The sequence below is a fragment of the Erpetoichthys calabaricus genome, chromosome 8, assembly GCF_900747795.2.
Source record: "Erpetoichthys calabaricus chromosome 8, fErpCal1.3, whole genome shotgun sequence".
Lineage (NCBI taxonomy): Eukaryota > Metazoa > Chordata > Cladistia > Polypteriformes > Polypteridae > Erpetoichthys > Erpetoichthys calabaricus.
This window is the reverse complement of record NC_041401.2, coordinates 46,273,646-46,417,824: the sequence shown is the minus strand read 5'-3', so window position 1 is coordinate 46,417,824 and position 144,179 is coordinate 46,273,646. Positions and strand designations below refer to the sequence as shown.

The 144,179-nt window shown below is 38.0% G+C and overlaps 2 protein-coding genes across 2 annotated transcripts; both read left to right on the top strand.

Annotated features, from left to right (window-relative positions):
• The first annotated feature begins 4,694 nt into the window (after positions 1–4,694).
• Positions 4,695–8,507, top strand: si:ch211-246m6.4 (transcription factor 15). Its single transcript, XM_028808170.2, has 2 exons — positions 4,695–5,280; positions 5,822–8,507. The coding sequence occupies exons 1-2, from the start codon at positions 4,813–4,815 to the stop codon at positions 5,852–5,854; spliced, it is 501 nt and encodes a 166-aa protein (XP_028664003.1). The 5' UTR covers positions 4,695–4,812; the 3' UTR covers positions 5,855–8,507.
• Positions 8,508–32,156: 23,649 nt separating this feature from the next.
• Positions 32,157–130,157, top strand: nxph2a (neurexophilin 2a). Its single transcript, XM_028806509.2, has 3 exons — positions 32,157–32,960; positions 33,160–33,318; positions 125,704–130,157. The coding sequence occupies exons 2-3, from the start codon at positions 33,265–33,267 to the stop codon at positions 126,448–126,450; spliced, it is 801 nt and encodes a 266-aa protein (XP_028662342.1). The 5' UTR covers positions 32,157–32,960; positions 33,160–33,264; the 3' UTR covers positions 126,451–130,157.
• Positions 130,158–144,179: the final 14,022 nt, after the last annotated feature.

The following is a 144,179-nucleotide window of genomic DNA, read 5'->3' as shown; positions in this document are numbered from 1 at the left end:
TATATGGTATTTAAGAAGTATATTAGGACAATAAAAATTATTTTAATAAATAAAATAACTTTATTAATGCTCAGAATTTTTATTATCGTACAGCAAGAAACCATGAGAGACAGGATAAAGTCATGCTCAGGCTAAATTGTGCAACATGGAGCATTCAATCAAGATTGGAATAAGACATCATGTCCTTATTTATAAAGAGATGAAGTCTCTAAAACTGACATGTTATTCTGTGCTGCTCTGCTGTTAAATAATTAAAAGCAGTTTAATATAACTAGAGGACTAAGCACAAAAAACACTGGTCTTCCTGAAGTTTTTGTTTTCCTATCATCCACTGCCATTTGCCTATAGTCTGTACTCCGCACCTGAATCCCACCTCCTTGGACCTATGACAACTTAATCGTTTTAATTCCCAGCCCTGAAATATTTCTGGATTAATCAAAGAGGATCTAACAGGACTGGGCTTGCCCCTGTAAGCACCTCGGGTGATTTTCCTTATAATCCCCCAGTGGATCAATGGGAATCATATATAGTGCCCTTACAATACAATACAACTTATTGTTTTTATAGCCTTCTTCACTGGTCTCAGTTATAATATAGAACTGGTACTGAAATTAATACAGATTTGTTAAAACACACAAATAACAAGTTAGAAAGTGCTTAAATATACATAGAAACCAACAATATCTGTCAATTAGTTAATTGATGAACAATGGCCAATTGACAATGGTGGAGACTAAAATTGTTAAAGTGGGTCAAAAATATAGTCATAATCCTGAAGACCTCTGCCAAACACCTGCTCCTTGGTTTTCTTTAGTGGAATCTGTGCTGGCTGTCCAATCTGATGAGTGAATCTTTCCATCTGATGACTCCAATGCTTATTTATTCAAGATGACTGCTACATATGCAATAGAGAAGCCTGGCAGTGGAGCACTGGCACCAAGTGCCACATCCAGATACCGAGAAGAAGAACAGTATAGAGAAGGGTTAGTAACTGTTTAAAATATTGTGGCACTTGTATTTCTGTACAAATGACTAACAAACAGGAATATAGTATGCACAGCTAATCAGCAGCTCTAGTCAGGGTATGCTAGACTAAAATAGTGAGTCTTCAACTTGGATTTAAAAGCAGAGACTGAAGGGGCATCTCTATAATAGCAGGTAGACCATTCAACAGCTTCAGGACCCTGTAACTAAAAGCTCGACTTCCCACTGTTATTTTATTAATCCTTGGGATCTTAAGTGGGCCGGTATCTTAAGTTTTCAATGTGCGTTCTGGCATGTAAGTAATGATAAGTGCTGATAAGTAAGTACAGCCATGGCCATTTAAGATAAAAGAAGAATTTTGAATCAGCCCTAAGCTTAACTGGGAACCATTGTAAGGCCTTGAAAACTGAAATTACATATTTATATTTTGTGGTTCGTGAAATAATACTTGCAGCAGCATTTTGAATTAACTGAAAGCTGCATAAATAATGATTTCAGCAGCCAGTGAATAATGAATTGCAGTAGTCACTCCAGCTAGAAATAAATGCATTAATTGATTTCTCAGTATCTTGCATATTTAGAAAACATCTTAATCGTCCAACATTTTTAAGATGGAAAAAAATGTTTTGGATAGTTTTGTTGTGTGGTTTTAGCTGACATGCTAGTTTCAAAAATAAAACCTAATTTGCAAGTTGATTCAGTAAAATTAATGGTGATTCCAACTGAGTTAAAGAGTGACAGAATCCATCCATCCATCCATCCATCCTCTTCCGCTTATCCGAGGTCGGGTCGCGGGGGCAGCAGCTTGAGCAGAGATACCCAGACTTCCCTCTCCCCGGCCACTTCTTCTAGCTCTTCCGGGAGAATCCCGAGGCATTCCCAGGCCAGCCGGGAGACATTGTCCCTCCAGCGTGTCCTGGGTCTTCCCCGGGGCCTCCTCCCAGTTGGACGTGCCCGGAACACCTCACCAGGGAGGCGTCCAGGAGGCATCCTGATCAGATGCCCGAGCCACCTCATCTGACTCCTCTCGATGCAGAGGAGCAGCAGCTCTACTCTGAGCCCCTCCCAGATGACTGAGCTTCTCACCCTATCTTTAAGGGAGAGCCCAGACACCCTGCGGAGGAAACTCATTTCAGCCACTTGTATTCGCGATCTCGTTCTTTTGGTCACTACCCACAGCTCATGACCATAGGTGAGGGTAGGAACATAGATCGACCGGTAAATTGAGAGCTTTGCCTTATGGCTCAGCTCCTTTTTCACCATGACAGACCAATGCAGAGCCCGCATCACTGCGGATGTCGCACCAATCCGCCTGTTGATTTCACACTCCATTCTTCCCTCACTCGTGAACAAGACCCCAAGATACTTGAACTCCTCCACTTGAGGCAGGATCTCGTTCCCAACCCTGAGAGGGCACTCCACCATTTTCCGGCTGAGTGACAGAATATTAAAAGATATTCATACCCCTTGGAAATTCATTTATTTTGGCATGAATGTAGTTATATCCAAATAAAATGGCCGCTGATTGTATCTACAGTCCTAATAAATAGTATTCACCCCCTTGGAAGTTTTCGCATTTTATTTTTATACAACATTGAATCACAGTGGAATTCATTTGTATTTTTGACACTGATCAACAGAAAAAGCTTCTTTAATGTCAAAGTGAAAACAGATCTCTGCAAAGTGATTGCAAATATAAAGCACAAAACAATCAATCCCATAAGTATTCACCTTGTTTAAGTCAGTGTTTAGAAGATGAACCTTTGGCAGCCATAACAGCTCTCTTTTTTGAGAGTGGATTTCTCTTTCTCTTCCATAAAGCTGTTACTGGTGAAGCTCCCACTCAACAGTCTGCACAATCTCTCCAATCTCAAGCATTGTAGCTTGTACCTCCTTCAGGGTTCTCATAGGTGTCTTGGTGTCTTCTGTCACTAATGTTCTTGCACAATCACTATATTCAGTTGGCTGCACCAGTGGTGCTTTAAGTGGGTCATATTAATATTTATGTAGTCAATTACTTTGTGGTTTATGTTTATAATTCACACCACTTTGCAGGGATCTGTTTTCACGTTGACATAGGAGTATTTTTATGTTGGTCAGTGTTGGAAAAAAGGCAAATTAAATCCACTGTGCTTCGATGTTGTATAACAGTGCAACATGAAAACATCCAAGGGATGAATACTTTTACAGGCATGGTGTGTGTGTACTATATTTATACATATTTTGTTATCACTTGACCTTGCTGATCTAAGACAAAACCAGCCCCAGGAAGACACCAGCCCATTGCATGGCACACTCAATTGCCCAGACTGGCTCATACCAAGAATACAAACAGACGTGATTCATTAGCATAAATCATCATAATGCCAATTTCATATGAAAGGATGCATCAAGTTTAAGGTTTAAGAATATATTTAATTTCTTCAGTTTGATTGTTGAGCATTCCATATTTTCTGTTGACTCTTAGATAGCATATATTTTTAAATCCTTCTGTTAGGTAACCATTTTTGCTCTTTAATCAAAATAAATTCCAGTTCTCTTACTGATCAGGTCTCTCCTCACTCATTTTTAGCACTGAAGTATTTCAACAATTACCCAGTACCTCTAAGATTTTCGGTTTATTTAAAAAAAATCAATTTTGGATAAAGGAGGAATCTAGAGGGTTCAAGGTCCAGATTTAATTAGCAGTAGTAGCTGATCTTTTGTGCCGGAGAGCAGCAATATGCTACATGTTGGACAGTAAGAATTTCACTGTACATGTCACAATAAACTTGAACTTGAGGGTATTACTGAAGTCTTATGAGCAAAGATATTTATTTTACTGATGCTTTGTCATGGCATAGTGATATAGTGTTTTTATAGGCAATGTATAATAATTTTTTCATTTCATATATTTCTTTTTTAATGGTATCACACTTATTTCTCAGGAACAGTGTTTTGAACTTCCAGTTATATCAAAAGTTGCAAAATGTTTCTCCAAAGGTAGTTACACACATTTTTTCATTTCTGTTTAATGTAAATTGCAAAGAATATGCAACTTGCATCCCATTAAAATTAAAACAGCAGGCTTCAGAGAGTCGAAGCAAGCAGCTATAAAGGTTGAACTTCTAATTATATTCAGGTAAAGCCGGGGGAAAATTCAGCATTTAAATTAAAGTTGCAGCATAGTTGGCTCCCCGAAAGTATTAAATGTGTAAAGCATTACAAACTGGAAAAGTTTTCTGCAATGGAAGCAAATGGCAGTGGTGTTGGTATTGGCAGAAGTGCCTTTTAGGAAGAATGAATTCAGCATGCATGAAATTAAAAGAAAAATCAGATTCCCTAATTGCAGTTTTCACTTAGATGGGAACTCTACTGGACAGAAGACATGAATAAATCTGTAGAAAATGATATCCGATAAATGGAGCTTAGAGCCAGTTTAGCAGCATGTAAAACACATCACAATGGAGGGTAACTTAATAGATGTGTAGCAGATCTGTCAGAACAGAAGCCGTCACTTTGCTGTCTGCTCCAAAAAAACAAAAACAGACTTTATTAAAGTTTGGTTGTACAATATAATGGCAAGTTATATATATACACTGACTGCTAAGAACTGAACAGGTGCTGTCCAGCTCCACCTTTCTTTCCTTATACAGAAGACACATGGTTGAGCCTAAAAGGCTCAGTCATTCAAAAAATGGCCTGCTGAACTGTCAGAGGATGGAGTGGACGCTGGTCACCGGATCAGCAGCAGCTGGTCCCAGGTGCTATTTTCACTCTGGCTACAGTGATGGGAAGCCGTTGCCTGCCATGGAATACATTTAGTCCATACTGACCCTCAGGTGGAAAATGAAGTCTACTGGGAGTGAAAAGGGTGTCCACCCTGACAGCTACACCTCAGACCTAGATGAACTGGAAAGTGGCAGTGAAAGCTCTGACAAGTCCAACAGTGGCTGCAGTCAGCTGGATGGCAAAGGGAAGCGGAAAAGGAAAAGCAGACTGACAGGGTTCAGTAAACAACGGCAAGCCGCAAATGCCCGGGAGCGAGACAGGACCCATAGCGTGAACACTGCTTTCACAGCACTCCGGACCCTTATTCCAACTGAACCGGCAGACCGTAAGCTCTCGAAGATTGAGACGCTACGCTTGGCTTCGAGTTACATCTCGCATTTAGCCAATATCCTCCTTCTGGGAGAAGACTGCTTGGATGGGCAGCCCTGTTTAAAGTATCAGGCTATCTTACAGAGTGCCACAAATGTAAATAACTCTGTGCCAAGACCAATTTGCACTTTCTGCCTAAGCAACCAAAGGAAAATGGTAAGTCCTGAAAGTGGAGCTAACTTTGCCATAATCATGTCTGTGATGACAAAGAGAACAATTGATTTTCTTATTGGTGTATACCATATATATATATATATGGTATTCTAGATTTCATAAGGAATGTGATTTTTAAACTTTAAAATCATACGTGCATGTGTGCTTTAGGCTGCACTAAACTGAACTCTTCACAGTGGTGTACAACACGTAAATATTGCATGGTATAGTCTATTAAATTTAGATCATTATAAAATTTTGATACTGTTAATATTTTGTTTTCCCTTGTTTGCTTAACCTATCTCTTCATTACCATATTTAATATGAATTTTGCAAATCAGACATTTTTTCTTTACTTTACATCACATATGTTGCATGATACAACAATTTCTTTAGCAAAAGGTTTTCTGCAGCATTACTTCGCATTTTCTCAAGTCCCTAAGACTTTGCCCTCAGAAAGCAGCTTACGAAGATGGATGGATGGATGGATAGATTTTCTTAACTAAATGTTTTCATTAATTTCAATAATCTTCTGTATTCACAGCTAAGAGAAGGGGAAAAACACTCATCTGTCTGAGCTTTAAACCTTTCTGAAGATGAGGATGGTAATGATAATGGTGGTTGTGATGGTGATGAGGGTGAGGAACTCTTGTAATTGTACTTGAGTATGACAAAATGTGAAGTGCTGCTGTTTACATTGAAAGAAATGTTTTGTGGAAGTATTTTTGTTGTTTATAACCTGTAAAGAGAAGCACAAACATATATATGTCTATTTTTTTAACTGTAGAGGGATATGATGTAGCACTTTCTGTTTACAATGTGATGGCTTTATTCAGACTGTTTTGTAAATGAAACCCAATGCTGTGAGTGAAGCAGCACCTGGCCTGGCAGCTATTTTAGCACCAGAAATGTTAGACCTCAGCATCCTGGGCCGAAAAGAAAATCTTGCCTCTCCAGCCTTATGTCACATGATGTAACCTAAGCCTTCGTGCAGTGGTTCCTGTCAGTAGAGAATATCAGGACAGACCGCCCCCTTGCCGTTTCTAATTTGGTGCCAACTGGCAAGCTGCAGCAAAGGGCTGAAGCAATCCCACTTCCTACTGATTAGACACAAGGACCTTCAGGCTTGCTTTGGTGCAAATATTTCTCTGATTTCTTTGAAACCATGGGTATAGATATAATTACAGTTTTTTTTTTTTTTTTGCTTTTTCACAGAGTACACAGTGTCAGCTGTGAGCTGAATATGCAATTTACGGAACTGAAGTGTTTTGCTGTAAAGCAGCCGCATCGGGCTTCTGTGAAAAACAATCTTGGCTGCTTCACCTCAGGTTGCTTACTCACTGAGATGCACAATGACAGTATAGAGGCATATTTAATTGAGCTCACGAGTATGATTAGGTCATTCTTCTCAAAGGGTTAAATGCATAAATTACAAATGTTCACAAAGCAATTAATGAAATGACACTTCTCTTTGCATCTTGGGCGGAAAAAGGAAGCGTTTTTCACAAGAAACTCTCTGCTTGAGTGCTAAACAAAATCCATTAACCCCATTTTTCGTCACTGAATATTTACCTCAAATATGTACATAATTTATATTGTCACATGTATGCAGTAACTGAAATATTGGTCAAAAAATATATATTTTTTAACAAAAAATTGATTATTTTTAATTCAAACAGTAGCAAATACAAAGTCGCAGAAGTGAAAGGTTCATGTCTGTTATTTCTATGTTCTGTCTATAGCTGGATATCCTAGTGCATTTAAAACATAACATTCTCATAATCGGGGGAACGTAGGTTGTTTGGGAGTAGTGTGCTCAGGATTGTCCTGGCAGCATTGGGGACAAAGCAGGAAACACTTCTGGAGAGGGTGCCAGTTCATCGCAGGGTTCACTCACACACAACCACACACCGAATTTCACAAATGGCTGACATCACCACTTAACCTAACAGGTTTGTCTTTGGAAGGAAAAGAGGACCTGGACAAAACCACAATGACATGGGGAGCAAGTGCAAACTGAAAATGAGCAAGTGTAGGAAGGGAACTCAGGATGTTGGATCCATGAGGCAGGAACGCCAACCACTGCCCCACTGTGCTGCCCTACTATTTACTGAACTAAAGTTATATTTAATGTCTTTGTTAAATGAGATGGCACAGTGTTGCTGCCAGCACACACATACAGTGTCCTAACTTCAAATCCTGTATTTGTTTGTTGCCTGTATGTAGTTTGCATGTTCTGTTTGTATCTATGTGGGCTTTCTTCTAGATACTTGGTTTTCACTTCTTTGTTATGTTGATTGTGATTATAAAGTGGCCTTATGGGTATGTGTGTATACATGAGTGGACACTACGATTGACTAGCATCCCTTCCGTGGCTGATTTATGTCTTGTCCCATTGCTGCCAAGATGGGGTCCTGCGATTCTAAAGTTGATAAGGCATCTTTGAGAATGTTATTTTGCCCTTGTTATATTGCCTTTCAAATTAAGTAGTTCTTCAAACCAAATAATGTTACAAACCAGTAAATTATACTATTAGAATTAAACCTCAAGAGGCCTTTTTTATGGAGCTGAAAGCATGAAAATCCTCAGTTTCTGAATCACCTATTACAGGATCAAGCTCAGTCAGAATCTAACCCAATAAGATTTACCCCTGGACAGTCCATCTCAGTGCACATCCACCTCAGGACATTTAAAGTGAACAGTTAACCTAACGTGCATGTCTTTGGAATGTAGAAAGAACCCAGAATGTATTTGCTTGTGGGGGGAAATGAAAAAGACCAAGCTGTGAGACAGTAGTGAGAATCATGATGTCCTATTTTTTATAATTTGACCTACTGCATTGCACAGAGCTAAAAAATATACATGAGGCTGACTTGTTAAGAAACAAAATTATTTTGAATCAGATAAGGCGTCAGCCAAAGTCATCCTATTACACTACACGCAGTAGCTTCAGGCTCTTCATCTGAATCTTTAAACAAGAGAATTGATCTAGAAAAGGAAGCCTGGCTCCCTCTAGTGGACTATGCAGAATATTATTGCAACAGAGCCACTTGTTCAAGCACAGGCTATGCGACATTTTAAAACAGAACTACAGAATTATTTCTACATTAAAAAACTATTATACACACCAGTATCACATATTACAGTGTGAAATGCAATATTTTATACAACAAAGGAATAAGCAGGTTAAGTAACTTGAGCAGAGGCAGCAATGCAATCTATAAATTGGTTTCCAGTCCAGGGACATCTACTAGCCACTTAGTGCTGTGTAACGAGACCTTAACACAGCCCTTATAATGTACTTTTGGCAACACTTTAGAACAGGGGCTAACTGATATGTAGCACAACTTTTAAAAAGGCTTTATTTTGTTGCTTATACACATAAAATGTTGCCAGCACCACTAACACTAAAATAGTGGCTCCCTACAATATCGAGTACCTATTAGTCAATTACTGATATGCGACAGGCCCTAAACAAAGGCTTTGTTTGACATAGTGATGCATTACTAAGAGATATACAGTAGCAAGATCTTCATCCTCCACTTCTAAATATTGTAAACATGAACACCATCAAATTTAAAAATCACAACAACAATGAAGTTAATAAAAGCCCATTCTTTTGAAAAATCTGTTGATTGTAAAATTAAAGACTATTTTGAAATGGATGCCAATCATGCAAAATGACAACTCCCTTTGGGGATTAATAAAGTGTATCAAATTCAAATCAAATCCAAAGCAAGATACTCTGAATAAAGGGATCCGTGTATTTCATCCAACTAGGCAAAGCACTGATGTGAGGGTGTATGTGTACCTACTGATCTACCAGTGTTTAGATTTGCTTATTCCAGTTCAGGTTCAAAGAGACAGGAGCCTGTCCCGGCAGAAATCATCTAAAAATCAGGGTGTAAGTATATGTATATCCATCCATCCATCTATCCATTATCCAACGCGCTATATCCTAACGACAGGGTCACGGGGGTCTGCTGGAGCCAATCCCAGCCAACACAGGGTGCAAGGCAGGAAACAAACCCCGGGCAGGGCGCCAGCCCACCGCAGGGCACGCACCAAGCAAACACACACACCAAGCACACACTAGGGACAATTTATGATTGCCAATGCACCTAACCTACATGTCTTTGGACTGTGGCAGGAAACCGGAGCACCCGGAGGAAACCCACGCAGACACGGGGAGAACATGCAAACTCCACGCAGGAAGGACCTGGGAAGCGTATCTGGGTCTCCTAACTGCAATATGTATATATTCATAAAAAATAATGGTCATTTTTACTTAGGCAACTTCAGTAAATAGCACTAAAACATAATCCTAATTTTTCACAAATCTATACAGGTATGGTGATTTAAAAGCTCATTATTATATCTAGTGTACAGAGTACAGTGAAGCTCCTGCTTGCATTTGCTAATCATCTAGCGGTTTGGCTTTAGATTTCAAACCCAGAGGTTGTGGGTTCAAATCCTAGTATCGACGCTGGGTGACCATAAGTAAGTCTCTTCACCTGCCTGTACTCCAATTGGAAAAACAAGAGAAATTAAACCAATTGTATCTCTTAAATGTTGTTACTTACCTTGGGTAAGGGTGTCATCCAAATGATAAGTAGTAGTAGTAATAATTAACATCACTTTCCAGTTTCAGGATTGGTGAGTAGAACTATTTGCCTCAAAACATCCTTACCTCACCTTGAAACGTCGTAATTTGTACAATAATAATAACAACCATATCAGGATATTCCAAGCTTTATATAAGCCACCATATTCCAAATTATCAGACACAGGCTGTCCAGAGAGTGCTTAGTATCTGCATTACATACAGCTTCTACCGCCTTAAAATTTAAACAAATTAAACAAAATATAAAGAATTTCTCAACTCCAGCTATTCTTGGTGGTTTTTACTTTGGGTGATTAACATTTGCAGAATAACTGAGATATCCAGCAATGCCAGAAACTGATGCACTTTAGTGGGCAGGCAAGCATTCCACATGTGCTCTCTTTCACGTAGGTGATCGTGCATTCACGTGTGCTCCATTGTGACAAGATTTACATGAATTTGTGTACATTGTGCTCCTTTCTGACAGAGAACCGTGTTTTATTTTTCAATATATACAGTGTTTTGTAAACAAATTGGTGTCTCATGTTCTGACTTTGTCAAAAATGGAGGCATTTGCAGTAACGCAATCCCTGCATAACTCATGGACTGCCTGTAATTATCTCCTAACAGAAGTCAACACTACTTAGGTATTCAGTATATACACACAAAACAAATGCCCAAGGGAAAAGCAAAGAAACAACAAGATGGATTTAGAAAAAAATGCACATTTATTACAAATATACACAAAAGGCTAATATTCCCTGTTAGTAATCCAGTTTAACCTGAAGTGTTTTCCAATTTAATGACAAAGCAAAATATTTCTTGACTGTGTCTTTAGCCAGTTTTGCCCCAGCTAAGTGGCAGACAGTTGTTTAGGGACCCTCATTTCTAACTATCTTTTGGCTCCATCTGTGTTGTGCTTATTTTGTTTTACAGATATGACTTTTGATAAATGAGATTTATTGATAGAATGTCAACATTTTTTAAATCCACCCATTTCCATGCTGGTGTTAGCTGTAGTATACTAATTAGTTCTTTCTGATTAGTTATTTTATCAATCCCGTTTGCTGCATTCCTGAAATATCAATGTGATTAATCTTACATTTTTTAAATATTGTACCTCAACAAATGGTTTCATTAAATACATAAACTGTCTGATACAGCATACATTTTATATATTTATTTCTCATATATTTAGAAAATTGCAGGCCAAAATGCTAACTTCAATAATCATGCAATTTGTGTCAGTGTACAATTGAAAATGATCCCGGGAAGTGTGGCTGCAACCCAGAATTTGACCCACAATACTATGAGAGACACAAATCTCAAGCCCAAGGAAAGGAAATCCCCAGTGGTCCCCAGGGTCCCTCTGAAGCCAGGACTTTAGACCGACACTCGCAGGTGGCAGCTCCAAGGTGCAGGCCTACACATACGGCTGAGGTTTTGAGTTTTGCAAAATCCCCATACCCTGTCTGGGTCTAATTTATACTGATGTCCCATTCGATGGAAGTCGTTCTACTTGGAAAGAGCGGATGGTCTAAGATGGAACCTTGAAATTTCATAGTTACTCTGGTCAGCAAGCAGCAGCACCTCTTGGTGGATCCCTGGGGGCTTACTTATCCTTGGCTCTAGATTTTAAATTTTTAGAACTTTTCTCTGTGTCTGAGCAGCTTCCTGGGTATTTGCCAATGTTTAGATATGTTTTAATGACAATGTGACAAAAATGCACTTTAATATAATCGTATTGCTGAGTACTTCTGTAAAACCATGTCTGGTAATAAAGCCCTTTTTTCATTGTTATTAAGGGATGCTCTTTGTAAAGCTGACGGATTGTCATCTTTATTGTACTCCTAAAGAGACACAAGGGTCAAGTTATTAAAAGATCACTAACTGGCATGCTTTCTCACAGTCAGTGAAGGTTGTGCTCTTTCTGTTTTTTTGCACTCATTTATAGAATGGTTTTAGTTTATAATGTGTATGATGCCAGGCAAATGTATTAAATTACCATGTGTATTAATTATGCCATCTCAAGTGAATATAAAAAAGAAAACAAACCTGAATCACCTAACTGACATCCCGAGCTGGTCATTTGATGTCTCTCTGCCCCAAACTGCTAAAACATGAATACCTCTTGTCAACATGAATACACATGTGTTTACCATTTATGCTGCCTTCTTTAGCAAACAGCCCTGAATGTATTTAAGTATGTATCTGAAGAAATGCTGTCCTGATTTGTTTGTACTTTTTGTGTAGATTAAGATGATACTTGAATCACATGTAACAATGCTCATAGGAACAAAGATCTGTTCTCTTGAATGACGCATGACACGACTGTGCTGCTAAAAGGTGAATTATCTCTAATTGTGTACATTTTAAAGAAATGCAGATATGCACATGTTTGTTATTTTTGGTACAATGCAAATAAAACATTTTTCAAATGAATGCAATGCTTTCCCTGTAATGTTTACTATGTACAATTCATTTATTAACACTCGCACAAAGTATTGTTGTAGTTTGAAGAACTAGGATGCTCAATGTGGAACTTCTGACTGTATGCTGCCCTCTAGTGGATACATTTACAAGCTTTTCTCATACATACAGTACCTGACATGTAAAAACTGATACTAATAATACTGGGAATAGTATTAATATTCATCATCCAACCTGCTATATCCTAACTACAGGGTCACTGGGGTCTGCACAGAGGGGACTGGGCGGTCTCGTGGCCTGGAACCCCTGCAGATTTTATTTTTTTCTCCAGCCGTCTGGAGTTTTTTTTTTTTGTTTTTTCTGTCCCCCCTGGCCATCTGACCTTACTCTTTTTCTATGTTAACTAATGTTGTCTTATTTTAATTTCTTATTTTGTCTTTTATTTTTCTTTTCTTCATTATGTAAAGCACTTTGAGATATTTTTTTGTATGAAAATGTGCTATATAAATAAATGCTGTTGTTGTTGTTGCTGGAGTCAATCCCAGCCAACGCAAGGCGCAAGGCAGGAAAAAAACCCCGGGCACGGCGCCAGCCCACCGCAGAACACACACACACACCAAGCACAATTTAGAATTGCCAATGTACCTAACCTGCATGTGTTTGGACTGTGGGAGGAAACTGGAGTACCTGGAGGAAACCCATGCAGACACGGGGAGAACATGCAAACTCCACAAAGGGAGGACTCGGGAAGCGAACCCAGGTCTCCTAACTGCGAGGCAGCAGCGCTACCCACTGCGCCACCGTGCTGCCCTAGTATTAATATACTCTTCAAAATCTTTAAAAATATGATTCCAGTACAGTAGCTCATCCATCCATCCATCCTCTTCCGCTTATCCGAGGTTGGGTCGCGGGGGCAGCAGCTTGAGCAGAGATGCCCAGACTTCCCTCTCCCCGGCCACTTCTTCTAGCTCTTCCGGGAGAATCCCAAGGCGTTCCCAGGCCAGCCGAGAGACATAATCCCTCCAGCGTGTCCTGGGTCTTCCCCGGGGCCTCCTCCTGGTTGGACGTGCCCGGAACACCTCACCAGGGAGGCGTCCAGGAGGCATCCTGATCAGATGCCCGAGCCACCTCATCTGACTCCTCTCGATGCGGAGGAGCAGCGGCTCTACTCTGAGCCCCTCCCGGATGATTGAGCTTCTCACCCTATCTTTAAGGGAGAGCCCAGACACCCTGCGGAGAAAACTCATTTCAGCCGCTTGTGTTTGCGATCTCGTTCTTTCGGTCACTACCCATAGCTCATGACCATAGGTGAGGGTAGGAACATAGATCGACTGGTAAATTGAGGTACAGTAGCTCTATATGTTAAAATGCATACAGTACAATGAGTTGACAGATACACTTTTGTTACAAAATGAATAAAGTGTGATCTGTGATTGAGACACTTGAATTTAAACCACAATGATGGCGGGTTAGTCTCCTGTGATTCAAAGTGTGACCTTTAACAAGTCATTTAACATTACAATTACAGAAAAAATACATATAAAAATAATATATTTCTGTGAATTTGCAAAGAACTCTGTTCCCTATCATAGGCACCATATACAGTGAATTCAGAAGGTACTAAAACCCCTCACATCATTCACACTTTGTGTTGTACTTTTAATTTTAAGTTAAATAAACTTGCCCATTCCATATTTCAATTGGCAAGAATTTTTATTGTAATGGTCAGCAATACAGTGAGGGCTGATCTCCATTTCATATCCATTATTGTACACCACCTAGAACATGGAAAAATTTTGGAAAAAAAAGTGTGTCAATATTTTTAGCACCTGATTGATAATATGTCAGACTGAGATTGACTTCTTTGAAACAGGCCACTCCAAGTGCTCAATAAACACTCATAAAAGCAAATGTTATCTAAAAAGATTTAGAAAAAATGTCAACGAGACCAAAAGTCCTTGGAGCTGTGAATGAATTTCAGGATCATTACATGTAAGTTGTTAAGATCAAAAGCTTATATTTATCTACTGTTTGACTCCTCCTGAATTTGCTCATCTACAGCTTTATCTGGTTATTTGTAGCAGCTGATCTTTTTTTAAGAGACTAAATATTCTTTTGAACACTTTTAAGATGTAAAATTATTTATATATACTTGTTTTATGATTTCTTTAAATACCTTTAAGTGAAAGAGTGCCTCACGTGAAGGTAATGATACACTAAATCCTTCCTGCAATATGTTACAAAATACTAAAAAATATATATTTTTATAAATTAATCTACAGCTGTTTAATATTGTAAAATCCGAGACTATATACATATATTGATCGCCTTCTAAACCATGACAATCAACCCTTTGTCTTCTGCTTGCCTGCACATAAGGTAAATTCAACTTCAAGTGAAAACGCCACAATTATAATAAGGTGCTAAGAGCGTCATCTGGAGACCTCCGGTGGTGAAATAGTGTACTACACTGCATGTGCTTCTGATGATCTACAGCAGTTGTTCCCAAACTTGGTCCTGAGGACCCACTGTGGCTGCAGGTTTTTATTCCAGTCAAATTCACAATTAGTGATAATAATTGATCTCATTTATTTAGATGTTTTTTCCCCTTCTCTTATTCTGCCTTTAAAAAAGCACAGCAGTATGATTTTTACATTTATAAGACATTTACAAATATTTCTACTTTTGCTTTAAATGCTTACCTCTCTTTTGTTTTTTTCCTATTGTTTTGTTATTTTTTTGTGCAGTTTGCACCTTCCATTGTATCCTAATAATGATAATTAAAACAAACATAACTGACGGCCAGGTAAACAACACTGAATGATGAAAGGCTGTTATCAATAACTTTAGCGTCAGACCCACTAATTAGTAGATAAGAAGTTGGTTGGAACAAAAACCTGCAGCTGCAGTGGGTCACCAGGAGTGAGTTTGGTAAGCACTGATCTACAGCATCCCAGTGCCTGTTGAAGATTGTTGTTAAGTCCTAAGGTGTTTTGAAGCAATTTATATTATTGTCGCACAGAATAAGTGGTTCCCATATCTTTAAAGACAACTGATCTTGAAAGCTTAAAGGGTATAGCCATTTACATAGGTTTAAAGACTCTGTCAATATATGCTGTGTACAAAGTCAGCATTTCATTAACCAGGACAGAAAAATGGAAATATTTCCTTACTTTTGAGTCTGGACAGTACTGCTGAATAATGCCGTAGATGTAAATCACTTAAGGCATACGGAAAGAAGGTGGAAGTTTATTTCCTCACATCTATTATTACCTCACCTAGACACAAGTATTTATTAGTTCTTTCTGATAGAAATAAGGTGGTGAAGCTGAAGGACAACACTTCCAAACCCCTACGATGGAGTAAATGGTACCCCTCAGGTTTGTATCTTATCAGCAATTTTTATTTGCCATATACAAACAATTAAATTCCACCCATGGATTCCTTAAGAATGGTCTGATTCAGTAATGACACCACTCTTCTCAGGCCAGCCTGTTGTCTGTTGCCACAAACTACTTTTTCACATGTAAGTATCTTTGCGACTCAACAAGGTGGGCTGGAAAGATGGTTGTGAGCGACTGTTTGAGTGGTGGCCCACCACAATTAACTGCGCAACCCACTCATACCCTACTCTGCGACCAACTGTCACCCACTACCATTATAAACAATAGCAACTCATGACCCACCGGCAGCCATGCAATACCCAAAAGTGGGTCGCAACCCAGTGGTTAGTTAGATAGATAGATAGATAGATAGATAGATAGATAGATAGATAGATAGATAGATAGATAGATAGATAGATAGATAGATAGATAGATAGATAGATAGATAGATAGATAGATAGATAGATAGATAGATAGATAGATAGATAGATAGATAGATAGATAGATAGATAGATAGATAGATAGATAGATAGATAGATAGATACTTTATTAATCCCAAGGGGAAATTCACATACTCCAGCAGCAGCATAGTGATTAAAAAAACAATATTAAATTAAAGACTGATAAAAATGCAGGTACAGTATAACAGACAATAACTTTGTATAATGTTAACGTTTACCCCTCCGAGTGGAATTGAAGAATCGCATAGTGTGGGGGGGGGAACAATCTCCTCAGTCTGTCAGTGGAACAGGACATTGACAGCAGTCTGTTGCTGAAGCTGCTCCTCTGTCTGGAGATGATACTGTTTAGTGGATGCAGTGGATTCTCCATAATTGACAGGAGCCTGCTCAGCGCCCATCTCTCTGCCATGGATGTCAAACTGTCCAGCTCCATGCCTACAACAGAGCCTGCCTTCCTCACCAGTTTGTCCAGTGTGAGGCATCCCTCTTCTTTATGCTGCCTCCCCAGCACACCACAGTGTAGAAGAGGGCGCTTGCCACAACCGTCTGATAGAACATCTGCAGCATCGTATTGCAGATGTTGAAAGACGCCAGCCTTCTAAGGAAGTATAGTTGGCTCTGTCCTCTCTTGCACAGAGCATCAGTATTGGCAGTCCAGTCCAATTTATTATCCAGCTGCACTCCCAGGTATTTATAGGTCTGCACCCTCTGCACACAGTCGCTTCTGATGATCATGGGGTCCATGAGGGGCCTGGTCCTCCTAAAATCGACCACCAGCTCCTTGGTTTTGCTGGTGTTCAGTTGTAGGTGGTTTGAGTCGCACCATTTAACAAAGTCCTTGATTAGGTTCCTATACTCCTCCTCCTGCCCACTCCTGATGCAGCCCACGATCGCAGTGTCGTTAGCGAACTTTTGCATGTGGCAGGACTCTGAGTTGTATTGGAAGCTCCGATGTATATAGGCTGAACAGGACCGGAGAAAGTACAGTCCCCTGCGGCGCTCCTGTGCTGTAGACCACAATGTCAAACCTGCAGTTTCTGAGACGCACATACTGAGGTCTGTTTGTAAGATAGTCCACGATCCATGCCACCAGGTATGAATCTACTCCCATCTCTGTCAGTTTGTCCCTAAGGAGCAGAGGTTGGGTGGTGTTGAAGGCGCTAGTGAAGTTCAGAAACACTGGTCTAAATTATATGGAATGAAATGTAAATAATAAAAAAGGTGTTAGAGGCAAACACAATCACTCTCACTGTTATTTATATCTTAATCTCACTGTAGTATAAGTAACAAGACGAGCATTTATTCAGGAATTTATGAATCAAGTTGTGAACTGCTTGACCTTTACTATTTAGTAAGGTGTTTTTTGAGCATCCAAGGAACTGTCAGTGCCATTGCCATTTTTTATTTTATAAATTAAATGAATTATATGCATTACAGGTTATTCGGGTAAACAATGCCATATCTTTTTAAAATTAAACCCAGCTTTCCACAAGAAGTCAGAAGTTTTACTATGAAGTCATCACACAGAGACCCTGAGGCATCCTGTTGGTGGAGTCCTATAAAACCTCTGGGTTCTAACATCAGTTGAAATACTCAGGAATCATAATTAATAAACCCACTGTCCCTCCATAGATAGACAAACTAAAGCTAAACTGATCTTGAGCCTTGACTGCCAGGTAGGGTGACCTGAATATTAAAGTACTGCACAGGCACTTATTTGATTTTCAGCCCAGTTTTTTGACCCACTGCTCTTGAAATTCAGAGCTTTTAGTTGTCTTTAATTATTAGGTCTTCAGGATTATACCACTGCTGCCTGCTCAGTCAAAGGGACAGCACAAACATAGGCATTCCCATGAGCCTCTGGTAGCCACGAGGTGATGCCATTTCTGACACTTGTTCCTGGCTTAATTTTCTCATGCAACTGGGGACCAGGCATTCCTACCAACTTGCAGAGGTGCCTGGCCGTTGTTGTCCTGAGGAGCAGGATGGCTCTCTCTTGTGTATGCCATATATGTTTATTGATGTTTCAGCACAAAGACAGGGTGTATAGTCCCCTCGAGGCCCCTGTGGTCCAATATGACTTATGCAAGACCTAGGAGATAAAAAGTTGGAGCTCTTGACATTTTTCTTCACAAAGCTGTTTACCAATTTTTTAACCCAGAAATGAACATTAAAAATGCCAGTAATTCACAATTCAAGTTGTTCTGCATGCGCGTCTGATGATCACTCTGCAAGCTATTCCTAGGTATGTATTACCACCCTGGGTCGACAGGGGTTACTGCCAGTAACTGCCTTGTTGTTTTCTTCCTTCACAGTGCTGAGAAACCACCCACTATAAAAGGGTGACAGTCTGAGATGAGGTGTCATTTCAACAAGAGTCGACCAGATCTAAGGAGCTCTGTGAATTTGTTGAACCAGACTAGACAGCCTGATTAACAGCAGCCACTAAATTTACATGTGGACAATTTTGTTTTCCTTTTTACGTCATCATGCGTTTGTTTTTGTTGAAGCTAAAAGTAAACGGGGATGGCTGGGTAGGCACCCCAAAAACTTCTCTTGTTGCAAGACTTTCATTAACTCAAACGACCACAAAGTAAAGACACTCTACTTGTGTTATTGAATAGAATATCAGGTTCCAGGTGTGCTTAAACAATTATACAGATTTCTCTAATAATTGATAAACATTTAAATATGACTATTTAAGGATGAACTAAGAGAGTTCACCATTAAGACACTAGAGTAAAGGCCGCTGAATATAGAACTTTAGGTGTCATATGTGAATAATAAACTAAATATCAGCCATTTTCATGCAATAATAGATTCTTGCAGCATTAATAATGCCTTAGCTATATTTTTAATTTAATGTAATAGTAAAGTATAGTATCCATTTCTATCAAAAACATGAAAAATGCTGGTTGATTCCAAACTTTTGAGCTTTTTGTAGTAAAAAAAATTCAACTATTAACACAGAAACAGATACAGTGGGCTCCCATTTTGTCGAATTCCTTTCAGTTGGTCAGACTCAAGTCAGATCATTCAAAGTTCCTTTTAACGCAAACATTTATGTTGCTCAGTTCAAAATAACATTCACTGTGGCTGATGAGCAGACCAGCTTAAGAGTATTTAATATAGCCACTAGATGGCTTAAGTGTTCGTCGCAAGAGTGTAAAAAGATAAAAATGTTATCTGAATAAACTGTAGTCTTGGCTCGAGACTGAGGTAAAAGCATTCCAACTGCCTGTCACACGTTCAATTTAAACACTCTACCAAATATTGCTGATATGGCACTGCCAGACTAGAAAATATCACTTTAATGCAAGTTAGTTTATGAGTTACTTCTTTGAAGCATACAGAAACAGTAATATGTCAATTCACCGTCTCTTACACTCTCCTTAATACTACTTGCTACTTATTCCACCTCAAGGTAATTGAAGATTCTCCTTTTACTCTGACACTGAACCCATATACTGAATATATTTTATCAAGACTTACTGTCACAATGCGGGTTCCACTTCATGCTCCCATCTCCTTTTTAGGAGCACTTGAACCCGATACCGTCGGTAATGTAACCGGATGAGCTGGGCAGTGAAAAAAATCACAAAGCAAGGGGATGGTGCAAAAAGGTGCAAAGTGCTTTTATTTAAATATAGTCCAAACAAAGTGTTCAAATAAATAGTGCAGTGTATCAAATAGTCTTTAAATAAATAATCCACTAAAAATCAAGTGAAAAATGTAGAGGTTAAAATAATTCCAATAAAAACGAGGTTAAAAATATAGCTGGCTGGAAGCAGTCCTTTTAAAAACAAAGCCCGGTGCATTCTTCTACCGGCGACTCCCCCACTTCTCCCATCCAGGCTATGCACCAGGGGAGTCACCCTACCTGCAGCTGACCTTCTCTGCCTTCTGGTCTGGTGGCTTCCCGATCCCTGGCTTCATTCTGCTATCTCCAGACCAAGAGTTGGGTTCCCCAGTGACTAGGGTGCTCACGCTGGAGCATCCACCTCCCAAGCCTCCTGACTGCTGCTGTCTTCCGTGGTGAGCCATCCTCCTTCCGGTCACTCCTGCTCCTCACTAAATGCTCAGCTGGAGTAACCACTACCGACTGCCCCAGGGGCCGGCCAAACACCCCACTAGGGCTCACTGCTGAGCTGCCTGTCCTTATAGTGGGCTGGCTCTCGCTTGTCGGCCCACTAATTCACGCACCAGCTTCCTCCCTTCCAGTTGCCTTCTCCCCTAACCTCTGTTCTCCTTCTCGTTTTTTTTTTTCCCTCCCACCGCACTTGCACTCCTACTATATATAATGGGGACGTGGCTCAGGTGTGGCGAGTAGCAGCTCCCGGCATTAATTACTGATGCAGATGACTCCTCACCTGTGCGGACCGCCCGGGAACCGCTCCAGCCACACTACCGCACCCCCTCTATAAGCCGTGAGTGCACCGATTTCTATTTAAAACTGGGCTTTTTCATCTGAGCTGTAGACCCGCTATAACACACTTACTTATTTGGGGTAACTTCCAATATTTGAAAGATATGACTGATTAATTTTTTTTTTGTTTTTTTAAATTGGAGCACAAGTAGGTGAAGTGTCTTGCTCATGGTCACACAGTGTGAGTAGCAGAATCTGATCCAACAACCTCAGGGTATGAAGTCCAAAGCCATAACCCCTACGCCACACTGCCTGCCATATATACAGGGCCGTCTTATCAGCCTCATAGGCCCTGTAGCAAAACAGAAACGTACATAGGCATCAGAAACATCGTGGGCCCCTATGCTCCTGGAACCTCCACCCAAGAATTTATCATTGATATTAAAAATACTTAAAGTAAAATAAATTACATCCACTTTAATTTGTCTTATTTGTAATTCTTTTAAGATAAACACACTTTTACACCATTTTGTAATTCTTCCTCAGGAATAAATTGTTCATATCTTCATAAGAGTATACAATTATCTTATTCTACATAAAGCTCTTTTCCCGCACAGTTAACAGTCAGTTTAGCCAATATCAGAGTGTTTGCCTTGTATGTTCCTTCCCTCAAAGCAGCTCTTCATGATGTTGCTCCATTTAGGATTCTAAACTGATTACTTTCCAGGAACAACAACATAAAATACCCCATGGCACAAACAAACTCAAACTTCTTCTTCTTCTTCTTTCGGCTGCTCCCGTTAGGGGTTGCCACAGCGGATCATCTTCTTCCATATCTTTCTGTCCTCTGCATCTTGTTCTGTTACACAATCAAACTCAATAAGTTCGTAAAATACAAAAAAGCATGCTTACAATGAAGAATGAAGTAAGTATAACAGCTATGCAAAGTAAATCACTTTAAAGTACCATTTCATTATATAATTATTAAAACAGATGCCCTGCATATGCAACAACAGAGCGTTAATGAAAAGATAATTACAACTTTAACAGACTCAAGAAAAAGATTTCAGTTTGCAGTCAACACTGCCAAATGCTGAAAAGCCATAGGTGACCCATAGAATCCAAAGGGAGGATATAACAGAGTTCAGAGTGGATGCTAAAGTTGTTTTCTCTTTCAAAAGTGTCCACCTTTTCATTCCTAAAATAGGCATTCAGTAAGGTCAACTATCCTAGGAAAAACATAGGTATTAAATTGAGTAACCCGGTAGAACTTATGGAAGCAATTACAGAAGAGACGTGCTCTTAACTCTTTCAGGGCTTTTTTTTTTTCCATTTTCTCCCAGGTCTGAATATTTTTCCCAAAAACAAAGTTTTTTAAAAAGCATACAAAGCAAACACTATATGCATTTAACATTAAACATTAGCTTTATTAAGATCAGCTGCAACACTACTTACATACGAGGGGGGACTCAAAAATAACCGGAATTTTGTTGTTGTTAGGTTGGTACTTGTAGTACGTGGTTGGGCCGCTAGGGCGATCTAGTTACACTCCTCACAAGTCAGTCTGCCAAGTGCCATCAGTCTGGAAGGTTGTGCTTGTGTTCAGTGAATTTTTTTGTAAAAGTGGGTTGCGCAACAGTGTGAGAAGGAAACGCCCTGATTTGTGGGAGTCGGGCGATTGGTTCTTTCATCATGACAACACTCCATCTCACACTGCTCTCAGCATTCACCAATTTTTGGCAAGAAACGGTATGACAACCCTGAACCACCCACCCTACTCACCGGATTTAGCTCCGTGTGATTTCTTTTTGTTCCCTCGGTTGAAAAAAGACTTGAAAGGAAGGCGTTTTGCTGATGTCGAAGAGGTAAAACAAGAAACGACCAGAGCATTAATGGGCATTACTTCAGACGAATTTAAAAAATGTTTCGAACAATGGAACAAACGGTTAGATAAGTGTATTTCCGCCAATGGAGAGTACTTTGAAGGAGACTAATTGTAGTTTGTACAGAAAATTAAATTAAACACGTTTTAAAAATATTTCTGGTTATTTTTGGGTCCCCCCTCGTACTTATTACAAAACTGCATGCAGAACTCAATCATTCATTTTCTGAAAGGCACCTTCTGAAAAAAAAACAGGTACAGTGGAACCTCGGTTCACGAACGTCTCGGTACACATACAAATCGGTTTACGACCAAAAAGTTCGCCAAACTTTTGCCTCGGTTCACGACCACACACTCGGTATAGGAACAAGCCAGTTTCCCTTTCAGTTTGTACATGTTCAGTCTCTCCCTGTGCATTTCCTGTGCAGCGTGCAAGCGAGAGAGCGCGTGACACACACACACACACACGCACGCACACACACGCACACACACACACACACAGAGGCAGTGCGAGAGAGAGACAGAGGCACACACACTGGCAGCGCGAGAGAGAGCCGCGCACACACACAGGCAACGCGAGAGAGAGAGCCGCACACACACACAGGCAGCGTGAGCCCCACACACACACAGGCAGCGTGAGAGAGAGAGAGAGAGAGAGAGAGAGAGAGAGAGCTGGACGCATAAGGTAGGAAGGCAGTTAAAGAATGCACTGGGCTTGATTTTGTTTTCACTTCTGTTTACAGCGATTCGTTCATAGCGTGCATTGTTGCAATGTTACTTTTCTTGGTGGTTTATTAAATTACGGATTTTTTCAAATGTTCATTTTTTCCCCTGTGCTTAAAACTTATTAAAAAAAAGTGTTTTTAGCCAGCAGTTGGTAGCGCTATAGCGCAAACTATTGCAGTGTTAGTTTTCTCTGTTGTTCAAGGTTTTCTCAGTGTTATTCAATGTTTTTACATTTGGTTTACTATTACGTTGTGGTTTAATTAACTATATTTGTGCTTAAAAACTTAAAAAAAATATATATTTACATACAGTTCGTATGGTCTGGAACGGATTAATTGTATTTACATACAATCCTATGGGGGAAATTGCTTCGGTTCACGACCAAATCGGTTTACGACCAGAGTTTTGGAACGAATTATGGTCGTGAACCGAGGTTCCACTGTACCTGCCTTTCGTTTTTGAATTCCAGATCACTTGCATCAAAATCGGAATTTGATAAGTCAGAGTCTGATTCAGCAGTAATACAAAAAAGCAAAAAAATAAACAAATAATAATAATAATAATTATAATGCACCCAGAGTATTTAGCTTTGCACATTCGCTTTGATCTTTCGCCCGATGTCGATGCCATTCAAGACATTATTTACTCTACACTCCTCACACACACAGGGATTTGATGTCAAGTCAATGAGTCTAACGGCCCTCCTAGCAAAGAGGGTCTACCCATAACGTGATGGTGAGTTTTGTTGACGTATGCAGCTGATTTTTACCCTCTGCCCCTGGATATCAACTAAAGTCAACATCCAACCCCTGCTGTCGACAAAAGTTGACATTCGCCCTGAAAGAGTTAATAATAGCGGTGTGCAGAAGGGCTACAATGACAGAAGAACACTTCTGCCAACTACAAACAGGAAGATGATGCTACAATGTGCACCTAATCCCAAAACTAGATGATTAAAGAATGTTGGCTGTGACCTGCATATGTTAAGTAAAAATTTAGTGTGTCATAAATCCATGAATGCAGCCTCCCTTATGTCAATGGTGTAGGCTGGTTCGGCAGTCTATTTAGCGTAAGAAATTATTTCTTGAAACTCATTAGGCCTCTCAATTTAACAAAGTGTCATGTGAATACATCTCTGCTAAGAAATCTGCTCTGTGGTGCCATGACTAAGCACTGGCCAGCAATGATAAACTGAAGGCCTTTGGATTGCAAAGCAACTGTCTCATCTTGGTGAGCTATAAAGGATGACTCCATCTGCTTGGCAGGAGGAACAGCTTCTCAGTTGCCTCAGCACACTTCCATGCTGACTCTCTCCCACTTACCACCCAATTCCTATGTATACCTCAAGTTTGAGAGAATGCCACCATTTTTCTAAACATTGTTATTGTGTTTGCCTTTACGACTAGTGTCTACCTTTTATTAAATGCATACTTCCAGCTTGATTAGTATGCCATGCCACAATGCATGCCTCAAGCTGGTTCCATGAATATGACCCCCACTTTGTTGTTTGGTGGGTGCGATAATGTGCTGTATCAATGCATGCTCCCGGCCCCTCTCTCTCTCTCTCTCTGTTTACTTTAAAAGCCTGCACATTCCCAAGAGTTATTAACATATTATTTTGCCTTACAATACAAACAGCAAATAACAGTATTAAAAGATATATCAACTTTATCACCAAATACTCAATACCAAAAGCTGAACAGTCATACATTTTTGTTTGTTCAGTGGGCAAAGTGCTAAATAGTATTGTACATATCATGATTCATGATAATGATGACGGCTGCTCCAAAATAGTGAGATGTACAAGTTCATGCACCCTTTAAACCAGGGGTGGGCAAAGTCAGTCCTGGAGGGCCGCAGTGGCTGCAGGTTTTTGTTCCAACCCAGTTGCTTAATTGAAAAACAATCCTTGTCAATAATTTAATTTCATGGCTTGTTAATACTTTATCTCTACCATGTCAGGTAATTCTCATATCCTAGATTTTTTTTTCTTTCTAAGGATATCATCCAAATGATTTGAAGACTAAAACAGACGAGTAATTCTCAGTTCTTCACTTTTCTCTATTTAATTAAACCAAATAGTGCATGATAAATACACACAGGTGTAAATGGAAACAAGTTAAATGGAGAAATTCTGGTTTCTTTTGTCATTTGCATCTATTTGCTAATAAGGGGTAATTAAAAACCAAGACTACAGCTGTTTAAGACTAAAATAAGCAATAAGTGTTTAAATCTTAATGAGTGAGACAACTAAAGTGAAGCAGAAGTGTTACTTGAGCAATAAGTGCTTCTTATTAAGCAATTGGGTTGGAAGAAAAACCTGCAGCCACTGCGGCCCTCCAGGAATGACTTTGCCCACCCCTGTTTTAAACTGTGTCACAAAAAAATAAATATTCAATGGGTCAATTAAAACGGATCTGGCTTTCAAATCCAAGGGTAACACCAAAATATTCAGGCAGCCCATGTGCACACAGATGAGAAAAGGAACACTAAGAACACTGTGAGGTTAAAGGGCCTGGCCTAACAACCCAGAAACAGACAAAGAACACTTCACAAACCTAAAAAAAACATATTTTTTTGGATAAGAAATACATTGAGCATATTGTGCCAAACTGACAAATTTGATTATGATGATTAAGTTGAGTTTACTATAAACATTTTAACAGTAAATCACATTTAAGTTTACTTGTCTAATGGTTGCAAAACAGCACCATCTGCTGGGGATGGAGCAGTGCCTGCACCTGTCCTTAATGAATAATAATCTATCCATCCATCCATTATCCAACCCGCTATATCCTAAAACAGGGTCACGGGGGTCTGCTGGAGCCAAACCCAGCCACCACAGGGCGCAAGGCAGGAATCAACCCCCAGGTAGGGCGCCAGCCCAACGCAGGACGCACACACACACACACACTACGAACAATTTAGAATCGCCAATGCACCCAACCTGCATGTCTTTGGACTGTGGGAGGAACTGGAGTACCAGGAGGAAACCCACTCAGACACGTGGAGAACATGCAAACTCCATGCAGGCAGGACCTGGGAAGCTAACCCATGTCTCCTTACTGTGAGGCAGCAGCGCTACTACTGCGCCACCGTGCCACCCATTGAACAATAATAATCATGATAATTAATTACATTTATATATCACTTTTCTAACCTACTGTAAGCGTTTTACATAAACAGAGGGGGACCACTTCATCCACTCCCAAAGTATAGCATCCACCTGAAATGATACAACAAGAGCCTTTATTGTGCTCGTACGCTCATCACACATTAGCTATTAGGTGGATAATGGGTGAGAAAGATATTTAGCCAGTTGGAGACAGGGGATGATTATTGGGCAAGAATGACCAGTGGTATGCAATTTAGCCAGTAGTCATAGTAGGGTTGAAAGATGCCCAAGGATCTTTATTGACCATAAAGATTCACCCCTCATGTTTTACATCTCATCCAAAGATTTATACCAATATTTAAAGCACACTGTCCTCATCACTGCATTGGAGCACAGAATAAGTGTTAGTTGATGGCCTCACTGGCACTTCTTCCAGCAGCAACCCAATCTTTTCCTAGATGGCCTCACATCCAAGTTTTTACCAGACCCAAACATGCTTACCTTGGGGTGGATTATCAGTTCTGAGGCACAGCTGGTATGACTACTATTGACTGCTGCCAATAAACTCACCTAATCTTTTACAGTTCGGGGTCCTGAGGAGCTGCAGCATTGGGTAAAAAATGGATGGGTAGCCAGTCCACTACTAGATAAAACCGTGCATCTACATGCTTTCCCACTATGCCAGACTACTCCACATAACATGCACATTTTGGGATGTGGGACAAAAAGTGCAGCAGTTTTGGAAACCAACACACAATATGTGTACCTAGTCAGGGAATTCAGCAAGGATTCCAGTGCTGGAACAATACTAACCATAGTGCCAGTGAGCAGCCTATCCTGTGACCAAGCTGCCAGGATAGGCCAATGACTTGGAATAAATAAGACAAGTATGGGATGGGTGGTGTTAATGCCTTTCTGGTTTTAAAGCTGATGCTAGTCATTTCTTGCATGAAAACTGTTTTCATTATGTGATGGATTTTCAGCAAATATTCTGGTTTTGTATCCAAATCCCATGAATCTATATGGAATAGTCCATACAGTATTTCAATGTAAATTTCACTTTAATGATACCACAGAAAATCACTCAATTGAAGATTTTATAATATAATACAATTGATTGCACTGTACAATAACAGAGAATCAAATATATTAACTTATATATATTTGTGATGCCTGGGTTGCCTGAAGCTAGCATGACTCCATCTTGCACCCAGACATTCATAGTCATGTACTGAGATGGATTATTGCAATGAGGACACATAGCAGCAGAGGTCGGTGCAAAACAGTGCATTGTGATTTTTTATTTCAAATAACAAGGTGTCCAAAACCAAGTGCAGTAAAGTTTCTTCTTTAAATAAATAAATACATATTCCAATAACAACAAGTGCTCTGTAGGAGTTAAAATCATTCGTCATCAATAAATAAATAAATACATTTAACAAGGGTTAAAATCAGAAGGATAAAATCAGGTGCTTGTCTTTCTCTTGAGCCTCAGTGCCACTCCTGATTATCTGACAGGTGTGCTCAGCGAGACTCAAGGCACCGGCATGAGTGGTCATCCTTTAAAATGGCTTACGTCATTGCAAGCTCAGTCAGTCACACACTGGGACACCCAAAGCCTGGCACCATCATCCCACCACTATGCTTTGACATTTATAAGGTGTTCCTCAAAGTCATTCAGCTACTCCATCTCCCTGAATGGTCAACGAGAGAAACCTGCCCCTGGAGCATAATCCTCTCATTAACCACAGGCCAACATTAGACCACCACACGTTCTGTCCTCTGCATTGGCTCATACTCCCAATCTCTGCTCTCTACTTCATAAACCTTCTGTCTTGATCTTCCTCCCCTCTCAATCCTAACCAGACTCTTCATAGTTTGTGGGTGCAGATGCCAGACTGGTGCCTTGTCCAGGGTTACTTCCTGCCTTGTGTCCAGTGCGGCTAGGATAAGCTCTGGCCTCCTCTGACCCTTAATTGGAGTAAACATAGGCTTTCAGTATAATATATATTATATTATCCTCTTTAATAAAATCCCTGTTTGCGTCCAGGTGTTCATGTGTGTCTTCTGGTGAAGTGTGCATGCACGGGGCACAGTGCGATGCGCAATATTACTGTCAGAAAAAGTTAGAGGCATTTTACGGAAATACAAACCAGTATTACTGCGAGAAGAAATTAAAGGTACACAATACAGTGACGCATATTACAGCCACATACAAGCCAGTATTACTGTCAGAGGAGATTAAAGGCATATTACCGACGCGCACGCCTGTATTACCACCAGAGAAAATTAAAGGTATATTACGGACGTTCAAGCCATCGGACGTACAAGCCAGTATTACTGTCACAGAAAATTAAAGACACACAATACACGGTGGCAGCCCATGAAGAACAGTCAGCTCAGCAAGTAAACATCAACAAAAGAAAGGCTGAAAGAAAGAAAAATACGACCAACAAAAAGAATGAGGTCAAAGTCCCTTGCCATTTAATATAGACTGTTCATACTAATGTTTATGCACTACTGTTCTAGCGCCCCTTATTGTAACGGGCTAAATGACTAGTATTAATATAATATAATAAAATGTAATATAATATAATATAATCATCATTTGCATCCTAAAGTTTTATTCGGTTCGGTAGTTGTTTTAATTTGAATTAAGCTTGTTTCATGATACATATATTTATGCAAACATTTTGAGCCCACAATGGAACTGTGTAACATTATCACATATTTTATAATTAGATAAAATGTAAATAAAAGGCTGGTTAATTTTGGAGATTACACTCAACAAGGTAGCCTGGGGACTACTACCAAATTAGAAGAATCTTTTCAAATTGTGATGGACAGAATTAAGGCGAGCAGAATGTGGCAGATAAAGTTTAATGTAAATATAAATAAAAATAAGGCTTTCCATATTGAAAGTAATCAAATAGTGTAATGGACCATTTAGGAAATTAATAGGATGTTGAGCAACATAGTACACTGTGCACCAGTCAAGGGAAAGGTGAGGCTTCAACCTGGGTAAAATTAGGAGCAGATCTGATGCCCAAACAGTCAAGATTTATATATATATTCAACCATTCTATGATCTGCTCCTCACAAACTGAGGGCACCGTGGCGGATGTTAGCAGATTGCTGGCCAACCACAAGCGTTACCTGTTAGGTAACCACCCATACAATCAGATTGTGACACAGACTACGAATGCCGTGAATGTAATTACCCCGATCTACATGCTGTCAAATAAACGAACCACACGCCGTGGCGCAACGTTAGGGGCATCGCCTCAGGCGCTGACGTCCGAGGTTCGATTCCCGAGAGGGAGTGCAGTGGAGTGTGTACACCTGATGAGCCCAGAATGAGGGCGAAACACGTGTCGCGTACTCTTTGCATTTATTTGACAGTAAACTATTTCAACCATTCTATGATCTGCTCCTCACAAACTGAGGGCACCGTGGCGGATGTTAGCAGATTGCTGGCCAACCACAAGCGTTACCTGGTAGGTAACCACCCATACAATCAGATTGTGACACAGACTACGAATGCCGTGAATATATATATATATATAATATATATATATATATATATATATATATATATATATATATATATAGTCACAGGAGGCTGGAGGACAGACCCAGCCGGGATGCCTGGAAGGATCGGGAGGTGGCTTATATGTCCCCCGGGCCACGAGGAGGCAACCGTCCTGGATCTTGAGGAGACCACGGGAAAGGAGCAAGGAGGCTCAAGCCCATTGGGGCCTGTGGCCACTGCCACAGGGCGCCCCAAGCCTCATGGAGCCCGGAAAACAGGCACTTCTGCCACACCTGGGAAGGTGGAGGAAGATCCTTCCAGGGATGCCCGGAGTGCTTCCGGGTGCAAGGGCAGCATTTCTACCACACCAGGAAGTGCTGCCGGAAGAGTGTCATCAGGCACCTGGAGCACATCTGGGTGGGAATAAAAGGGGCCGCTTCCCTACAATCAGGGAGCTAGAGTCGGGAGTGGGAGCAGGATGAAGCTCCCGTGAAGAGAGGAAAGGCGACCCACGGACAGGGAGAGAAAGGCCCGTGTGCAGGGTGATTAGTGCTGGGAGCACTGTGTGCTGTGCGGGACTGTGTTTAATGAATAAACGTGTGCTTTTTATAAAGAAGTGGTGTTTGTCTGGTGGTGTTTGGACCCGGGTTCTCACAATATATACCGTTTATATATAGTGGAAAAAAAGATACTTCCTGTAGTTCCTCTCCAGTCCCTGTCCATGTTTAGATGGTCACTTCAAGTTTGTTGCCATGTGTACTCAGTCCAATGAAAGTCTTACTTGCATGTCTCCTCCAAACAGTAACAACAATACAATACCAACAAAAGACACACATGCTCAGTAGTTTTCTCAGTAATAACTTGCTGATCATGGAAGCCACAGAATAGCAACAAGATGCATGTTGGTTAGACATGCAAGCTAGAATTTCATTATACTCTGTACACTATAGTAAACTTGAATTTAAGCTTATCTTTCAGGTGGCCTGGGTTCTGACTGCCAATGTTAACACTTCTTTCCTCCTTGTAACCAGGTTTCTTCCCACATCCCAAAGTAAGGCATGTTATGTTCAGCGGTGACTCTGTGAGTGCTAGTGTGTCCATAGACAGACAGACAGGTGTCCCATCCAGGGTTGGTTATTTACTAAGGCTTGCTTCCTTCTCCCTGTAAATTTTAAAATGAGCATGCACATTCAGATCATTTTCTAACCAGTTTACACATTTTAGGGCTGGTTAAGCCAATTCATATCCTTGTAGCACTTTGAGCAAAGTAAAAATCAATCCTCTGGGCAGTACATTGAAAAGTACCCTTAGGCACACCTACTCTAACTCATATTTGGCCAATTCTCAGTTACCAAATAACCTAACATATATGTTTTTGGGATGCAGGTGGAAAGCTGGAATACCAGGAGGAAAATCCAATCACACATGCGGGAGGAGGTGCAAACATCACACAATGATTAGGCACTGAAGTTAAGAGGCATAGCACTCACCTCATATTCAGCACCCATAGTCATTTCATGGCGTAACATGTTTCTACAATACACATACAAACATTCTAATTTTTTAGTTGTATTTGTTTTGGTTTACAGAATCCATCAGAATAAGACCTAAAGATGAACGCTGTCTTAATTCACATATGATTCATTAACTCTCACATTTTTAAAATAATGCTTAACTGAGAAAATAAGAAATAGACCGGCTTTTTCAAACCTTTCCCACGAGATGGCGCTCTTGGAATGTGAAGTGTCACATCGCATGCTTCCAGCCTTTAACTTTGTTTTGTTTCATTTGCTCCAGCAGATGGATGCAGCTCAGTACCTGCGCAAAGAGTAACGAGAAGTAAAATATGCAGGTTAGGCTTAAACAACTAAAATTGCAGACTAGTATGCTGTATGCAAAGAGCAATAATCAAGATCGTGCAGTTATGTTCAAGTTAACAATGTACTCTTCTTAATGCTTTTAATTCTGATTGAAGGTGTTTGTTTTCTTAATATATATATATATATATATATATATATATATATATATATATATATATATATATATATATATATATATATATATATATATATATATATATAATCCTGGTTTCAGTACTAGAATTGCTGCATGAAGTATCTCAGTACTTCTGATGGTATTAATGTTTCCAGATGTCGGTCGTTACTTTATTTACTGTGTTACATTTAAAAAGGGAGCTCTATCACTTTTAATGCACACTTCTTTTATTTATGATACACTATGAACTACGAAATATAACAATAAATAAAGATGATTAGTCGGCATTTTTACATATAACTCAAAGGTGCGCAGGACTGCAAACTCAACTTTGTTGACTTACAAACGGTGTTTATATGTGTGTGTGTATCGTGTGTTTTGTTGGGGAGTTACAGGGGGCTTGGGGTGATTGCCGTGAATGACTATTTAATATTTTGAAATTCCTTGTGAAATAGGTTTCCTGGCCAATGAAACGCTTCCGACGCGTGCGTTGCATTTCATAGTGTGGCAAACTGCTTGGTTAGTAAAGGTAAGTCCGGAAAAAAATTGCGACGGAAGGTAGCGGGCTGTTAGAAGTGCCGGAGAAGTTGACGTGTCCCTAAAGTGAAACCAAAGATCATGGAATGGAGATTTTCATAGGCGGGTCAGCCTGGGGTTCTGATCCCAAGGAGAGCAGTAATTGGTCCTCAGCTCGCGCATCAACGCTCCTGCATCAGTGTACAAACAGCCCGGGCTGCGTGGATGCTGGGGGTCTGCGGCACCTCCTCTCTGGCAGCAAAGGCAAATAGGTGCCTGCAAGTAAATTCACGTTTAGTCCGTGTCTGTGTTCGCTGTGTCTTACTGCATACACGTGGGAATAAAGTAACTAGTTAAATTAAATAAATATGCTCAAATAGATGCCAAGAAGATAAGAGGATTCGCGACAAGGCATAAACTCTTAACCAGCCCTGGATGAGACTTAGCAGCCCATTCTAGCCGGGCTGCAAACTGTACTACCCTTATGGTAACCTTTGGACTGCAGTTTTTTTTAGGATCAACGCCGATCTGGCAGTAAACACTGAAAAAATAAACATCGTTTGTGCCCCTGTTGGATGTGAAGAACTTTTCTGGTTTACTGCGGGACGTCTTAGCATAAAATCGGACGGACCACCGATCGGTATTCGGCTCTGGATCGGGTTTCGAACTTAAGGGTAAGAAGGCATTTTTTAAAGAGTGCTTTAATCTACGGGGTATTCGTGGAAAGTATCGTTGGTACAGAATCGTACGCGTCATTTAATGAGCATTTCAATAACATATCGCAAGACTATTCTGTTACGTGATCCTAATTATCAACTTGTTTTCTTCAAATGTAACATGTACCTTTTGACTTTATGTTCCTTTCTGTTGTAGACGATGCCAGAAATGGTGCCTCCTTACATCCAATCATCTCCTTTGAAAGTGGATATATGCAACATCCAAGTAAAATAACTGCTTCACCAGAGTTCTAAAGTAAAAATGAAGAATTTCCAGTCAGTTTGTTTCATCCTGGCGCATTTTTGTCTACATTTGGTGAGTGATTTTATTAAACAGTCTAATATTTACTTACAGGCCGTTATGTTTCTGCTTATTACGCAGGAATCGAAGTCTCTTTTGGTGATTTTACTTAAAAACAAATTGTACCTGAGAAATATATTGCTATAAAGAGAAACGTGCTTTAGAACATAAACTGAAGAAAATGTTAAAGCTGTGCAGCGCATGCATTAATAAAAACCCCACTGGTTCATTATGCAAAATGTTACAGAAATCTCACTGAAAACTCATCTTTGATTCCATGTTTAAAGTGTTAATTTGCAGTCAGTGTAATATGAACTGTGAAAATCAACACATTATTCAAAACACCTGTTTTAAAACAGGAAGGAATGTTTGCAGACTATTTTAGTGGGGGTCTTATTTATTAACTTGTCCTTGTTTAAACCTCCTGCAGAACACTCTTTAAATAATATAAGACGTGTTATATGTGTGAAACCCTTAAAAACTGCTGTAGCATACTCTTAAATATTTCCTCTCTGATTCCAAAATGACAGACTTTTTCAGTTTGTCTGTAAATTGCTTGCATTAGATATTTTAACAGCACATTAGAAGAACTGAGAGTCTTAACTATATAAATTGTGTTACAATTATCTGAGTGGAATAAGAATCAAGCTCAGTACTCATGCTGTGCACAGAAGGACAGTTCACTGCAGCCTCATTCTTACATGCTAGTATATTAAAAGGTCTCATGCATAATAAAGTGCCAGCTACTTTTAAAATAAAATTATACACTAGCATTAACAGCGTGTGGAGGATTGGAGAGATGAAAGGAGTATGTTTTCACCCTATAAACAGCATTGTTCATGCTGAACATCATCCAGACGTGCTCTTCAAAATAACATCAAACATGTATTTACAGGTTAGGTGACTGGTAAATCAGGAGAAAAAACTGAACTTGTGACTTTTTGGCTTCATATGCAACTTCAGGTTTCAGAAGCTTTTCTTTAATTTAAAAAAAAATCTAATGTTTCCAATAATTTGAAGTGTATTAATTGAGTGTCTTATAGAATATTAGGGCGCAATCATGGCATATTTTTCAATACAGACCTTAGCTACTGTCATATGCTTACCCCAAAAATCACCCAAGCTATAAATTACTTTGAAATGTTAAATATTTTAAACAAAGGGCTAGGCGGATATTTAAAAATAATTAGGAAGTAGTTTAAAACTGCAAGAAGAAACAAAACTTCAGATTTACTGTGGACATTTTTTCTTAAATCCATGGACGGTGCAACTTCTTTAATGTTTCTTGTGTTGCAGTAAACATTTTTATAATTCATAATCATGTAACATAAAATATTTTTTTTAGCAGTAATGTATTTCTCTTTCCAAATACAAACTCCAGCGACACAGAGTACAGCACATTGTATAGGTACAGATTAAAAAAAAGAAATGTTTAAATTAGAAAACCTCAATGGTGTGTGTATTGGGTGTGTTTGGACTCTGCTCTAACACAGTGTGAGTCAGACTGAGGTGGCATGTATCCATTTGATGTTGTGTCCTGTCCTGTCTGGGGTGAGTTCTCGCCTTGGGTCCAGAATAAGCTCTGGCTCTTTATGACTCTGCTATGTGAAGTGGATGCAGGAAAACCAGCACTGCCATTGTCAACGGGTTTACCACGGCATAAATGGTTTGCTTTACGCTACCTAAGTGAGATGTAATTTGTCATAGTTTCTATTGCATAAATGGCTTGTTAAATGGTACCTACCAGTGCAATTTTTTTTTGCAAAAATTGATTAATCACAAAGAATTTTATTGATTTTCTTGTTATTACTAAATCTATCTATCTATCTATCTATCTATCTATCTATCTATCTATCTATCTATCTATCTATCTATCTATCTATCTATCTATCTATCTAAAAAGGAAGACATTAGTGGACATAAACAACCTGGTAATTAAAATCTCCTCTGTTTTTTATTTTTTTTTTGCCAAATTTTCCTAAATATTTTCTAAGCAAGTTAATGTCCACAATGTTTTAGGGACATTCAATTAGATTTGAAATAGGGTTTTTAATATGTGCGCCAGTGTTCTATTATTATTATTATTATTATTATTGAGTGAATTAAACAAGCAAATGCATATAGAAAGAATAAAAAATAGCAGTCTTTAAGGCAAAATAGATAAAACATTTCTAATTATATTAATATTCTTTAAATTTCTTGTGCTAAATAACAATAGATAAAGCAAATCAATTGGAACCGTACATATTTATGTCAAATTCAATTGGTAAATATAATAAGTTTATATTAATATCCTCAATTATTAAACCCTGTCTCTGAGAATGTGTACTACACAAATTGCACCCTGGCCATGATATATAATAGATAAACTGTAAGTTACTCTATCAGACTTAAAGGCAGCAGTTTAGGAAATACTACATCTCCTCACAAGCCACAAGACTCAGATTTTGTTAAATATTTCAGCATGAGATATTTCTTTTTCTATTTATTGTTTCTTCTCTTTTTTTCTTTTGGTTTTTAAGGTTAATTAACACTGTTCTGCTTCATTTGTTTATAGTGTAGCTCTGGAAAGGTGTCTTTTAAGTAATAAATATCTTTAAATTATTTTGACAGAGTTGAAAAATATGTACTGTAGGTCTGTTAAATAATGATAACCACTTAGTTTAGATCTTATGCAGGATTATATATATGTGTGTATGTGTACATTTTATATATATATATATATATATATATATATATATATATATATATATATATATATATATATATATATACTGTATCTACAGTATAAATGGATATGCGCGTGTGTATAGGTTTATATATTATATATGTGTGTGTGTGCGTATGTATACAGTATATGACATATAAAATGACTATCAATGTGCATATCTGACATACCCGTGACTCACTCCTAGTATTATTACAAACTAATATAAAATACTGAAAGCCACCACTAACTGAGATATTCCAAGTCTTTCAAAGGATTATATTAGTATATGATGTTATGATATAGCACAATGATTCCATAATTATGGGTTGGCTGAACTGAAAAAGAACTTTTATTCATATGACTTGTATGCCATAAAGGTACTGAGGAACATTTGGTTTGCTAAACATTAGATGGGGCGTAAAGATGGCCTTTCAGCCTCTCAGAAAAGTCAACACATTACTCTCAGTGAGTTCTCATTTATCTTAGCTGCCTCCACTCTGTTGAACTTTTCTCCCTGTTTGTGAATCTCCTTTCGCCTTATCTTTCCAATCAAATTACAGAAAGCTCCATTGGTTTACTTTGGGATTAGACAATTGCCTTGTAAAAAGCACCATTTTCCTTGATTTTCAGACATTATTTTTATTTGGGCCTAATTTCATACCAATCTTTGTGAGTATCATTTTCTTATCTACTGTTACATTTTGTCATTTTATTTCTTATTTTTAACTTCATTAAACCTTTTAAGAATTAGTGAAGTGTTGAAAAAATGTGAATTTCACAAGTGGTAATACCAGCTTAATATGTATAACAGCATAGATGGGACAGATGGTGTGTCAGTGTGTCATGTCACTTATAACTGTATGAGTGAGTAGTCTCGGCAGTTGTCCAGAAAAACATCCATATTGTAACAATAAGTATTTTTTTAATGTAGGAAGCATACTGTATGCAGTTTTAAGTAAACTGAATGCTACTTTCCTATATTATTTAAACAGTGAGAAAACAGAACGCAAAAAATGTTTTTAAAACAGCAAATCATAATGTGTAACATCACTGGATATTTTCATTGTGCGTTTTCTGGATTAAGGTGATTTGATTTGAAATTGCTAAATGAATATTGTCATCTTTGAGAGTGTCAAGTACATTGATTTGTTTAGCCCACAGTTTGTGTCTATAAAAACAATCATTTTGGATTTCCATTCGATGTGTCTTTATTTTTGTGAATCCGAAATGTGTAACGCCATCTATAAGTTGATATTTTCTTTCCCAGTGGTCAAGCATTGTGCCACCACGGTGCAGTTTGGTTGTCTTGTCCCTGCCAGCTGAAATACAGCTATAGGTTAGAGAGTGGTCTTTTGATCAACACTCTACACTGTGCCACTTTCAACTTTGCTCAGTCTGTTGTAAAGTGTGCTCGATTCAGATGCCACTCAATGGGTTGCATGCATTTTCTCATAGCAAATATGCAAGTTTCATTTATTCTCTATCAATGGCCCCCATTTCTTACGGGTTCTTGCCAGGTTCCTTGATGCAGACCTTTCTCTACATTTGATACTGTTCTTTAAATATGGAGAGATAATGATATGTACTGTGTATCGATGATTAAATTCCCACTACATTTAACTTTATGCCTGAGAGTAGATTGACTGTGAACCACATGTTCATAATGTTTTTTTTCATGTTTTATTAAGTGTTTCAGTTTTAGACTGATTGATTCTTTTGCTTAAAAGATGTGTCACATGTGCCTTACATCTTCCATACAGTTTTCACAAAGAATTAAAAAGGTCACATTATATGCTTGTTATAATACAGTTTTATGTTAGTTGTTATTTAGGCACTGAAAATTAAATTTTGAACTATGTATAGGCATACATGCTCTATATGTAAAGAATAACAGAAGTAGAGAATGGGAACATAAAGACTGGCTTTGAAGGAAATTCAAGGGAGAATATCTTTTTGTATGTTTTAGGGGCTTCTAGAAATACTGAATATGTCTGTTATAATACAGTCGGTTGGCTCCAAGGCCTGAAGCTACTGTCTGAAGTCACAGAAGTAGATTCATTTTTCTTCTTGGATGCATAGCCCTTTTCTCAGTTATCATTGACCATAAATAGTTGAAAATTGACTTAGTAATTGGCAGCCAGGTATGGTCTCCACAATGCCTTCTAAATGCCTAATATTACTCTAGCATAGCCTGTAATTGGCTCACAAGGACGTTGTAGTTCTGCAGTGTGACCTGAAACAATTCCCAAAGCAGCAACTGCTTCAGTGAGCATTATCATCAAAAAAAAAGAAAAACTATTGCAGTGCAGTACCATGAAACTTAAAAGCTATTTTCTGCATTGGTGTTAGATAATGATTATGTGATATGCGGTTTAAGATGCATCTGCCTTTTAGAAAACCAAAACACATCTTATGGTGTATAGTGCAGAAACATGATGTAGGTGAAAAGGCTTTCGACATGCGATATGCTGGGAAATTTACCACAAAAATGAAAAAAATCTATATTAGGACATTTTTTTTTTTTTCCTTTCCCCCGATATGCAATATACGGTTGTTATTTTTTAGATATGAATGATAAATGTTTTAACAAAACACTCTTTATATGGGATCCCTCTGACTAGACCCACCAAGTATGAGCAGTAGGCATGATTACAAATGAGGTACTAAGTGTTAAACTTGCTAATAATATGAGTATTGACATTGGATGAATTCAGAAATGTGTGTACAGAAGTTGAACAGGTTCAAAGTTTGTACTGTCTAGATGTACTTTCTTATTAAATTAGGGCACACATTTGTACAGTAAAACTGTGACTAGTGCTTCCTCAAAGCTCAGTTTCCAACAGTCACCCCCAATTACTGTCAGCGACTTTTCCTTTAAATACCAGCTGAGTTCACTACTACAGCAATTCCGGTGGACATCTTTAATCGCAACAGATGTGAATGAGTCTGCATATGAACACTTCAGTTCGCTACAGCCAGACTGAAGAAACATGAGAAGGGTTTAGTTTATGAAGGCTAGGAAAATTTGCGTAACAGAGCTGTAAAACTCACACTTTACACCAATCAGCACAAAAAGAATAGTATAGACCAACTAACACCCTATTGTAGGGACAGAAAGGTACCAAAACTATCTCAGTAGATTAAAGGACTTTGGCAAAACATCTTATCATTAAATAGGAACGTCTTACATTTAAATACTGCAGTTAATAAATGGTATGTAATCCCATCATCTCTATGGTAAATATACTGGCATGTGAATTTTTGTTTACCCAGAAAAGTACACAGAAAAGTTTCCATACACCACTGTCTATTGTACTTACTCTCCCAGTGTTCATCAGCCCAAATAAATACATTTTAGGTGAATTGGTGTAATAGCAGGCTATTCAAAATTCTTCCATCACATTCTGTTTTTGGCTTTTGCCTTTCACCTGAAGCTGCAGAGATGGCCTCTGATACTCAACAGCCTTTCAGTTGGCACAGAGCATCTTAAGGTATTTAGAATAAAGAATGTTACACATATCTACCACATTACAGATCTGACCAAAGGTAACATTTAAGTATTCTTAAATTATTTAAAATAACTTACAAAAATGCAGTTATGCTACAAATGTTGCACATACAGTATACAGTGGCACTGTGGGTAACAATGACGTCTCACAGCATTCCAGTTTGACTCCCAGCTGCCAAGCTCTGAATAATAAGCTTGCCAAGTTATTCCTGGATTTAAATGGCTTTCCTAAATCGGCTGTGAAGCTAGTTGGCTTGGCTGGTGTCAGTGTGAACATGGGTGTTCCTTACAGGAGACAGGCATGGTTTCTACTGGTATAGGAATGGCTCTTTTGGAAAATAAATGGCACAGAAAATTGATTAATGCATGTTTAACATATCCACCAGCTCTAAACTCATCAATTACAAAATACACTAAATAATTAACAACATACAGTATATGAAGATCGGGTGACACAGTGGATACAACATCTCCCTCTATTATCAGTACGCTGGGTTTAAATTCAGTGCCTCGTTATCGTCTGTGTCGAATTTTCATAATCTCAGTGTGTCTGTATGAGTTTTTCCTGCATACTCTTCCTACTCAGCAACGTTTTAAAAGGTGTCGGTGTTAGTGTATTTGGCAATAAGTAATTAGCTCCATTCCAGCATGAGTGGGCCCTGAAATAAACTAGCGTCCTATCCAAGAGTCCGACCTTGTGCTTGATGTTCCTGGGATCTGATCCTGCTCCTGGAATCCTAAACTAGACAAAGCAGGTTTGAGAATGATATCTTACAGATAAAATCAGTTACTTCACAATTATTAACACTTTGTCAATTTGCATATGGCAGTTATTTGAATTCAGTTTTATTTTCATCTCTTTATTAAAATGAGATCAGATAATGTTTATCATTAAGCAACTACAGCTAGAATTTACAATGAATAAGATATGTAGGGACAAAAAAGCAACATTTTCTAGGAAAGGAAGTACAGATTTCACTAACAGTGTCTTTTAGCTGTGGTGCCAAATGCGAAGAGCTTATGTCTTTTACCTTCCTTATTAAAGCAACAAGTATTTCATTTTATTCAGTGAGTCAGTCTCTTGCTGTAATCTGTTTGGCAAAAGAGCTAGTATTTTTGTTCCCATTAAAGAGCCAAATGGGCTTCAAATTCATGCAAACTGCATACATTTTTATTTTTTCAGCTCTGATCTTACCAAGGTGTTATGCGCTTGAGGAATTAGTCTGTCTCCATGATTTAAAATTGTACATTATCGGCCGTGCTAATTTTTTCAGAGTTGAGTCAATGCATGGGCATCTTGCAATATGTTATCATCCGCCTCACAGATGCTAAAGTCCTATATGACGTCCGAGGCTGTGTAAAATGCAGTTTTTCTTATAACCTTGGAGATGAAAGACTTTTACAGTTGCCAATTGTTCTCTGACTAAATGAAGAAAAAAATAAGGGTTCTCATACTCTACTATTTTGGATCTGATTTCCTTTTTTTAACATATTTTGCAATATTTCACCGTTACTCACACTGTGGCAGACAGTGTGAAGAGATAAGGGGTTGCAATGATCAAACGCTTGCTGTTTTTAATTAAATGGGGCCATGCACCAGCAGTGCGGGTCCTCTATTCTAATTGTATTTTATTCTCATCCCTCTTACATTTTGGTTAATAACTTTTAGGTCTATTGAGCTATGTCAGTCAAACATGACATTTATGATATGCTATATAAAAGCTTGTGTATGTGCAAGTTTTATTTTTTTTTGTTGATCACATGGCAGAGCTGATTTTATATGTATTTATGCAGATGTGCCTAATTTCTTCACTTAATTGATTCTGGAACAGTGTTGTGAAATGGTATTTCAGAAGAAGCTGATTGGTAAAGTAGTCTAACTGCCATATAGGACTAGCTACTCATTTCTTCAATTTATGTAAATAATGCTCAAAATCTACCTGTTATTAACCAACTGAGTGAATCCAACTTAATTAAACAGTGCTCATGATCAAATTATGTTAAATGAAACAAATACTGGAATGGTGAATATCTTGATACTTGGAACAATGCACAACTCATTATTTAAAAAAGGCTATTATTTTAAAAGAACTCTGCCTTTTTATACATTATTTTTCCAGCCTAACATCTTGTTTAATCAATGCATCAACCAAACAATCAACAGAATTGCACAGTTGAAAATAATTGTGATCTTTTACAGTATAGTAATGTAACTCTATATGATAACTCTTTGACAGAAGAAGCAAGTATCGCAGTTAAGAGAGGCTAACGTATTCTGCTGAAAAACAAAAACTGTCTGGTAAATCCAAAAATTTGTAAAGAGCCATTGTAGAGCACTAATGACGGACAGTCACACTGGTGGCAGTGGCACACGGATGTCAGATAGCAATGTGTATTGGCAGTTCGGTATGAGTAGGGGGTGAACACGTTCTGCTTGCAGAAAACAGGATGGCATTCTGATGGGTGACCAACACTGTGCACAGGATACCTTTCGGCCAAGACCAACAACTGAGAGATTTTTGTGCAAGGGGTTAAAAGCAAACACTTTAGAACCCTCCAATGGCAGACACTGTGACAGCGGCTGTGGACTACAATAGTTGCAGTTAAATGACACCTTTTATTGGCTAGCTAAAAAGATTACAATATGCAAGCTTTCGAGGCAACTCAGGCCCCTTCTTCAGGCAAGATCTAAAAGGTGTCATTTTGCTTGGCTTTTCTCTACATTCATAATGGCTAACACGGCACAACACCCTAGTACAATAGTTGCAGTTGAAACTGATTGGATCTTGCCAGTGCTGTGAGACTGTGGAATGCTATGGGCTTTGTGAAGCTGCTAATGAGTGAGACTGCACTTCTTGAAGCTCCTGGGATGAATCTTCTGGACAAAATCCTTCTTACCGTCATTGAGCAACAGTGGGTCAAAGAATTAGTTGTTGATCACAACAGTGTGTGGCCACCAGGGGGCGCACCGCTCCCCCAAACTCGCTCGACACAGACAAACACTAGGCCCAAGTCCAGCACAACACACGTTTATTGAAGTGTGGGGTAAAGCTTCATAAATCATTTTCCCCTGTGCAGTCCCAGCACACAGTACAAAGCACAAGAATTCTGCCTCTGTCTTCCACTTCCACTCCTCATTTGGCAAGCTTCGTCCTCTTCCTCCCGACTCTGGCTGCACGTGTGAAGTGAGATGGCTCTTTTTAATCCTGCCTATGGTACCACTTCAGGTGGCTCATAAGCATTATTTGGAAGTACTCACAGGTGTGGTGGAAACCCAAAGTAGGGCTCAGTAGCTCTCCTGGAACCCAACTGGGCTGTGCCAATCTCCAACTCCCATGGAGCCTTGTGGGGATCTGACGTGCCACTGCAACCCAGGGGGGCTGCCATCTAGTGCTCCAGGGGAGGCAGTGCCCTGTGTACATCATCTCCCTCGGTCCTTTCATTATGACAGCTTCCCAGCCGGGAAAGGGCCCCAACCATCCTTCACAAGTGGTAATGGATTTTGGTTGATAGTCTGAAGTTTGTGCTAGCACTGCAGGTGTAGACCCAGACAGTTCTTCACAGCTGAGCATGGCAGTGAAATTCATATTGGCCAGCAGACACACAACATGGCACAAACCCCAAATGCTAAGTTTAATGCCAAACTTCTGTTCAAATTATAGGATATTATGAGTTGGTATATATAATCTTATGTGTTTTACTGTTCTTATAATAAATTAGCCAAAATACCCGGCACTTCCAGCGTATAATTAAATGTGAAAAACTGTCATTTGGAAATTCAACATGGCTAAACACAGCCCACAATGAGTCAAAAAGACGTATGCTTAGACAAAAGGTGTAATCTAGTAACAATTAAGCTGTTATCAAAATTAGAAGAAAATGCTGTATGTTCCTGTGATCTGTGAGATCGCACCAGCACACAAAACTTTGTGTGCGCTGAATGTGTCCACCGATCAGCCCCAGCACGCATGTCCTAAATGATGGGAATTTCCCCCCTTCTATTATAACCCCTTCTCCCATATGACATATATCCTGTATTTTAAGTTGGACCAACAGCAATATACATACAAACTTTCATAAAGAACGTTGCAGCCATTTATACACAACTTGCAAACAGAAATCCAAACAGATGATTTATAAGTTTATTTACAATGTATAGATGATGGAGGTTTTCTTATGGCGCATGTTTATTATTGCTTTAAACAATTTAGTGTTCTAATTTCTAAGCTATAAGTGGTCCTATGAGTTCTGGCATTCACGTGAAAGTGGTCATTTAACTAGCAGTCAAGGTTGGTGCATTTTCTGTCTGATCCAGATACAGTGAATGATCTGAACCTTCATACGCATATGTGGCACATATGGTAACATAATATAGCCATATTCTCATAACTTCAATGTTATAGACAGCATATTTTTTTGCTGCAAATTTAATATGAAGGGTTAGTGCACCTAACCTAGTCAATGATTTTACAAGTAAAATTGGAAGTCCAAATTCTGCAGAAGTGTACTTATTTTTTTTGTGTTTGTTTCTGTCACCACTATTGTTAGGATTTACTGTAAACCTCATTTGTAATTTTGAAGTTATAATTTCTTATTTCTTTCCATTTTTGTTTGTTTTTCCATTTGTGTTGTTGTAAACTGCACCATTTTGGTTTTAGTTGCTGTGGTGCTGCCATGTGTTACCAGGGGTGTGCCTACATGTGCATGCATACATTTGATGTCATGGTGGGCATCTAATTTAAAGAAAAGCATTACACCTCATTACAATCGATAAAGGAAAGACCATTTGTTTAGAGAGAGGAAGTGGTTTCATCAGCCTTTTTTTTTTATATTGATCAAGAGCTATTTTGTCACATTATTTTGGTAGTTGATCTCAATTCATTCTTTGATCCTCTAAGAGGATCTCTGCTTTACTCTAAATAATAAAAAGGGAAAGATCAAAATGGTTCTAACGAATATGTAATTGTATGACCTTATCATCATTGTAATTAACAGGGTAGCACAGTGGAGTAGCGGACAGTACTGCTGTCTCACTAAGTTCAAGTCCTGGCCCCATAATGGTTAGTGTAGAGTTTGGAGGGTCTCCTTATGACTGCATGGGTATTTCTATTGCTTATTCCAACTTTAACGTTAGATTATCAGGCAACTCCATATTACCCAGTTGTGGGACTGTGCATTAGCATCCCTGAAGTGGACTAGCACCTGTTACTGCAGGGATAGGCCATGGCAATCCACCACCCTAAACTGGAGGAATTATCTTTCAGCTCTTTATCATCATTACTTGTAAATACAGTGTATGTATTTTATCACATATGTTTTTATTTAGTTCAGATAAAGCAGCCCTAGTGTCGGAGAGCAATACTGGCTGCAGTTTTTTGTTTCAACCAGTTCCTCGATTTAATTCTAGTTCTCATTGTTAATATGACATGTCATTTACTTATATGGTTTGACCTGCTGTCATTCTAACATGTCTAAAATTATCATTAAATTTTAATTGTTTGTGAAAAAATACTAAAATATTGTGTGATAGTATACTAAGATCCTTAATTTGCATGTGTCTATTATCAGATTGTTTCTTATTATAAAAAATATTTTATGAAGAATCAAAACAGTTAAGACTTTAATTTGGATCTTTAGTTATTTGCATTATCTTGTGAATACTAGTTAAGAAACAATTAAATTTGAATCCTGACAAACAAGTATCTTAAATGAAGAAAAGTAAAGGAAACTGAGTGAACCCCAATAAAGTTGTGACATCAGTACGCATCTTTCTAAATTTTACAGAGAGGTGAACTCACGCCACTGGTACATTAGCCCCTGAGAGTGCAGACAGAGTTGACATGAATCAATATTCATCAACCTACTTATTTTGCAAGTCCAGTTCTTCATTATAGACCATGTGCGGAGTCTCAAACCTGTCCCAGTGGAATTGTATACAAATCAGGAGTCAGTTCTGAGATGGATGCATTTTGTAATATGGAGACTAAAACTGTACACAGTGCTAAAGGTATTTCTGATAGGCAGTCTTTGAACTCCATTTTAGGTTTATGTTACGAGTCAATTCTCAGCATCATATCAGGGATCAGGATTGTCTTGCAAAACCCCTTCAGCTGACAGTGGTATTTAGCATCGGGGTCAGTAGCTCTTTCAAGCCCTTTGTGCTGTTTAAAAGGAGCAGGCCAGCTCTTTACTTTGGGCGTTTCTCTCTCTGCCTCTCAGCATCCACTCAAAACAAGAATGATTCCAGTCAAGGCTTACCGCTGTGAACTTAGATGGCTGAGGAGTATAAAAGACCTTGAAACAGTAGAGACAGGAGATTCTGGATGGGATTAGTTTCCAAAAATCTTCTATTCTGCTTCATAGAAGTCTATTATCCATCTTATCATAGAGGCAGTTGGTCTCAAATTGAAGTGCTACTTCACAAATCATGTACTGCTGCAATTATGCAGTCTGCCACTTTCTTTAGACCGAGCCGACTTAGAATTGCCAATTAACCTACTAGTTGGAAGGAGTACCTGGCCAGCTCCACATAATTATCAGGCTAGTAGTCAAACCTGGTCCCCGGACATGTGAAGGACAAGTGCTAATAAGTGTAGGGCTGTGCCACCCATCTAATTACATGAGAAGTTTAGCTAAAATCATATTCTGAAACTCTTAGCTCTTTTATATTTGTTTATGAAAATAAACATGTCTGTCGTTTGCATATTGTATTTTACATTGTTATTTAATATGCAAATAGTGGTGTTTTATGATTTAGGAGTAAACCCCGATCTAGAAAAGTGAGGTGTTTATCAATTCCCAAATTCAGAAAGATTATCGTAACATACGATATACATATAACTATAAATTACCAAAGGCATGGCATATAAAATATATATAAATAGAAAATGGCAAAAAAAGGCACTACCCAAGATTATACACATAAAAAATGATAATCTGTTATGATTAATAGAAGTCAGCAAGCTTTAAAAGTAATTTGGGTAAAACAGACAGAGGAAGTTTAAAATTGAGGAAATTAATCTTCACCATTGAAAAACAAAGTATTAATCATGAAGGATTAAGAGACTAAAAATTTAAGAAAATGTAAAGTAGCTTTCAGATTACAGAAAGAGCTGACAAATCAAGGGACTTTGGGTTTGATTTGCGAGTTTTTTAATAGCATAATTGACTTTTATACACTTTTAACTATTGCTTACAGAAACAAGAAGCACAATTCCCAAGCCACTATTTGCTTAGGAAATTTTGCATAAACTCCTTCTCCGGAGAGATATTTAGAATGAAAATCTATTTGATTTTTTTAAAGGCACACTAGCTGGAGAAAGTGTAATAAAACTTGAAGAAGGATTAAGAACGCTCCTTAATCTCAGGATTCTGATAATACAGCATGGGCTGATTGATTAGTTTTTCAGGAAGCTTATGTCAAAAAAACTAATCCGTCTTTGGATTGTGCCAGCCTTGTAAGGTTTTTCACTCCGGCACTTTATCATTGCAACAAATTACAGTGCTGCTGGCCTGTGATAAGGCACTCGTTTCTTTCGTACTTCTGTCCCACTGGACAATAAAATGCTGTTTATATTCTCTAGCCCAGTGCGGGGGGATCTTCAGACAGGCTCCTCTTCGGATTTGCCTTGTGAAAGGGAAACTTACATAGATCATGAAATTGCTGAGCAATTGAGGGAAAAAAAAAACGGTGCTCCGTTAAGATTGTAACCTGTTAAATCTTAAGGGACTGATTAAAAGTGGATTTAGGAGAATTTGTCTATAAAGATAGCTCATCTTCAGTTTACCATATTCATTTTGAGACTTGCTCGTGTAGACTGCTATCTGTGGGTTCAAATAGAATTTAAAGGTGAGTGTCGCAATGATAATCTCTGACAAGGGATGGTTATTGTCACATTGAGTCCTGTCTCCAATGTGAACCTCAGTATGTAGTCTCTTACAATATTTTTAGATGAATCTTTTTATGAAATTCTGCTTAATTAGTTAGATAGGATGGGGCAATTATACACAAAATTACAGTATGTTAGTAAAATTGTTTATGATTTTCATAGTGACGATTTTCACAAACAAAGCTAACAAGGATAATGCAGCAACCTGCACTTGAAATAATGAGCACAACACCACCCTTGAGATATATATCTGAACATTTTGAAGCACAGCCAAAATACCTGAATTGCTCAGGGACACATTGTGCAATCTTGTAATTTTGTTAACTAAGGTTGTCTTATTTTAATTTCTTATTTGTCTTTTATTCTTCTTTTCTTCATTATGTAAAGCACTTTGAGCTACTTTTTGTATGAAAATGTGCTATATAAATAAATGTTGTTGTTGTACAGCTCTGAAGAGGTAGGCTTCAATTCTTAACCTGTGGTGCCTACTGTAATTTGACATATAGACAGCCTATAAAAAGTGTTTGTTCCTGTTTTATTGTGTTGCAGTAGGAAGTCTTAATTTATTTAATTTGGACTTTTACAAATTTTTAACACATAAAAACAAAAGTTAAATTCTTCAAACAAGACTAGGACTCCCCAGATGTTATAATAATAATTACAAGCAAGCTGTGAGATACAGCACATGAACTGAATTTATGGAGCCAAAGTTGATAATTATGTCTATATGTGGCTATATGTACAGGGTGAGTCAAAAATGTTAACACTAAGGGTACTGCTATGTATATACTGTGGCAGGCGACCGGGTCCCATGCCTGTCCGGGATGCCCCTTCTACTTATGTTCCAGGGGAGCAGCCATGGGCTCCTCAATACCTCCCCTGGGACACTTGGTGGCAACCTCCCTGGCTGATGATGGTGCCTCAGTTTCCCTCAAGGTTCCATGGGAGATGGAGTTCTCACCAACCCTGTGGGGATCTGGGGTTGCCAGCCAGGGGGTGTTGCATGGATCCCAGAGCCAGCCTGGACAACTCTACAGCCCCGCCCGGAAGTGCAATTAGGAACAGGTGATCAAGAACCTGGAGCACTTCCGGGTGAGCTATAAAAAGGACCAGCAACCACCACTCAGGGCCAGAATTGGGAGAAAGAGGACGAGGTTGCCTGGGAGGAGTGGCGGTGCCAGAAGAAGGGTAGTTACTTGTGTTGTTACTGTGCTTGGGACTGTGTTGTGGCTGGAGGGTTCACGGGGAAGACGTGCCCTCCAGCTGAAGAAAAATAAAAGTCTTTTGTTGAGTTTTACACGTGCCTCTGTGTAAGTCTGTGCCTGGTCGGGCGCTATATAGCATCTAATTCACAATACTTATATACAATTTATGTGCCACATATTGTACATGTGTTGAACATGAGGGCGAACAGGTTGAGACATTTCTGTAAATCATCTTACACATTTGCAGTATGTTTTGTGAATAAATTGTATCCACCATTCAAATGTTAACATAATTTTGACTCACCCTGTACTGTAATTGTAGTTAAATTAGTGATCAACTATTGAGGAATGATGGTTACTGTGGTTGAATGTTGGCATTGAAGTTTTACAAGATTCACCAAATGACATTCCATGCACAGTGACACAGTTATGTCAATAAAGTAACCAGTTTAAATATATAAATAAATTAAAGCCTGGTGGAAGGGTATCTGTGAGATCTGTGATGGACGGAAGGGTTGGTTCTTGCCTTATGCTCAGTAGTGCTGCTGTGCAAGCGCTGTCTCCCCGTGACTCTCAGATTTGTTTTAAGTGAGTTGAACAAGTGGATGATTGGAGATGAAATAGCATACCATAACATTCTCATTTGGGTCCTAGGGAGAGATTCGGACCTATTTCAGCCCCCCCATTGAACAAGGCAAATAATAGCCTTAGACAGGATGTAAGTGTATTGTCAATTTATGGAATAAAAACTAAATGAAATCCAAAATACTCAAACAAAGTGCTTGCAGTAGGCGACTCTGCCAGGATCGTGGCTCAGGTATCTTGGGTTAGAACCCTGTGTGTGGATGTTGTCTGTGTGGCATTATACATGTGTTTCCCAGGTCTGTGAAGGTTCCCCACTAGGTTCTCCAGCTTTCCTTCCACATCCACAAACATGTGCAAGTTAGGTTAATTGGTGTCCTGTTTAGTGCTACTGGAATAGGCCTTGGGGCCTTGTGATGACAAATTGGGTTAAAAAACTTTGAATATGTTATGTGTTATGAAATTCTCTATTTACTCATCTCAGTTGTGTCAGTATTTGTGTTGGAGCACCTTTAGCTGAAATTCCAGACCTGAGTGTTTTGGGAAATTTGCCCTTCTAAACTTTTAGATGGGGACTTCAAGCACACAGGTATTTTGAACTCCTGCAAGATTTTCTCGACTCCTTTACAGATCAACCTTTAAGTCACTCTAGTTATTGACTTTTAATGTTTGATGCACTATTTAGGTGGGTTTAGTTTTACTCCAGGACATGGGGTATAGTCAGAGCTTGAAGTTGTCTGGTGTGAATCGGTTCTCCACACTGGTTGTTCCCCATTCTTTTCTTACAAGTACTGATTGCTAATGTATGCATACAGTTAATTCGGACCACATGAGCACCTTTATTTATCATAACAATGTGTCTGTTTGCATACTTTTCAATGTAAGTTGTTCATGTGGATCTTCAAGGGGATACCCCCAACCCCCCAGGTTATTCAGTGCGCACAACCAGGAGTACCAGCAGTTCATTTTTTTTTCACTTCAGGCACTGGGTAATGGGTAAAGTAATCACTACCAAGACCCTCTATAATTTTAGTCCCGTCCGAATCTCTCAAATGATAGAATTCTACTGACATATTGATTTGCACAGGACTAATTTAACATGTGTTTATTTTTATAGACTTTTTATAGAAGCTAAAAGTTTCCTTAATCTTTACTGGGACATGAACGCACAGTCACAACAGTGTAAGTGATTCAGACAAGACCTTAATTACAGAGGTCCTCCAGTAATAATTACTTTACCCCACCTCCTGGTAATCCCATCCAAATAGAGCTTAAGCCAGAGCAATGCAGCATTTATTTTGATTACCATCCTGCTGAAAGGTAACTTTTTCTCATCTGCTGGGTCTCTTACAGTTTGCAGAAGGATTCACTGGGACATTGCTATATCCACCCTATGTTCAGCCTACACAAATCTTATTGGCTCTGCACTCAGAAGCATCACTCTTACAGAATAGCACTGTCTCTATCATGCTTCACGTGTGTTTTTATAATGACATGTAGCATTATGCCTCTAATAAACATGCAAACCATTATGTAAATTATGATTTAAGTATCCACTCAATTAATACATTCATAGTTTCTCCCATCTTTCCAGTAGTAGACTATAATTTGTTTTATAGTTGTTGCAGGCTAACCCTAACCCTTACATTGGTCTTCCTGAGAAGCTCTCCTCTTCTTAGAATAGCCAGTTTTGGAAAATGGCACATTCTGTGCTGAATTGCTGTTATGTCATACTGTGTTTAATCCTTGGTAATAAATTCTGCTTTGTTTTAAAAGTCTTTTCAGTGCCTATGCAATCAGTAACATTTTTAGATACCCAATTATATTTTCGAGCAAACTTCGCAATCCTTTAAACAATTAAAATCTAAAGTGTACTTTAAAACAACAGATTCTCATGCCCTTCTGCATAAGAGTAGCTACCATCCGAAACATACTTTTAGGGGTATTATTAAATCCCAGTTGATCAGATTTTATAGGATCAACTCGGATAGTAGACATACTGAGGAGGCAATCCATGTCTTATTTACGGCCCTTAGAAAAAGAGGATATTCTAGGACATTTTTAAGGGACATAAATAATGAGGTTAAACTCACTTATAAGAACTATTTGGGATATAAATATGTTTCCGTTAATAGATGGACTGGAGTACCACAGGTCCCGGAGCGCAGGCAGGATGGATCGAGTTTATCGGATTATTCCTGGTTGACATGGTATAGTGAGGAGGATGAACGGATGGAGGACCAATTAGTTTTCAGGGACCAAAAGAATTTAGACTGGGGTTTAAATGACATGGTGGTTTAGTTAAAGAATAATACCTCATGGTGGTCATTATTGCGGGATTGGTTTTCTAGTCAATTCAAAAATAGTATATCCTTTACTATCCTTCTTTCTCTTTTCTTCTCTGGAGCCTTGCCTATCTGGTTGGTTGGACCTTTGCTATATAGTCAAAACAAGTGCCGAAAGGTCTTGGAGGGAGTGAAAGGGGGAGAACGGGACTTGGTAACTTTGCTTTCATATTATGATATGGAACAACGTTATATACAGGACTGTACAACTCTCTTCGATCTTCCTAATATTTATTCTCCTTCAGTTTATAGCCAGATTAATGTAAATGATAGGGGTAACCCCTCACCCAACTCTAAACTTTATATTAGTCGGGGAGGCCCTGAGGCTAATAATTCCCCTTCGGTTTATAGCCGGATCAATATAAATGATAGGGGCAACCCCTCATCCAACCCTAAACTTAATGTCAGTGGGAGGGGCCCTGAGGTTAATAATTCCCCTTTAGGTTATAGCCGGATGAATATAAATGAGAGGGGCAACCCCTTACCCAACTCTAAACTTAATGTCATTGGTGGTGGTGGGGGGGGCCCTGAGGTTAATAATATCTCTTTTAATGCTATCCGGGTTAATGTGGAGGATAGGGGGAACCCCTACCCTGACCCTAAACTTAAGATTATTGGGAGGGGCCCGGATGTTAATGATACCCTTAGGGGTATAGATGTTTTGGGCAACCCGTTATCCAACAGTTGGGGTAATTCCCTACTGAATATTTATACTGGGATAAGGTGGAAATATGACCTAGGCAATTTTTGGTTGGAGGTGGAGGCAGATGGGAGATGGGTGTTATATTTTGAAAATCCGAATGTACAACAGAGGAGGGAGATAGTATTGGAAGTACGAAACACAGAGGAGGCTCCAGTAGAAAGGGAACAGCAAGAACAGGAGAATAATAGAGGAGTGGTGAAAGGGAAAAGTGACAAAATATTACCTATGGTTTTTACATTTTCTGGACAAGCTTGTATGGTGGTGGAGAAGTTCAGGCAGAATTTTCTTGAGATCCAGTTACAAGATGAGGATCTGAGGGAATGGAGAATGGTGGCAGCATTCCGTAGAAATAAGACACTGAGGGACCTAATAGTGAGGGCTTCCTGCACAAAAAAGAAAAAAGTTAATAAATGTGCATGGGTTATCCCGTTTGAAAATAAAAAAATTATTAGGAATCCATTGGCAAATACAGAATTACCGATATTCCTGGATTTGCAGAAAACTGCTATCAACTGCATATACAGCATACAATGCAAAAGATGTGGAAGGATTTATATTGGTGAGACCGAGAATTCTATTAAGGCTAGGTGTGTGCAACATTTAAGATTAATCGATAATCAAACTAAGCAGACAGAATTGTATAAACACTTTAATCAGGCACGACATACACCTCTATTTTTTGGTCTGGAACATCAGCCTTATTGGACAAAAACATATAGACTTAAAAGGGAGATGGAATGGATTAAAGCCTTAGGGACAATATATCCTAATGGCTTAAACGAGATAATTTAAGTGTTTGCTAGCTAGGATCTCATGCAATTGATTAGGGACATGATTAATTGAAGTTTAAATTCTTGGACTAGTGTACCAGAGTATGGCTAAGTTATAGCCAATATCCCCTACCCTAATCCTAACCCTTACATTGGTCTTCCTGAGAAGCTCTCTTCTTCTTAGAATAGCCAGTTTTGGTAAATGGCACATTCTGTGCTGAATTGCTGTTATGTCATACTGTGTTTAATCCTTGGTAATAAATTCTGCTTTGTTTTAAAAGTCTTTTCAGTGCCTATGCAATGTTCAACGTCGCTAATTGAAGCTTATGTCTTTTTGATGTAGAAGGAGCACTAACTGATTGTGAGAGTTTTAACCCAAACGCGTGTAAAGAACTGCATTTGCTTACAGGCTCAGTCCATTAAATGGATATTATGATAGAAAATCTGGTTATATCAGAATTTCTTTGATATCTAGCGTCTATTTTTGACAGACTCCCTATAACCAGCGGTAGAGATCTTACAATATCATTTACAAGATTCATACATCGACAAATCTGTGACATAAGTAGCTGCAGATCTTTCAAAGTGGACTTTGTATCTCATTTTAAAAATGGTGTCGCTTGCTATTAGAGGAAACTGAATCTAAGCAGGGCCTTGGCGATGCTATACAGCTTCACATTCATAAGGATGGTCATGACTACGGTGCAAGTCATATTTTAAGAGCTTTCAATTTGATATTTTTAATCCAAGGATTCACTACCTTTCAAAGCAGAAACGTTCACCATTTTATTTCTTTTTTTCTAGTCATCCAGAGAGCCTGCCGTGAGTTCTAGAAAACAATTGTTTGTATTTGACATATATTATATTGGCTGTCATTATAAAATACATGTATTTTTAGCTTTGGCACAATTTTGACAACTTGAGGTAGTCATGGAATTTGGTGTGTTTTGTTAAACTTTTCTGGTTGCCTTTAAGACAGAAGGGGGACAGACTCAGAAGAAGTTGAGACTATCTGATCATGTCATAAGTACATGAGGTTGCTGCAGACAAAGGCAATTGGGAATGGAGTGGGATGCTAGAACAAATAAAGAAAAATAAAGACTTATTGGGTTAACAAGAGATAATGTAATTGGGGCATGTCTTTCTCTTGGAAATGTCCTTCATATTTCTAAGACAAAGAAAAATATTTAGCATTAATCATTTTAGGCCGGGGTGAATGATTGTGCGATTTATAGCTCAACCACATCACTGGTCCAGGAGGCTAAAGTTTCACCTTGGTCTACGTAGACTCTGTCTATGTCTCTGTGCTTTATTTTTTTGCTCTGTGTTGTCTGTTTTTCCAGATATGTGTGTTTTACTTGGAATGGTAAACTGAATTTGTTTTGAGTGGATGAGTGAGTGCAGATGTGTACTGTATGTGCATTTGGTTGGTGCCTTCTTCATGGCTAATTTTTGTTTTGCACCTATTGCTGGCAGAATGGGTTCCATCTGTGAATAAAAAATGGAATAAGAATGTTCAGTGTGAGTTGGAGTTTTGGAGTTTAACAGTTGCTAAAAGTCAAATCCAAACCCACCCATACATTTTGCATTTGAACCCAAATGCATCCATGTCTGCAACAGTTTGTACATAAATCCACCTGTACCCCCTATATCCATACATGAATTCATCCTACAGCCATAAAATAAATTTCCAATTCATGACCCTGCACAACTGACCTTACTTAATAATAAACAAAATTAACAGTCCTCAGCTAAGTATAGATGATATCCACATTTATTTTGATGGAATTAACTCCAGAGTCATGTGTTCAGATCCCTGCGCTCTATGCAGGGTTAACAATGCAACTTCTCAAGGGTTTCTCCCCACATCCTAAACAAACATCCCTTAAAGTTGACTGTCAGCAATGCAGTTTTCATTCCAACTGATGACAAATCACAAATATTAACTCAGCTTTTGCAAATCCCTTACCAAATGGCATATAACAGAGACACATATGTTGTATTTCTCATTCAAACAGATGGCACATCACAAGCATTAACTCAGCTTTTATGAATCCCACAACAAAAGGCATATAAGAAAGACACATATTTCATTTCTCATTCTAACACATGGCACAAATATTAACTGTACTTTTGCATATCCCATGCCAAATGGCATATAACACAGACTCATGTATTTCAGTTGTCATTCCAACAGATGGCACATCACAAACATTACCTCTGCTTTTACAAATCCCATACTAATACCATATAACAGAGACATATGCATTCCAACATTTATAGTAATGCATTTTATTGCTAAAAATGTTTGTGATGAACCATCTGTTAGAATGACAAATGCAATGCATTTTATTACTACATGCATTAAAATACTTTCCAATAGATAATGCACTGCAAACGTTAACATTGAAGCCTCCGTTGATTACTTAGATTTCCATTCATGTTAGATGGGTCTCACATAAGATACAGTATATATATATATATATATATATATATATATATATATATATATATATATATATATATATATATATATATAAAGATTACCATTTCCAAGTGTGTTTTTGATGGTTTCCCCAACATTATTACTTCATGTGTAAAGCAATTCTTTAACCAAAAACCCCACAATATATTTTTCTAAAATCATTATAACTGGGGATGTAAAGCAATATTTTATCCACACCAACTAACACCCATGGGAAATGAACCCCAAACCATTCTACTCTGAACAAATAAGCTTTGCTTTACTACTACAGTAGTCTTCAAGTACAGAAGCATACTGCATTTGTCCACATTGAATGGACACTTTTAATGACTTATTAGACTGCAAAGTGATTTAGAGGAGAAGCAGCTTTGAGTTTCGAAGTCCAAGATTTCAGCTCTTAAACCACCACTTCTTGCCAAAGGGAATACAGTCCATCAATAGGCCACTTACAACCTTAGTGTAAGTTTATTTCATGCAGTACAGCTCTACTAGACATGGTGCATTTTTCAGAACATTTTTCATAGCATGTAAATCCTGACATGAACATTGCTTCTTGGACGTCTTTTGTTTGTCTCTTAGACTCCAATCCTAATGCAAGTTTGCTTTTCTTTCTGCTTTTACTCAGTGAGTAAGATCTAGTCATTCTAACCACATCTATTATTAATTTTTCAGCTCTTTTACATATAATTTGTCTCTCTCTATTTTAATTACCATTTTACCTTTTTAAGCTAGGCCAATGGGTATTTTGAGCCATCAACTGTGAACTGCATTTTTAACTGCTTATCTGTCAGGTTAATATCTTTAAGTTTCTCAGCAATTTCGCAGTACAGATATTTAAATAAAATTTTACAACCATAGCATAAGCCTCTTGCCATTGCATAAATTATTCTAAATGCAACACACACCTTTTTAATTAATATCATTACTTTTTTGTCACACATATCTTGATCTGAAGAAACACTAATTTGAGTAGCAGACATCTTCTGCCCATTCATTGTCCATAACATCTGTCATTAAATGATTTGACTTAGCCTTTCTTCCAGTCCTAACTTTTGCAAAGCTTAATCATTTTGAAACATTCAGTATATGCCAAAGGAATCACAATTTAAAATACACTCATCAGGCACTTTATTAGGTAGGCATGTTCAGTTGCTTTTTAACACAAATATCTAATCAGCCAATCATATGGAAGCAACTCAGTGCATTTAGGCCTGTACACATTGTCAAGAAGACCTGCTGAAGTTCAAACTGTTCATCAGAATGGGGAAGAAAAGGGATTTAAGTGACTTTCAACGTGGCGTGGTTGTTGGTGCCAGATGGGCTGGTCTGAGTATTTCAGAAACTGCCTGTCTGTTGAGATTTCCATGCAGAACCATCTCATAGGTTTACAGAGAATGGTCAAAAAAAGTGAAAAAATTCAGTGAGTGGCAGTTCTGTGGGCGAAAATGCCTTGTTGATGCTAGATATCAGAGGAGAATGGCCAGACTGGTCCAAGCTGATAGAAAGGCAACAGTAACTCGACCACTCGTTACAACCGAGGTATTTAGAAAAGCATCTCTGAATGCCTAACACATGGAACCTTGAAGTAGCAGCAGACCACATCAGCTCTCACTGTTTTCAGCTAAGAGCATGCAACTGAGGCTACAATTCACACAAGCTCACCAAAATTGGACAGATTGCCTGGTCTGATGAGTCTCAATTTCTGCTGCAACATTTGGATGGTAAGGTCAGAATTTGGCATCAGCAAGATGAACGTATAAATCCATCCTGCCTTGCATCAGTGGCTCAGGTTGATGGTGGCGGTATAATGGTGTGAGGGATATTTTCTTGGCACAATTTGTGCCCCTTAGTACCAACTGAGCATCATTTAAATGCTACAGCCTACCTGAGTATTGTTGCTGACCAGGTCCATCCCTTTATGACCACAGTGTACCCATCTGGTGATGGCTACTTCCAGCAGGATAATGCGCCCTGTCACAAAGCTTAAATCATCTCAAACTGGTTTCTTGAACATGGCAGTGAGTTCACTGTACTCAAAGGGCCTCCAGACCCACAAGATCTCAATCCAATAGAGCACCTTTGGGATGTGGTGGAACGGGAGATTCATATCATGGATGTGTAGTTGACAAATCTGCAGTAACTGTGTGATGCTATCATATCAAAATGGACCCAAATCCCTGAGGAATGTTTTCAGCACCTTGTTGACTCTATGCCACAAAGAATTACGGCAGCTATGAAGGCAAAAGGGGGTCCAACACGGTACTAGCAAAGATTATCAAATAAATTGACTGGTGAGTGTATGTTGTACTTACTTGTTTTTGTTAAAATTTAGTGTATGATTGGACCTTTAATACTGCATCTCCCGGGTTATGAACGCTGTACATTTTTATATTAGACAGTCTTCTACAATCTCTGCTTTTCAGATGAAGTTAAAGACCTAAACACACTTTTATGTGCTAGTATTTTATTGTAATTTTGACTGTCCTATTTATTTACTTTTTATTTTTCTATGCTTTGGTTTAACTTATTTATGTACTGTGTCCTTATGTGTCATGTAAGGCACTTATAAAGTAAAATTACATTATTTTTATGTCACAGAAACTAGAAAAAAAAAAACTTGGGATAGCTCAGTGGTGACAAGTGCAGCCACCTTGGTACAAGTGTCATCTCAGCCACCGTGTTACTTCCTGTCTCAGTGTGGTCCACTTTCCTCCCATATCCCAGCAATAGGCATGACAGCTCCCTGTTTTTCTCAGCAGTCATACGAAGGCATTCTATCCATGGATCCTTCCTTCTTTCTTCTAGGTGCTGCAAATGAGATGCCATAGCAGCCTCAACCTTGTAATGGAAAGAGCAGGATCAGAATATGGGTGGAAAAATGTTTTTGTGAAGGGTGATAAAGACAAAGGGTCTTCAGTGAAATGTTCAGCGTCATTAAGTTAACTGGTGACTAAAGAACAACCAAAAACATTTTTATTCCAGTCTAGCCACTTTTAAACAGCAAAGCTTAATTGTTCAGTGCTCAGAGCTTAAGGATACAAACTGAAAGTTCCTGATGCAAATGTTACCACTGAAGCGGCCGTGCTGACAGGGGGCCATCCTTCTTCTCGACACATCTTTTGGAGTTTTTCTGACATTTTCATGCAGCTTTATAAGGATTTAAATATTTAACTCATAATCATGGTTCCAAGCCTGAGAAGAGTAAGCATTTGGCGTGCATGGCTGCATCTGACAAAGGTGCTCAAAAACATTTGCTCTCTCTTGATGTCTCCCTGCAGTTGGTCATGAATAATGATTAAATAGCGTAACTGATTGCAGCTTTTCAAGACTGTTTTCAGTAAATATTGGCAATAAAATAGAGACAGACACCATATATTTAAATACATGTATATGTATTAGAGCAAACAAGTTTGTGTGTGTGTGCATAAACTTTTTTTACATTTTCCTATGTTGCAGCCTTGCACTAAAATCATTTAAATTCATTTTTCCCCACATCAATCAACACTCAATACCCAGAATGACAAAGCAAAAACAAGATTTTTAGGAAAAGATGTATAAATAAATAAAAAAAAAGAAATATTCCATTGACACAAGTATTCAGACTTTTTATTCAGTAATTGAAACAGTCTTCCCAATGATTACAGCCTAGAGTCTTCTTGGGTATGACGTAACAAGCTTTACTCTCATGGATTTGGGGATTTTCTGCCATTTGTTTCTGCAGATCCTGTCAAGCTCTATCAGGTTGGATGGAGATCATCGGTGGACAGCTATTTTCAGGTCTCTCCAGAGATGTTTGATTGGGTTAAAATCTGGGCTCTGGTTGGTCAGCTCAAGGACATTCCCAGAGTTGCCGCCTAAGCTATTCCTGTGTTGTCTTTGCTTTGTGCTTAAAGTCAGAGTCCTAGTGGAAGGTGAATCTTCGGCCCAACAGGTTATCTCTGTACTTTGCTCCATTCAGCTTTCCCTCAACCCTGTCTACTCTCTCAGTCCCAGCTTCTGAAAAACAACCCCACAGCATGATGCTAATGCCACGATGCTTCACCATTATAATGGTACTGTGCAGGTGATGAGTGGTACCCTGTTTTTCTCCAGATATGATGCTAATTTTGGTTTCATCAAACCAGAGAAACTTGTTTCTTACTGTATGATAGTCCTTCAGGTGTATTTCTTCAAATTCCATTTCTATGTCTTTTACTCAGAAAAGGCTTCTGACTGCCCACTCTTCACAAAAAGCCAAGATTGGTGGAAGGTTGTAGTGATTGTTCACCACACAGGTTCTCTGGAGCTCTGCTGGAGTGACAGTTGGGTTTTTGGTCACCTCTCTTATAATGGCCCTTCTCCCATGGTTGCTCAGTTTGGTTGAGTGACTACCTTTAAGTCATGGAGTCATGGTTGTTCCAAAGTTCTTCCATTTAAGAATTATGGTGGCAGCTGCACTATTGGGAATCTTTAATGCTGTAGAAATTATTTTGTTGCCTTACCCAGATCTGCACCTCAATACAGTTCTATCTTTAAGCTCAGCATGCCATTCCTTTGACCTCATTGTCAACTGTGGAACCGTCTATAGATGAGTGTGTGCCTTTCCTAATCATGTAATTCAATGAATTAAACACAAGTTGGCTTCAAAGAAGGTGCAGAAAAATCTCAATTATCAATAGAATGAGATGCATTTGAGCCATATTTCAAGTGTAATATCAAAGAGTTTGAATACTTGTATCAATGTGATATCTCATTTTTTTATTTTTAAAAAATAGGCAAAAAATTCTAAAATCGTGTTTTCACTTCGTCATTTTGGGGTATTGAGTTTTGCTTAATGTGGGTAAAAAACATATCAAATGATTTTAGTGCAAAGCTGCAACATAAGAAAATGTGAAAAAATGCAGAATAACTGAATACTCAGTAATGGTACTGATTGTAGCAGCTGCCGCAGATCATTGACAACATGAACCACATGAATGGTTCAGTCTGGATTTACACAAGTCGCTTTAGCTCCTGTGATATGAGTGAAGATGCCTCTTCCATTGTGGTATCTGACATTCATGACTTTTTGTCTGTGCAATGCCACCATTATCTTTGAATGCCTCATGAAATGAGTGCTGGCCAACATTTCACCAAGCAGCTACATGATCAATTTGGATGACCTACTGTATATGCCACCCCAAGACTTTGAAGAAGCCTTTCGTCCATCTAAGGGAAATGTTCACCACCATCCAGACTGCCACCATGACTGACCATGGCCCACAAGAGCTCAGCAGTTTCCTGGGTTTGGTATCTTACTTTACAGCAATATATTGACCAATCAAGCTAGCAAGTGCCAAAAGACACCAGTGTCTGAGACAGCAGTCTGCCAACTGAAAGATGTCCTCAAATTGGCACTTTTTTGGCATATATGAATCCCAATAAACACCTCGTCCTGGACACAGATGCCACAATCAAAGCATTGGAACTAGTCTATCCCAAGTAGAGGAAGAGAAAGAGATACTGGAATAATGTACAGATGACTGGAGGTGGCATGTGACTGCCTACATGGCAGATCTACTTCTCTCTTTCTCTTTCCATTTCATCCTACACATGTTACCAGGCATGGGGTCTGAGCTACCTCCTGCTAGTCTTATGCCTTTATCAGTTTTTCTATGACACTCTTGTGCAGTGGCAACATTTAACACAAAACAGTTAATTTAATTATTTTTTTACATGAACTTCATAACTACATTTTCCTATGAGATGAGTTCACTGTACAGGTCTGACTAGGAGGTGAGTCTTCTGTCTGAATATATCCTGAACATAAGCTAATGTGCCGAAAATGTTTTGTTAATGATCGTATTAACAGTTCCCTAAGTTGATAACTGATAAATGAGCTGTTTTATATCATGAAGAAATCAGGGATTAATGATTGTATAAGTGTTGAATGATACTTAAGTGATATTTGGCAAATTTCTTTGGCTGTTTTTTGATTGGCTTGGAATGTATTATTGGGAAATAGTTTTTTTTTTTAACCAGTTCTTGATTTTCTGTCCCATTTTCAGGAACAAATTAAAATCAGAAAATTCAGATATGTCAATAGGCTTAGCACACTAGGAACTAAGTTACCCAAATTACTATATAATATTTCAGTAATTATTTACTGCTCTGGTGCTTATCTTTCTGATCATAAAATAGGCCATTACGATAGCAATTGATGAGAAGAATTCATAATTAATTGCAGAATTACGGTATATGAGGGTTCATCTAGAGTGCCTCTTTCTTTTACACGATTTGGCTCAAAAACTAATCAGGACATTGTCCTCTTATAACAGGCTTAAATATCAAGTTTTATATTTTTCCATCCAGCCGTTTTAGCTCTAGACCTTAATAAACTGTAACACACAGGCAAGCACACACACCCATCATCAAGATATCAATGTTTTCGGTATTAGGGGACCCTAAAATGTTGAGATCCGTCGAAAAACCGGAATTCAAAATTTTTGATGAATTGAAAGCTTTTGCTTCTCCCCCATACATAGTATGATATGGTGGGGGAGGGCGCAAACAATAAAGAGCAACAACTCTACATAATATGTACAGTATGTACAGAAATGTGAATTTCCCCTTGGGATTAATAAAGTATCTATCTATCTATCTATCTATCTATCTATCTATCTATCTATCTATCTATCTATCTATCTATCTATCTATCTATCTATTTATCTATCTATCAGTATATGCTGAATACATTGTGGACTCTAGAGAGAGAAATATTTTGGTAAAGGCAATTACTTTATCTTACTTCATTCTTTACCTGCTATTTCTGATGTCATGGTGAGACACGCCAAGTCAGACAGTAAATCCCAAGCAACAGTTTTCACTTCCTTTAATAGAACTGCTGGGCACCCCTTGGCTAAATCAAGTGATATCATTACTACAGATATATTACTGCAGGGACTGCTATTAGGTTTTCTCCCAATAGGATATGCCAGGTTCACTTTCTATGACTCCTCTTGCAATCTTGAGGCAGAGATCATATTTCATAGTCCTCATATATTTTTTTTTTGTTTTGTTCTTTTATTTGCCTTATACAATTTCTTGTATTAGGAATTTGTTAGTTTTCGCATACCCCTTGGGGTCAGAGTGCAGGGTCAGCCATTGTACAGCGCCCCTGGAGCAATTGAAGGTTAAGGGCCTTGCTCAAGGGCCCAGCAGAGTAGGATCTCTTTTGGCAGTGATGAGGATTCGAACCAGCAACCTTCGGGATACCAGCACAGATCCTTAGCCTCAGAGCCACCACTCCGCCCATTGAATTGCTTACTCAATTGCAACTTTGGTGTTGCAGAGAGGTCTGCAACATCTGTGATCTTTATGTTGTTGAGATATTTCAGCTCCTGGTAGAAATACCCAAATTGTTTTAAGAGTACAAGCCCAACAAAGAGAGGGTAAAATAATGGAAGCAAGTTCTAAGGAAAAGACAGAATATAATATGCCAGTAACGGGTGTAGCAGTGAATAGTCCACCTGCATTTAGACATAAAATAAGGTGTTTCATAAATACGCTGGAATTTGGTGGGAAAACAACAAAAGCATACCATCAGATGATATTACAGTAATCTCTTGTGATTAGTGGCTAGGGGTGCAGGGCCTCCATAATTGCAAAAATCTGTGAATATGTTTTGGGCCCATGAAAACTGTATTTTCTAATTTATTACACTAAATATGATGCAAAATGTTGTGAGAAATGCAACAAAGAATGATCACTGCACAATCAAATGACGTGTGCAAGACTGACTGATGAGACAAATATGTTTGGCATCCCCCAGACAAATTGGTGCGTATATTTATGCCATTAAACAACAAAAATGATTAAAATTACAGATACAAAAGAAATCCAACAAAACACGAGGCAGAAAACGATAAAACATGACATAGTCTAGTTCCGCAGATGCAGATAATGGTGGTGTACTTAAGAAATGAATTCCCCTGTGAACAGCCTACTGAAAGTTATGTAAAGTTTGACCTACTGTGGTACCAATGAATGTGAAGATTTGTAGAAGTTGGGAGCCCTCCTAGATGAAGACGTTTCCCAATCCAGAGAAATTCACACGACCTAGCAGGCACAGTACAAGAACATAAAGCCAAGCAAAACTGTAATTCAATTGTACAGTAAAGCGTTGAAACAAAAATACACCACCAGTTGTGATCGTGCGGGCCTGTTATGGCTTTCTTTGAAAGCTACAGCCCTCATTTTTCACCCACCAGCCCCTGCAGCAACCACCAAAGCTGTCCAATGATGCAGTAGCCTTGGGGCTGCTGGGATTTGCAGTTCTTTTAAGTAGCAGGGCGTCAGTGTAGTCTTCGGTTTTCCACAATAGGCTGCAAAACACGCAAAATAATTTCCATCTAATTATTGATAACAAACCTGCGAATAGGCGGATCAGCAAATCGTAAATCTGCAAATTGCAAGAGCCAACCTGCATTTATCCTGACTTTCAGAATTTTTTTGGTAAGGTCAAACATGTGGCACACTGTGGACACAAAGGGTTAAGGTACAAGAATATGTTTAAGATTTAAGTGATGTTAAAAATGACATCACTCAGAGATCAGTGCCTTAGAGTAATTTATGCAGGTGGTCTTGATAAAAATAGAATAATAAGCACTTTGCAAATTATAATAAACTAGGAATGTCAAAAAACCTAGAATCAGCCAAATCATTACAGAATTCGGACTTTGGTAGACTGATAGCAGATGAAATTTAATGTAAATTAAATTCTAGAAGTGATAGAGATTGACAAGCTATTTTTGGCTGAATTACCTATTCTCTTTGCAATTGTTCTGATTGTTTTTCAAGTCAAATCTTACCCACATATCCCAGTTGGGCACCATCTGAATAAGCCACTTGGGGCTAAAAAGCAGGAATGTGAAATGCTGCAGCTGATGTGGTGATTTTGGGAGATAAGTTTGGTGGGATAGATGCAGCCATAATATAGCAAGTAACAGTTTAGTTAAATGAAAAGAAAACATTAATTTTAAGCATTGCCATTAATATCCTTAATTGGACAGCAAACCCTTTGAATCGCCTTATTGTTAAAGGTGCATTTACTGACAAATGAAAGTGAGAGCTGCTTCTAAATAAAAGAATCTAAAACCCCTAGGCTATCGTGTGCTACCAATTATACAGTACAAAATTATGATAGAAAGTAGTAGAGCTAATTTAGAAGTTTAATTATAATTTGTGAAATTACCAGTCTGATATTGCTAGCAGTTCAGGGAGCAAATGACATTTTTAATTTTTATTTGTGAGAAATTATACCACGCTTGAATGATTTTAGGTACCAAAACCTAATTGAACATATAACACTTGCTGGTTAGTAGCATCTGGTTGATTCTAAATTCAATTGCAATAACTGTAACTGCCTTGACTAATAGGACTTTTACAATATTCCGTTAGAGCTCTGGTGCAGGTCCCTTAAACTCTTAATTAGGCCACACATTGTACATCAAAAAATGAGGTTTTAATTATGTGAGACTCACTAGGCTGACAAGGGTCATTGGTATCAGGGTTAATCATCACAAACGTTCCTGCTGTAAAAGAAAATTCTGAAATAATGTCTCTATTGGGTTCTCCTAAGGTGTTTAAAATTTTATTGCTGGAACTGTATAATTGTTTATGTACAGAACTGTAATCTTATTTTAAACTTTTATCGTTAAGTGTTCTTATAAAAGTACCTATTGATTTAAAAATTATAAGTGTAAATGCTTGTCATTTTCAAAACGTTTCTCAAAAATTACTCAAGTAAAATCTGTGTTTTAATTTTTCATCTGCCATGTTTAATGCAGTTTTCTGTATTGTCAAAGGTCATTAAGGTTAGGGTTAGGTTGGGGTTGGAGTAGATGCATGAAGTTTTATTTTTCATTACCACACACAGTGAGAAAAGGTTAGAATTATAGTGTTTTTAATACTTGTATTCATTAACATATATTAGAACACATTTTCATGATATTCAAAGACACAAAGTTTATTTCATAGAAGCACATAATTACAGTACATTCTTGGTTGCTAAAGACATTTAGAATACATTAGAACATTAGAACACTCTAGATGAGAACAGGCCATTCATCCCAGCAAAGCTTGCCAGTCCTATTCACTTATTTCTTCCAAAAAAACATCAAGTCGAGTTTTGAAAGTCCCTAACATCTTACTGTCTACCACACTACTTGGTAGCTTATTCCAAGTATGTATCTTCTTTGTGTAAAGAAAAACTTCCTAATGTTTGTGCGAAATTTACCCTTAACAAGTTTCCAACTCTGTCCCTGTGTTCTTGATGAACTCATTTTAAAATAACAGTCTTGATCCACTGTACTGATTCCCTTCATAATTTTAAACACTTCAATCATGTCACCTCTTAATCTTCTTTTGTTTAAACTGTATAGGCTCAGCTCTTTTAATCTTTCCTCTTAATTCAACCCCTGTAGCCCTGGAATCAGCCTAGTCGCCCTTTTCTGGACCTTTTCTAGCACTGCTATGTCCTTTTTGTAGCCTGGTGACCAAAACTGCACACAGTACTCAAGATGAGGCCTCACCAGTGCATTATAAAGGTTGAGCATAACCTCCTTGGACTTGTACTCCACACATCGTGCTACATAACCTAACATTCTGCTAGCCTTCTTAATGGCTTCTGAACACTGTCGGGAAGTCGATAGCTTAGAGTCCACTATGACTCCTAAATCCTTCATATATACATATAATTAGGTTCATAAATATTTGGACAGAGACATGTTTTTTCTAATTTTGGTTCTGTACTTTACCACAATGTATTTTAAATGAAACAACTAAGATGAAGTGCAGACTTTCAGCTTTAATTCAGTGGGGTGAGCAAAACGATTGCATAAAAATGTGAGGCAACTAAAGTATTTTTTAACACAATCCCTTCATTCCAGGTACTCAAAAGTAATTGGACAATTGACTCAAAGGCTATTTCATGGGCAGGTGTGGGCAAGTCCATCGTTATGTCATTATCAATTAAGCCGATAAAAGGTCCGGAGTTGATTTGAGGTGTGGTGCTTGCATGTGGAAGATTTTGCTGTGAACAGACAACATGCGGTCAAAGGAGCTCTCCATGCAGGTGAAAGAAGCCATGCTTAAGCTGCGAAAACAGAAAAAAATCCATCCGAGAAATTGCTACAATATTACGAGTGGCAAAATCTACAGTTTGGTACATCCTGAGAAAGAAAGCAAGCACTGGTGAACTCAACAATGCAAAAAGACCTGGACGTCCACGGAAGACAACAGTGGTGGATGATCACAGAATCATTTCCATGGTGAAGAGAAACCCCTTCACAACAGCCAACCAAGTGAACAACACTCTCCAGGGGGTAGGCGTATCGATATCCAAGTCTACCATAAAGAGAAGACTGCATGAAAGTAAATACAGAGGGTGCACTGCAAGGTGCAAGCCACTCATAAGCCTCAAGAATAGAAAGGCTAGATTGGACTTTGCTAAAGAACATATAAAAAAGCCAGCACTGTTCTGGAAAAACATTCTTTGGACAGATGAAACCAAGATCAACCTCTACCAGAATGATGGCAAGAAAAAAGTATGGAGAAGGCATGGAACAGCTCATTATCCAAAGCATACCACATCATTTCTAAAACACGGTGGAGGCAGTATGATGGCTTGGGCGTGCATGGCTGCCAGTGGCACTGGGACACTAGTGTTTATTGATGATGTGACACAGGACAGAAGCAGCTGAATGAATTCTGAGGTGTTCAGAGACATACTGTCTGCGCAAATCCAGCTAAATGCAGTCAAATTGATTGGGCGGTGTTTCATGATACAGATAGACAATGACCCAAAACATACAGCTAAAGCAACCCAGGAGTTTATTAAAGCAAAGAAGTGGAAAATTCTTGAATGGCCAAGTCAGTCACCTGATCGTAACCCAATTGAGCACGCATTTCACTTGTTGAAGACTAAATTTCGGACAGAAAGGCCCACAAACAAACAGCAACTGAAAGCCGCTGCAGTAAAGACCTGGCAGAGCATTAAAAAGGAGGAAACCCAACATCTGGTGATGTCCATGAGTTCAAGACATCAGGCTGTCATTGCCAGCAAAGGGTTTTCAACCAAGTATTAGAAATGAACATTTTATTTCCAGTTATTTCATTTTTTTTATTATTTTATTTTTGTATATATTTTTATTTATTTAAATTGAAACAGATAACATTCCATACAGTCAAGACAAATTTAAAAACGCAAAGCAAAATTCGACTTCCATCCAAGAGAAAAAGAGAGGAGCCAGCAACCAAAGCCACTCTATAAAAGGAGCAAGAAAACAAACATTTCCCCAAAATGGAACCTTATTCTAAAATGTTATTGATTAGATCTTGCCATATTTTTAAAAATGTTTTGAACGGATCCTCTAAGTGAGAATTTGATTTTTTCCAATTGGTTACCCACTGACTTAAGAGTGGTGAGGTGAGATTCTTCCAGTTGAGCAAGATAAGTCTATGTGCAAGTAGTATTGTAAAGGAAATTACAGCTTGTTTGTCCTTCTCCACTTTAAGGCCGTCTGGGAGTCCACCAAACACAGTTGTTAATGGATTAGTAGAGATTGTGACACCAAACATGCAAAGATTTTTGTCCAAAATGTTGTTAAATCAGAAAGATTGTTAAGTCTATGAATTCCTTGAACCATTTTTTCAGTACAAACAAAAAAGTTATTCATTCAAAAATTGTTTTTTACCAAGAATGTAGAGATCAGAGGAGCACTTTTAGTATAATCTCAGACTACTAACATTTTAAAATCAAGGCTCAAACCATTTGTACGTTGTCACTTTTTTACTGGCAAGGCCTTTCTGTTCAATAAGTTATTCACGGAGATACATAGTGCCAACTGTTAATGCCAACTGTTAATGATTTACTGTTCTTTCACAGAGTATACCGTGAAATGTTTAAACAAAACTGAGGTGAATTTTATTGGTGTTTTGTTTGACTCATACAATGGGAGCTGGTTTATGTAATTCAGGTTTTTCAGAATATTTTTTTTTTATTTTATTTATTAATTTTATTGTAATCATTCCATACAAATAGATCCCCAGTTATTTAATTTGTCCAATTACTTTTGAGCCCCTGAAATGAAGGGATTGTGTTCAAAAAATGCTTTAGTTGCCTCACATTTTTATTCAATCATTTTGTTCACCCCACTGAAATAAAGCTAAAAGTCTGCACTTCAACTGCATCTGAGTTGTTTCATCTAAAATTCATTGTGGTAATGTACAGAACCAAATTAGAAAAAAGTTGTCTCTGTCCAAATATTTATGGACCTAACTGTACATGTTATAGATGAATTGATCAGTCGTTATCTACATTGCTCCAAGAAAAGTATTGTCACACCCTTCTGTTATATTGGCATATGGGATTAACAAAGGCAGTCCTGGATGTAGTTCTTATTTGATAGCTACAGTTCTTACAAAGAACAGAAAACAAGTAAAAATGGAAATTGGCCTAATTAGCTTCTGCTGTACCTGGGAAAAACTAGGGAGCTGAAGTTCAGGCAATTTGATCTTATCCACATTCATAGCCTGTGAGCAACCCATTCGCACTTGCATGTTGCCCCAGTAACATGACCCCCACATCATCCTCCACTTAAGGAGAACAGCACATATAATAATCCTTTTGTAAAAGTGTGCTACTTCTTAAAATACCATATTGGTGTAACTCAGGTCCTTCATTCATATATTCTATTTCTTTTTTTATTTTTTACTGGCCACACTTCTTTCATCCCATTCTCAGAAGGAGAACATTTGATACATTTTGATTACTCATTTCACATAAAGAAAATGTCATTTAATATTTAGATGGAGTAAAAACAAAGAAACATCAGAAGTTTGTATATCCTCAACTGGGATAGGACAGTTGTTACTTAATGGAGGAAGGTTTGTCTGCTACAACTAAGTGTTTCTGTGGAGAAAACTCAGAACACAATAATGTGCTCGATGGTGCATTTTATTTTGACCTCATGTTCAAAATGTGGAGCATATCACATTTTTAAATAGCCTACTGCATTCCTTGGTGGGAATGTGAATGAAAGGTGTAAACAGAATTGATTTTACTAGTGCTTTACGTTAAGTGCAGTGAAGAACACAAGTAAACTTAGAAGTGTGAATGAGGCTGATAGAAGCAGTATGCATTGTTTTCCACCTAAAAAAAACCTTTAAATTCCCAAAAAACTCTTGTTTAACTTCCACATTTTGCAATTGTGAAATGCCCTGCAAAATAAATTTTTGTGCCAATTGTATGCTACTTGTAACTTGCCTGCTTCGCTCATCACTATTTGTCACCATGAATCAAAAAAAGGGAAGTAAAGGTAAAGGTTATTCCAAGTATAATAAAATAAAAGGTATATACTGACTAACAAAGCAACTATTTAAAATTCAAAATAACTGCTGATTATTTTTTTCCAACTTTCATCTTAATTATGTGTTATTGTGGAATAGGATTTTGCACCTCACAAGCCGTCTTTGATTTAGCATGTTGTAAAACGTAGGCTTGGTGCGACTTAGCTCCTGAGGCACTTGTTGAAGAACATTTGAGGAATGTTTAGTATTTATTTTAATTTTGCTTTTTTTTCCCTTTTCTTTGTTTCCCTATTTATCTTGATAGAAGGGAATGCTGGCTTGTACTCCAGGGGCACACAGTTCTATAACATTTGAAGCGCTAATACCTTGGCTTGATATTTTTTGAACACTTTAGAGCAGAAGTCAGTACAACATATAAATGCTTCATTTGAGCTGTATGCTGCCCCATTGTATGTCATTTCTCGAAATATTTCATATATGTCAGTTAGATTTAATTAATGAATAAAAAGCCATTCTAATTCAAAACTTTGTCATATTCTTTTCTCGGAATGTAAAATTGCTTCCAATATTAGGCCAAGTCTGTGGGTGAGAGGCACCAGCTTCCCTCAGTCATATATATATTTTGCCCAACCCCAATCGGCACCCTTTTTTAACAATTACATTTACTTTCCTGACTTCTTGGCATATCTAACTAATGCTTCTTGGAGTTACACTGAATTGAACTCAGTTATCCTGTCACCAGCTCATCAACATTATTGAAGCCGTGTAGAATCACTTAAAAAGGTAAAAGAAAAAGAAAAACAGCAAAGTCCATAGACAAGTTATGGGAAATGATGCAGGCTACACCACAGGCCGTAGACTGTGAAACTTGTCTTCAGTCGGGTGGGGGGGTTTGAGGTTGCTTGACAATGGGTACTACAGTCCATGGTTTTACTTTAAAAATCACAAGTCAAAATCAGCATCAGATCTTAAAATTAGAGCAGTCAGTAATCTAACACAAGGTCATGGGGGTCTGCTGGAGCCAATCCCAGCCAACACAGGGTGCAAGGCAGGAACAAATTCCTGGGCAGGATCGCCAATGCACCTAATCTGCATGTCTTTGGACTGTGGGAGGAAACCAGAGCACCCGGAGGAAACCCATCAGACACGGGGAGAACATGCAAACTCCATGCAGGTCTCCTTACTGCGAGGCAACAGCGCTAGCACTGCGCCACCGTGCCACCAAAATTAGAACAGTGTCCTCATAAATTGAATTTTAGTAAATGTCTAACAAAAAGAAGCAGGAAGCTACTAATTACTTTATTGACTCAAGTTTGCCATCCCCAGTTGTTTTCTTTCAGCCATCCTATGAATAAGGGTGATGCAGCAATTGCTATTAAAAAAAATGTGCTTCACTCTGTTTTATCATGGCTTTGCTCTATGACATAATTTGCCTTCTTTTCCATTTCCTCAGTATTTTTCTTATCATGCATACACAACACATTGACACATAAAGCTTGTGATGCTAAGTGCTGATTGCTATCATGACCTTAGTAATATTATACAAGTGATTAATAGCATTTTTTTGTAGTGTCATCAGTTTCGTTTCAGATTTATTGTCATTGCACACTTGACCAAACACTCCCCACACAGCACTATCTTTGTCTAGTACCAAAATCTTGCTTGGTTATGTAAAATATAACAGGTAGTGATGATCAAAATAGATCATGTTCCTTTTCATTCCTCACAGCTGAGAAAAAATCTCTACAGCAGCTGCCATTCTATTTAAGCTTTTTTGTGTGGTGGTGCAGTCCAGGGGCCTCATGTATAAACGGTGCGTACGCACAGAAATGTTGCGTACGAACGTTTCCACGCTCAAATCGCGATGTATGAAACCTAAACTTGGCGTAAAGCCATGCACATTTCCACGGTAACTCATACCTTGGCGTACGCAATTGTCACTTTGCGTTGTCAATGGGGTGGGGAGCTAAATGAACGCTAAGGAGAAGTGGACTTTGTGCTGGCTTTGTGCTGCTTGTCGCTCTGCGTGTTAATAATTTAAAAGACTGTACAGCACCTATTTTCCTGTCTCACTGTCTTGTCTTGCGTGAAGTTAAAATGTTTTATAATAGTGAGATGTTACTCATATCCTTAGCCCGACATCCACATATCATATGTGTTAACAAAGTGTGTTTTATAAGTTTACATGTGTTTAAAGCATGTGGGATGGGTATTTTAAGGCTTAAACTATAAAAATGTTTATTTATATGGTCTTTCTATATCGCAGATTTTCTCCTGTTGCTGATGGGTCTGGAACATAACTTCCACGATAGGCGGGCAATCACTTGTATTTAAAAACCCGCGAAGTCGTGAATCCGCGAAAAGTGAACCGCAAAGTAGCGAGGGATTACTGTATACTAAACAGCATTCTTCCAAGACCAATGGCACAAATGGCATTGTTTCACGAGTCATTAAACAAAGTAAAACAACTTTGTCCTCACTGGCTTATCACTAATTATAGTTTAAACATAGCCCCCATTAATCCCAACCATTGTTAATTTTGACAATACATTTTGATTTAGTTTTAGTCTTAGTCTCCTGACTAAATTGCATTTTAGTTTTAGTCACATTTTAGTCACTTAATTATTGTTAGTTTTAGTCGACAAAAAGTAAATTAATTTTAGTCAAGAAAAATTGAATCGGTTTTAATCGACTAAAAGTAAAAGTAAATTAGTCAGTCAAAATCAGATGGATATCTTATTTCACATATGAATATGCACAGAATATACTGTACCTCTAAACTGTTATACTAACATGCACACTAATGAGCTAATCCACACAGTGATTATTGGACATAAAATGAAGAGTAGGTGTAGAAAGGATTAACTCCAAAAGTACCTTGGTCAGATAATGGCAGCTCTGGTCTGTCATCCTTGTTTTCTGGCCCTCAACATGCCGCTGCTATAAGATTTTACCAAACAAAATGTACATGACATACTGTAAGTGCTTTACTATGTTCTTCACATTTTAGGGGTTATGCTCATAAGCATCTGGTCAGCTGATGCTGGTACCTCACTTTTGTATTCGATGTCAATGCCATTTTAGAGGTTGTTTGCTCTTTGATACTCATGTAGGGAATCGAGGTTAAATCAACAAAGCTACTTAACTTTCCTTCTAGGAAAGAAAGTCAAATCTAAATGTAAGGGTGAGTTTTGTCGCAGTTTACAGCTGATTATCGTCCTCTACCCCTGAATTTCGACAAATGTCGACATCAGCCATGAAAGAGTTAATAAGCATGTTTTCCCCAATCCAATGCTGAAATTCTCAAACACACAGCATTGCCAGACATGACTTGTGCTGTTTTTGTTTTTGACGTGTTGATGCGGTGCTGTATCATTACCACTGCTCAGCCTTTTTCATGTGTAGTTTTTACTCACATTTTTTAACATATTATTGTGAGTCATGCAAGAGTGCAGTACTGACCTTACTATCAATGTGATATCCCTTCTAGCAGCACACCTAAAATAGACCAACGTACTTGATGCTTTAGTATTAGGAGGGTGAATGGGAGCCAGAAGTAATGGTATCGGCGTCAGGCATGTCGCCAGCTAGGTAACATTACATACTTTACGCCTCTAGACCCCTCTTCACGTTTGTGGTGTTTTTTTCCTGTAAGCTTCTTTGCAGATGGCTTACACTGGGCTTTATTTTCTTCAGTGTTGTAATTAAAGTTGGTCCATATATCTGACTGCTTTTTACGCCCGAGAATCACATTGGCCAACATAGCAGAGTGGAATAGAGCAGGATTCTGGCTGACGTGATGATTTCCTGATCGTGCCCAAACTAGTGTTAGCCAATTACAAGCGTACATACAAATTTTTAAAATTGAACCACTGAATTCAAGCTTATTATTTGTTGGCATGTGTAACTGAGATGTGCAAAGAGCTTCACATAGCTCATTGTGCAGTTGTCTGTTTGTTGATGAAAACTAAACAAAACGAAAATGGTGCAATGATTTTAAAAGCATTCGTCTTAGGTTTTGTCAGTAATGGGGCATTTTTACTTAGTTTTGGTTCCGCTTTCGTCACAGAAAAAATATCATTGACAAGCATGTTTTGTCTTAGTTTTTATCAACAAAATGAACACTGATCCCAACCAGGGAGACCAAACCACGACACAACTTATTAAATAAGTGATCAAATGGCTAGGGGAGTGGGCTCCCCCTGAGAGATTCATGCATTTTGTTATAGATATATTGAATCAAACAGGAGGGACACCTTAGATTTTCTTGTTGATATAGGTTTGACATAGTTATGTTAGCTGCACAATATACATTTAGAAAATGTGTGTTGTTGAAAATGGGACACTTTGTTATATTTCAAACATTTCACGGTTTGAAATCACTAATCACTAATTATAGGCTAAAAGTAGCCCCCATTAATCCCAACCCTTTGGTTCTGCAGTCTAAGCCACAGTCCATCTTGATAAGGTCAATACCAATTAGTACTTGCAAAAGTATTCCAAAGTTCAGGGGACCAACTGGGACACAACTTAATAATTAAATGATGAAATGGTAGGGGGAGTCGGATCCCCCTTGGAGTCTCTTGCATGTTGTTAGAGATATATTAAAGCAAATGGGGGGGGGGGCATGGATTTTTGTTGATATAGATTTGGCAGAGGTATGTTAACAGGACAATATAAGTTTATTAACTGGCAGGTCTGTTAAAAAACAGGACATTTTGTTATATTATAAACATCAAATGGAACACTTTGCCAGAAAATGGGATGTCTGGTCACCCTATCTAAAGTGCTTTGTCTCAGTTTTGCATTCTGAGGAAGGTCACACAAAATCCTGGATTATTTTAAAAACAGAAGACATTCGTGTTACTTTTTATATCATAGCGTGTTTTTATTTCTTCTAATTTTACATATTTTTATACACAAATGATCACTTACTTCCTAAATAACTAGCTTTAAAAAACATTTTCTTCAGTGACCCAGGTCTTTTGCACAGCACAATATCCATCCATCCATTTTTTCCAACCCGCTGAAGCCGAACACAGGGTCATGGGGGTCTGCTGGAGCCAATCCCAGCCAACACAGGGCACAAGGCAGGAACCAATCCCAGGCAGGGTGCCAACCCACCGCAGGACACACACAAACACACCCACACACCAAGCACACACTAGGGCCAATTTAGAATCACCAATCCACCTAACCTGCATGTCTCTGGACTGTGGGAGGAAACCGGAGCGCCCGGAGGAAACCCACGCAGACACGGGGAGAACATGCAAACTCCACGCAGGGAGGACCCAGGAAGCGAACCCAGGTCCCCAGGTCTCCCAACTGCGAGGCAGCAGCGCTACCCACTGCGCCACCGTGCCGCCCACAGCACAATATAAACTGTATAAATAATGCAATAAATATATATTATAATATATATCATATAAGACCAGTTTATAGCACATTATTTTAGACTGTGACACTATTTTTCTCAATGTGAAATGTCTACATTTTCCAGATGTAGAACATATTATATGGGGCTGTCAAATTACTTGTAATGAAATGCTTTCAGCCATTCTTTGTTTTGTCATTCAGTTTGTGAAGAGGCTTTCATCCCATTCTGTAAACTGACAGTCTTCTTGATTTTTTTGTCTTATTCCCAAAACAGAAAATCATCCACCCCTTTGCACGAGTCAGATTTCCTGTCATTTATGTAACATTACATCTTTTTAACTGGTCTGGTTAAACCATACGGATTCTGTTAAAGAAGCATTGTACTTATTTAATGGATGCCACCTTGTTAGGAAAGTCTTTGAAGGTTTATAGGCAGGGCAACAGAAGGTGGTCATGGTCATAGAATATAAAGTTTCACATAAATAAATGCCTGTGGATAATGGATAAGGAAGAAGAAGAAGAAGACAGAGACCTGATATCTAATCTGAGAAATGATTAATTGCCAAAAGATCTTTAGCTTGTTACATTCGGTGACAAAAATAGTTGTAGTAGAAGTAATGGTCTGATTTCCTTGAACAATGTGACACATACAGTAGCTAAGGCTTAATACACAGTAAAAACCTAGAGAAAAGGAACAATTTATTACTTCATAGTTGGGCTGAACTGTGTGTTGTTAGTGTTAGGTTAAACATCCAGGGTGAATGATATGTGACTACTGGTTGTGCTATAAAATTTTAAGTGTGCTTATGGTGGCATATTCATCCAAACATTATAAAACTACGACACCTTTAAGACATTGGTCTGCAGGGGATGCAGAGCAGAATTTAGTTGTCATCCCAAAATGTTACACAACATTTTGGTCTATCCAAATTGTGTCTCAGGACCCAGTTGGCCAGTGTAGAGTTCCAAAAATATCAGTTCCTCCATAAAGTATGTATAATGTGGCTCAGGTGAGGCCACTCTGCACATCCTTCTTGTAAAACTCCATCAATCTATTTCCTAACTCACATACCCAGTTCAGGGTTGACCATAAATTATTTCTGTACATCCAATCAGAGTACTGGACCTGCCTGATATGTCCAGACTTCCAGGGCGTTCTGGTACCTGCTTCTCTTTATTTAAGAGAAAAGTATGGCATGGTGGAGAGCAATGAAAGATGGTAGCAAGTAGCAATCTGAAAATAAATCAGAGTCAATAATATAGATATTGTTTTGTCACTTTTTAAAGGTGGAGAGATTAGATTTTCTCTGAACAGTACAGGATGTCTAGTCACCCTGTATATACAGTAGGCAAGCATTGTTTTTCCAAATTATGCAAAGGGATGTTAATTTTAATTCAAGCATATTGTGTCAGCTCATAGTATTCTCCTATATAGACCTTGCTACACTTTGGTAGAGTTTATCCAAATATTTTTTCAAACAAACATGCAGTAAGATGTCACAAAATATTATAACTCTGTATGTAGATGAGCATTGTTGATATTTGAGGGGTGCTTGCATAACAACCTCCTTAGTGGAATTTTGAAGGATAACCAGGTAGCATGAACCGTGTAAATCAGCAGATAAGAAGAGAGTGACCAGAGTCTCCTGAAACAATACATGAAAGTGGCTCAGTTGTTTTGCCTAATGATTCATATGATCAATGAAATTCTTTGCAATAATGCTGGTATTTAAATGCACACCTACTGTATATCTTTCAACCACGTTAACTCTGCTTTCTCCTGTAACCACTTTGCCAAACTAGGAAGTCATGCATTGTCATTTGCATCCTTTCATGTATGTTTTTAATGCACTGGGAAATCAAATCAACATTGAACACAAAGAAAAATAGACCAGAACATAGATCTCAAATCACTAACCTCAAACTCAAAGTCTAAACCAGTCAACAGTATAACTGACAGCATTTCTCACACCTGCACGGTAGATACAGATAGATGGTCATTTCCGGAGGGTGGGACTGGACCGCGTGTCAGCCTAGAGGGTTGCCAACCAGGATCCCAATCTGTTTTGCTGTGTGGTGGGTGTGGCAAAGCGCTGTACCAGTGCATACTCCCTAACCTAACCTGACCTACACAGTAACTTACTAAAAAAATGTTCTCAATAAGATGGAGATGCTAAGCTGGATACTCTCTGTCTGAGGGCCATATGGTACACTTGAAGTGTATTGCTTGTCTAGCTGAAGACAGCATTTTTATAAATTTAAGAGATAATAAATAATGTTCCTTTGTATTGATTGGACTTTACTACTTTCAGTAAGGTTCCTGAGCTATTATAAGTCCTAAAGAGACTACATGGGAACCTAATACATGTTTTTAAAATTCCAAAGGCATTGATAAAGTAGATACAGCAGAATATGTTTGTCTAAAAGGCAAATCATTTCCACAAGGACACCAGTGGAATTTAAGGGGAGGTACATTTAAGACATTAACCAAAAAAAAGAGCTACTGAATAAGTTGTAGAAATCTAAAACAAACTACTAAGCCATGAAGCAGAAACCTTGATGATATTTAACAAGTATCTGGACTTGATATTTTGGGACAGCTTAGCTATTAGCTAAATAAAACAAACCTGATGGACTGAATGATCTCCTCCTATTTTCCAAATCTCTTGTTGTTATCTTCTAAAATTGTGAATCCTAGAAACATTTAACATCTAGTCCATTATAAGTCATAGTCAGAGATACATAGTGGCACATGAAATAGCAGTCCTGCACATTAGGTTAGGAGCCCATCCCTGGTTTTAGCAGTAGAGAATGAAGTCATGTGAAGTTAGCAGGAGTTTTCTCTGTGCATGTTTTGTTTTGTTATGTTACTTGGGTACTTGCTGGATAGAAGGCATACCGTATTCAGTGCAACAGCATATTTCAATTGTGAAACTGTATTTTCATACAGGCTCCTTCAAAATCAAACAAGAGGACGATATCCTGTTGTGAGTTTTTTTTTCAATTGTTGAAAATGCTGGTATATTTCTGGTTCTGTGAGTAATGCCCCAAAGCCAAGAAACCTTTCTACTTGTACCACAGGATTTATGAGCGAAACTGCAGATCATATAGAAAGAAGTCCTCACAAATCAACAGAGATTATCACAACAGATAGGTATGTCACAAAGGTCAGGTTACCGTATGCTGCATGATTTGTGGGCTCCTTTTTTGTGTACCATCCAGTATGTGAATATGGGTGTTATTTGTAAACAACAAGTGACCCAAGGGATATGAGCATTGCCTGATTAGAATTATAATTTATCAATGCTTAGATGATGAATACCATATTCTGTTTTGAATAATATCTCTATTTGAAGTGACAAAATTTACCCTATAACTCCAAAGCTAATGAAAGTGGATATGCATTAACAGTATGCTGTATATGGTTTTAATCCATATTTTTAGGCTACCATTGAATGCAGGAGGACAACAGTTCAAAGCACTCTTAAAATGTCTTTTGTTACCTGCTTTTTACTAGAGCATCTTTTCAAAGGCTGTATGTTTTAATTTAATGTATCAGAACATACCAGCATTATCGAGCTGCAAAAATAGCTGCTGGAGTTCTTTCAAATGCTAAAATCAGAATTGGCTACATTAGGTTTATAATATATTCTTTGTTAACTATGGATCATTTTACTGCTAAATTCAATAAAAGTACTTCTGACTCAGGCCATCTCTATGATTAATACAAGCAAAACATCAGCATTGCAGCACAGACCTTTCATTTTGCCTACGTTCTTAATTAACTAGACTAGCCTAACAATTTTAATGGTGGTACAACTTTAACCTCTCTCTAGATCCTGCATCATTCTAAAAATGCCTTGTTTAGAAGTAATGGATCATTTGAAGTTAACATTTAGAAAATAGTCATGATTTATGAACAAATAGGTGGTTTAGTCAAATGAGTGATTAATGATAGAATTGAAATTATCAAAATTGATTTCAAGTAATGAAATATAGTAAGCAATTTGTTAAATCTGTTATATAGGAACATCCATATGGCTGGCACAGTGGTACAATGGACAAATTACTGGTTAACGTTTCCAAAGATCCAAGTTTGATACCTGGCCTTATTATTGACATGTGGTGTCTTCATTTCATTTTTGGGTCTATATTAGTTTTTAAGGTACTCAATTTTCTCCTCTCATCCCAGAGGTAGGTTACATTAGTTAGTAACTCTGAATTAGCTCAGTATGAGTGATTGTGGATTTGCTGATGATGAGCTAGTGGTTTCCTCCAACATCACAAACACATGCTAGACTTCAGAAGAGGTAATCCACCTGAAGCTAAGCATGTTTGGACCCAGTCAGTACTTGGATAGGAGACCATCTAGGAAAAGTCTGGGTTGCTGCTGGAAGAGGTGTTGGTGGGGCCAGCTGGGGGTGCTTACCTTGTGGTGTGAATGTTGATCATGTGCAATAACGAGGACAATGAACTTTAAAAATGGTGCCATCCTTCGGATTAGATGTAAAACTGAGATCCGACTCTCTGTGGTTATTAAAGATCCCTGGGCAACCTCCGTAAAGAGCAGGATGTATCTCAGTGTTCAGGCTAAATTCCCTGACATTGCTTAGTCATTCTGGCCCCAAATTCATCCCTTGTCTCCCATTGGCTATCTCTCTCACCATTTCACCACCTAACAGGTTTTATGTTTTGAGCATACTGGAGCAAAATGGCTGCTCTTTCATCATCCAGGTGGATGCTACACATTAGTGGTGGTGGAAGTGGCTCCCCACTTACAATGTAAAACTCTTTGAGTAGTGAGAAAAGCACTACATAAATGTAAAGAATTAATGATTCTAAAGTAGCCTAGAACAGGGGTAGGCAACGTCGGTCCTGGTGAGCAGCAGTATGTGCAGGTTTTTGTTCCAACCCAGTTCCTTAACGAGAACTCAATTATTGCTGATGAAGCACATATTGCTTAAGTGACATTTTGATGCTTCATTTTAGTGGTCTCGCTTGTTAAGGTTCTCCAACCTTAATTGCTTATTTCAATCTTAAACTGCTGCATTCAGTGTTTTAATTGCTCCTTATTAGCAATAAGATGTAAAAGACAAAGCAGCCAGCAGTTCTCCAGCTAGCTTTTTTCCAATTACATCTGTGTGTGTTCATCATGCACGGTTTGATTTAATAAAACACTTAATAGAAAAATGTGACAAACTGAAAATGATCTGTTTTAGGCTTCAAATCATTTGGATGATATCCTTGGAAAGGAAAAAAATCTACGATATAAAAGCCTTACATTGCACAGACTAACAAGCCATAAAATTAAATAAGGTCTGAGATTGGCAATGATTGGTTTCTAATTAAGCAATTGGGTTGGAATGAAAACCTGTAGCCACTGCGGCTCACCAGGACCGACGTTGCCTACCCCTGGCCTAGAAGAATGTGATTACATGAGTGTGGGGTTAGGGCCTAATGTCTGGTCTAATGCTATTACTGTTGTGTAGATAGAGTCTGATTGCAGAAACTCTGTAAAGGACAAAGCAAGTTCATATAAAGGATGAATCACTGGATTAACAAGCATATATACAAACTGGAAGGTATATAGTATGTGCGCTCACTCACTGAATGATTTGTTCTTTCCATTCATGCAGCCATACTCAAAATCAGGTATTTAAATAACTTGTAAACTAATCGATACCTAGTCTTGAGCATTGTTTTTAGAGTGAAATTAAATAACTGAAAATTATATTTTTAGTGTCACCAAGGGTTAGTGATTATATTTTAATGTGCTTTCTCACGTGTTACAGTAATTATGATTACCAGTATTGAAATGCCCATCTTTTGTGGGCACTTATCTAATGAATGGAGTTCAGAAATCTCTAGATAGAGACCATTTCTAGCAGCGTAAAGCCTGAGACAAACACCTGGGGCCTCATGTATAAACGGTGCGTACGCACAGAAATGTTGCATACGAACGTTTCCACTCTCAAATCGCGATGTATAAAACCTAAACTTGGCGTAAAGCCACGCACATTTCCACGTTACCTCATACTTTGGCGTACGCAATTTCTCCGCTCAGGTTTTGCAGACTGGCAGCACCCAGTGTCAAAGCAGTGCTACTGTTCCTGTGTGGTCACCCTTTCTTTCTTAGCTCCACATTCCTGACTCAGCCACGGCAAAACGCTTTAGAGACTTCCCAGTACGGACTTCGCGGTTTAGAAAAAGTTTCAACCCAAGAACTCTAAACGCACTCAATCAGTCCATCAAGTGCTTCTTGTAGAACTGTTTGTACTTATAAGTACAATTACTTCACTGTAAACTTGCACTACAGTTATAATATTGCACAACCTGCGCCACTTTATAAAGCGCATATTTACATATGATGACGGTATTCATTTTTAAGATGAAATGCAGCAAAATATGTTGATTATATTATACAGGTAAAACTTTAACTTCATTTAAATAATCTGTATTGTTCATAATTAAACATGTGAGGACAAGGTGCCGCAGCGCTAGCTAGTTCAGGGATTGTTCCTGCATTGCGTTTTATTCTTGCGTTGACGCGACAAGATAGACGGATAGAATAATTACACATGTACTACGAAGATATTTCAATGTTCCTTAAAAGTTTTGAAGAATCGGTGTTCTAAGCTTACAAATGGTTTCACGTCTATTACATAGCTGATTGTGTGGCGATTGGGTATTTGGAGAAAGAAAAGTAAGGACAGGAATTGGAGGTTAGTACATTTGAAAGAGACAATACTGCTGTGATAAATTATGTCATTGAAGGTCGCGCATGGCGCAGCAAGCCTCTTGCGTGAGACATGAACAAGCACTGCACCACCTTGTTCCCATGTTTAATAACATGATTTCATTCCTATCATTATTAAAATGATATCATGTATACATCTCAGTATTTTAATTATTCAGAGAGCTTTAATATCACGAATGTAATGGATTATGTGTCCTGTCGGAGAAAGAGAAAGCCCGTTTAAGAAGCAGGTAGTGATTCACACACAGAGCACAAAGAAGATCAAATACAGAACAAAGCATTTAACGTCCTACTTTAGTTACAATGGGATTTGAGAAACTAGTAAATTAAACGATTTTAAGATGAAGTTTATGATGTTCTACTTTAATGGCAAAATAAACTACGTGATTAAAGTGGAAATTTTTAAATTAAAGTTGACATTTCGTGCTATTTTCCCACTGTGTGCATATTTTTTTGTCTGTACCCTAATAAGCTTTCATATGACACTCAGACAGTGGGCTACAACTTGCCTTTTCACAGCGACTTTGATATGTGATTTCTTTTTTATTTCGGGCACTGTGCGACTTTGTGAACTAGAGCTTTCGAGTTTCTCCGACACTCTGTCACTCAATCAACTTCCTTTTGTTGATTATACCACTGTTTAAACCAACAAATTGTACGTTTTTCCTTTGCCTTCACTTGGTATTCGCTGAAATTCTTATATTTTCCCCTGTGCTTTTCCCATTGTCTTTTCTCAGAAGGCTATTTATATCGATTTGCATATTCAAAGAGGTGTAATTCTGGGAGGAGTTGGGGCGGGACAGAAGGCGCGTGCACGTGCATTACTTTTCACGCAGATCGGGATTTATGTAGTGGAAGAACGTGAAAGTTTGTGTACGTACAGATTCCTGCATCTGGATTTTTCTGTGCGTACGCACATTCCCACTTTTGTGCTTACGCCATGTTATAGTGTGAGTTCTATGCACGGCGTTATACATGAGGCCCCTGGACACACTGTTTTGACTTTTCATATTAGTAAATGAAGAATAGTATTTATTTGAGCCTTTATTGATTAGTTAGGTGTTCTTCAAGTATACTTGCAGCTGCAGTTAACAACTATTTATATTTCTGTGAAATTCAATCAATAATGTTTGAATAAGAAAGCATTGCTTAAATTAGTGTTATATGAAAAATAATTGCATCCTATAAACAAAACCTTGTCTTATGATCATTTAAAAAAATAAGTATCGCATGTAAGGATGCTAGCTATGAGTCCCTCACCATTTCGGTGCAGGAAGAAAAGTTTATTGCAGCTACCAGCAAAAGTAAATAAGTTGAACACATTTTGAAATAGCTTGCCTTTTCACACATTTTCCAACAAAAATGAAATTATATGTCACAGTTGTAAACATCCTCAGTTCCTTTTTTTATTAAATGACCATAAAGCAGTTCCTTCCCTCTTGTCAGTTTTTAAACTGAAAAAATGAATCACCCTCCACCACATAGCAATTACCTGATTATTGACTGACAATTGCCATGAGTGTTATGTCAGCAAGCTGATGTAGATTTAAATGACCGGAGTACAGAAACAGGGTCAAAACTGGAAGTTCAAAAAAGTAAGCTAAAGTTAGAGCCAAAACTCACAGTCAAAAATTCATATGCAAAAAAGGTTAGAACCAGAAAAAGAAAACAAAATAATATTTCCACAAAAGGACATTTGAAAAAGGGGTTTTCCATCCACATGTCAGATAAGGATATGAACCTTCATCTGACTTTTTAACCAATTGTATCGATTAACCTCAGGTTACAGCCTCTCAGGACACGCCCCTAGATACGGGGGTTGTTGTCCTAACAACAGGTGTCCACAATGGTGGAGAATCATATGAAACAAAATAGAGGCTGAAACAGCACAAAAAAATGTAACAATTACTAACATAATCAGAAAAATTAAAAAGTAAATATCACAAATGTGTTCAAAATGAGTACTAGAGCACTCAAAATGATTGAGTAAAACACATTAAAAATATTTAAAGACCTCAAATCCTACAATTTACATCTCTTTTTCTAAGTATATCTGTACTCCCAAAATTAGTGTAAGACTTTAAAGGTACATACCAATGAAAATATAAGGGAAAAATACATTCAGCTTAAATCATTATTTTTCGTAGAACATTAGAACAATCTAGACAAGAACAGGCCATTCAGCCCAACAAAGCTCGTCAGTCCTATCCACTTGAAAGTCCCTAAAGTTTTATTGTCTACCATGCTACTTGGTAGCGTATTCTAAGTGTCTATGACTCCCTATGTAAAGAAAAACTTCCCTTTATTTGTGTGAAATTTACCCTTAACAAGTTTCCAAATGTGTCCCCGTGTTTGTGATGAACTAATTGTAAAATAACAGTCTCAATTCACTGTACTAATTCCCTTCATAGTTTGCAACACTTCAATCATGTTTCTTCTTAATCTTATTTTGCTGAAAGAGAAAAGGCTCAGCTTGTTTAAAGTTTCTTCATAATTCATTTCCTGTAGCCCTGGAATCAGCCTAGTCCCTTATATATGTACTCGTTAACCTCCTTAAGAACATGAAGGTAAATATTATCCGGTCCTGGAGATTTGTTTGATTTCAGCCTATTTAATCTGAGAAGTACTTCTCCCTCTAAATCACTCAGAACCTCCTTTGTAGCCCCTTTTACCACTAGGAGTTTATCTACTTCCTCACTTGTGAAGACTTCAGAAAAATGCAAGTCTGCTATTTCATTGTCTGTATTTTTAATTCCCCTTTACTATACCTGATACACTTCAACTCCTCCTTGACTGTACGTTTAGTACTAAAATACTGAAAGAATCTCTATGGGTTTTTTTGTTTGCCTTATCTGCTCTATTCCTCTCTATATTCCTTCCTAATATCCTTCTTAATGGTTACCCACATGTTCTCATATGCCTTATGATTCATGTTATTAGCCTTATAAAGATGTTGTTTTCTTTTTTAATTCTTTATTAACCCACTGCAGAGTTTTTTAAAATTTACTACTAATTCTAAATTTAGGTATGTACCTGTCCTGTTGTACAAGTAAAACATTTTTAAACATGTTCCACTTCTCCTCGACTGTCTCCACACTTTAAAGTTTATCCCAGTCCATCCTCCTTAGACTCTGCCACATTTGCTCAAAATGTGCCCTACCAAAGTTAAACCTAACTGTTTTAGTCTTTGCATCCGCACTCTTCCAAAACACTGAGAATTGTATTATATTAAGGTCACTTGACCCTACTGGTTCAATCATCACTTCACTCTCAACATACTGTGTTAAAAAATAGTCACTGATTACGCCTAAAAACGTCTGCTCTCGTGCTCTGCTATTTGCAAGTTATCCCTGTTAATATTTGGATAGTTAAAGTCTCCCATGACTATAATATCCCCCTGTAAACTTGACTTTTTAATATTACTAAAAAGATGTGTGTTGAAATTGCTGTCTGAATTGGGCAGTCTATAACACACTCCTAAAATAAGGCCTCTTTCCCTAATGTTTTCCAGGCGAAGCCACATGTCCTCACTAAGATGGGGATTTTCGTCCAGCTAAAGACAGCTTGCATTTAAATTCTGTTTAAAATAAACAGCAACCCCACCTCCTTCTCTGTTCTGTCTATCCTTCCTAAAAATTGTGGGTCCCTGTATGTTATACTCTTCCCCATCTTTGTTATTTAGCCAGGTTTCTGTTATTGTTAAAATATCATAATTATGCTCCTCTACATACAACTGCGTCTCACTTGTTTTTTTTATTTTTGATACTAATAGCATTAATTAATTAATAGCAAGCTATTTGTAATGTGTTCCTTATTTTACTTTCAAATTTAAAACATTGGGTTAGAATTTAGATTACTATGTTTTTTTATGTTTACACTATTGTCTGTTCCTTCATGTACAGTTCTGGCCTGTCCTTGACTCCCTGCCCTGAACCATACCCTATTTTAGACAATCCTTGACTAACCTACTCATACACCTCAGCAACACATTGGTGTTCTTCCAGTTCAGATGTAACACGTTGTGGTGGAATAGGTCCCATCTTTTCCAAAACGAGTCCCAGTGTCCCATAAACCTATACCCTTCTATAGATCCTATAAAAAGAGTAAAGTAAATTTGTGTTTTAATATTATTAAGATCAACCTGTACTGTCAGGGTTCTGTGCAGCACAAAACAAAAGAATACACAGGACCAGGGAATGAATCAAGGTCAGATTTAGCAAAAAGGGTAATTATAAACAAAATCAAAAAGAAAACAAACAAAAAAACCTGAATTTTAAGCAAAACCATCGCTAAAAGAGAACATTCAGAGCCAAAATAACAAAGATACATGCATGAAGAAAATCCTTTGTTTTTAAAAGTTTATTCAAATCACACCTGGTGAATGAAGCGTCATGACAGTTTTTAAAAAGTCACATAGGTGACGTCACATGTTTTGACACACAGAAACGCACCACTCTTATGTTTTTAGCATAAGGCAGTTCAGTCTTGGTTCTATTGACCCAGAGAATTTTTTTCTCAAATTCTAAGAATCAATTACGTGACTTATTGCAAACTCCATGCAGGCTTTCACTTTGCATCTGGCCACTCTGTCATAAAGTCAAGGTTAATGTACTGTTGCATTAATAGTAGTCCTTCTGGAAGTTTCTTCCATCTCCCACAGGTTCTCTGGAGCTCAGCTAGTGTGACCATTGGGTTTTTGGTGTTCTATCTTACCAAGTCATTGTTCCCTAATTGCTCAGTTGGGCAGCCAGCTCTAGGAAGAGTCATGGTTGTTTCAAACCTATTTGATTAAAAAAATATGGAGGCCACTGTGCTCTTGAGCACCTTCAATTTGTTAGCCTACCCCAGATCTGTGGCTCAACTCAATCATGTCTCTAACCTCTGCGGGCAGTTTCTTTGACCTCAAGGTTTGGTTTTTGCTCTGACACACATTGTCAAATGTTAGACCTTCTATACACAGGTGTGTGCCTTTTCTAGTCTTGTCAAATGACCACAGACTGACACCAAACAAGATGTAGAAACATCTCAGTGATGATCACTAGAATAGAACGCACATGAACCAGATTTCAATAGTCATAGAAAAGTATCTGAATACATGTACAGTATCAATGTGATATTCTGATTTTTATTTTTAGTAGAGTTGCAAAAGTTTTCACTGTGTCATTCTGTGGTATTAAGTGTTGTTTGATGAGGAAACAAAATAATTGAAATGATTTTAGCATAAGGCTATGACAGAAAATGTGGAAAAAGTGAAGGGGTCTGAATATTTCTGAAGGCACTGTATACTATAAGATAATATTCCCACACATTTTTTCCATGGAGAACACTGAAATACCATGAAAATAGTTTTCTTAGTAGACCATTCAACACATAGTCGTGATATTACATTGTAGAATTTAATTTTTCAATTGTCAAACACACCTAATCCAGTCCAGAGACTATCCTTGCAGCATTAGAGTGGGTATAACATAGGATCCAACTCTGGTTGGGGGGGTTTGTTTTTTGCAGATGAGAAAAGTGTTTAATATTATTGGCAAATAAGTACATAACCAGAAGGAGAATTTATATTCTATGCGAGAGTCATATCCATCCATCCATTTTCCAACCCGCTGAATCCGAACACAGGGTCACGGGGGTCTGCTGGAGCCAATCCCAGCCAACACAGGGCACAAGGCAGGAAACAATCCTGGGCAGGGTGCCAACCCACCGCAGGAGAGTCATATTAGAAAACCATAAAGAATGAGGAAGACATATTTTATATTCTTTTAATAATTTTTACTAACTGAAACTTTAGTCTCCTTCAAAGTACTCTCCATGTGAATGACTGCACTTGTCCCAATGGTGGAAACATTTTTGGAACTGCTGAAGAGGAATGTTGTCTAATGCTTGCAGTGATTTTTCTTTGACTTCCTGCACGGTATGAAAACGCTTTCCTTTGAGTTCTTTTTTCATATACGGGAACAAGAAAAAGTTGCAAAGAGCAAGATCAAGTGACATTTCCCCTTATTTGAAATGTGAAAACCACTTGTAGACCTTAAAGCTTTACTTAAAGCTTCCTCCTTAAAAGCAGTTTCAAGCATCACTACAGTTTCAGCAGCTGTTTTCTCTAAGAGAAAACAAACTTTAAGGCAGACTCACTGCTCTTTATGATCACCCATCACAAAAATCGCATAGCACGTTTAATAAGCATCAAGAAAAACCGACACGGAATGCCGTACAAACAATAAAGAGCAACGCCACTTGGTAGACTGTCACAGAAAACTGTAAGTATGCTACACCTAGCGGCAAAATTCACAACTAAGTCTAGATTGTGCATCAGGTACAGATTCCGGTTATTTTTGGGTACCCCCTATTATGTACAGTATGTACTAGGCCCATTATACTCCATTTTATAAGTGTGATAACTTTGCTGTGTATCCTTATAGTGGTAGAGTCTTTTTATCATCATGGTGAAGTCTCATCTTACTTGATTAACCTTTCAGTTGCATATTTTAGTAAACTTTGAAGGTTGACAAAGAAACTACCGTAAAAAATGTGTGATGGATACGAACAAAGTCAGATAAATCAAACTCACAAGAGGCATGGGGTTTCCTTTCAATTTATCTTGAACTTTCAACAAATTATTGGCAATCTTGTTAAAGCATGTACTATGATAAAAAATGAAGGTATATTTTTTATTGTATAGAGAACACAGGGAGAATGGTCAATATGGTGTCACTGCTCTACAGTCCTGGGTTCAAGTCAAATTTTGGCACTGTTGTGAGGACTTTGCACAAATTTCTTGTTTCTGATATGTGATTTCTTCATGTACTCTGGTTTTCTCCAGAGGTGTGTCAGGTGGCTGAGAGATCCACTTAATGCTGCTATGTGTGAGCTTAAAATCTGAAAGGCAAGCAGTTGGGGCCAGGGGTTGTAGCAGCGTGATAAAAAGCAGGAGTGGAACATATCTGGGTGGGTATCACCTTGTCAGTAGAAACTATTGCTTGGCATATGAAATACTTTTACTTTTAAATTTATTTGATTAGTAGTCACTTTTATCCAAAACATCTTACAAAAGAAGTGAACATTACTGAGTAGACATCAGACTGTTTAGAAACAAGTGTTACAGATCAATGTTATATAACTAACAATTACAAGAGAAGAGCTCAAAACAAAATGCAAGCTAGTTATAACTCCTAGGTTACTAAAATCTAACAACTAATAACAGTTAGACAGAACTTCACCAAGCAAGAAAATCTTCAAACATTTCTTAAACACATTGAGGAACTCTTGTTCCACCAGTTAGGAGCTACACGTGAAAAGAGTCTGGATTGAGATTTTATGACTTGCAAAGGTAGCACCACCAGATTCTGTTCATCATAAGAAGGAACAAAGGACCTCAAAAGTGCCTCCATATATATGTAGGTGCTAACCTATTGACTACTCTGTAGCCAAGCATCAAAGATTTGAACTTAATGCGTACCGTTGCGGAGAGCCAATGTAGTGATTTGAAAAGTTCAACACCAGACTTGCCACCACATTTTGAATCATCTGCAACAGTTTGCTGACACATGCTGGTAGTCCAGCCAGCAGATAGCTACAGTAGTCCAGACATGATGAGACCAAAGCCTGAACAGGGAGTTGTGCTGCATATTCTGTCAGCTATGGTATTTACCCTTCAGGGAACTGATGGTGTCTTGAAATGCCTCTGTTCCAAACATGTCCAACTTTTACATTTTTGTCATGTGGAGTAGTCACTATTAAAGGCTGCATTACTACTTTCCTTTAGCAACTCCACTACACAAGAGCTGTGTTTTACAAAAAGAATTCATTACAGAAAAAGCACATATACACAATCATTGTTGTAAGTGTTACATCATTATCCTTAATCACTTGCCTATTGAACTTATTCCAATTCATGCTCCCAATATTTTAAAGAGGGAGACACCACATTTTTTAGTCGATATATCAATACTAAAAATGGCTTAAAATACTGTTTTGCAGTAGGCAAAATGTTGAACAATAATAGCATAAAATAATATGGTTATGTCAAAAACATAAATATGACCATATTTGTATGCATCTACCTTATTTGTATTTAAAGTGCTGTGGTTGTATATTTACAGTATATACATATATATTTGGACATGTATATATGCAGTATATGTTAATTTACCAATCATCCAGCTGTAGATCTATATCAGAATTTTTTTTTCTCTTCAAATGCATTCAATAGTTATCTTGCAAGAGGCAGTTATGTTGCTAATTTTATGAGATAAATAATAAAAATAACAATAAAAAGCAATTATCTTTTCTGTTTTTTATCTTCTACTCCTCCCTAGGTGAGTATTGTCCATCTCCCTTCCTGGTGGCTCATTTTATGCTGGACCCGGGAGTGCTTCCAGTATTAAGACGAGGAAGTACTTCAGAGTCAGGCAGAACCCTCTCTAATTAGAGAAAGCTAGTCTGAACTACACCCCCTGGCAGAACACACAGCACCCAACAGGACTGCCTGGATCCCTTTAGAATATTAGAACAATCTCGACAAGAACATTCAGCCCAAGAAAGCTCGACAGTCCTATCCACTTAATTCTTGCTAAATAAAATCAAGTCTAGTTTTGAAAGTCCATAAAGTACTACTGTCTACCACACTACTTGGAAACTTATTCCATGTGTCTATGATTCACTGTGTAAAGAAATACTTTATAATGTTTGTGTGAAATTTACTCTTAATGGGTTTCCAACTGTGTCCTTGTGTTCTTGATGAACTCAGGTCAGGTCAGGTCAGCACAGGTTGGGGAGCATGCACTGGTACAGCGTGTTGCCACACCCACCACACAACTCATGATCTTGGTTGGCACCCCCCAAAGCAGACACTCAGTCCAGTACCATCCTTTGGAAATTACCATTTATCTGCTGCAGCCAGGTGTTTTACGTGGGTGTGCCTTTGGCCTTGTCCAGCCTTTCAGGTCCTCAGTAATGAGGATCCTGTAAGCCAGATCACCCTTGGGGAATTGTGCCACATGGCCATACTGCCATAACTGACACTCCCCCACAATGCACATAATGTGTCTCATTCGAGACTCTGTGAACAACCGCTCATTCGATGCAAAGTCAAACCAGCATTACCCAAAGATTCTCCGAAGAGAGACTGGATAATGTCCATGTCTCACAACCATATAGCCAGACAGGACACACCAGGACTCTAAAGACTTGGCCCTTTGTCCTTTTGCATAAACATCAGGAGGGCCACACACCCCTTTCCAGCAACCTCATGGCCCCCCTTGCTCTCTCGATCCGTCTACTGACTTCATAGTAAGAGTCACCAGAAACATGAATGTCCCTGGGTATGATGTTAAACTGCATTCAACTTGCAGGGAAGTCATGGGGGTTGGTGGCAGGATTGGCAATTCATGCAGCTCTGAGATGACAGACAGGACTCCCTTCTGCTCTCTGAGGAAGTAGCTCTGCTACAGTCGACCGTAGGAAAAAGTTTGCAAAATTATGACGGGGTGGGGTATAAGCCCTCAGGCACTCCATCACAGGAAGAGTCAAAACTGTCAGAGAGCCAATGGGGTCAGGCCTGTTGGGGATCAGATCTGTCATGGTGCTGAGGTGTTGCCCACTGCATGGTAGCACTCGGGTCCCAGTTTGAGGAGGCCCATCCAGGTAGGCTCGTGGAACATCTTTGTCTCTCCGGCATGACGATCATCTTGATGAACTCTTTTTTAATATAATAGTCTTGACCCACTGTACTACTTCCCTTTATAATTTCAATGATTTCTCTTCCTAATCTTCGTTTTGCCTGACAGGCATTCTCCTTCCGTTCTTCTATTACACAGTCCTGTTCAGGAAAGGGACCACAAACCATCCCGGCCATAACATCCATGCATCTGTGCCCTTCATTCATTACAGTAATCCCTCCTCCATCGCGGGGGTTGCGTTCCAGAGCCACCCGCGAAATAAGAAAATCCGCGAAGTAGAAACCATATGTTTATATGGTTATTTTTATATTGTCATGCTTGGGTCACAGATTTGCGCAGAAACACAGGAGGTTGTAGAGAGACAGGAGCTTTATTCAAACACTGCAAACAAACATTTGTCTCTTTTTCAAAAGTTTAAACTGTGCTCCATGACAAGACAGAGATGACAGTTCCGTCTCACAATTAAAAGAGTGCAAACATATCTTCCTCTTCAAAGGAGTGCACGTCAGGAGCAGGGACTGTCAGAGAGATAGAGAAAAGCAAACAAATCAATAGGGCTGTTTGGCATTTAAGTATGCGAAGCACAAAGCTGTTGAAGGCGGCAGCTCACACCCCCTCCGTCAGGAGCAGAGAAAGAGAGAGAGAGAGAGAAGAGAGACAGAGAAAAACAAACAGTCAAAAATCAATACGTGCCCTTCAAGCTTTTAAGTATGCGAAGCACCGTGCAGCATGTCGCTTCAGGAAGCAGCTGCACAGAAGGTAGCAACGTGAAGATAATCTTTCAGCATTTTTAGACGAGCGTCCATATCGTCTAGGTGTGCGAACAGCCCCCCTGCTCAATCCCCCTACATCAGGATCAGAGAAAGTCAGCGCAAGAGAGAGAAAAGTAAGTTGGGTAGCTTCTCAGCCATCTGCCAATAGCGTCCCTTGTATGAAATCGACTGGGCAAACCAACTGAAGAAGCATGTACCAGAAATTAAAAGACCCATTGTCCGCAGAAATCCGCGAACCAGCAAAAAATCCGCGATATATATTTAAATATGCTTACGTATAAAATCCGCGATAGAGTGAAGCCGTGAAAGGTGAAGCGCGATATAGCAAGGGATTACTGTATATGGGTCCTTCGGGTAGACAAACAGCCATCCAACTTGGTCGGCAAGCCAGTCCATCCCTCCATCCTTTCCTTCCTTTACTGATAAGTTGCATTGGTCTGGGTATGACATGGCGATGAGTCAGCAGCAGTATGAGCTGCGATTTCATCATTCAGATGAGTAGTTTCATTGTCAGCTGCAGGGGAGCCCATGGACAAGGCAAGCCTGACAAAGTTACATGAATTCCAGCTAGTGAGACAACAGCAGTCCTTTCTTCTTAGGACAGTGAACTACCTAAAAGATTAGCACATGCGCACTGAAATATGTGAATTACAGGTTTCTAGCATTTAGGGTTTATAGGGAATATTTCTTTTTCAGACGTCAACTGAACATGAAGCATGAGTAGTTCTTATCATATGCCACAGTGAACAGATGGACAAAAGAATTACCTCTTGTCAGGATATTTCTCATTGATGACACAAGGTCCTGGGTAGCTTTTGACATTGATAACAGAAAAAAAAGTTGCTTTTGTGGCAAGAATCAAAATGGAGAATTGAAGAGCAATAGTGCATGTGATAGCAGACACACTAAGGATTAGTTATGGGCCAGCTAAATCCAGTCTTCATGAAATAATAAACAACAGCAAGATCTGTGCACATTAGGTGCCCCTAACATTGACTACTAAAGTGAAGCATTACCGCATCCAATGTTCCAAAAAGAATTCCAAGTTAGTGAATTTAGACTGGAAGATATTTAGGGAGTGTTTCATGAAAGGGAATTAAACTTAAACACATCATTATGACCCAGACTACAAACAATATTAAAACATTGGATACATGATGATTGTCCAAAACCCAAGAAACTCATAGCTCAGTCCAGCCCTGGCAAAATCACATACATAATTTTTTATGTTGGTGGTGTAATTCATGTTGATTGCTGGCATCAAAAGGCCCACATAAATGCTCAACACTACACTGTTTTGATTTGGTGGAAGAGAGGCAAGCAAAGCTGTTGACCATCCATCTTGTACTTTACAACTGTGACCCTGCTCACATTGCACTTTTTGTAAAAGCCATGAAATTGCAATAACAGAGACCCTGACTATTATCTTCTCTCCAATGTCAAGGGCTACCTCCATGGAACATACTCTGTCACAGAGGAGTAGCTGCACAGGCCTGACAAAATGGTTTATTTGAGAGGCACAGAGAAGCTTAATGAATATTATAACACGAGTGTTAGTGTTCATAGGAATTATGTTGAGAAATAAAACTGATTTGATTTTACTGGTGTTTCTTCTTCAAAATGGTTTATTCATCCTATGTGTCAAACAAACAGAAAGGTGAAGTAGTAGTTGATGTCGCATTCCCACAGCTCAAGTGCTGTTGGTTTAGATCCTGTCTGTGTGAAGCTTGTATGCTATCCCCATGTGTGATTTTTTTCTTTCTTAAATTATCTAAGGATTCCAATTTATCCACCTTGTTGATTATGCAAGACAGTGTGCCCAGCAGCCAGTTGCCCCATCCAGAGCTGATTTCTCTTATGGGTCTGAGGTTTCAAAAGTTTAGAATGCATTTTTGTACAGATTTTGTACTTTTGTTTTCATTTTGACCATGTGATTATTTCTATTGTTATTGTGACACCATTTTGTGTTTTGTTTTTATCACACTCATCAGCATTTTGTATATTCTAGTATAGTATAGTCTAGCTGCAGACCTGCAGATCTTTGCTTCTTTGATAAAACATTCAAATTTCACACGTCTGATGATGTTTAGCAGATTTGCATTACATGTCAGTGATGCTATGTGCCATGCTCACTCACTTTTTAGCCTTTTTAACACAGCCATTTTTATGGGGGCATTGTTCTCATAGATCATCCTTACAATATGATTAAGATTAGGGTTGCAGGAGGGTTATGTGAATCAGGAGCAATGATAACTATCAAGTAGGCATGTCATGTAGTGGGACTGTCTGCAAGGTAACGACTGTAGCATCTTTCAGCAACCAGATCTTTCTTGGAGTTTCCACAAAAAATATGTGACTTAAACATACAATCTTGTTGACAGTGCATTGGAGCTGCTGAGTAGCAGAGCTCCGAAGGTCTGCTGTTAGACTCTTCCCTGTTTTCCAGAGGTTGCAGCCATGCAGTTGCCATCAAATGATGATTTTAGAAAAAAAAAAAAGTGCTTGTGTAGCTGAAAAAAACATTTAGGTGGTTAGGACATGGCATGTTATTTTCACCTCGATTTTTTGCATTTGTTATGGGCTCTTATATTTTGGATATTTGATTATTTTTGATACTTGTTGACCAGGTCCCGTTTTTGACTACAATTATTTCTTCCCCTCCTGTCTTGTTTTAACTTTTGCTTTTGTGGCCTACCATTCCAGGCTCTGGTAGTACAGTTTCTACCACGTGCCCAATGCTGCTGCAAAAGACCCTGAAGCCTCAACCAGATAAGCATGCTACAAAATGAATGGAAATTAAGAAAGAATATATGCATAGTAAATATAACATAACACTATCAGACCTGCTTAATCTAATTCAGGGTCACAGGGGGCTGGTGTCTGTCCTGGCAGTACTGAGAACAACTTAGATTATGTGACAGCGCTACTGCTACTACTTCTATACTGTATATACCGGGTCTATGTATGTGTGTTAGTGTGTGTGAGGGTGTAAGAGAAAGAGAGAGATAGGGAGAGAGAGAGACCTCAGCATATTCAGCATTAACATTTGCAGTGCACCATCTGTTGGAAGTAAATTGTAATGCACGTAGTAATAAAATGCATTGTATTTTTCATTCTAACAGATGCCTCACAGTAAGGAGACCTGGGTTCGCTTCCCGGGTCCTCCCTACATGGAGTTTGTATGTTCTCCCCGTGTTTGCATGGGTTTCCTCCCACAGTCCAAAGACATGCAGGTTAGGTGCATTGGCGATTCTAAATTGTCCCTAGTGTGTGCTTGGTGTGTGTGTGTGTGTGTGTGTGCGCCCTCTGCGGTTGGCTGGCGCCCTGCCCAGGGTTTGTTTCCTGCCTTGCGTCCTGTGTTGGCTGGGATTGGCTCCAGCAGACCCCCATGACCCTGTAGTTAGGATATAGCAGGTTGGATAATGAATGGATGGATATATATACGATGGGGAGCCAAGCTAAAGTTAGAATGCACTTGCGCCTTCTGCCAGGAAGTGCCTGGATTCCAGCAAAATAAAAGGTTTTGTCTTCACCTCACAACGACTAGTGAAAGTTACTTTGACTTGCTGGAGACCAATGTAAAGCCTGCTATTCAACCAAGGCAGTGGGGACTGCTGTCTCAAGGAGTCCTTTTGCTGCAAGACAATGCCTGCCCACCCACACACTGCTAAGAACACCAAGGCTTGTTTGTATTGTAAGTTTGAGGTATTGCCACATCCTCCTTGTTTGCCAGATTAGCCACTGTGTGATTTCCACCTTTCTGGATAGCTATTAAAACATCGGGGTGGTCATCGATTCAAGACAGATGATGATGTGAAGAAAGCGGTGTACGAATGGCTGTGAGGACAAGACAAAACCTTTTATTCTGCTGGAATCCAGGCACTTTCAGGAAGGTGGCGTAAGTGCATTGAGAAGGGTGGAGACTACATTGGGAAATAACATTATCAGTCCTGTTAAGGTTTGTTCCATTTTCTAATAAATCCCATTTTCTAACTTTAGCTTGACTCCCCCTCGTGTATATATATATATATATATAGTAAGAAGGACGCTATATAGTGCCCAACCTGACACAGATTCACACGGGAGGCATGGGTAAAATAAATAAACTATTTATTTTTCTTCAGCTGGAGGGCACGTCTTCCCCGTAATCCCTCCAGCCACAACACAGTCCCAAGCACAGTATACAAATTCACACCAAGCACTTTCTTCCTCTTGGCACCACCATTCCTCCTCAGCAAGCTTTATCCTCCTCCCACCCGACTCTGGCCGCCGAGTGGTGGTCGCTGGCTCCCTTTTATTGGGTACCCAGAAGTGCTCCATGTGGTTGATTGCCAACATCCAGCTGCACTTCCGGGTAAGGAGAAACCAGTGCCCAAAAGGGGCCAGCTGCAGCTCCCCCTGGTGGCGCCTGCGGAACCCCACAGAGCTGCACAGAACTCCAACCCCAATGAAGCCTTGGGGGAGTCCGAGGCACTGCTGCAACCCAGGAATGCTGCCATCTAGCTTTCAGGGGGAGATACTGGGCTTCCCACCCTTGTCTGGCTGCCAGATGTGGTGAAGGGGCATCCCAGCCAGGCATGGGCCCCAGCCATCCGTCACTATATATATATCCATCCAGCCATCCATTTTCCAACCCGCTGAATCCGAACACAGGGTCACGGGGGTCTGCTGGAGCCAATCCCAGCCAACACAGGGCACAAGGCAGGGAACCAGTCCCGGGCAGGGTGCCAACCCACCGCAGGACACACACAAACACACCCACACACCAAGCACACACTAGGGCCAATTTAGAATCGCCAATCCACCTAACCTGCATGTCTTTGGACTGTGGGAGGAAACCGGAGCGCCCGGAGGAAACCCACGCAGACACGGGGAGAACATGCAAACTCCACGCAGGGAGGACCCGGGAAGTGAACCCGGGTCCCCAGATCTCCCAACTGCGAGGCAGCAGCGCTACCCACTGCGCCACCGTGCCACCCTATATATATATATATATATATATATATATATATATATATATATATATATATATATACTGGACATGCCCCTCGGCTCCTCCCACATATTAGTGAAAAAGGACAGTGAAGAGGTCTCTGCTCAGCTCCTCACTCCTGATGTCACACTTCCACCTCTCCACCTCCCCTTGGCTTGCAGCCTCTGTCTTGGATTCATGCAAATAAATTGGTACCGCAGGTGAACTATGATACATAGCGCAATGAGAGAAGTCGCAAAAATGTTCAAGCAAATTATAGAAAAAAACTCGATCTATATCTGTTAAGTAGTTCACTCGTGAAAAGGGGACAGACATACAGACATTGGATTTTTATCTATATATATATATATATATATATATATATATATATATATATATGAACATCTACGCGTGGAAGTGTGTCTGTCTGTCTGTCCTGCCCGGAGATGCGCAGCTGCAGCATGAAGCTCAAAGAGCCAGCAAGGCGGTCCCAAGTTAACGAGTCGGAAGAAGAAAGAAGTATGAGGCTACAGCATGAAGCTGAAAGAAAATGACTCCGTCGCCAAAGTGAAACCACCAACGAAAGACAAACTCGCTTAGCTGCTAATACACAAGCGAGGCAAGCACATCGGCAAAACTCAACATCACTTAATCGCTGATAGATAGGGGGGGTGAGCACGTCTGCAAAATGAAACCCCTGACTCTGTATTTCAATTTTTTTTCTGACGATTTCAGTAGTTTCTAGGACCTCGGGCTTTTCACAGAAGAAACAGTTAACGACTTTTTAGTAAAATATTATCACAGTTAAGCACAGTACATAATAGTGAATAACTAAAATACTTTCTGGTCTCAGTACCACCTGAAAAATACAGTTATAAGTTGCTGTACAAATATTTAATGAATTCCTTAAAACAAGTATATACAATTTGCTTACTGCAGTAAATTAAAAACTAGTAGCTGATTTTAATATTACACAGAATAGCAAAACAAAAGTATTAGGTTACTGACTTGTAACTATGTGTAGTTTATATTAGATTAAATTATACGTTATTTGTTCACAAGGGAAAATTTAATTTTTACAGAGTATAAATATGAGTATATAGTGAGTGAAAAGGGTCTGTATGTGGCTAATACTTTGCTTTAAATTGACCCTTTATTTATGTGAATGACAGCTCTGATAATTTATATATATCTTTTTACCTTATTTAATATTTTCTAGCCTTTCATTTCACATATTTGGAAGAGAAAATGATATGAATTGCATTGTAATGCATCTTATTATTTCATTTTCCCTGTTGTGCTCAAGTTAAAAATGAAAACACATAAAAGCTCACATTTTCTTTCATCCTCTTACTTGTGCACTATATGCTATTTTTCTATGATGAAGGAAGACTTTGATTCCAAAATGATGTTATATAATAGCAAAATGACCAGAGAACTGTGGAAGGCAGGCACTGCCAATAAAGAGTCCCAAGAATTGCTTGTTGTGTACACCCAGGAGTCTGTGATGAGGCTGACGACGTCCTGCTTCATACTGCAATTTACCTTCTTGAAAAATAGTTCTTGAGTTCTATTATAAAAATTGATCATCAGATACTATAGTTAAAAGCGTCTAGTCTTCCTTTCTTTATGCCAATTAAGCCTTTCTGGTTAAGAGAATAAAAATGAGGCTGATTTGACACAACTGCTGGGAACAATAAGGAAATGTGTTACGCTGCCCTAATATCCAAAATAATTGGCATTCTCATTTATTCTATTCATGCACAGAGCAAAAGGGCAGGGTGCTCTTGACATCTTGTACCTAACTCTTCTAGAAGAAAGCAGGAGGTTGAATAAAAGTTTATTAATTGCTAGTGCTATAAATAAAGGAAGACAGAAAATAAAAACAATGGAAAGCTAGCTAAAGTCAGATCAATTGAAAATACATTTCGTTACCTTTATGGAAGAAAGCAACAAAGTTTATACATCCAAAAAACACGGTCAGATCCTTTTACTAATATAACATGAAAGAAGAAAATGTTGAGCACTTACTCCATGATACAAAACTGGGCAAACCTTTGATGATTCTTTTATTATTTTTTAAAGGAGAGCTCCTTCCAAATGTCCCTACAAATCAGAATAAATGAAAAAAATATTAGTAAAACAAAGGGAATGAGTGATTATACAGAAAATGCAAAGTATCAAAAAAAGAAAAATAGACGTCACATTCTTCACATTTGTAGTTCTCTAGAAATTTTAAAAGTTTTCTTCTGAAGGTGCTAACTTAGTTTTAGTGTATCCCTCTGTTTATAGCAACATATATTCATGCTTTTTCCGACTTGTCTCCATGTTTATTAGGAATGCTATTACTGTAGAGGACATCGGTCTTGTGGTAACTTGTGTCCTCTTCTAGACAAACGGAGGCTTTTTTTTGTTTGCTCCAATTCTGAAAAAAATTAATATGAGAATCTTGTGGTATACCACCATACATTCAAATCCTTTGTCTGTATGAAGAGGGCATATTCTCCCATGTCTGTGGGGGTTTTCATAAAATACATACTGGCCAGGTTATTTGGTGTCTCTAAATTAGTTGCCAGTGTGAGTGTTGGTGTAACTTGTGATATTAGATATGCTATATTATAAGGATGGAGATCAGCTTTGTAACTTGTCTGAAGTTTAAAATATATGAGGAAAAGCTTTTTTTTTCTTTTAATGACAATAAAGTTCATGTGAAAATGACTGTTTTTTACCTTTGGTTTTTCCCTATTACAGTTTAAACACCAATCACCTAACACTTGCCTGTTTTCTCAATTTTCATTCAGTCTCACGTCTGGCGTAACTCTGCCACTTGAACTGCTTTCACTATACATACTGTTCATCATTTAAATGACTCACTTGCTCAGTGGTCAAAACAGAAAACAAAATCCTGTAACCCATGGAAAAACTTGCCTAGTGCTGGTAGCACCTTGAAGGCTTTAAATCCCTACTTCATGATATTTAGGACACAATAGATGCATGTGACACAATAAGCAATGTTAAGATGACTGTCCCTTTTTCATCAACACCTTTCTTTTTAATGTAAACATTATGAAAAAAAGCTCCTTTCTACTTTTCTCCTTTTCTGCTCACTGTTTTTCTAAACACCTCACCTATACAACATACTGTATAGTATGTGCTAGATGGTCTCATTTAGCTTTTAAAATCCAAGCTCCTCTTTTTTAAAGTATTAGAACAATTTAGCCCAACAAAGTTCTCCAATATTATTCATCTGTTTTCTCCAAAATAACATCAAGTCAAGTATTGAAGATCTCCAAAGTCTTACTTTCCACCACACTACTTGGAAATTTATTCTACATGTTCTAGTGTGAAGAAAAACTCTCTAATATCTGTGTAAAATTTCCCCTTAATGAGATTTAGTTATGATAATTGTGTTCTTGATAAAGAAATTATTGTAAATTAAAAGCTGTCATCTACTGTACTAAGTCCCTTCATATTTTTATATACTTTAATTATGACATCTCTTAGACCTAGCCCACACCAGCTTTTGAAAACCATCTTTTTTACTCTCTCGTATACGAAGTATAGGGAAAGTATTGTAATCGTCAAAAGATTCGATGTCGAGATTTTGATGAATCTCGATGTTTTAGACCTCCCTGACTTTCTCGTTTACGAAGTATAGGTAAAGTTTTAGAACCCTCCAAAAATTCAATTTCCAGATTTTGATGAATCCTGATGTTTTAGACCTCCCTGATTCTGAAAATACCATTTCTGGAATTATGTCTTTGTTTCTGTGTGTGTGTGTGCGTGCGCGTGTGTGTGTATATGTAAACACGATATCTTGAGTACGCTTTCACTTAGGTCAACCAAATTTTGCATACAACTATTACGTACAAAATGTAGATTTCTATCAACTTTTGGAGTATTTCTGTTAACCGGAAGTGGTACTTTACCTTTTGTTCATGCAGCTGCAAAGTCTGATTTATTCAACTTTACTTTTATAATAATTGTTCAATATATTATTACTTTGATTTTGTTGATGGATCTTTAATGGACATAATATAAAAATATGATGATTGTCTTGCGATTTACTCTTCAAATATCCATCCCCATATCTGAGTATACGAGAAAGTCTAGGGGAGACCAATCCCGATTTTTTTGTTTGTTTTAGCCATTGATCCATATTGAAATAGCATTTTAGATCACCAAAAATGTTAAGTTTTGAAAACACTCTCCAAAGTGTTCAACTTTGAAAACACTGGGTTCTGTGTAGAAGTGTGAAAAGGAAAAAAACACTCAGAACTTGCTCACCTGGCCTGGAGCCCAAGGCCTTATGGGCTACTTTGACCCCAAAGTTAATCAACATGTATAAAACATTTGTTCCTTTTTTTTCAAGGAAATATTCTTGCCGTTAGACTGGCCAGCCCACTTTAGCCTTTAACCATTATTCCTGAGATAATTAGTCCTCCTCTAGTCGCACACACAGTTATGCTCTAGTTAACACATCTTCAGTGAACAGCAGAGGGTAACAGAAGGCGGCTATTGGACAGCATTGGCAGCAGCTGCCGTTTACTGATCTCCAAGGTGGAGGGCAGATTTATCATGTACAGATTATCACTTACAGAATTTCTGTCAGTTTGTAAGTGATGGCATATTAGCTGTAATTGTGACTGAGCCCAACAGATATGGTCAGCAACTCATTTAGCAGAGCACACCAAAAATTACAGGGTGCTCATGTGGTCTGATGTCAGTTCTGACAAACTGCTGGCTTTATTAAATACATTTTTATAATTTTATAAATTATTGAATACAATAATTTAAATGCCAGATGCTGAAATGTAATAATTAACAAAAGTTTAATTTGAAACGCCTTTTGGACCATCCTGCACATGGATTATGAGTGAAAAACGTTTCAGGTTTTTGCATTTTGTTTACAACAGTTTTATTTCCTTGCGACCTAGTTTTGCTTTTTGCATGTCTTCGCAATCCACAGTCACTGCTGATCGTAATCTGGTGAGAACTCTTTTGGGGAATTGCTGTTGATTGTCACTAACATCATTATCCAGGGGGGATTCTTTTCCCCTTGCAAGCAATAACTCCCTGGCATTCTGCAAACCATTTGTGACCCTTTCGTATTCAATACTATTGTAATTTACGACTCAGTGTGACCCAAGTTCAAACATCATGTGACCCATAATATAAGAAACACTGGTCAACACTTTACATGCCTGAGACTAATGCTGTTGAAAAAACAGTTTGACAATGAAGCAATGTAAAATACCTCGGACAATTACTCAGTTGGCAGTATTTCTACTGAACAAGTACAGGTTTTTGGAAGTTAGACAAAATTGTCCAGAGTCTGCAATTAATGAAAAACTAAACCTGCTAGTATGTTTTTATTTTTATTTTGTCATTTTTTTTTGTTTTAATTTTTTCTGTTTTACCTTACCAACTGAAAATACCTGATATTGTGAAAATACATATTGTGCCAAAATAATGTTTTTAATCTATTTCCCTTTGAAATAGATAGTTAAAGGATGAGACTTGTCTTTGTTTTTAATATTTGACATGGCATGCAGTGTTCTGAGAGCTATCAAGCTGAATTCTAAGCTTTGGCATTGCATATTCTCTCATGCCTCTCTTGCTATATATTATAATCTCAGAGTCTGTTTTTGTGTTTTTTGATGCTATCCATACAACTATTACATACTACTTGCAACTTCTAAGCTTTGGATTACATACTAATTTTTGTTTGGTTACCCCAGAACAGCTAGCTGAAAATCAATATTTCAAGCCTTTTTGGTCCTCTTTATCCTAAGTCTGCCCTTGGAAATACAAGCTTTTCGAAATATGTGCATGTCCTATTGTCATGTGATGGGGCACTGACTTCAAATTGTTCTGATAACCCCTGATAATTGTTCTTTCGTAACTTTTCTGCATTAACTAACAGTTACTGTGCCTTGAAATACTTGAATATTTCCCTATATTTATTTTTGTGGGATTCCAAGTGCATATTTTCCAGGGCTTTAGCAATTATACTTGCTTGTATCCTTTAAAAGCAGCTGTACTTCAAGATCGGTAAAGTCAAAGAAGTCTGTTTCATTTGTTTCTTTGTTCTTTCAGCATTTTAGTTTACTTGGGTTTGCTCCATTGACAAAGTGTGCACTTGCCTGATAAACCATGATAGGCAAGTGTAACACGAATGTAAGTTTAATGTCACTGTGCTCTGTACAAGAAATTATTTTATAAATTCATTCACATGTGCAGGTTAAAGTTAGCACAGAGGGGCTAGTCAGCATTTAGAAACCACTAGTCTAGCAGTTTGGAGAATGAAAGGGACAACTGCGAAGGTAGGCATTGTGCTATTCCTGTATTTTGGAGATGGGGTTGAGTCCTTTCCTTTCCTTGTTTGGAGACCAGAGAGAGCCTGCAGATGGAGCAGACCGTATACAGTGATCCCTCGCTATATCGCGCTTCGCCTTTCGCAGCTTCACTCTATCGCGGATTTTATATGTAAGCATATTTAAATATCCATCCATCCATTTTCCAACCCGCTGAATCCGAACACAGGATCACGGGGGTCTGCTGGAGCCAATCCCAGCCAACACAGGGCACAAGGCAGGGAACCAATCCCGGGCAGGGTGCCAACCCACCGCAGGACACACACAAACACACCCACACACCAAGCACGCACTAGGGCCAATTTAGGATTGCCAATCCACCTAACCTGCATGTCTTTGGACTGTGGGAGGAAACCGGAGCGCCCGGAGGAAACCCACGCAGACACGGGGAGAACATGCAAACTCCACGCAGGGAGGACCCGGGAAGTGAACCCGGGTCTCCTAACTGCGAGGCAGCAGCGCTACCACTGCGCCACCGTGCCGCCCCATATTTAAATATATATCGCAGATTTTTTGCTGGTTCGTGGGTTTCTGAGGACAATGGGTCTTTTAATTTCTGGTACATGCTTCCTCAGTTGGTTTGCCCAGTTGATTTCATACAAGGGACACTATTGGCAGATGGCTGAGAAGCTACCCAACTTACTTTTCTCTCTCTTGCGCTGACTTTCTTTGATCCTGACGTAGGGGGTGTGAGCAGGGGGGCTGTTCGCACACCTAGACGATACGGACGCTCGTCTAAAAATGCTGAAAGATTATCTTCACATTGCTACCTTCTGTGTGCAGCTGCTTCGTGAAGCGACATGCTGCACGGTGCTTCACATACTTAAAAGCTCAAAGGGCACGTATTGATTTTTCACTGTTTATTTTTCTCTGTCTCTCTCTCTCTCTCTCTCCCTGCTCCTGACGGAGGGGGTGTGAGCTGCCGCCTTCAACAGCTTTGTACCGGCGGTGCTTCGCATACTTAAAAGCCAAACAGCCCTATTGATTTGTTTGCTTTCTCTCCCTTTCTGACATTTTGTGCTCCTGATGCGCACTCCTTTGAAGAGGAAGATATGTTTGCATTCTTTTAATTGTGAGACAGAACTGTCATCTCTGTCTTGTCATGGAGCACAGTTTAAACTTTTGAAAAAGAGACAAATGTTTGTTTGCAGTGTTTGAATAACGTTCCTGTCTCTCTACAACCTCCTGTGTTTCTGCGCAAATCTGTGACCCAAGCATGACAATATAAAAATAACCATATAAACATATGGTTTCTCCTTCGCGGATTTTCTTATTTCGCGGGTGGCTCTGGAACGCAACCCCCGCGATGGAGGAGGGATTACTGTATAAGGCTTGGACTGCTGCCAAAACACTTGGAAGCCGATGGATGGAAGATTATGTCATCCGTCCGGAAAATCCTTTCAGCGTAGTGACGAAAATGACAAACTATACACAAAATGTTGTCATGGCTTCCTTTCGTGTGTTATGCCGCGTAAATCGTCATTAAAGAAAGCTAAGTTATTTACTCTTATGTGATTTGTACCGCCGTATCACTATGGGAGGGATATCGCCTTTTACATTATATCTATATAGTTTCTGGTACTTAAAACGCCCACAATTTCAAAAGAACATATTTCCAAATATCTAATGCCTCTTAAGGAAACAGCAAGATATATATATGCATTTTTAGGGTTTCTAGTAGATTACAAATTTAATGATTTGAAAACACTAGTGTGGATGTAAAAGTCTTAAAACAAAAACTGTTTCAGATTTATTCATGGTAGTGTGGAATAAGCTTTAGTTTCCATTTGCTTAAACGGAAATGTTTCAGATCCTTCAGTCTTTTCTCATACAGTAGTTCATACCACTGAGTCTCAGAATTAGCCTAGTTACTCTGCTTTTTTACTCTCTAGTGCTGTTATGTCTTTAGTATAACATGTAGACCAAAACTGTACACAGTGCTCTAGGTACTTCTAATAGGGGACAGTCTTTAACACAAATTCCAAGATTAAGTCCCAGCTTCATGCCAGGGATCAGGATTGTCTTGCATAACCCCATTAGTTTACAGTGGTATTTAGCACCAGGGTGAAGTGCTCTTTCAAGCCCTTTGTGTTGTTTATAAAGACCTGGCCTTCAAGACAGCTCCCTGGGAGGCAGCTGTTGAAGTTTGGCCTCTTTTACGTTCTCTATATTTATATATATATCTGACTCACATAAAGCAGCATTGCCTTAAAGACATCCAAGGCCTAAAGCAGTCTAGGCCTGACCTAATGCCTGTCTTCCTGGGCTTCTCTCTCTCTCTCTGTCTCTCTCTCTCTCTCTCTCTCACTAGTGTCCTCTAAGTATTTCATTTATGTAACATTTACAGAAATCTTAGCGTACACCCACTTCTCCTTGGGACCCTCTGATTCTTTATTTTGTCATGCAGATCTACTCTTCATCCATCTTGGTGATCACTGGGTAAATTTGCCCATTTTCTGCAGCATCTTGGTGGCACCATAGTCATTTACAATTCCATTGATAACGAGTTAACGTCTTACATTGTGCAGGGAACGTGTATTAAGAGAAATGTGGAAAATGAAGACTCATTTAAAACATTACCGTGATCAAAAGAGAATTAATTCAATACTATGTAAAATGAAGTTCTAAGATGTAAGTGAACTCTATGCCTAAAATAGCAAGGTCTTCAAAAGTGTACTTCTTAGTTAAGTTTCCAACTAAAATTTGTCTTCTTTTTAAAAAAAAATCATTTAGCTGTGTCATTATTAGAGCTTGCTAGAAGCTAAATCCCCCTACTTGGGTATAATACAGCTAATAAATAAGTGAAAGAATAACTATGAGATAGTCCATGTATTAAGAATGATTTACCAAATCCAAACAAATTATCAAAGGTGTTCACTAAGCGATAGTTTCTATTTCTTACTTATGTAGCAGGAATCCCCAAAGTGCATCCCACGAGCCGAATATGGCCTTAGGCTGTCACTTTACAGGTCCTTTAAACAATAACTACAATGCGTGTGACCTAGCCAGCTGATCATTCAATTCCCAAACATAAGCCTACTTAAACTAAAGTAAATTCAATATGGGCACTGGAACCACTATAGAAACATTAAATAAATACCCATATCACCTCCCATAATCATTTCACCCAAACTCATTAATTGAAACCCAAACTAGCTGCATTAAACAATGTTAAAGAAAAGAAAAATCGATTCTGAGTGCAGGGTATCTTTTCAACAGTGGCCCAATGACTATTTATTTGTTCAGTGCAAGGACAAAGCTGTTTGTATCATATGTCAAGAGTCTATAGCTGTTTTCAAAGAATACAACTTATGTCAGCACTATGAATCTTGACATAAAGAAAAATATGATTGTCTACTAGGGCATGCGAGGTCAGAAAAAATCTCAAAATTAAAAAATGGATTGATGCTCAGCAGAAACAGGTAAAAACTTCATTAATTTGTTGCTGTTTTGAAGTAGCCAAGCTGATAGCTACCAGTGGTCGACAGTTCACCAATGGAGAGTTTGTGAAAGAATGTCTGGCTTATGTTGCTAAGAAGATGTGTCAAGAGAAGGCAGACTTATTCAGTGCGGTGAATCTTTCCACACCAACAATTACAAGTAGCATTTAAGAAATGGAAAAAAATAATACTTATACATTTGCAAAGAAAATCAAAAGACATGCTATTTTTTTGCTAATACTTGATGAAAGCAGTAGTGTTCATGATATGGCATGTCTTTTGATTTTCATTCAGGGGAATAATGAGCAATTTGAAGTCACAGCAGACATTGCTGCACTGCAGATCATCTACTGCAAGACAACAGGAGAGGAAATCTATGAAATAGTCCACCAAACTGTTGATAATTTGGGGCTCAGCTGGTCTAATTTAACCAGCATGACAACTGATGGTGCCCAGAGCATGGCGGGTTCAGTGAGAGGATTGGTTGCACGCATCAACAGAGAGATGGACAAATGTGGTCACACATGTCCGATGGCAATACACTGCTTGATCCACCAGTAAGCACTGTGCTCCAAATCTCTTAAGTGTATTCTGTCATGAAAGTTGTGACATCTTGTGTTAACTTCTTTTGAGCAACCAGAGACAATTCAGAGATGAATACTTGTCTGTACCACATGGAGATGCATTGGCTGGGGATGAGTTTTGAAACATTTGTGTGACTTGCTCCTGGAAACACAGTAGTTCCAGAGCTTAGTGATCAAGAATGGAAATGGCACCTTGCTTTGTTAACCGATACAACAGAGCTACTAACATGCAGCATCAAAAGAAGGAGAAACTCATCAGTGACATACATTCACATGTAAAAACATTTGAAGTAAAACTGAGCCTCCTTCTTAACACGGTAGAATACCCTACTACTCCAGATAATGTTCTGTATAAATCTACAATGTGATAAAATTAGTTTTGGAAGAATGAAAGCACAAACAGGCCATATAATTAAATACCAAGTTTCATAATCTACTAGGCCTGGGTTCTAATTACGAGACTGGTTGGAATGAACTCCTGCACTCACTGTGGACCTCCAGGACTAGAGTTGACTACTCCTAGTTAATACAATTTAGGAATTTAGCGCTGTGGACTTAAAACTCATTAGACAAATTAGAAAGATCTAGAAATTTATTTAAATGCTAGCAAAATACCCGCGCTTCGCAGCGGAGAAGTAGTGTGCTAAAGAAGTTATGTAACCATATATATATACATAAACATATATACATATATATACATATCTACATATACACATATCTACATATACATATATATATACATATACAAATTTACATATCTACATATATATATATACATATAAATATAGACATACATATATACATACATACATACATTCACATATATATATACATACATACTGTATATATACATATCTACTTATTGGCTCCTGTATTTAGGATATAGCGGGTTGGATAATGGATGGATGGACATCTGTATGCATAGCCCTATTTGCCCGTTTTCGTTTTTTTTCTTTCTTCAGTAATATTTCAGTAAACCCGGAGCTTGTCAGTTCAAATCCTGGTACTGACACCACTGTGTGACCCTGAGGAAGTCACTTCACCTGCCTGTGCTGCAAAAAAACAAAGTAATGTAACAAATTGTACCTCAGATGTTGCAAGTTGCTAGAATAAAGGCATAAGTAAAATAGATAAATATGTATTATACACATAGGAACTATTAATTTATTTTTAGTTAAGTCATCTGCAGCAAACCTTTATAAATGAGGGTTTTTCCTTTTTAGAGTGCAAACTGTTTCTTCTTCATTGACGTTTTCTCTTGGAGAGCTTTTTTCATTTCATTGAAAATTAAAGCAGCAGCTGCCAAAATATGTAGCTTTCTTATTAATTTTTCAACATTGTGTAAAATAAATTTATAAAGTAACATAAAAGGTTTAAATACTGGTTATCCTTTTACACTAAAATATTACTAAAGAGATACAAAAAAAGTAAAATGCATATGTTATTTTTCTTTAAGGAGATTAAATATTACTGAAGAAAGAAAAAAAAACTAAAAATACTGTGTAAGCATACATATTAACACATGTGCAATTAAACGTGTGCATTTACGGGGTGATTTCTCAGGCTTAAAAGCTCGCCTTTTATTAAAATGGTAAATGCAAACTGTTTTCATTCTGAAGGGCACAAACCACGTTAGATTTCAGACGTTAAACGCGCAAAAATGTCGGTACACCAGATAAATAAGCGCAACATATTATCAGTTGTATTGTATGCTTACAATACATATAGAAATGTGTTAATCGTTAACTAATATTATGGGATGGTTGAAAATAGTTTACTGTCAAATAATGCAAAGAGTACGCGACACGTCTTTCCCCCTTATTCTTGGCTCATCAGGCGTACACACTCACTGCACTCGCTTACGGTAATCGAACCTCGGACATCAGCGCTAGAGGGGCTTCGCAGCGGTGAAGTATTGCTTTTAAATTATAATTAAGAAGAAAAGAAAACCTTTTTAAATTAAGTCTTAAAAAGAGGTGTAAAGATATTGACAATAAGCTACGCAAACCCACCAAGAAATGCAATCGTTTAAATCAAGGCGCGAGTTGAAAAACACCATCCCATAATATTAGTTAATGATTAACACATTTCTATATGTATTGTAAGCATACAATACAACTGATAATATGTTGCGCTTATTTATCTGGTGTACCGACATTTTTGCGCGTTTAACGTCTGAAATCTAACGTGGTTTGTGCCCTTCAGAATGAAAACAGTTTGCATTTACCTTTTTAATAAAAGGCGAGCTTTTAAGCCTGAGAAATCACCCCGTAAATGCACACGTTTAATTGCACATGTGTTAATATGTATGCTTACACAGTATTAAAAGACACTCAACAACGTCATTTACCTTTGTTCCCGCGTTTGATAAAAGGCGAGCTTTTAAGCCTGAGAAATCACCCCGTAAATGCACACGTTTAATTGCACATGTGTTAATATGTATGCTTACACAGTATTAAAAGACACTCAAAAATTAACGTCATTTACCTTCGTTCCCGCGTTTGACTCGTGCTGTAAATCTCTTCCTTGTTTTTAGTTCACGTGATTACATAGGAGGTGTGATGACACGATACGTGACTCCGCCTCCTCCATTAGAGTATATGGACAAAAAACAGGTTCCAGTTATGACCATTACGCGTAGAATTTCGAAATGAAACCTGACTAACTTTTGTAAGTAAGCTGTAAGGAATGAGCCTGCCAAATTTCAGCCTTCCACCTACACGGGAAGTTGGAGAATTAGTGATGAGTGAGTCAGTCAGTCAGTCAGTCAGGGCTTTGCCTTTTATTAATTAGTATAGATTTGTCTATGTCATATCCAACACTGTTTTACGCTGACTGTATTAATGCATGTCATCTTCTTTTGAACTTTGGATGCATGTTTTGCAGTGTTTGTGCCAAAAATCAAAGCATCAGCTACATCTTTGATTATAGTCTATAAGTCAGTGGGACCCATGGCACCATCATCTTTTAAAATATGTTGAATCCTTTAGTTCCTGCGCATATCTGTATTTTGATAGGACTTTCTTCACAAATCAATGCAAATAATTCTGTTAATATGTTTTTAGGTCTTGTTTAAATATATCATTTTCTTAAAAGCAGGAATGAATTATGTGGTTCATGCAACTTTATCACAATTTAAAATCAGTAATATCCAATAAAATTTAAGCAGCATTAATTTGATGTTAAGTGTCCTCATTACCAATTTAAATATATGCATTATTTAACACTATTTATTTGTCAGCACATTATCAGTACATTGCATAAATATACAATAAAATGTAAGCAATATGCATTTGGCGCTAACTATCCTGATTACCATTCTAAATACATGCATTATTTAACAGTATTTGAAGTAAGCTGTTATATTTGAAGAGCTTTAATAGCAGGTTTTGATTAATAATCTTACTGAAGTATTTATATAACACTCTATAGACAGTGGGTGTGTTTCCTGGCCAAACTGAACTACAAAAAGGTATTTATGGCAAGATAAATACTAACTAGCATATTTTTGTACATGGGGGTTGATTTTATAACATCAGCACCATAAAATACCCTTTTTGGGTTCATATTCAAAACTTTATGATCACCCCTTGTGTGTGTGTGTGTGTGTGTGTGTATTATATATTCTCTAGTCAGATGTTTTGGAGTAATGCATGATTTTTGTGATACTTGCTCTCCCAGCAACTCCATGAAGCCTTTATTTTAATTTGCATGAACAATAATGTAAATACAAAACTTTCTCACAGTACACAAAGCCATTTTTGTAAATTTCTTACACAACAAAACTTTAGGGGCCCAACACATAAAATTCACATAAATATTATAAGATTCTTATTATAATCGAGAGTAAAATAATTATTTAGTCCGGTTTGAACTGTTCAGAATCTAAACTTCAGATGATGCAGACCAAAAGGGCCCCCAAATTTGAACTGTGCTACGGGCCCCCAAAGCTCTTAATCCGGCCCTGGGCTGGACACATGTACACTATTCATATCACAATACTACTACTACAATAAATCCATCATGTCATGCCCTCAAAGACATACATCACATGCTGTTTAACTTCAGCTATGCCTCTCAGTTTGTAGTTGCCTGAAGCTCTTTGGTCCTAATTGCTACTACACTTATCAGGCTCAAGGTTGTTCTTCTCATTCAGCCATCCAGTCTGTTAAGATCCTCTTGTGATTTTTCAAAATTTTTTTTTTTTTTGCCACTCTCTTATTTTGGACTATTCATTTCATTTATTTGTTTTTGTTTTTTGCCTAGGATTATATTTATGCCGCTTTTGTGCTTATATTATTTGCCTGATGTTTTGTTCCTTCTCCTTTTAGTACAACCATGTCTCATGGTTCTCTGTCTCTTAAATTCTCATATATGAACTGCTTATTTTAAAATACTTTTTATTTAGTCCTGTTATGTTTGCTTAAGGTCTTAGTGATAGTGAACTGATCTGCTCTCGATGAGACTTTAATCAAAGAGAGAAACAGTGGCCTCAAAGTGGACTGCACTGATATGTTCCCTACCTTAAATAAAATATATTTTTTTTTTTTTTTAGCAAATGATATTTTTATTGTTTATTAATAAACATTTAAATATGGTTTGCTTGGTTGCAATTAATAGTCCTTCCATATAAATCTTGATACTGTAGTTTAGTCTGGTAGAAGAGATGCCATATCAAAGTGAATCACTGAAACATGTTGCTTGTTAACACTATCCACATTTTACAGATTGTATAAATGCTTAACACTTGTGTTGTGAGGTCTATTTCTCAAGAAAAACTCACCACCTTAAAAAGCAGGTAAAAGACCACAACTGCAAAACAGAGAGAATAGTGTGGTGCCATGGATATAGGCAGTTCAGTCAGACTGAGTTGTAAACCTGAATGTCTGTTAGCTAAGAAAGCTTGACATGTGTACAGTTTTCATATCTTCTAGGGTCTAGGAAATGAACAAGGCCAAGGGGTGAGGTCTCCTAGAACAACTTCAGCGAGAACAAGCCATTTATCGCAACAAAACTCTCCAATCCTATCCGCTTAATTTCTCCAAAATAATATCGTCAAGTTTTGAATGTCCTTAGAATTCTAATATCCACCACACTACTCCGTGATTCTCTGTGTAAAGAAAAACTTCTTAATGTTTGTGCAAAATTTACCCTTAACAAGTCTCCAACTGTGTCCCCGTGTCCCTGCTGAACTCGTTTTAAAGTAACAACCTGAATCCATTGTGCAAACTTCTTTCAAACTTCTTTCATAATTTTATAAACTTCAGTTAGGTAATTTCTTAGTTATCATTTGATTAAACTGAAAAGGTTTAGTTTCTTTCATCTTTCCTCATTACCTCTTATCCCTGGAGTCAACTCTTCTCTGGACTTTCTCTAGCGCTGCCATGTCATTTGTGTAGTACGGACACCAAAACTACACACAGTACTCCAGATGAGGCCTCACCAGTGCATTGTAAAGCTTAAGCTGAAGTGCTTGGGGAAATGTGATAAGCAGATCATACAGTATATCTTATTACAGTGCATCATCAGACTGCTCAGGCATTTATTCCTCTGCTGTTCTTCTGGGCTTGCAACTGTACCTGCCCTAACAAGTATTATTTAGTTGTGATTTTGTTAGACTGATGGCTTTCATCTAGCCTTGAAACCATCTGCACTCCTAAGGCTTATTGTGAATCTGTGAAGTATAAATCAGCCAAGAAGATGTGCTGTCAGCTGCTGCTTGTCGATAAGAGAGCCACATGCCGACTGACTCCAACACTTGAAAGGTGAGCACTTGAAAAAGAAAATGCTGCTCCTTTCTTTTAGACAGAAGGCTGCTCATTTCCCTGATGACAATAAAAGACATAGCCAAAGACACAAACAATGTGTAGATGGTAGTGATGTGGAAATACAAGACAGCAATCTGAAAAAATCTCACAGTGCCGATAGTGACACAGGGAGTAACTGATCTGTGACAGTCAGCATTTTCTATTCAATTTTGAATAGTCAAATATCTTCCAGTGTATCTGAAATTCTGATATGAATATCACTGACCTAGCAAGGAATAAAGTTTGAACTGAAGTTGCTTTGCACACTCGTTTGCGAACATCCAGAACAGAATTAATATAAGCATATAAATTATGACCTTCCAAAGTATGGTGTCTGTTGTGCGCCATTTGAGTGAAATGCATCAAAATGTAATCCTTGCCACATGGGGTCACTTGCATGGACCAGATGGAAAATTTCATTTCTAAACTCAAGGACTGAAGAGCACAACAATGAATTGACCTTTATGAATAGGTATTAAGAATGTTTGATTGATAGAGGTTGACAAGTAATCTTTTGGGAAATAAAAACAGGTAAAGAAATAATTTCAGGGTTTATTATTCCAATGGCTTTGCACAAACTCTCTCTCTCTCTCTCTCTCTCTGTATATATATATATATATATATATATATATATATATATATATATATATATTTACACATATATATATATATATATATATACATATAAACACATATATATATATATACGGTATATATATATATATATACAGAGATTTTTTGTGAGATTTTTTCAGATTGCTGTCTTGTATTTACACATATATTTTTTTAAATGACTAATTAACATGTTATAGTCAGTTGAATAAATTAAACTGCATAACAACAGCCTGAAAAAAAGCTGTCCAGTTTCCTTTGGAAGTATAATTTTTTCTTATGCCTAAGATCATTCATTTAAAAATGTATTTAAATCTATCTATCTATCTATCTATCTATCTATCTATCTATCTATCTATCTATCTATCTATCTATCTATCTATCTATCTATCTATCTATCGTAAGGATAGTGGCAAGGGCAGGACATACAGTTGTATTGTAAATCCTAGCAGTCTGTTTCAAGGACAGTGGAGACTACTAGTATTATTTCCATCAGGCCAAGCTATTTTAGTCTTTTTGCAAACCTTGTTTGAAATCGACCTTGGAAATTTCTCTACCATTCTTAAAATTTTAAATCTCATTGTGCAAATCAAATTTTAAACCTATGAATGATCGTGTAACCAATTGTGAATGATAGAAATACATTTAAACGATGCCCAGTAAATAAAGTTTTATGGCAAAGTCATCCTGTCTTTTAAGAGTATCATGACAAATTGAACCTACTGGAGATAAGAGAAGCATAATAAAAAATGTGGAATCCTTACCTGTGGTGTGCATGACCAATGCTGCTGCACATTATCACAGACATTCATGAAATTGCTGACAATATGTGAAACATGCAATGACGTTTTTTTTTTGCCCTTTTCCAAATATACTTTGTACTTTTTATATCATTGTCATTTTATTAGGGCTTTAAAAAGCTGAAATGTACAAACACTTCAGAACATCAGTGGGATTACCTCTGAGGAGGATTTAATATCACTAAACCCTAAAATAAGTGGCATAAGAAAAAGAAAAAAAACTATTATTACCTGGTAGCATATAATCTATTTGCAGAAACTGTGAAAGAAGATATTGCTATTCATAATAATTGTCATGAATAATACCTTACCTTTTCTTAAAAACATTTTTCTGCAGAGGTTTTGTTTAATTGTAATGGCTCTCTCCTCATATGGGTCGATGTGTACAGAAATACACTGCAATACACTGAAAAACAATATACATTGCTTATCTTGTTGTGTCCAAGCCTATATAATACTGTTTTGCATGCCTTTTGCAAACAATAATTTTAAGGACTACCTTGTAAAACAAAGCAACAGCTGTTATAACGAGGTCTTAAATCTTTTGGAATGCCTTGTTGTGCTGGGTGTCCCAGATTAACTTGCCTGACCTCTTACTAGACCCCAAGGACTAGAAGTGTACCATGCTGAGCAGTTCCAAGTTGTCTGTTGTCTTACGTGTCTCTTTATAAATCATGGTGCTGATCTTGGCTGAATGTAACTCAATCTTATTATTGTCCAAAGTAATTGGTGGCTGAATTGGACTCGTTAGTCATAGAACCACTGCAACCTTGTACACAGTTTACTATTTATTGATGTATTGTAATCCCGGTTCACTATCACTATAACTCCATTCTTGCCTTTATACATATTGTCTGTGTATCTGCCATAGCACATCTTAAGTGGAGGTAATGTGAAAAAGTAAGCATAGGAATTGGCAGATTTTAAAAGTAGCTAGTTCAAATAGCCCTCTCAGGCAAATAGAGGGCTTGGTCACCTGGGACCTCGTTTATAAAACTTTGCACAAATTTGAGCCTGAAAATATGTGCACTCCAAAAAACAGGAAGATGTGTAAGGCAAAAAAAAATCAGATCTGGAAAACCTGGTGTACGTATATTTCTATGCAGTTTACCTTTATAAATCACAATCGTCTTGTAAATATGTGCACAGCAGTGCGCATTGAACACCACCCTGAAACATCCATATATGGAACATGCTAATCAACCTTATGCATATGCAATCACGAAGCTGCAGTACTTCATTGGCTGATAGAGCTGTATCAACACCCTGACACCTGGATATAAGAGTATCTGGCTGTGCTTCACAACTGAGAGCACAAGATCATGCATGGCATTATAGCGCTTCTCCACTGTGCTCTGGGGGAAAGGGAAAAACATAAGATGCCAGTGTCTAAACAGGCAGCCACTATCACCTGGCACATGTAATGATGTGATTACTGTTAATATGAATAGTACAGACCATATGCAACACTGAGAGTTTCAGCCCATTACCTTACCAACAAGCCAGCCACCACATACAGTACCATCATGTCTGTCAAAGCTACTTTGTCTTAAAATAAATGAAGCACAAGCTGACACAGGGCACGGAGATACTGTGTTTCTCAGCCACCTCATGTCATCACAGATGACTTGCGTATTAATGTAATGTAACTGCTTACAGTTATCAAAAGCAGCTTCATTCTTCCTAGGTTCCCTTATTGCAATATGAGTGTATTGTAGTACTCCGATTAACATTACTGCTGCAGATTTCCTTTTTGTATTGACAAAAACATGTTATATTTTAAGTATGTGCATGCACACCATACAAAAAGTGGATGTAGTGCCTCACTGGTCAGTTAATTGCTATTAGCATATCAGGCATGATGTATTGAAGCTTGGCCAAGATATTCCTGACCTAACAGCCACTTCACTGAGAAGTATAAACTGTCAAAAAACAAACAAAAAAAAACTTCTTCGGTACGTAGTATAGGCCCATTTAAAAGGGAACTAAAATACAGTCAGTATATCATATTCATTGTTTTTGAGGTGTAATATGTTTGCTGCATCAATGCACATAATAATAATGGCTTAGTGATATGATTTTTTTGTGATTGTGATTTTGCGAATCATTATTTAGCTGGTTTGGCTGCTACTTTATCAAGGGTGTCGTCATTTCTCAGTTTCTCCAAAATGTTATGTACACATGGATCACAGTTGCCATAAATATATTCATGTCCTCACATCAGGTTTTCTTTAAAAAATTCTAATGTTTGCATGGGAAGTTGCTTACACACATTTCAAGTCTCTTTTTGAGCATACACAAGCTTTATAAATGAGGTTTCTGATCTGTAGTTCATAACACTCAGAAAGCATGCACTGAGTGAGATGTGATGGAGCACTGGTAAACAGACTTGAGTATTTCATAACTTTGTTCAACCTTTGTACTATCATTTTCGGCTAAGTCTTAAAATGCTAAAACTGTTTGGAAGATTTCTGTACAATGTCAGCAAAGATTTAGCAGCTAATGGAAGAAACACAAGGGCTCCATTTCAAAACAGCATAAACAATTTCCCATCTGAATTAGCCACTATTTCAAAATTAAGTCGGTTGGCACTTTTATCCCTTGTGTTCTCCAAAAGGTGTCAGAACCTTATATTCTTAAAATGAACAGTTCTTTAGTGGCATTTTATGTTTCTTTATTGGTTTGTGTGGTTCCTTGTAGAATTATTGCTTGTCAAAGCACCATTTCATTCTGTGATGGGTCCTCTACGTATAAAGTTGTTTTTTTTTTTTTTTGCTTGGGAAAACCTGCTAATAGGCCCTATGCAGAAATATAAAAAACTAGCAGGAGTACCCGGCGTTGCCCAGGAATCTATAACTGGTGAATTTCCCAAATGAAAGAAACAGAACATAGAAATAGAACAAACAGTTTTCTGATTCACATTTTATTGTAAGTTCGTCCACTTTGGATTGTGTCTGCTGTGGAGTTTGAGATGCCCATGAAATAGACTTTTCTCTGGCATCTGAGGTGGACCGTGGAATTGTACGTCTTTTTTTCGGTGACATGGGTATATTCGCGTAAAGCAGGAGAATTATAATGTGTTACATGGCATTACGTATGGAATACGCACCACTGTGAGATGAATTTACTTTATTTACACTACGTTGGAAAGCGAACAAATCATAGACATATATAGGTAGACGCCGCATTCACTGTGTTGCGCAGTCGACACGATACGTCAGCGCGTCCGCCCAATTGCGAGTGGTAAAAGTGCCATTTAAACTAATACATGTAGACGTGGAAACTGGGTTTTCTGATGAAAAAACAATAATGTTTAAAACAGTATCGTTTACATACAACAGATTTTGGCGAATCGTTTAAATGTAATTATGTATATCCATTTATACACTAATAAAGGCAATTATTAAATAATACTACTACTAATAATAATAATAATAATTATTATTATTATTAAATAATTCCTCCCATATAAGTAACATTTCGCGGACTGTCTTCTTCCATCTCTGAAACATTTCTAGACTTCGCCCTGTTCTTACGCAACACAGTACTGAAGTATTGATTAATGCCCGAGTCACCTCACGTATAGATTACTGTAATGCTATTCTATCTGGCATCCCACAAAAACCTGTCCATCGCTTACAACTTCTTCAAAATTCTGTTGCCAGGATAATAACCTGCTGTTCTAAATCCACTGAACATATTATACCGATTCTCTCTCAGCTTCACTGGCTCCCTGTTAACTACAGAATACAATACAAAATACTGCTCTTAACATTTAAAGCTCTCCACCCCTCTCGCTCACTCAGATCCTCATCTGCAGCTTTACTTTCTGTACCACACTCTGTCGAACCAACACCGACTTATTATACTCGACTGTCCAGCACGCATCACTGTAGCATTCGAACATTCTTAGCCAATCATGCAATACTGCGTCCGCGTTTGCCATGTTATGTTCTAACTACAGAGGCAGAGTCCCATTGCATGTTTCTAACTTGTATTGAGTCGAGGTATTGACGCGAACACCATACATTGTCATACATACGGGGTATTGATGCGAACACCATACATACGGATACTATTAAATGATGTATAAGGATTAAAGCAGGACTCTTAACAGATACAGAAAACCTGGACTTAGCCTGTGTTATCATATGCAGAAAGAGTCCTTTTAAAATCATGACTTTATTGGTATTTCACAAATCTGTTACCATTTATTCATGGTTATTTAATGTCAATGTCAATGTACGGATGTCAATTTACTGTACAGAAAAAAGTTCTTTCTGGAACCTTCATGTGGATGGGTCTATTAAGGAACCAAAAATGGTTCCTCTATGGCATCGCTGTGAAGAACCACTCTGACATCTTTATTTTTAAAAACTATTGTTTTAAAGAGCTGAAACCTAAGGTGTTCTGCAACTTGTTTGAAGACTATCACATTCCTACCCCGTTTAATTTTTTTGGCTATATCTTTGCTCTCTTCTAGATCTGTAGTCTCCCCATCAAGTCCCCAAAATATATGTACATCCCATCTACACATTTCACATTTCTCTTCTTCCATTTACTAAACCACTTTCTGCTTTGAAATATTTACTGCTTTAAAATGCAAATCCTTCCTTACCACTGATAATTGATTTTCGTCTACCCACTGTACTTTTTTGCTCAGATATCGTGAACATTAAATTTTGTTCCTAAAATTCTAACCACGAGTTTATTAAATTCTGAATAATTCATTGGTTACATCTATCCTTTTAAAGGCAATATGTGATGGCAACTTGTGTTATCCCAGAAAAACTGGAACTCCTGCAGTACCTTCTATTGTCACTCTTTTACCTTTGGCTCTGCCCTACTGTGTATTACTTCTTAGCTTTAGGTTTAGACTTTTCATTAACTCCTTTACCCAACATTTTAATTTTACAGGATAAACTCAGTCTTCTTCTGATCTCTTCTTAATGGAAATTTTTCTGCTTTGAGCAAATTCACTTCCAAACATCTCTTAGGGAAATCTCCTGAAATAGTCAGCTCTCACCTTTGCTTGTCTATCCATCCATCCATCCATTTTCCAACCCGCTGAATCTGAACACAGGGTCATGGGGGTCTGCTGGAGCCAATCCCAGCCAACACAGGGCACAAGGCAGGGAACCAATCCTGGGCAGGGTGCCAACCCACCACAGGACACACACAAACACACCCACACACCAAGCACACACTAGGGCCAATTTAGAATCGGCAATCCACCTAACCTGCATGTCTTTGGACTGTGGGAGGAAACCGGAGCGCCCGGAGAAAACCCACGCAGACACGGGGAGAACATGCAAACTCCACACAGGGAGGACCCGGGAAGCGAACCCAGGTCTCCTAACTGCGAGGCGCTTGTCTATCCTCTGCATCTTATTTTTACAAATTGTTCAGCAGGACTAATTAACAAACAGGTAAAGCCATTGCCATTTGGAATAAGGATGCTAGTGTGGTCAGAGCAAACACTAATCTTCCATGACCTCATATGAAGATATCACTCACCTCTTCCAGAAGGCAGATTTATTTGTTTATCTTCCGGTCCCTTAAAGGTCCTGCCACATTACAATTTTTGGTTATAGACTTCATTTACATAATTTTAGCAGGTCGGAGGCAGTCTGACATCCCCAATGACTCGGTTCAACCAGTCTGCAATTCACCCCAACATAATCAAACAGGTTAGAAGTTGTATAGGTGATCTGTCTCTGTGTGTGTGAGAGAGTTGAGGAACAATGAGCATCATGTACGGACGTACAATACAATACATATAATACAGCTCTGAGGAATAAGGAGCACGGGTGTTTTGGATCTTGCAAATAGAAGACATGTTTTGTGTTTTATGTACCACAACATAATGGAAGAAAAAATAGAGTGTAGCTGATATCGCTGTTCTGGAAAACATTCAAATAACACCAGCTCTGTCTGCAGCATTTTATTTGATGTCAGAATAAGGGACAAGCTTGCAATACTTTGGAAATATGAAACTGTCCTGAAATGTTCTCAGATTTGTGAATACTGGTTGTGTAATCTGACAGGTGAACAGATTAGCAACTACAGTGGAATCTCGGCTTGCGAGTAACTTGGTTTACGAGTGTTTTGCAAGACAAGCAAAAATTTTTAATAAATTTTGACTTGATAAACGAGCAAGGTCTTGCAGTACGAGTATACTCTTTGTCTGCTGAGCGTCATGTGATCACAACTGAGCTGATGGTTCTTCTCTCTTGCTGCGGGATTGTGGGCAATCGTCTCCTATTCTCCGTCTGAGTCGGCGTGCCTCACTCATAGTAAACATCCGTACGAGCATATACTGTTTACTAAAGCATTAGCATTGTGACTGTGTGTGCGCACGCGCGCTTGTGTGTGTGCTCGCTTGTGTGCGTGTGTGTATGTGTGTGTGCACGCGCGCACTCGTGTGTGTGTGTGTATGCTCACGTGCGCGTGTGTGCTGTGACGTGCGAGTCCCCGTCTTGCACACTAAAACACAAAGCTGAGTCTCAGTACTTTAGCAACACCAGCTTTATTCAGCTTGAAAAAGACACAACAGTCAAGCAGGGCCTTGCACATTTATAATGTTCCTTGTTCGTTGTATCACCGATCGACGGCAGGCGCTTATAGCATGTCCGCGATCTTTTCGGATTCGCTTTTACGGCGAACTGCTACAGCGCTGGGAGACTGCGATTGCTTTGGGACACTCTTCCGCGTGTCATTCCGTTGGGTGGAATCCCACAAGAGTTTAGAAACTCGCTCACACCAGCCATGATTCTTTTCAAAGGTAAAGTGCAGGTTAATTTGTTTTATGTATTTTTACTTTATATTTTGTATTAATCATTTTTATATTCACTTTGATATACAAGTGCTTTGGACTATGAGCACGTTTCCGGAACGAATTATGCTCGCAAACCAAGGTTCCACTGTAAAGTCAACAAGCTTGACATCCCCTCTGACTATAAGATGTCTAATGTCTCACCGACTTAAATGACTTTCTCATTCCACTCTTTTCTAGTTTTTACCTAACTTCAGTACTTCGCAGGCTACTTGTGATTTACCTATTTGTTGCCTTATACATCCTCCTGACTTATTTTTTACAGGACTTAACAAAAATGTAACAAAATGCTGGTTAAGTTGTCAGGCTAAACTGCAGTATGTTAGGTTGAATGGCAGATATGTAGAGTCAGCAGAATCATTACAAATGGACCTTGGTCTGATATGTTGCAGAGGAAATTTATTGTAAGTACGAGGGTTGTCTGGGTTCCGCGCGGAATCACTCGAAATAAGTAGCCAAGGATTTTTTTTTCTATTTTTCTCATGTACTTCGATCCTTTTTAAACTTTTTCCAAGTACTCACCGCCAACATCAATGCACTTTTGGGCTCTTGTGACCCACGACGCAAAACACTCGCGAAAGGCTGTCTTTGGGAGGTTGTCCAGCTGTTCTTTGACAGCTGCAATCAGTTCCTCTCGAATTTCGAAGTTGTGGCCTCGCAGGGGTTCTTTCACCTTCGGGAAGAGCCAAAAGTCACATGGTGCAAGATCAGGCGAGTAGGGTGGCGGGTTCAAAATGTTGACACCACTTTCTTCAATGAAATGCTTCGTCGCATTAGCCGTGTGGGCTGGCGCATTGTCATGATACAAAAAGTGCCTTCGCAAGTTCTTGGATCAGCCTCTAGCCATCGCAGAAAAAACGTCAGGCAGGCACTGAGTGGTGTACCACTCATAGGTCACAGTTTTCCTCTCCATCAGCGGAATTGACGCGACAATGCCATCGATGTTGAAAAAGATGGCAAACATGGTGCGTTTCACCGAGCGGATTCGCCGAGCTTTGAGTGGTGGCGGCGCCCCTTTTTTCGACCAAACCATGCTCTGGCTCTTCGTTTCAGGGTCCTAATTGTAGATCCAGGTCTCGTCTCCAGTGGTGATCATCTTGAAAGTCCTCGATTGGCCATTGTTGAACTTGTCAAGGAAAAGCTTGCACCATTTCACGCGAGCTTGCTTTTGTTCCACAGTCAGCAGCCTTGAAACCCATCGGCCACATTTCTTTGTAAAGCCAAGATCTCGTCGAATGATGGTGTCGACAGCATACCGGGTCATCCCAAGTTCCATGGCAATTTTCCTGATGGTCGCACGACCATCTTCTTTCAGGAACTCCTTCACACGATCAGCATTTCTGCCATCAGTCGAACTTCGCGGTTTCGGTTCACGTTCTTCATCATCAAAGTTGAAGTGGCCTGTGCTGAAGCGCTGGAACCACTTAAAAACCATCGTCTTCTTTGGAGCATTCTTCTAGAAGATGCAAGAAAGTTTTTGGCAGCACTCTTTAGCTGTTAAACCATCAGAAAAGTCGTAAAAAATCATCACTCAAAAGTCACGCACGCACGGAGTCGGGAGCTTCGCCGCTAGCGCCGGCTGCGCACTCTCAGTTCGTTTGCTTCTCCTGTTCATTCTGAAGGAAGAGAGGGAGCAAAACATCTGAACAAAAACATGCAACCACTTGAATAATCCCTCTACACAGCAGAACAGGTTTCGACAGGTTGACACTCGACAAACGATAAAATTCCGCGCGGAACCCAGACAACCCTCGTAAATGTAAAAAATTGCACTTAGAGACTAACAAATACAGTTTGGATCTATATTATAATTTGAATATAGACTACCTGTCCAAAGATTTAGAGCACCTCAGTTTTTTCAGTTTTTCTTCAACTTTAATCAGTTGAAATGCAATGAATGACCTAACATGGTAAAAAGGTAAGCAGTAATCTGCCAGTGGTTTAAATTTAAAGTTTAGGTTAGCAAATACAGAAAAAAGGAAATTTCAGAACATTATAAATGAGCCTTCTTCAGGGAACAACTAATAAGTTACATTCTACAGATGTTCTGCAGCAATTAATGGAAATTAAGCCTTGCAAGTTGAAGCAAACAATTTGCACAGGCGTCCCAACTTATGTTGGTTACTTAAAAACCCTCTGCCTGTCTTAAAGCAGAGTTGGACCATACTGTGTTACTACACCCTCTGAAATTTTACAGTTATATTGGCAAGAAAACAGCAATTAACAAATGAAATGAGAAGTGTAGACCTTTTATTTAGAGAAATTGCAAAAAAAAATCAAAGTGAGGCATCAATCCTGCAAGCTGGTAACCCTCAGAAACTTGTCTTCTGATTGGGTTGTGACTTTGGGTCTGCCAGGTGTCTTCTTGTCAGTTTCTTTCAGTTTGCAATGCTTTGGATTGTGTAGGACATCATACTCACTGACACTTTCAAGTTCACTTTAAAACTTCATCCTTCTGGCTACTCAGTCACTTTAGGCTACAATGCTTAGTCTTTTTTTTAATTTTTGAGAATGTGTGTGTTTGTCAATACTATACTTAAGTATTACAATATATATAATAAACGATTGGTAATTTGGTGTGTGCATGACTTGACAAATATGTAGACACTTACATAAAGCACTGACGCATATTCTTACAGAAATTTAAATGCTTCATATTTTACTGCTTCTTTATTTTAAAGGATTTGCTATGTTTAATTAAATGGCTTATTTATGTGGCTACAACACACAAAATGCTGTTTTCTTTAGGGAAGTTTAATTAGCTGTTCCTGTTGATTACGCAGAGATTTGGAAATGTTCAACTCTGGCAGAGACATTTGCACACCATCCTGAATAAATAATGATGCTTTATGAATGTAAATAAAGCTAGTAATGCCTGCTTTTCATTCAACAGAGTATTAAGACACATTTTTATTATCACCCCATTCTTTGTCAGTAGTTTTATAAAATGCCGCATTGTATTATCAAAATCAAGATTTGGAAGCATTCTAATAATATTTGTCATCATTGAAGAGACACAAATATTTTTGTTTTCTTCGAGGAAAGATGAAATGTAAATATGAAGAAAGCTGCTGTTGTTTTTGCTAATTATCTGCCTCTGTGGATTAATTGCACTTAAAGGAAGATTATGGAGTAATTAAAATCTGGCCACTTTTTTTAACATATTTTTGTAACTGGTATCCTTGGAGCGACAACATCTGTTTCTGCAAACCTACTGCCCTCATCCATACCTTAGGAGAAAAAGCACATCTAATTATCAGTAAAACACCAGCTCAGCTTATTATAACAACTTAAAGCATTAAAGCGTTTTTGTAAAGTGGATGTGGTATCAAACCTAAACACACACACACACTCATATACAAAAAAAATGCTAAAGCAATACAGTTTTTAAAATTCCACTGGTTAAAACTGTGTGGTTTTATTAATCATAGTGTTAAGTGCAGGGAAATGTGCTGAAGAGGCAAGTACGGTGGGCACTAATGATCCTGCTGAATGTATCTAGGTAATATTTTTTCTGTAGAAATGAATATGGTCGTCAGATTCATATGGCTTTATTCTTGATCAGTTCATTTACAGTAAATCAAGTGCACACTTCCATGACAAGTTTCCTCATTTTTAATTGTAATTACTTATATGTATTACTTATACTAATTGTACTCTTTATTTTTTACTGTCTAACAATCTTCATTTTGCATGATAATTCTGTCAATATACTATCTGTTTGTTTTTTTAATGTATTTTCTGATGTTATAGTCACAGAGTAATATAAAATGTTCCTTGCTGGTTTAGAGATTCTTTTAAATGTGCTAACATATGCAGATTTCATAGAATTGCAATTAACTCCATATTCTTTCTTTAGGTTACATGTGGCAAATCCCATATAACAGCAGCTGAGCTTATTGAATGGGAAGAAGCAGACCATAAAGACAAATTGACAAGTGCTGTAGCCAGTCCTCGCATTATAAATCCACTTCGGCTTTTTGCAAGAGGATCTCAGGACCTGAAGGGAAACACCCGGGAGATAACATATTTGGAAAATGTCAATGATTTCTGGGACTGGTTAGTCAACCAGACGGATGTCCTTGAAAGTCATGTACGAACTAAACGTCGGCCTATAGTGAAGACTGGGAAGTTTAAGAAAATGTTTGGATGGGGAGATTTTCACTCCAATATCAAAACTGTAAAATTAAATCTTTTGATTACTGGCAAAATTGTCGACCACGGAAATGGAACCTTCAGCGTTTACTTCCGTCACAACTCTACAGGTCTTGGAAATGTATCAGTCAGTCTGGTGCCACCATCTAAAGTTGTGGAGTTTGAGATCTCGCAGCAGTCAACACTAGAGACCAAGGACTCCAAGGCTTTCAACTGTCGAATTGAGTACGAAAAAACAGACAGAGCGAAAAAGACCGCTCTCTGTAGCTTTGATCCTTCAAAAGTTTGCTACCAAGAGCAAACTCAAAGCCATGTTTCCTGGTTGTGTTCTAAACCATTTAAAGTCATATGCATTTACATCGCCTTCTACAGTGTAGATTACAAACTTGTTCAGAAGGTCTGTCCTGATTACAATTACCATAGTGACACCCCCTACTTCTCCTCGGGATGAAAGCATATTCATGCATGCTCCTTGACCTCTTAGACTGTGCCAGTGAATTAGAGAAAAAAATGAAAGGGTCCTGAAATGATTTCTTTTTGTCCCCTCTTAATGATAACCCCAACTGTTTTAAATGAAATTGTGTTGAAGAGGTCTAAGAAGGAACATGATTATCTAACAACATTGTTTGCTCAAAAGTAAAAATATTCTAATGTGCTGAAGAAGAAGGGTGTTTTTTATTTCTAGAGCAACTACTATTAAGTGGCTTTAAAGTCAAAAGAAAAAAAATGTATATAATCATAAATAATGAAGTCTGCTTTAATGTGAAATGATCATGTTTTCCAAAGAAGGAAAATCAATGGCATTTCCTAAACATTTTTGCTGCCATTCAGACGTGTCATGTATATCCAAATCAAATTCGAATTCTCAACAGTGTAATGTTCATTTTCTTAATTTTACTTAAATGCAATTATGTTTCTTATGCTGTTCTTTCCTTTCTAATATCAGGCTGAGAGTCTTGCAAATATAAACCTGTTCACACATTTTTTTTACTATACACATTAAGTATAATTACTTATTATTGGTCGTATTTGGCCATTTACATTGCACATACCCACTAATGAGAAAATCTGTGTAAAGACATTAAATAAGACCCACTGGACACACTAACAGTACAGATAAAGCACTGGCTGTAACCTTGTCAGACTTTTAGCTTATATGCTAATTAGGTGTATTAGTTGGCTGTTGGTGGGGTAGACTTTGGGCACCCTAAGACCCCTTGATAGAAAGATACTTTTGAAAATGTTTAAGCAAATGATTACTTCCCATTATTATACGACTTTTAGAGTCAGTTGTAGTGTATCTGCGATAGCACTGCACTAGCAGCGGATCAAGTCCAAGCAACATTGTATGGTGCTAAGAGGGGATGGTCCTCAAGTCTAAGTGTCGTCTCAGTGAACGGTGGAACAAGACCAGTCTCAAGTTTAACTAATCCACAGCTAGTCTTATTTTTCCCTTGTGTTCCACCTCGATTTTGTCAGCTAGCTTTATGATTGCCCTTTAACAGCGGTACAATGACAATTAACGACATGCTGCTACATAGACCTCTCCGTGTAAAGGGAAAAAGCACATCTTTATATAATCTTAATAAAATATAATTACAATCGGTAAGCTACATTAGATTTAAGTCAGTGTTGCTGTTGTTATTGTAAATGTTATTCACTTCAAGGAAATGAAAAAGCCTTGAAATCCCTACGTGGAAACTAATGACGGCAGGAGGATAACATTAGTTATTAGTAGAATCATATCTCAAAGCAAATAAAATATCTAGTCAGAAGAGGGACAATATTCGTAAAGAAGGTTTCATACATATAGAATACGTATCATGAAAGATCTCAGTTTGTTCTCCTCCTCCGATTTCCAAGAAGTGCACTGCAACTGCTCTTAGTCATGGTCTTGATTCGCTGCAGTGGAATCTGTAGTTCTTCAGCACACTGCAATGGCGCTAAACCCGAAAGTTAGTTTTGTTTCTGTGAATACGTACTAAGACCAGATCAGCACGGGATCATCCCCAGCTCATAGCACACTGCAACTGACCCTTAATGTCCACTTTAAAATTCACCAATGAAAACTATAAGGCTATAGTAATTACGATAAAATTACCATAATTTGATCAGTTTCATTTATATTCCTATCTAGAAAGATTCTTAGCTTAATCATCAGAAATTTTGTATAGTACATTTATTTTTACGTGCATTTCACATTAAGGTTAGACAGATTTGGCTACATGCCATGATGCTGCTTCTTGTGATACCCAGTATAAGTTATTCTGAAAAATTGACTATTGATTCTTGTGTATTACTGTATTATTTTGTGAATTATATTCTTTTATTAAACATGGACCTTTCCCTGTTTTTGTTATCTATACATAAAAAATATAACACACATTACATGGACTTCTCATTGGCTGTCTGTTTTTATGCATATACTGTGTTCTCTCCTCTCATGTAAAGCTTTGCAACTTTAAAAGAGGAAAATAAATCAAATGCTCAAGCATACTTAGATTGTTAAAGGGGATTTCTCGATCATTTTCATTACCTGCACAATCCATTATAGGGGTTATGGGGAACCAGAGCAAATTGCTGCAACAAATCGTTAAGGCAGAAACTCGGTGTCAGTGCACACACAAAGACATCCAGACACATGCAGACCACATCATTTTAGAGAGTGTGAGGAAACACAAACAGAGATACCGATGATGGGCAGGCAAACTCTCGTACAGGAGCCACCATGGTTAGGGAAATGAGCCTGGGGTCCATCTGGACAGAATGAACAAAGAGTTTGCCAGTGACATGTTGAGGTGTTTTTAATCAAGGAATTCCAGTATATGCGTTGAACAAAGGATGGAGATTAAGTTATCCAAATGTCATTTGGTAATCAGATCACACTGTCTTGAAAATACACAAGCAGTGGCAATCTGAGGGTGTTTTTATATTGTTCACTTATTTGAGTTTTTGAGTTCTTTGCAATGAAAACTCACAATTCTGAGGGTTGAAATTGATATGGTAAAGACATTTTTGATGCCAACCTTTTAAATTATGCAATTCATCAAAATGCACAGAACTTCATTGTTAAAGCAATTTACACATTTAGCACCTCTTTAAAAGTTTATAAGTATCAAATGTTTGAATCAGACATTGAATTGAATTAAGAAAGTTTGGGAATTTATGTTTTTATTTTTTATAAATAAATAAATGTGTTTTATTTCTAGTGTGTTACATAGATTTTGAAACCATGCTTTAACAAAGATGTTTTTCTGTGGTGTTCTTGTATTTTCTTTATGGGTTTATTTTATTCCCATGGTCTTTGAGATCCCTGTTTCAATAGAATGGTCTATGTGTTTACTTGTGTTTCTTGCCCCATTAAGATGTTTCTGTATTTTTGTTGCAAATCTCTTCTGTTCTTTTAAAAGACAGCTTATGTATTCTTACACAATTGTACATTTACTTACAGTAATTATTTGTTGAAAATGTATACATGTTTTAGCTGGCTAAAAACACTGCAAAATTACTGTGTATGTTATGTTTAATGATATAATGTTATAAGTAATACTTCATACATGAGTTATTTTAGTATTTTGTTTAATGGTAAATTTGTCTATTTAAATCATGAACTAGCATTCCCTTAAGTTTACAAAATAAATGATATGCACAGCATATTTGTATCCCTTGTTTAGTAAAAACTAAAAGAACCCTTGCACAAATTCTTTTTTTATATATTTAAGTAGTCAATTTCAGTTAGTTACATTGCAATTTAAATTAAAAAAATATTTATTTTGGTATCCCACAGTGATCTAATGATCTATCCAGTGAATTCAGCAAGTGAATTGGGTGACGTACGGAATAACAAAATGATGTCAACAAATATGCAGTTACAGTCCAATGAATCATTCATAAATAAATAACCCCAAAGTTGTTTTTTTAAAAATGGTTAACTGTGCACTGGCATGAGTCCGCATGTGCCACAATCTTAAGAGCTTTCTTCAACAATGTGTCTAATTCTATTTTTGTTAAATTTAATGAGAGATTCTTAGGGAATGATAATTACTGTTGTCGTTATACTGTATGCTTCCATTAATGTTTTTATTTTGTTTGTTCTTCATCAAATCAAATTCCATACAAATTCTGTTATTATGACAAATAAAGTGAAGTATACCTGCATATTACCTTGATGGGGCCATGTAAGAACACAGAATACTGTGACCTGCTGTAATTTCAGAAGTCAGATTTTTCCTATATTTTTCCACAAATGCATCAAAGGATATTATTCCACAAATTCAGCTCAACAAGTTACCATTGTTGAGAACTCTGTGGCATCTTGCTGCTGTTTGCCTTCCCAGAATGACTACAGGAATACATTTTCCAATTCAAACCATTCAACAGTGAAGCACCTGAGGTATAAAGAAGGTTTATGTGACAGAACAATTCTAGTCACCCTTTGGTGTTATGTGTTGACAATTTGAACAGTACCCATCAAACTGTGTCACACTTGCCACAAGAACTCATTTAGAAGTGCATGCTGTTTTGAACATGGTGGGTGTTTCAATATTTAAAGGAATACTCTTTCTTAAAAGTAAGATTTATTTTAATATGATACTTACCCCATGTGTTTTGTAGTGATGACTGAGAAAAATTTTCTATCTCATTTATTCAGGAAGAACGGAAATAAAATGTGTGAGAGAATGGCTGGTATATGATGATGAACACTGGACCACAGCAAAGAACATCAAAAATGTCCAAAAAAATAAAAAAAGCTTCATTGGTCAAGAGTCCTGGGGAAAGGTGGATCTTCAATTCAAATGCTCAATCCCATACAAAATTATTTTTCTGTTTATGCTGTCAAGCAAAAAAGAGCAAACACTTCAAGGTTTAGGGATCCTCAGGTTATCCTATTTAATGTATGGTGATGAAAGTTGAAAAGAAATACAGAAAAAAGGCCTGATGTGTCACAAGTAACTCTTGGCTTCTTGCAGTCAGTGAAAGACTTTCTGCCGGGAAGAGACACTTTCCAGTCAGTTGTCTGTTCCAGAATGACGTTGGAATTCCTGAGTTTTGCAACAGAGAAATATTCGGAACTAATGGGTCCAGACAGAAAAAGATGTCAGCAGTTCTCTGGTGGATTCTCCTCCATTCGAGGGCAGGCAGAAACTGTGTTGTGTTAAAGGCAGTGTCACACTCAGATACTTCCCTGATGTTCACCTGCTTGACATTGCCCAATGCTGAATTTTCCAGAAGCATTTTTTCAATAATATTTTAATTTAACAAAAAATGCATCCATTTTCACATTGTGAGCATACAACTGGATAACTAACAAATGGATTATATGACACATGTAACGTGAATTTTTTTTTTCATAAACATTTGCTTTGATCTAGTGCTGGTCACCATAGAGTGCCATTCTGTCGTAAACTTTTTTTTAACTTCATTCTCTGTGAAAATATGAAATTAAAAGTTTTCTAGATCATCACTACAAAAAATACCATTCTTGAGTGGAGTATTCCTTTAAAGTAGTGCTATTTTGTGTTTTCATGTTGGGTGTGTGGTGCTCCAGTGGTTACTGCCTCATCTTACGGCTTGAAGTTAACACACACACACAACAAAGTGTGGGATCTGAATCCAGTCTTTTGACAAATGGCCTACTACTGTACCACCATGTCGGTAATGCTTACCTAATCACTTTGTATTACAAGAAGGAAGACTGTTAAATCATGTTATACTTAACGTCATGTCCTACTCCGTCTCTCATTACGACATGTACTGCTGAACGTCAAGTTGTTACACTAAGGGAACCAAAAGGATACCGAGCAGTAATTTTAACCGTAACCAGATATTTGTAAGCAATATTGGCCAATGGCCATACAGCCTGACAATCAGGAATATCTGATTATTACTAGAGTATAGCTTAGCAGATTACAAAATGTGAAATAGAAAAGAATTAATACTTTTTTATTTTACTTGTAACTTTGCGACAGTGCCTCCAAATAGTTGCATGCCTTAACGTAGCTGTCTCGGCTTTGGGGATGCCATCAAAACAAAAAAACATGGCGTCTGTCTTGTGATCTTTACCTTACTTAGTGCATAGTATAAAAAGGCTCAACATACTGTAGAATTAAGATTGACCTAAGTATTCATTATATACACTAAGAGGCACTATATTAGACTTCAGGAAATGAAGTATGGAAAAGGGGTGACCTTTTATGCTTTTTTGTATTTTCATGGTGGCGTGTCACATATTGGTTGGAATGCAAGTAAGAATTTCACTTTACTAATTCCGTGTGACAATTCTACTACTACTGCTACTACCTGAACCTTCATCTCCCTCTTTCTATTTCCACTGTAGCTCCTTGTGTTCTCCTTAATCACACTCCAAGCTCAAGGAGAATGGCACACTGTTTATTTTCCGGATTTCTTGCAATCCTCTAAACCCCCTGTCAATTTTTTTTTTGTCCTGCAAGGTGTGTGTAAATATCATTTGGAATGAAAAGGCAAAGAACCCTTCATAGGATTGAAATGGTTCTTAGTCAAGCAAAGGTTCTACGAGGAATCGCACAATCCAGTAAAACACCATTACTGAAATATTATGGTTAAGACTGTAAGAGACAAAGAACAAGGCCACATAAGACAGCAACACTCACCACTGTGCCACCACACAGCCCCTTGTTTTTGGACACGTCTTGTTAATTCCTGCATTTTCAAATACTCGCTCAGTTCATTTTTTAAGTTATAAAACACATTAATGCTCCTGCTAAGTACACTAAATACAGAATTTATGTAACTGGCCTTTGAAAAAACAGTAGGCTTAGCCTTGAAGAGGGCTATTTGTTTCTAGCTGCAAAAGAAGGAATTGATTTTCAAAACATTATTTCAATGCATTTAGGATACATTATTGTTAATGTTTCCATTAGGTGCTAGTCTATATAAATTCTGACTCAATGTATTAAGCATGCACTTAAACTCTTTTTAAAGAGTTTATTTTTTTAGACTTTTCCTTCAACAACTGTTTGAAGAGTATGGCTATTTTGTGGATAAACCATCAGTATTTGTGAAGTATATTGGGGTCATTTTGATGCGTTGCAATATTCTTCTGTTTGTTGTTCACTGCATCCAATGAATGAATGAATGCCAGATTATGTAATCCTACTGTAAATAGGGGAAGCAGAATAAAAAACAACACAATATCAAAATAATGAAGTCCTTTATACCATACTCTGGCCTAGCATTATATATGAAACAGTTTCCTTGTTAACCTACAGTAGGGTTGTCAGTTCCCAAAAGAATTACAGCCCAAGGACAGCTTAAAAATAGAAATATTTGTTCAAAAAAATATCCCAGTGTCTGGGGTAGACAAAGTCACACACAAGAAAGCAAGGGGCAGTGTCAGAGCAAGATTGTTAGGTACATGGCCCAGAGATATTTCAGATGATCTTCACAAAATGGGTGGGTCGTCACACTCAGAGATTTTACAATGGTAAAGAACATATAATAAAAATAGCATATGAAGGGAAGGGGACTGATGAATGAAATACATGGTAAAAATGTTGTGGCTGGGTGTTGAAAAATAGTCCAAAATAAACTGGTTTTAAAAAAGTAGCCCAAAAAAAGCCCAACCTGTGAAAGCCCATTTTTTTCCCGTGTATGATGATCAAAAATAGCCCAACTGGGTGAGAAAACTACAGACCTGGCAACACTGACCTACAGTATCAACTTTAACTTTGGTCCTCTCATTTATGCACTCCTTTCTGTGTCTGACTATGATTTTCTTCACTTCTTCCAGTTGAAGTTGTCTCTTTATACTCTCACCTGAGGTCACTTCCACAGTTACAGTATATGTTAACTCCCCAGACCAGCAGCCAATCAAAAAGGTTCATTGAACCATTCCTACTCCCATCACCAAGGGAGAAAATACAAAGTGAAAGGAAGACTTGTAAGGATCATCCAGACTATAACTGTTCTTGGGTATAACCCTCTAGTTGACTGGAGATCAGTCCTTTCTCGTATGATCCTAAACCCAAAGTTCTTTATACACCCCATCCAGAGCCTCAGCATCAATTGGGCCTGTTAAAACGTTCTCTTAGAATGTAAATTGTTGCTGGATAGAATTTTTTTAGCTCACTATTAATCACATGACAGACAATTGCTAGATTTATATAAGTTACATAACTAAAAATCAATGTGGAATAGTCCATACAGTAATTTCATTTAAATTACACTGTAGGAAATCAGTCAACAGAAGATTTAATGATATAATACAACTGACTGTAGTGTACAATAATATATAATCAAGTAAATTGACTTATTTAATATGTACACAAATAAATGTAGAGTAAAATGAACAGGACATTGAGTAAAGTGAAGAATTAATTTTTAATTTGAAACTAAACACATCTCTCTATTATAAAAGGAAATCTTGAGATGAGACTTTTTCAAAGAGATAATTTCAAGTTCCGTGAGACAAGACTTTGGCCATGAGATTTTTTTCAAGTCACACCCTCCTCTTAACCATATTCAACCACTCACACGACCCTCTCACCTCTTATTTGTGTGAATGCTTTTGACAGACACAGTTCTTGCTCTCTTAGCTCTTATAAATTATTACGTTTTCCTCACTTTAAGTTCCCAATTAAAGAAGTCTTATTATGTCCAAATCGTATTGAAGAATTTCATCCTGAAGGGTTATCAACAAAAGAAATGAGTACACAAGCAATCCTAGCATCGAGAAATGATGAAGTCAAGAGAATTAATGTGAAAATTGTCGATCGGCAAATTGGTTAAATGTGTATCAATAGACTATGCTGAACAGTTGGTGGTGATCGTGCGGAAGATGAGAACACCAACTTACAATATCCTGAAGAATATCTACAGCCGTTAGCACCGTACAGTCTTCCACCGCCCAATTACTGTTGAAAGAAGGATGTATCCAAGAAAGGTAATGTAGTACATCTCCCGCGGATAACATTAGACACCAAAGGAGATCTTGATATGCCATTCGTATTAAAACGTTAACAGTTTCCCGTTAGAATAGCTTTTGCAAAGACAATTAACAAATCACAGAGACAAACATTGGAAAAAGTTGGTTTATTTATTAGAGAGAAAGAAACTAAGTTCACTCACGTGCAGTTATATGTTGCATTGTCACGATGCAAGTTCAAACACAGAATCAAAACTCAATGCGATATTGAGGAAAATTTAATTCAAAAAGTTGTTCTTACTGAAGTTTTACATTAAAAGTATAAGTTTAAAAAGTATTTGTGTGTTAATTTCAAATCCAAACAGAACAAAATTGTATAATGCAACGTATAACTGTAACGCAAAATGAAACATAATTTACTTTCAAATTATTATGTTTAACTATTTCTAATATGGTTAATTATTGCTGTAATGTAAAATAGTTAGTTCTATTATGCATATGTAACAATTCCCATGAAAATAACAATCTGTTTAAACTGTACATCTGCATCCCCATACGCGAGTGACAGAACCGCAAAGTGGCTTGCGCGTAGCATCGGCCCGAGGGTTGGCAAGAGAAGTGAGCAGGGGGCAAAATTCCCTAGTTAAATTAAATTAAGTAAACAAAGCTGCACAGATAGACAGATTGGTGCAGGGGTGGCTTAATGTCAATTGTGTGAGTTTGTGTGTCCGTTTCTTTCTCTTCATCAACAAGTGCTTTGGTAGGGCAAACAAGCTGTCAGCTATCTTCACTTACACATTTCTTTGAGTGTGTTATTGTGTGTGTCTGTGTGTATGGATGTGCTTGTGCGTACCTCCATGTGTGCATACAGTACATGTGTATTTAATAAATTATGCATCTCAAAAACTATTGGTGCAAAACATTTACAAATCAACAGGCGTCACCCAATGAATAAACTGAGCAGACTACAAAAAACCTGGTTAAATGAAACAATTCCTATGGCAGTTATCTTAGGACATAGGTCAAACCATTTTCAGAGGCTACAGAGATAAGTACTGGACCAAAAACAACAGTCATGGAGTTTAGAAAAAGACAAATACAATGCAACTTGTTTGAAAAGGATATTGTACACTCTTAAAAACAATGTCTCTTTAATGGCATTTTATGACCCCTTACTGGGTTGTGTGGTTCTCGCTAAAACCATTGCCTGACAGAGAACCATTTCATTCTGGATTCTTTCCATTATTACGTTGGTTCTTTGTGGTTTGAAAACCTTCCAAATAAGTACAAAAACTGAAATATTTAATGTATGGTAGGCTACCTAGAAAAACACTTAACATAATAAAAAAAAAAAACTGAACTAAATAATATAAATATATTGATGAGTTCATTTTAAAGTAACAGCAAGGGACTACCATATTAAAAATATCATGTTATCTCTTAACCTTGCTTTCTCTGCAGAGGCTGTGATTAACTTGTAGGCTTTATTTGTAAGGTAATGTATGCATTTTTATGCGGTATTTACTGTAGGGCTTTATGCTTCAAAAAAGGATGAAATTATTGAAAAGGTATTAGATGTTAGACCAGATCCAATGCTATAAGAGCTAAATTTGCCAAACCAATGATAGAAGTATTGGTAAGATTAATGCTGTTATTTTAAATTAATGTTTCCAAGAAAGACAAAGGCACAAAAAAATCAAGCTAGCCAAGACCAACTTGTCTGGTTATGTGAGAAAACATGTATCCCCTTAGAGAACTAAATGTCTGAGCAGCAGATTGTTGAAAGTAACACCTTTGGGATCTTCAGACATTCATATGGCATTTGTTAGAGATAAAGGTGAAAAGGAGGTAATGAACTGTGTTATGCTGAATGATCTGTTCTCTGCAAAACTCTTTAATGTTCTTATATAAAGTATAACTCAGTCTGAGCTATTAAAATTTATTGCATACATGCTTCTCAAAGTAGTGATACGTGCCACACAAATTGACAGAAAGGGAGAGCAGACCTCAATAGCAGCAGCCAGACAAGAACTTCACTAAGTCTGACCCCAAAAATAGGCCTCGCCACAAGCAGCCTAACTCCAAATTCAAAAGGAAGGCATCAGCTCCTGCACAAGCCGAAAATGGAGCTCAGACGTTTAAAGTTCAACACTACAGTAAATCTGCAAAAAAAAAAAAAACACAAAAGTGTCTTAAAAGGTAGAGGATGACCATAAAACCTCTGGTGTAAATGCAAAAAACAAAACAAAGAATCTTTTAAATAAGACATTGTTAGTAATTAAGAAAAGAAGAACAAAACTGGCAAGAAATGAAAAAAAAAATGCAAAAGTAAGGCATAAAGGGTTTGCTTAAAAAGGCAATCCCAAGGCTAACAAGTCCAATCTGTAAGGCAAGTAATAAAAATCCAAAGGAAAAGCAAAAATCCATAATTAACCAGAAAATCCAAGAACAGTTCTTACAAAAACGAAATGCACTCCACAACAGCCAATAACACTCTGCTGGGACTGTCTCCTCAACCTCAATAAAAAGGTGGTGGCTGATCACACAATAGTGACATCATAGTGGCCCCAACTCTGAGGAGTGCACCCAAAAAAAACATATATAGGCAAAAAAAAAACACAATACATAAAAACTGAACAGCATTTCCGTAAACAATATTAACAAAAATTGCATATCAACAAAAAACACATGAAAGCTAACAATCCAAAAACATCATAAATAATAATAAAAAGGAAATTAAGCATAAGGCAGAGAAAAAGCCCTGGTTGAAAAATAACATTCACATTTCAGTTGGTGGAATACTACCTCAGAAATTATTTTGTGTTGTTTTAAGGTTCAGAATTTTTTAACCCAGATATGGTACGATAACAAGAAACAATTTGAACCTTTGTGGAACAAAGAGAAGACCACTAAGGAGGAGATTCAGAGCACTAGATACCCTGAGTCTCTTTGTTTCTATCTACTAGAAGTAATAGAAGGTTTAGGGTTGAAAGCATGGATCAAAATGGTCATCTAAAGTATAGGAAATTCAGCTATGATATACTGTATGATGGCCCTAGAAAGACCAGCCCTACAGTCAGCAGTCTACAGGAGATTATAAAAGGAGAACAGCTGTACAGGTGGGCATTTGCCTTTGACTCTTGTAAAAGAAGGAGTCTCAACACACTGGAAAGGTTTGAAGCAGCCACCCGTATATTGTCCCTGGCTGCAAAAGGTCAAAGAAAACGAGTTGTTGTTGTTGTTGTTGTTATGGTTGTGGTCAGGTTGAGTTCCAGGACTGAATTGATGAGGTATTGGAAGATGGTGGTTTTATATGCTGTGAACCGGAAGTGATGTCATCTGGCCGGAACCGGAAGTGACATTGTTCTGGACCCTGGAACTGGAAGTGACGTGAGTCTGGGCACCGGGACCAGAAGTGGAACCAGTCTGGGCAACAGAACCAGAAGTCATGTTAAATCAGGCAGGTTCTCCCTTATTTTCCGTGCAGAGATAACAGAGTTAGGTTTAGAGCACCCCGCTACCCCCTGGCCTGGCGGGTAATTACATCTAATTGGTACACTCAGCTCCCTTCTAGTCGCATGTGTGTGCACTCTGAAATAGAGAGGAACTGTATCTACCTAAGACACTTTCCAGTAGTATGTGAGCAGAGGATGAATAGAGAATTCATAAGAAAAAAAATAGCTTGGTCAGAATGTTTTGACCAGAGAGGATTATAAAGTTTAAAGTAAAATCAGTAACTTTATATTGCTGTCATATCTATTATCTAAACACATTGTCCCAGTTGTAATATTTAGGTTATGTGTCCATGACAAAGCATTCCAGGAAATTTGTTGACCAACATTTGTGTTTGCTTAGGGAAATTATCCTAATAATTAGTAGTCTCAGACAGTGTAGATAAAGACACCATACACAATGTACATAGAGAAGGCTTTTTGGACTGGATCCTCTGCTATTCACCTTATTCTTGGCAGCACATCTCTTCCATTAGAGAGACACAGACAGACAGACATATAGATATTACGGGGTAGCAATATTTTTAATTTCTGAATATATAGTCAGTGTCTGAATAGATGGAATTATTCCTGCATGAATAAACTCATCATCTGAATATATTGATTCATTCTTGAATATACCATATCATGCCCACTTAATCCAGAGCAGGGCCACAGGGGGTTGGAGCCTATCCCAGCAAGCACAGGGCGCAATGCAGGAATAATCCCTGGACAGGGCTCCAGCCCATTACAACATTCCTAAATATATAAAGTCAAATTCAGAATATATGGAGTTATTACTGAATACTGCATATTAATTCTGCATTTGAATATATGGAGTCTCTCTGAATATATAAAGTCAGTCTCTGAACATACGGAGTCATTCCTGAGTATATAAAGTCAGGCACTTTGTAAATTAACCGCCTCACCACTGTGGCACATCCCCTGCGCTGGAAAAATGTCATCAAGTAAGAAGGATTCAAATGTTACTTTCAAAAATGACCAGTAGTATATAAAGAATACATGGACACTACAACACCTATCAACCCATGGGTATCACTGATACTACTTTATTGGTCTATTTAGGGCCCACAACATTGCCCCCCTACACCACAAACTTTCCAATACCCCAAAAATTAATTTAATTGGATAACATTCATGAATGGACAATTTCTGATTTTACATACAACTGCAGCATATTTATCACAACTGCCTTGGAAAAAAATCTTGAAGATAGACATCATTTTCAAACTTAGTATAACGTCTGCAGTTCTGACAATTTAGGTTTCAAAAGAAATGACAAAGGAGAATTACAAAACTTGAAACAGGCCATCTGCTGGCAATATTTTAAGGAAGTGGTCAGTAAATTGTCAAATACCTTCAATCTGCAGAAACATTTAAAACACAAAAGCCCCACATTGCTTTGTGCACTTGATGCCCTCCTCTTCTTTTTAGTTGTCCTCACATCCAGATCTACACATCTTAGGTATTTAAAAATGTCTAATTGTACTTATATTATCATTCACTTTTATAAGTAGTACCCTATAATCAACAAATAAATCAAAATGTTTTATTTCATTGTTGTTTATAGGCTATTGTTTGAAATGATGTGATTGTTTAACATAAATTGACACCTTTGTTTACACTGGAAAAGTACTTTATACTTATGAATATTTTATGTAGATTCTATAGGCTACTGTTCTTAATCAGGTGATTATGATCAAATTAAAAATATTAAAAAAATAATATAAAAAATATTAAAATAAAAATGTATTTAAACTGTTTGATTAAACCATTCAGATTTAGCCATCTACCACTGGTGTTTTTTATTAGTTAATTGAATAACAATAATTGGCCTACTGGCACACCTTTATGTTCAAAACATTCGGAGTAAGATCAATATCAACCTACCTACAGTAGCAGACAAATGTAATCCTTCAATAACCAAATGAATAAATTAGCAAATAGAGGTTTAGGTACATCAATGAGCAAAAAGCTAAAACATAACGAATCAAAAGTAAATAAGTGCACGTAAAGATTATGATCTGGCAGTTTAACCACTTTGACAACAGTGAAAAACAGAGAATACAGTTAACAAAAACTTCACAATAACAAAGAAAGTACAGCCCCGTTCAGCCATTATTGCAGAGTTAGCAATGGCAACACATGACACTAGCAGAGTGAAAAAATTTGTAACTACGATCCAAAAAAAGGGGCAAGCACCACTTTCTCTATAGAAATTCAGTCTGATTTAAGGTAAACTCTGTTGCGGTATTTAAAAATGGAGTCCTTCATTCCCTCTTTTGTGGTCAGAAGTCCATCTAGCACTCCTCAGACAAATCAATTTAAGAAAAACTCCTCTCACAAGTTCACATTATAGAAACTTATCATGTGAGTAATCCCATCATGTATGCAATGTGACAAACAGTGCCCTCTTCATTCTCATCTCCAAATCGGTTTTCTACTGTTGGTACGTTAATCTATTTCTTTCTTCAAAATGGTGCTTACAGATGTTGTGTTGTGCAATCAGTGCAAGCGCAGGATCACAGAAATCCCAAGTTAAAAATGGTGAAGAGGAGCCACATCCACATATAATTCCAATACACGTGTTAACACACTGAACCACACACCTGAATGGATTAGCAATCAGATGTTAAAGTTAAACTCTTTATATACATCAAAAACACTAAATGTATAAGAAATGTGCCATTATAATCAAAATACTCTCTGTCTTATTCATTATGTTTAATATGACTTGAATATTCCCTGTAGCATGTTACCAACCTCTTCAAGGAGTTATACCCAAGTAGAATATAAATAAGCCTCTTCTGTTTTCTTTATCAGCATCTTCTATTCTCCCCATATGCTGGTCTTAATAACTTTAACCTGCTTGCTGACCATTGCCTTGCTGCTAGGACACTAAACAAAACTGTTAGGCATAGCTATTGCATTAGCAGCTATCTTGTCCTCCAGCTGCCTTTTACATCACCGATTTTCATTGTAAGGGCTTTATGGTTATCACTGTTACTATTTATCTCATAGATGTACACAAAAATACTGGACAGCATTAGCAATCTGATGACCACAATATATACAAATAACACCATACAGTGACTGCAGGAATTCGACTACTTCATCAGTCAACATCATTTTATGAACCTACCTATACCAGTGCAAGGTCATGAAAGCTGTGCTTGTACTTTCAGCATCAGATACAGGCAGGAACTATCCATAGATGTCACATCAGTCAATGACAGAGCACCTGAATGCCCATACACTCACTCACTCACTCACTCACTCACTCACTCACTCACTCACTCAGTAACATAGGATATTTAGAATCTCCAACCAACTTAACCTACATCTTCTAGGCAGGTGTGTCCTGAGAAGGCCAACAAAGACCTAAGGCGAACATACACAAAACACCATCCCATACAACATTCTTTTCCACATTTTAAAAGCTTGCCTAATAATTTTATCGTTTTTACTTACTCTTCTTCACGAGATGTCTTCCTTCAACAACTTAATGGAATACTCCACCCAAAAATGATATTTTCTTATATGTTACTTACCCCATGTACTTTGTCGTGGTGGCCAAGATTCATGCAGAATAAAATGAAAAACTTGACATAATAGAAGTCAATAGTGACTATTGCTGTACAGTGGCAAACAATGTGAAAAAAGTTAAAGGAAAGCAACACTCAATAACCCAGAATGACAAAGTAAAAAGAGGATTTAGGAATTTTTGCAAATTTATTAAAAATAGAAAACTAAAATACCTCATTGACACAAGTTTTCAGACCCTTTAATCAGTGCTTATTTGAAGCCCCTTTGGAAGTAATAACAGCTTAGAGTCTTCTTGGGTGTGATGCATCAAGCTTACCATATGTGAATTTGTGGATTTTCTGCTACACTTTTCTTTAAATTCTGTCAAGCTCTTTCAGTTTGGATTGAAACTATTGGTGGACAGCTATTTCAGGTCTCTCCAGAGATGTTCGATTGGGTTCAAGTCTGGGTTCTGGCTGGGTAACTCCAAGGCATTACCAGAATTGTCCCTAAGCTACTCCTATGTGCCATGGCTTTGTGTTTAGAGTCATTGTCCTGTTTACTGGTGAATCTTCTGCCCATTCTGAGGTCCAGAGCACTCTGGAGCAGGCTTTTGTTAAGGATATCTCTGCATTTTGCACTGTTCAGCTTTTCCTCAACCCTGACTAGTCTTCCAGACCATGGGCCTCATGTATAAACAGTGCGTATGCACAGAAATGTTGCATAAGAACGTTTCCACGTTCAAATCGAGATGTATAAAACCTAAACTTGGCGTAAGGCCATGCACATTTCCACGGTAGCTCATACCCTGTCGTATGCAAGTTCTCTGCTTGGTTTTGCAGACTGGCGGCACCCAGCATCAAAGCAGTGCTACTGTTCCTGTGTGATTACCCTTTCTTTTTTAGATCCATATCCCTGATGCGGCTTTATAAATACACTGAAATTAACTGCATATTGTTTATAAGTTTAAAGCATCTGATTGTAATTAACCTGTAACAATATAATGGTCCACAGAATGGTCAAACTATTCTAAATACCATAACTGCTTTAGCATTGTCACTCTCACTGCACCTTCTTCTTCTTCTATCAGCTGCTCCTGTTAGGGGTTGCCACAGCGGATCATCTTTTTCCATATTACTCTCACTGCACCACTCGAGTATTTATATCACTGTATCTGAGTGTGAATCACAGATCTACAGCGATTGGAAAGAGAATTATCGGTATACAGCATCAAGCACTCGTTGCCTCAGCCATTCGCTATTTGAACTGCTCTCATCCGACCAATGCTTCAGAGCCTTTCCTTTTCGGACCTCACGGTTCACAAACAGTTTCATCCCATACATGCACTCAATCAGTCCATCATGTGCTCCTTGAAGAACTGTTTGTACTTGCAAGTTACCGTGAGGTAATTGTACTTATGATACAGTTATAATATTGCACAACCTGGGCCACTTTATAAAGCGCATATTTAGATATGATGACGATATCATTTTTAAGATGAAATGCAGCAAAATATGTTTATTATATTATACAGATAAAACTTTAACTTTAACTACACGATGCCATAGCGCTAGCGAGCTTGAGCTTCGTTCACGGTTTGTTCCTGCCTCACGCTGTATTCATGCTGTGGCTGGCGCGACACTGGAAGGATAGATGCATAGAATAATTAAACATTATGAAGATATTTCAATGTTCCTTAAAAGTTTTGAAGAATCAGAGTTCTAAGCTTACAGATGGCTTAACGTCTATTACAGAGCTGATTGTGTGGCGATTGGGTATTTGGAGAAAGAAAAGTAAGGACAGGAATTGGGGGTTAGTACATTTGAAAAACACAGTACTTCTGTAATAGAGCATTTCATCGAAGGTCGCGCATGGCGCTGCAAGCATCTTGCATAAGATATGAACAATCACTGCGCCACCGTGTTCCCATGTTTAATAACATGCTTTAACTCATATCATCATGAAAATGATATCACGTATACTTCTCAGTATTTTAATTATTCTGAGACCTGTAATATTACGAATGTAATGGATTCTGTGTCCTGTTGGTGGAAGAGCCCATAGTGATTCAGGCACATAGAGCACATATAATATCAAATACACAACAAGGAATTTAACGTGCTACTTTAGTTACAATGGGATTTGAGAAACTAGTAAATTAAACGATTTTAAGATGAAGTTTATGATGTTCTACTTTAATGACAAAATAAACTACGTGATTAAAGCGGAAATTTCGAG

Excerpts from the sequence above, each read along its gene's own strand:
- si:ch211-246m6.4 (XM_028808170.2), top strand. The coding sequence starts at position 4,813 with ATGAAGTCTACTGGGAGTGAAAAGGGTGTCCACCCTGACAGCTACACC. Across the intron at positions 5,281-5,821 it reads TAAGCAACCAAAGGAAAATG|CTAAGAGAAGGGGAAAAACA; the intron begins GTAAGTCCTGAA and ends CTGTATTCACAG.
- nxph2a (XM_028806509.2), top strand. The coding sequence starts at position 33,265 with ATGAAGAATTTCCAGTCAGTTTGTTTCATCCTGGCGCATTTTTGTCTA. Across the intron at positions 33,319-125,703 it reads CGCATTTTTGTCTACATTTG|GTTACATGTGGCAAATCCCA; the intron begins GTGAGTGATTTT and ends TTCTTTCTTTAG.